Source organism: Macaca nemestrina, chromosome 20 (assembly GCF_043159975.1).
Source record: "Macaca nemestrina isolate mMacNem1 chromosome 20, mMacNem.hap1, whole genome shotgun sequence".
Lineage (NCBI taxonomy): Eukaryota > Metazoa > Chordata > Mammalia > Primates > Cercopithecidae > Macaca > Macaca nemestrina.
In genome coordinates this window covers 26,804,763-26,948,941 of record NC_092144.1, presented here as the reverse complement: position 1 = coordinate 26,948,941, position 144,179 = coordinate 26,804,763, and positions in this window count along the sequence as shown.

Below are 144,179 nucleotides of genomic sequence, written 5' to 3'. Positions count from 1 at the left end.
AGTTTCTCAGAAAGCTTCTTTCTCTTTGTTATCGCGGGATATTTAATTTGGCCCTATAGTCTTCAAAGGGATCCGAAATATCTCTTCTCAGATTCCACAGAAATAAGGCGAGCAAAGAGATCCACGAAATACAGATGTAACTCTGTGAGATGAATTAACAGAACACACAGCAGTTTCTCAGAAAGCTTCTTTCCAGATTTCATGTGAGGATATTTCCTTTTCCACCATAGCCCTCTAGGGGTTCCAAATATCACTTTGCCAATTCCACAAGAACTGTCTTAGCGAAAGGCTTCTTGAGTGTAAAGCTGTAACTCTGTGAGATGATTTCACTGAACACAAAGAAGTTTCTCAGAAAGCTTCTTTCTCTTTGTTATCGGAGGATATTTCCTTTGCCCCTATAATCTTCATAGGAATCTGAAATATCTGTTCTCAGATTCCAAAGAAATAAGGCTAGCAAAGAGATCCACGAAATACAGATGTAACTCTGTGAGATGAATTAACAGAACACTCAGCAGTTTCTCAGAAAGTTTCTTTCCAGATCATCTGAGGATATTTCCTTTTTCACCATAGCCCTCTAAGGGCTTCCAAATATCACTTTGCCAATTCCACAAGAACTGTCTTAGCGAAAGGCTTCTTGAGGGGAAAGCTGTAACTCTGTGAGATGATTTCACAGAACACAAAGAAGTTTCTCAGAAAGCTTCTTTCTCTTTGTTATCGGAGGATATTTCCTTTGGTCCTATAGTCTTCAAAGGGATCGGAAATATCTGTTCTCAGATTCCACAGAAATAAGGCTAGCAAAGAGATCCTCGAAATACAGATGTAACTCTGTGAGATGAATTAACAGAACACTAAGCAGTTTCTCAGAAAGCTTCTTTCCAGATTTCATCTGAGGATATTTCCTTTTTCACCATAGCCCTCTAAGGGCTTCCAAATATCACTTTGCCAATTCCACGAGAACTGTCTTAGCGAAAGGCTTCTTGAGGGGAAAGCTGTAACTCTGTGAGATGATTTCACAGAACACAAAGAAGTTTCTCAGAAAGCTTCTTTCTCTTTGTTATGAGAGGTTATTTCCTTTGGCCCTATAGTCTTCAATGGGATCCGAAATATCTGTTCTCAGATTCCACAGAAATAAGTCTAGCAAAGAGATCCACGAAATACGGATGTAACTCTGTGAGATGAATTAACAGAACACTAAGCAGTTTCTCAGAAAGCTTCTTTCCAGATTTCATCTGAGGATATTTCCTTTTTCACCATAGCCCTCTAAGGGCTTCCAAATATCACTTTGCCAATTACACAAGAAATGTCTTAGCGAAAGGCTTCTTGAGGGGAAAGCTGTAACTCTGTGAGATGATTTCACAGAACACAAAGAAGTTTCTCAGAAAGCTTCTTTCTCTTTGTTATCGGAGGATATTTCCTTTGGCCCTAGAGTCTTCAAAGGGATCGGAAATATCTGTTCTAAGATTCCACAGAAATAAGGCTAGCAAAGAGATTCTCGAAATACAGATGTAACTCTGTGAGATGAATTAACAGAACGCTAAGCAGTTTCTCAGAAAGTTTCTTTCCAGATTTCATCTGAGGATATTTCCTTTTTCAACATAGCCCTCTATGGGCTTCCAAATATCACTTTGCCAATTCCACAAGAACTGTCTTAGCGAAAGGCTTCTTGCGGGGAAAGCTGTAACTCTGTGAGATGATTTCACAGAACACAAAGAAGTTTCTCAGAAAGCTTCTTTCTCTTTGTTATCGGAGATTATTTCCTTTGGCCCTATAGTCTTCAATGGGATCCGAAATATCTGTTCTCAGATTCCACAGAAATAAGGCTAGCAAAGAGATCCACGAAATACAGATGTAACTCCGTGAGATGAATTAACAGAACACTAAGCAGTTTCACAGAAAGCTTCTTTCCAGATTTCATCTGAGGATATTTCCTTTTTCACCATAGCCCTCTATGGGCATCCAAATATCACTTTGCCAATTCCACAAGAACTGTCTTAGCGAAAGGCTTCTTGAGGGGAAAGCTGTAACTCTGTGAGATGATTTCACAGAATACAAAGAAGTTTCTCAGAAAGCTTCTTTCTCTTTGTTATCGGAGGATATTTTCTTTGGCATTATAGTCTTCAAAGGGATCCGAAATATCTGTTCTCAGATTCCACAGAAATAAGGCTAGCAAAGAGATCCACGAAATACAGATGTAACTCTGTGAGATGAATTAACAGAACACTAAGCAGTTTCTCAGAAAGCTTCTTTCCAGATTTCATCTGAGGATATTTCCTTTTTCACCATAGCCCTCTAGGGGCTTCCAAATATCACTTTGCCAATTCCACAAGAACTGTCTTAGCGAAAGGCTTCTTGAGGGGAAAGCTGTAACTCTGTGAGATGATTTCACAGAACACAAAGAAGTTTCTCAGAAAGCTTCTTTCTCTTTGTTATCGGAGGATATTTCCTTTGGCCCTATAGACTTCAATGGGATCCGAAATATCTGTTCTCAGATTCCACAGAAATAAAGCTAGCAAAGAGATCCACGAAATACAGATGTAACTCTGTGAGATGAATTAACAGAACACTCAGCAGGTTCTCAGAAAGCTTCCTTCCAGATTTCATCTGAGGATATTTCCTTTTTCACCCTAGCCCTCTATGGGCTTCCAAATATCACTTTGCCAATTCCACAAGAACTGTCTTAGCGAAAGGATTCTTGAGGGGAAAGCTGTAACTCTGTGAGATGATTTCACAGAACACAAAGAAGTTTCTCAGAAAGCTTCTTTCTCTTTGTTATCGGAGATTATTTCCTTTGGCCCTATAGTCTTCAATGGGATCCGAAATATCTGTTCTCAGATTCCACAGAAATAAGGCTAGCAAAGAGATCCACGAAATACAGATGTAACTCCGTTAGATGAATTAACAGAACACTAAGCAGTTTCACAGAAAGCTTCTTTCCAGATTTCATCTGAGGATATTTCCTTTTTCACCATAGCCCTCTATGGGCTTCCAAATATCACTTTGCCTATTCCACAAGAACTGTCTTAGCGAAAGGCTTCTTGAGGGGAAAGCTGTAACTCTGTGAGATGATTTCACAGAATACAAAGAAGTTTCTCAGAAAGCTTCTTTCTCTTAGTTATAGGAGGATATTTTCTTTGGCCCTATAGTCTTCAAAGGGATCCGAAATATCTGTTCTCAGATTCCACAGAAATAAGGCTAGCAAAGAGATCCACGAAATACAGATGTAACTCTTTGAGATGAATTAACAGAACACTAAGCAGTTTCTCAGAAAGCTTCTTTCCAGATTTCATCTGAGGATATTTCCTTTTTCACCATAGCCCTCTAGGGGCTTCCAAATATCACTTTGACAATTCCACAAGAACTGTCTTAGCGAAAGGCTTCTTGAGGGGAAAGCTGTAACTCTGTGAGATGATTTCACAGAACACAAAGAAGTTTCTCAGAAAGCTTCTTTCTCTTTGTTATCGGAGGATATTTCCTTTGGCCCTATAGTCTTCAAAGGGATTGGAATTATCTGTTCTCAGATTCCACAGAAATAAGGCTAGCAAAGAGATCCACGAAATACAGATGTAACTCTGTGAGATGAATTAACAGAACACTAAGCAGTTTCTCAGAAACCTTCGTTCCAGATTTCATCTGAGGATATTTCCTTTTTCACCATAGCCCTCTATGGGCTTCCAAATATCACTTTGCCAATTCCACAAGAACTGTCGTAGCGAAAGGCTTCTTGAGGGTAAAGCTGTAACTCTGTGAGATGATTTCACAGAACACAAAGAAGTTTCTCAGAAACCTTCTTTCTCTTTGTTATCGGAGGATATTTCCTTTGGCCCTATAGTCTTCAAAGGGATCCGAAATATCTGTTCTCAGATTCCACAGAAATAAGGCTAGCAAAGAGATCCACGAAATACAGATGTAACTCTGTGAGATGAATTAACAGAACACTAAGCAGTTTCTCAGAAAGCTTCTTTCCAGATTTCATCTGAGGATATTTCCTTTTTCACCATAGCCCTCTAGGGGCTTCCAAATATCACTTTGACAATTCCACAAGAACTGTCTTAGCGAAAGGCTTCTTGAGGGGAAAGCTGTAACTCTGTGAGATGATTTCACAGAACACAAAGAAGTTTCTCAGAAAGCTTCTTTCTCTTTGTTATCGGAGGATATTTCCTTTGGCCCTATAGACTTCAATGGGATCAGAAATATCTGTTCTCAGATTCCACAGAAATAAAGCTAGCAAAGAGATCCACGAAATACAGATGTAACTCTGTGAGATGAATTAACAGAACACTCAGCAGTTTCTCAGAAAGCTTCCTTCCAGATTTCATCTGAGGATATTTCCTTTTTCACCCTAGCCCTCTATGGGCTTCCAAATATCACTTTGCCAATTCCACAAGAACTGTCTTAGCGAAAGGCTTCTTGAGGGGAAAGCTGTAACTCTGTGAGATGATTTCACAGAACACAAAGAAGCTTCTCAGAAAGCTTCTTTCTCTTTGTTATCGGAGGATATTTCCTTTGGCCCTATAGTCTTCAATGGGATCCGAAATATCTGTTCTCAGATTCCACAGAAATAAGGCTAGCAAAGAGATCCACGAAATACAGATGTAACTCTGTGAGATGAATTAACAGAACACTCAGCAGTTTCTCAGAAAGCTTCCTTCCAGATTTCATCTGAGGATATTTCCTTTTTCACCCTAGCCCTCTATGGGCTTCCAAATATCACTTTACCAATTCCACAAGAACTGTCTTAGCGAAAGGTTTCTTGAGGGGAAAGCTGTAACTCTGTGAGATGATTTCACAGAACACAAAGAAGCTTCTCAGAAAGCTTCTTTCTCTTTGTTATCGGAGGATATTTCCTTTGGCCCTATAGTCTTCAATGGGATCCGAAATATCTGTTCTCAGATTCCACAGAAATAAGGCTAGCAAAGAGATCCACGAAATACAGATGTTACTCCGTGAGATGAATTAACAGAACACTAAGCAGTTTCACAGAAAGCTTCTTTCCAGATTTCATCTGAGGATATTTCCTTTTTCACCATAGCCCTGTATGGGCTTCCAAATATCACTTTGCCAATTCCACAAGAACTGTCTTAGCGAAAGGCTTCTTGAGGGGAAAGCTGTAACTCTGTGAGATGATTTCACAGAACACAAAGAAGTTTCTCAGAAAGCTTCTTTCTCTTTGTTATCGGAGGATATTTCCTTTGGTCCTATAGTCTTCAAATGGATCGGAAATATCTGTTCTCAGATTCCACAGAAATAAGGCTAGCAAAGAGATCCTGGAAATACAGATGTAACTCTTTGAGATGAATTAACAGAACACTAAGCAGTTTCTCAGAAAGCTTCTTTCCAGATTTCATCTGAGGATACTTCCTTTTTCACCATAGCCCTCTAAGGGCTTCCAAATATCACTTTGCCAATTCCACGAGAACTGTCTTAGCGAAAGGCTTCTTGAGGGGAAAGCTGTAACTCTGTGAGATGATTTCACAGAACACAAAGAAGTTTCCCAGAAAGCTTCTTTCTCTTTGTTATCGGAGGTTATTTTCTTTGGCCCTATAGTCTTCAAAGGGATCCGAAATATCTGTTCTCAGATTCCACAGAAATAAGGCTAGCAAAGAGATCCACGAAATACAGATGTAACTCTGTGGGATGAATTAACAGAACACTAAGCAGTTTCTCAGAAAGCTTCTTTCCAGATTTCATCTGAGGATATTTCCTTTTTCACCATAGCCCTCTATGGGCTTCCAAATATCACTTTGACAATTCCACAAGAAATGTCTTAGCGAAAGGCTTCTTGAGGGGAAAGCTGTAACTCTGTGAGATGATTTCACAGAACACAAAGAAGTTTCTCAGAAAGCTTCTTTCTCTTTGTTATCGGAGGATATTTCCTTTGGTCCTATAGTCTTCAAAGGGATCCGAAATATCTGTTCTCAGATTCCACAGAAATAAGGCTAGCAAAGAGATCCTGGAAATACAGATGTAACTCTGTGAGATGAATTAACAGAACACTAAGCAGTTTCTCAGAAAGCTTCTTTCCAGATTTCATCTGAGGATACTTCCTTTTTCACCATAGCCCTCTAAGGGCTTCCAAATATCACTTTGCCAATTCCACAAGAACTGTCTTAGCGAAAGGCTTCTTGAGGGGAAAGCTGTAACTCTGTGAGATGATTTCACAGAACACAAAGAAGTTTCTCAGAAAGCTTCTTTCTCTTTGTTATCGGAGGATATTTCCTTTGGCCCTATAGTCTTCAATGGGATCCGAAATATCTGTTCTCAGATTCCACAGAAATAAGTCTAGGAAAGAGATCCACGAAATACGGATGTAACTCTGTGAGATGAATTAACAGAACACTAAGCAGTTTCTCAGAAAGCTTCTTTCCAGATTTCATCTGAGGATATTTCTTTTTTCACCATAGCACTCTAAAGGCTTCCAAATATCACTTTGCCAATTCCACAAGAACTGTCTTAGCGAAAGGCTTCTTGAGGGGAAAGCTGTAACTCTGTGAGATGATTTCACAGAACACAAAGAAGTTTCTCAGAAAGCTTCTTTCTCTTTGTTATCGGAGGATATTTCCTTTGGCCCTACAGTCTTCAATGGGATCCGAAATATCTGTTCTCAGATTCCACAGAAATAAGGCTAGCAAAGAGATCCACGAAATACAGATGTAACTGTGTGAGGTGAATTAACAGAACACTCAGCAGTTTCTCAGAAAGCTTCTTTACAGATTTCATCTGAGGATATTTCCTATTTTCACCATAGCCCTGTATGGGCTTCCAAATATCACTTTGCCAATTCCACAAGAACTGTCTTAGCGAAAGGTTTCTTGAGGGGAAAGCTGTAACTCTGTGAGATGATTTCACAGAACACAAAGAAGTTTCTCAGAAAGCTTCTTTCTCTTTGTTATCGGAGATTATTTCCTTTGGCCCTATAGTCTTCAATGGGATCCGAAATATCTGTTCTCAGATTCCACAGAAATAAAGCTAGCAAAGAGATCCACGAAATACAGATGTAACTCCGTGAGATGAATTAACAGAACACTAAGCAGTTTCACAGAAAGCTTCTTTCCAGATTTCATCTGAGGATATTTCCTTTTTCACCATAGCCCTCTATGGGCTTCCAAATATCACTTTGCCAATTCCACAAGAACTGTCTTAGCGAAAGGCTTCTTGAGGGGAAAGCTGTAACTCTGTGAGATGATTTCGCAGAATACAAAGAAGTTTCTCAGAAAGCTTCTTTCTCTTTGTTATCGGAGGATATTTTCTTTGGCCCTATAGTCTTCAAAGGGATCCGAAATATCTGTTCTCAGATTCCACAGAAATAAGGCTAGCAAAGAGATCCACGAAATACAGATGTAACTCTGTGAGATGAATTAACAGAACACTAAGCAGTTTCTCAGAAAGCTTCTTTCCAGATTTCATCTGAGGATATTTCCTTTTTCACCATAGCCCTCTAAGGGCTTCCAAATATCACTTTGCCAATTCCACAAGAACTGTCTTAGCGAAAGGCTTCTTGACGGGAAAGCTGTAACTCTGTGAGATGATTTCACAGAACACAAAGAAGTTTCTCAGAAAGCTTCTTTCTCTTTGTTATCGGAGGATATTTCCTTTGGCCCTATAGACTTCAATGGGATCCGAAATATCTGTTCTCAGATTCCACAGAAATAAAGCTAGCAAAGAGATCCACGAAATACAGATGTAACTCTGTGAGATGAATTAACAGAACACTCAGCAGTTTCTCAGAAAGCTTCCTTCCAGATTTCATCTGAGGATATTTCCTTTTTCACCCTAGCCCTCTATGGGCTTTCAAATATCACTTTACCAATTCCACAAGAACTGTCTTAGCGAAAGGTTTCTTGAGGGGAAAGCTGTAACTCTGTGAGATGATTTCACAGAACACAAAGAAGCTTCTCAGAAAGCTTCTTTCTATTTGTTATCGGAGGATATTTCCTTTGGCCCTATAGTCTTCAATGGGATCCGAAATATCTGTTCTCAGATTCCACAGAAATAAGGCTAGCAAAGAGATCCACGAAATACAGATGTTACTCCGTGAGATGAATTAACAGAACACTAAGCAGTTTCACAGAAAGCTTCTTTCCAGATTTCATCTGAGGATATTTCCTTTTTCACCATAGCCCTCTAAGGGCTTCCAAATATCACTTTGCCAATTCCACAAGAACTGTCTTAGCGAAAGGCTTCTTGAGGGGAAAGCTGTAACTCTGTGAGATGATTTCACAGAATACAAAGAAGTTTCTCAGAAAGCTTCTTTCTCTTTGTTATCGGAGGATATTTTCTTTGGCCCTATAGTCTTCAAAGGGATCCGAAATATCTGTTCTCAGATTCCACAGAAATAAGGCTAGCAAAGAGATCCACGAAATACAGATGTAACTCTGTGAGATGAATTAACAGAACACTAAGCAGTTTCTCAGAAAGCTTCTTTCCAGATTTCATCTGAGGATATTTCCTTTTTCACCATAGCCCTCTAGGGGCTTCCAAATATCACTTTGACAATTCCACAAGAACTGTCTTAGCGAAAGGCTTCTTGAGGGGAAAGCTGTAACTCTGTGAGATGATTTCACAGAACACAAAGAAGTTTCTCAGAAAGCTTCTTTCTCTTTGTTATCGGAGGATATTTCCTTTGGCCCTATAGACTTCAATGGGATCCGAAATATCTGTTCTCAGATTCCACAGAAATAAAGCTAGCAAAGAGATCCACGAAATACAGATGTAACTCTGTGAGATGAATTAACAGAACACTCAGCAGTTTCTCAGAAAGCTTCCTTCCAGATTTCATCTGAGGATATTTCCTTTTTCACCCTAGCCCTCTATGGGCTTCCAAATATCACTTTACCAATTCCACAAGAACTGTCTTAGAGAAAGGTTTCTTGAGTGGAAAGCTGTAACTCTGTGAGATGATTTCACAGAACACAAAGAAGCTTCTCAGAAAGCTTCTTTCTCTTTGTTATCGGAGGATATTTCCTTTGGCCCTATAGTCTTCAATGGGATCCGAAATATCTGTTTTCAGATTCCACAGAAATAAGGCTAGCAAAGAGATCCACGAAATACAGATGTTACTCCGTGAGATGAATTAACAGAACACTCAGCAGTTTCTCAGAAAGCTTCTTTCCAGATTTCATCTGAGGATATTCCCTTTTTTCACCATAGCCCTCTATGGGCTTCCAAATATCACTTTGCCAATTCCACAAGAACTGTCTTAGCGAAAGGTTTCTTGAGGGGAAAGCTGTAACTCTGTGAGATGATTTCAAAGAACACAAAGAAGTTTCTCAGAAAGCTTCTTTCTCTTTGTTATCGGAGATTATATCCTTTGGCCCTATAGTCTTCAATGGGATCCGAAATATCTGTTCTCAGATTCCACAGAAATAAGGCTAGCAAAGAGATCCACGAAATACAGATGTAACTCCGTGAGATGAATTAACAGAACACTAAGCAGTTTCACAGAAAGCTTCTTTCCAGATTTCATCTGAGGATATTTCCTTTTTCACCATAGCCCTCTATGGGCTTCCAAATATCACTTTGCCAATTCCACAAGAACTGTCTTAGCGAAAGGCTTCTTGAGGGGAAAGCTGTAACTCTGTGAGATGATTTCACAGAATACAAAGAAGTTTCTCAGAAAGCTTCTTTCTCTTTGTTATCGGAGGATATTTTCTTTGGCCCTATAGTCTTCAAAGGGATCCGAAATATTTGTTCTCAGATTCCACAGAAATAAGGCTAGCAAAGAGATCCACGAAATACAGATGTAACTCTGTGAGATGAATTAACAGAACACTAAGCAGTTTCTCAGAAAGCTTCTTTCCAGATTTCATCTGAGGATATTTCCTTTTTCACCATAGCCCTCTATGGGCTTCAAAGTATCACTTTGACAATTCCACAAGAACTGTCTTAGCGAAAGGCTTCTTGAGGGGAAATCTGTAACTCTGTGAGATGATTTCACAGAACACAAAGAAGTTTCTCAGAAAGCTTCTTTCTCTTTGTTATCGGAGGATATTTCCTTTGGCCCTATAGACTTCAATGGGATCCGAAATATCTGTTCTCAGATTCCACAGAAATAAAGCTAGCAAAGAGATCGACGAAATACAGATGTAACTCTGTGAGATGAATTAACAGAACACTCAGCAGTTTCTCAGAAAGCTTCTTTACAGATTTCATCTGAGGAGATTTCCTTTTTCACCATAGCCCTCTATGGGCTTCCAAATATCACTTTGCCAATTCCACAAGAACTGTCTTAGCGAAAGCCTTCTTGAAGGGAAAGCTGTAACTCTGTGAGATGATTTCACAGAACACAAAGAAGCTTCTCAGAAAGCTTCTTTCTCTTTGTTATCGGAGGATATTTCCTTTGGCCCTATAGTCTTCAATGGGATCCGAAATATCTGTTCTCAGATTCCACAGAAATAAAGCTAGCAAAGAGATCCACGAAATACACATGTAACTCTGTGAGATGAATTAACAGAACACTAAACAGTTTCTCAGAAAGCTTCTTTCCAGATTTCATCTGAGGAAATTTCCTTTTTCACCATAGCCCTCTAAGGGCTTCCAAATATCACTTTGCCAATTCCACAAGAAATGTCTTAGCGAAAGGCTTCTTGAGGGGAAAGCTGTAACTCTGTGAGATGATTTCACAGAACACAAAGAAGTTTCTCAGAAACCTTCTTTCTCTTTGTTATCGGAGGATATTTCCTTTGGCCCTATAGTCTTCAAAGGGATTGGAATTATCTGTTCTCAGATTCCACAGAAATAAGGCTAGCAAAGAGATCCACGAAATACAGATGTAACTCTGTGAGATGAATTAACAGAACACTAAGCAGTTTCTCAGAAAGCTTCTTTCCAGATTTCATCTGAGGATATTTCATTTTTCACCATAGCCCTCTAGGGGCTTCCAAATATCACTTTGACAATTCCACAAGAACTGTCTTAGCGAAAGGCTTCTTGAGGGGAAAGCTGTAACTCTGTGAGATGATTTCACAAAACACAAAGAAGTTTCTCAGAAAGCTTCTTTCTCTTTGTTATCGGAGGATATTTCCTTTGGCCCTATAGACTTCAATGGGATCAGAAATATCTGTTCTCAGATTCCACAGAAATAAAGCTAGCAAAGAGATCCACGAAATACAGATGTAACTCTGTGAGATGAATTAACAGAACACTCAGCAGTTTCTCAGAAAGCTTCCTTCCAGATTTCATCTGAGGATATTTCCTTTTTCACCCTAGCCCTCTATGGGCTTCCAAATATCACTTTGCCAATTCCACAAGAACTGTCTTAGCGAAAGGCTTCTTGAGGGGAAAGCTGTAACTCTGTGAGATGATTTCACAGAACACAAAGAAGCTTCTCAGAAAGCTTCTTTCTCTTCGTTATCGGAGGATATTTCCTTTGGCCCTATAGTCTTCAATGGGATCCGAAATATCTGTTCTCAGATTCCACAGAAATAAGGCTAGCAAAGAGATCCACGAAATACAGATGTAACTCCGTGAGATGAATTAACAGAACACTAAGCTGTTTCACAGAAAGCTTCTTTCCAGATTTCATCTGAGGATATTTCCTTTTTCACCATAGCCCTCTATGGGCTTCCAAATATCACTTTGCCAATTCCACAAGAACTGTCTTAGCGAAAGGCTTCTTGAGGGGAAAGCTGTAACTCTGTGAGATGATTTCACAGAATACAAAGAAGTTTCTCAGAAAGCTTCTTTCTCTTTGTTATCGGAGGATATTTTCTTTGGCCCTATAGTCTTCAAAGGGATCCGAAATATCTGTTCTCAGATTCCACAGAAATAAGGCTAGCAAAGAGATCCACGAAATACAGATGTAACTCTGTGAGATGAATTAACAGAACACTAAGCAGTTTCTCAGAAAGCTTCTTTCCAGATTTCATCTGAGGATATTTCCTTTTTCACCATAGCCCTCTAAGGGCTTCCAAATATCACTTTGCCAATTCCACAAGAACTGTCTTAGCGAAAGGCTTCTTGACGGGAAAGCTGTAACTCTGTGAGATGATTTCACAGAACACAAAGAAGTTTCTCAGAAAGCTTCTTTCTCTTTGTTATTGGAGGATATTTCCTTTGGCCCTATAGACTTCAATGGGATCCGAAATATCTGTTCTCAGATTCCACAGAAATAAAGCTAGCAAAGAGATCCACGAAATACAGATGTAACTCTGTGAGATGAATTAACAGAACACTCAGCAGTTTCTCAGAAAGCTTCCTTCCAGATTTCATCTGAGGATATTTCGTTTTTCACCCTAGCCCTCTATGGGCTTCCAAATATCACTTTACCAATTCCACAAGAACTGTCTTAGCGAAAGGTTTCTTGAGGGGAAAGCTGTAACTCTGTGAGATGATTTCACAGAACACAAAGAAGCTTCTCAGAAAGCTTCTTTCTCTTTGTTATCGGAGGATATTTCCTTTGGCCCTATAGTCTTCAATGGGATCCGAAATATCTGTTCTCAGATTCCACAGAAATAAGGCTAGCAAAGAGATCCACGAAATACAGATGTTACTCCGTGAGATGAATTAACAGAACACTAAGCAGTTTCACAGAAAGCTTCTTTCCAGATTTCATCTGAGGATATTTCCTTTTTCACCATAGCCCTCTAAGGGCTTCCAAATATCACTTTGCCAATTCCACAAGAACTGTCTTAGCGAAAGGCTTCTTGAGGGGAAAGCTGTAACTCTGTGAGATGATTTCACAGAATACAGAGAAGTTTCTCAGAAAGCTTCTTTCTCTTTGTTATCGGAGGATATTTTCTTTGGCCCTATAGTCTTCAAAGGGATCCGAAATATCTGTTCTCAGATTCCACAGAAATAAGGCTAGCAAAGAGATCCACGAAATACAGATGTAACTCTGTGAGATGAATTAACAGAACACTAAGCAGTTTCTCAGAAAGCTTCTTTGCAGATTTCATCTGAGGATATTTCCTTTTTCACCATAGCCCTCTATGGGCTTCCAAATATCACTTTGACAATTCCACAAGAACTGTCTTAGCGAAAGGCTTCTTGAGGGGAAAGCTGTAACTCTGTGAGATGATTTCACAGAACACAAAGAAGTTTCTCAGAAAGCTTCTTTCTCTTTGTTATCGGAGGATATTTCCTTTGGTCCTATAGACTTCAATGGGATCCGAAATATCTGTTCTCAGATTCCACAGAAATAAAGCTAGCAAAGAGATCCACGAAATACAGATGTAACTCTGTGAGATGAATTAACAGAACACTCAGCAGTTTCTCAGAAAGCTTCCTTCCAGATTTCATCTGAGGATATTTCCTTTTTCACCCTAGCCCTCTATGGGCTTCCAAATATCACTTTACCAATTCCACAAGAACTGTCTTAGAGAAAGGTTTCTTGAGGGGAAAGCTGTAACTCTGTGAGATGATTTCACAGAACACAAAGAAGCTTCTCAGAAAGCTTCTTTCTCTTTGTTATCGGAGGATATTTCCTTTGGCCCTATAGTCTTCAATGGGATCCGAAATATCTGTTCTCAGATTCCACAGAAATAAGGCTAGCAAAGAGATCCACGAAATACAGATGTTACTCCGTGAGATGAATTAAAAGAACACTCAGCAGTTTCTCAGAAAGTTTCTATCCAGATTTCATCTGAGGATATTCCCTTTTTTCACCATAGCCCTCTATGGGCTTCCAAATATCACTTTGCCAATTCCACAAGAACTGTCTTAGCGGAAGGTTTCTTGAGGGGAAAGCTGTAACTCTGTGAGATGATTTCACAGAACACAAAGAAGTTTCTCAGAAAGCTTCTTTCTCTTTGTTATCGGAGATTATATCCTTTGGCCCTATAGTCTTCAATGGGATCCGAAATATCTGTTCTCAGATTCCACAGAAATAAGGCTAGCAAAGAGATCCACGAAATACAGATGTAACTCCGTGAGATGAATTAACAGAACACTAAGCAGTTTCACAGAAAGCTTCTTTCCAGATTTCATCTGAGGATATTTCCTTTTTCACCATAGCCCTCTATGGGCTTCCAAATATCACTTTGCCAATTCCACAAGAACTGTCTTAGCGAAAGGCTTCTTGAGGGGAAAGCTGTAACTCTGTGAGATGATTTCACAGAATACAAAGAAGTTTCTCAGAAAGCTTCTTTCTCTTTGTTATCGGAGGATATTTTCTTTGGCCCTATAGTCATCAAAGGGATCCGAAATATTTGTTCTCAGATTCCACAGAAATAAGGCTAGCAAAGAGATCCACGAAATACAGATGTAACTCTGTGAGATGAATTAACAGAACACTAAGCAGTTTCTCAGAAAGCTTCTTTCCAGATTTCATCTGAGGATATTTCCTTTTTCACCATAGCCCTCTATGGGCTTCCAAATATCACTTTGACAATTCCACAAGAACTGTCTTAGCGAAAGGCTTCTGGAGGGGAAATCTGTAACTCTGTGAGATGATTTCACAGAACACAAAGAAGTTTCTCAGAAAGCTTCTTTCTCTTTGTTATCGGAGGATATTTCCTTTGGCCCTATAGACTTCAATGGGATCCGAAATATCTGTTCTCAGATTCCACAGAAATAAAGCTAGCAAAGAGATCCACGAAATACAGATGTAACTCTGTGAGATGAATTAACAGAACACTCAGCAGTTTCTCAGAAAGCTTCCTTCCAGATTTCATCTGAGGATATTTCCTTTTTCACCCTAGCCCTCTATGGGCTTCCAAATATCACTTTGCCAATTCCACAAGAACTGTCTTAGCGAAAGGCTTCTTGAGGGGAAAGCTGTAACTCTGTGAGATGATTTCACAGAACACAAAGAAGCTTCTCAGAAAGCTTCTTTCTCTTCGTTATCGGAGGATATTTCCTTTGGCCCTATAGTCTTCAATGGGATCCGAAATATCTGTTCTCAGATTCCACAGAAATAAGGCTAGCAAAGAGATCCACGAAATACAGATGTAACTCCGTGAGATGAATTAACAGAACACTAAGCTGTTTCACAGAAAGCTTCTTTCCAGATTTCATCTGAGGATATTTCCTTTTTCACCATAGCCCTCTATGGGCTTCCAAATATCACTTTGCCAATTCCACAAGAACTGTCTTAGCGAAAGGCTTCTTGAGGGGAAAGCTGTAACTCTGTGAGATGATTTCACAGAATACAAAGAAGTTTCTCAGAAAGCTTCTTTCTCTTTGTTATCGGAGGATATTTTCTTTGGCCCTATAGTCTTCAAAGGGATCCGAAATATCTGTTCTCAGATTCCACAGAAATAAGGCTAGCAAAGAGATCCACGAAATACAGATGTAACTCTGTGAGATGAATTAACAGAACACTAAGCAGTTTCTCAGAAAGCTTCTTTCCAGATTTCATCTGAGGATATTTCCTTTTTCACCATAGCCCTCTAAGGGCTTCCAAATATCACTTTGCCAATTCCACAAGAACTGTCTTAGCGAAAGGCTTCTTGACGGGAAAGCTGTAACTCTGTGAGATGATTTCACAGAACACAAAGAAGTTTCTCAGAAAGCTTCTTTCTCTTTGTTATTGGAGGATATTTCCTTTGGCCCTATAGACTTCAATGGGATCCGAAATATCTGTTCTCAGATTCCACAGAAATAAAGCTAGCAAAGAGATCCACGAAATACAGATGTAACTCTGTGAGATGAATTAACAGAACACTCAGCAGTTTCTCAGAAAGCTTCCTTCCAGATTTCATCTGAGGATATTTCCTTTTTCACCCTAGCCCTCTATGGGCTTCCAAATATCACTTTACCAATTCCACAAGAACTGTCTTAGCGAAAGGTTTCTTGAGGGGAAAGCTGTAACTCTGTGAGATGATTTCACAGAACACAAAGAAGCTTCTCAGAAAGCTTCTTTCTCTTTGTTATCGGAGGATATTTCCTTTGGCCCTATAGTCTTCAATGGGATCCGAAATATCTGTTCTCAGATTCCACAGAAATAAGGCTAGCAAAGAGATCCACGAAATACAGATGTTACTCCGTGAGATGAATTAACAGAACACTAAGCAGTTTCACAGAAAGCTTCTTTCCAGATTTCATCTGAGGATATTTCCTTTTTCACCATAGCCCTCTAAGGGCTTCCAAATATCACTTTGCCAATTCCACAAGAACTGTCTTAGCGAAAGGCTTCTTGAGGGGAAAGCTGTAACTCTGTGAGATGATTTCACAGAATACAGAGAAGTTTCTCAGAAAGCTTCTTTCTCTTTGTTATCGGAGGATATTTTCTTTGGCCCTATAGTCTTCAAAGGGATCCGAAATATCTGTTCTCAGATTCCACAGAAATAAGGCTAGCAAAGAGATCCACGAAATACAGATGTAACTCTGTGAGATGAATTAACAGAACACTAAGCAGTTTCTCAGAAAGCTTCTTTCCAGATTTCATCTGAGGATATTTCCTTTTTCACCATAGCCCTCTATGGGCTTCCAAATATCACTTTGACAATTCCACAAGAACTGTCTTAGCGAAAGGCTTCTTGAGGGGAAAGCTGTAACTCTGTGAGATGATTTCACAGAACACAAAGAAGTTTCTCAGAAAGCTTCTTTCTCTTTGTTATCGGAGGATATTTCCTTTGGTCCTATAGACTTCAATGGGATCCGAAATATCTGTTCTCAGATTCCACAGAAATAAAGCTAGCAAAGAGATCCACGAAATACAGATGTAACTCTGTGAGATGAATTAACAGAACACTCAGCAGTTTCTCAGAAAGCTTCCTTCCAGATTTCATCTGAGGATATTTCCTTTTTCACCCTAGCCCTCTATGGGCTTCCAAATATCACTTTACCAATTCCACAAGAACTGTCTTAGAGAAAGGTTTCTTGAGGGGAAAGCTGTAACTCTGTGAGATGATTTCACAGAACACAAAGAAGCTTCTCAGAAAGCTTCTTTCTCTTTGTTATCGGAGGATATTTCCTTTGGCCCTATAGTCTTCAATGGGATCCGAAATATCTGTTCTCAGATTCCACAGAAATAAGGCTAGCAAAGAGATCCACGAAATACAGATGTTACTCCGTGAGATGAATTAAAAGAACACTCAGCAGTTTCTCAGAAAGTTTCTATCCAGATTTCATCTGAGGATATTCCCTTTTTTCACCATAGCCCTCTATGGGCTTCCAAATATCACTTTGCCAATTCCACAAGAACTGTCTTAGCGGAAGGTTTCTTGAGGGGAAAGCTGTAACTCTGTGAGATGATTTCACAGAACACAAAGAAGTTTCTCAGAAAGCTTCTTTCTCTTTGTTATCGGAGATTATATCCTTTGGCCCTATAGTCTTCAATGGGATCCGAAATATCTGTTCTCAGATTCCACAGAAATAAGGCTAGCAAAGAGATCCACGAAATACAGATGTAACTCCGTGAGATGAATTAACAGAACACTAAGCAGTTTCACAGAAAGCTTCTTTCCAGATTTCATCTGAGGATATTTCCTTTTTCACCATAGCCCTCTATGGGCTTCCAAATATCACTTTGCCAATTCCACAAGAACTGTCTTAGCGAAAGGCTTCTTGAGGGGAAAGCTGTAACTCTGTGAGATGATTTCACAGAATACAAAGAAGTTTCTCAGAAAGCTTCTTTCTCTTTGTTATCGGAGGATATTTTCTTTGGCCCTATAGTCATCAAAGGGATCCGAAATATTTGTTCTCAGATTCCACAGAAATAAGGCTAGCAAAGAGATCCACGAAATACAGATGTAACTCTGTGAGATGAATTAACAGAACACTAAGCAGTTTCTCAGAAAGCTTCTTTCCAGATTTCATCTGAGGATATTTCCTTTTTCACCATAGCCCTCTATGGGCTTCCAAATATCACTTTGACAATTCCACAAGAACTGTCTTAGCGAAAGGCTTCTGGAGGGGAAATCTGTAACTCTGTGAGATGATTTCACAGAACACAAAGAAGTTTCTCAGAAAGCTTCTTTCTCTTTGTTATCGGAGGATATTTCCTTTGGCCCTATAGACTTCAATGGGATCCGAAATATCTGTTCTCAGATTCCACAGAAATAAAGCTAGCAAAGAGATCGACGAAATACAGATGTAACTCTGTGAGATGAATTAACAGAACACTCAGCAGTTTCTCAGAAAGCTTCTTTCCAGATTTCATCTGAGGATATTTCCTTTTTCACCATAGCCCTCTATGCTCTTCCAAATATCACTTTGCCAATTCCACAAGAACTGTCTTAGCGAAAGGCTTCTTGAGGGGAAAGCTGTAACTCAGTGAGATGATTTCACAGAACACAAAGAAGCTTCTAAGAAAGCTTCTTTCTCTTTGTTATCGGAGGATATTTCCTTTGGCCCTATAGTCTTCAATGGGATCCGAAATATCTGTTCTCAGATTCCACAGAAATAAAGCTAGCAAAAAGATCCACGAAATACAGATGTAACTCTGTGAGATGAATTAACAGAACACTAAACAGTTTCTCAGAAAGCTTCTTTCCAGATTTCATCTGAGGATATTTCCTTTTTCACCATAGCCCTCTAAGGGCTTCCAAATATCACTTTGCCAATTCCACAAGAAATGTCTTAGCGAAAGGCTTCTTGAGGGGAAAGCTGTAACTCTGTGAGATGATTTCACAGAACACAAAGAAGTTTCTCAGAAAGCTTCTTTCTCTTTGTTATCGGAGGATATTTCCTTTGGCCCTATAGTCTTCAAAGGGATTGGAATTATCTGTTCTCAGATTCCAGAGAAATAAGGCTTGCAAAGAGATCCACGAAATACAGATGTAACTCTGTGAGATGAATTAACAGAACACTAAGCAGTTTCTCAGAAAGCTTCTTTCCAGATTTCATCTGAGGATATTTCCTTTTTCACCGTAGCCCTCTATGGGCTTCCAAATATCACTTTGCCAATTCCACAAGAACTGTCGTAGCGAAAGGCTTCTTGAGGGTAAAGCTGTAACTCTGTGAGATGATTTCACAGAACACAAAGAAGTTTCTCAGAAACCTTCTTTCTCTTTGTTATCGGAGGATATTTCCTTTGGCCCTATAGTCTTCAAAGGGATCCGAAATATCTGTTCTCAGATTCCACAGAAATAAGTCTAGCAAGGAGATCCACGAAATGCAGACGTAACTCTGTGAGATGAATTAACAGAACACTAAGCAGGTTCTCAGAAAGCTTCTTTCCAGATTTCATCTGAGGATATTTCCTTTTTCACCATAGCCCTCTATGGGCTTCCAAATATTACTTTGCCAATTCCACAAGAACTGTCTTAGCGAAAGGCTTCTTGAGGGGAAAGCTGTAACTCTGTGAGATGATTTCACAGAACACAAAGAAGTTTCTCAGAAACCTTCTTTCTCTTTGTTATCGGAGGATATTTCCTTTGGCCCTATAGTCTTCAAAGGGATCCGAAATATCTGTTCTCAGATTCCACAGAAATAAGTCTAGCAAGGAGATCCACGAAATGCAGACGTAACTCTGTGAGATGAATTAACAGAACACTAAGCAGGTTCTCAGAAAGCTTCTTTCCAGATTTCATCTGAGGATATTTCCTTTTTCACCATAGCCCTCTATGGGCTTCCAAATATTACTTTGCCAATTCCACAAGAACTGTCTTAGCGAAAGGCTTCTTGAGGGGAAAGCTGTAACTCTGTGAGATGATTTCACAGAACACAAAGAAGTTTCTCAGAAAGCTTCTTTCTCTTTGTTTTCGGAGGATATTTTCTTTGGCCCTATAGTCTTCAATGGGATCCGAAATATCTGTTCTCAGATTCCAAAGAAATAAGGCTAGCAAAGAGATCCACGAAATACAGATGTAACTCTGTGAGATGAATTCACAGAACACTAAGCAGTTTCTCAGAAAGTTTCCTTCCAGATTTCATCTGAGGATATTTCCTTTTTCACCATAGCCCTCTAAGGGCTTCCAAATATCGCTTTGCCAATTCCACAAGAACTGTCTTAGCGAAAGGCTTCTTGAGGGGAAAGCTGTAACTCTGTGAGATGATTTCACAGAACACAAAGAAGTTTCTCAGAAAGCTTCTTTCTCTTTGTTATCGGAGGATATTTCCTTTGGCCCTATAGTCTTCAATGGGATCCGAAATATCTGTTCTCAGATTCCACAGAAATAAGGCTAGCAAAGAGATCCACGAAATACAGATGTAACTCTGTGAGATGAATTAACAGAACACTCAGCAGTTTCTCAGAAAGCTTCTTTCCAGATTTCATCTGAGGATATTTCCTTTTTCACCATAGCCCTCTATGGGCTTCCAAATATCACTTTGTCAATTCCACAAGAACTGTCTTAGCGATAGGCTTCTTGAGGGGAAAGCTGTAACTCTGTGAGATGATTTCACAGAACACAAATAAGTTTCTCAGAAAGATTCTTTCTCTTTGTTATCGGAGGATATTTCCTTTGGCCCCATAGTCTTCAATGGGATCCGAAATATCTGTTCTCAGATTCCACAGAAATAAGGCTAGCAAAGAGATCCACGAAATACAGATGTAACTCTGTGAGAAGAATTAACAGAACACTAAGCAGTTTCTCAGAAAGCTTCTTTCCAGATTTCATCTGAGGATATTTCCCTTTTCACCATAGACCTCTAAGGGCTTCCAAATATCTCTTTGCCAATTCCACAAGAACTGTCTTAGCGAAAGGCTTCTTGAGGGGAAAGCTGTAACTCTGTGAGATGATTACACAGAACACAAAGAAGTTACTCAGAAAGCTTCTTTCTGTTTGTTATCGGAGATTATTTCCTTTGGCCCTATAGTCTTCAAAGGGATCCGAAATATCTGTTCTCAGATTCCAGAGAAATAAGTCTAGCAAAGAGATCCACGAAATACAGATGTAACTCTGTGAGAAGAATTAACAGAACACTAAGCAGTTTCTCAGAAAGCTTCTTTTCAGATTTCATCGGAGGATATTTCCCTTTTCACCATAGCCCTCTATGGGCTTCCAAATATCGCTTTGCCATTTCCACAAGAACTGTCTTAGCGAAAGGCTTCTTGAGGAGAAAGCTGTAACTCTGTGAGATGATTTCACAGAACACAAAGAAGTTTCTCAGAAAGCTTCTTTCTCTTTGTTATCGGAGGATATTTCCTTTGGCCCTATAGTCTTCAATGGGATCCGAAATATCTGTTCTCAGATTCCTCAGAAATAAGGCTAGCAAAGAGATCCACGAAATACAGATGTAACTCTGTGAGATGAATTAACAGAACACTAAGCAGTTTCTCAGAAAGCTTCTTTCCAGATTTCATCTGAGTATATTTCCTTTTTTACCATAGCCCTCTACGGGCTTCCAAATATCACTTTGCCAATTCCACAAGAACTGTCTTTGCCAAAGGCTTCTTGAGGGGAAAGCTGTAACTCTGTGAGATGATTTCACAGAACACAAAGAAGTTTCTCAGAAAGCTTCTTTCTCTTTGTTATCGGAGGATATTTCCTTTGGCCCTATAGTCTTCAATGGGATCCGAAATATCTGTTCTCAGATTCCACAGAAATAAGGCTAGCAAAGAGATCCACGAAATACAGATGTAACTCTGTGAGATGAATTAACAGAACACTCAGCAGTTTCTCAGAACGCTTCTTTCCAGATTTCATCTGAGGATATTTCCTTTTTCACCATTGCCCTCTATGGGCTTCCAAATATCACTTTGCCAATTCCACAAGAACTGTCTTAGCGAAAGGCTTCTTGAGGGGAAAGCTGTAACTCTGTGAGATGATTTCACAGAACACAAAGAAGTTTCTCAGTAAGCTTCTTTCTCTTTCTTATCGGAGGATATTTCCTTTGGCCCTATAGTCTTCAAAGGGATGCAAAATATCTGTTCTCAGATTCCACAGAAATAAGTCCAGCAAAAAGATCCACGAAATACAGATGTACCTCTGTGAGCTGAATTAACAGAACACTAAGCAGTTTCACAGAAAGCTTCTTTCCAGATTTCATCTGAGGATATTTCCTTTTTCACCATAACCCTCTATGGGCTTCCAAATATCACTTTGCCAATTCCACAAGAACAGTCTTAGCCAAAGGCTTCTTGAGGGGAAAGCTGTAACTCTGTGAGATGATTTCACAGAACACAAAGAAGTTTCTCAGAAAGCTTCTTTCTCTTTGTTATCGGAGGATATTTCCTTTGGCCCTATAGTCTTCAATGGGATCCGAAATATCTGTTCTCAGATTCCACAGAAATAAGGCTAGCAAAGAGATCCACGAAATACAGATGTAACTCTGTGAGATGAATTAACAGAACACTAAGCAGTTTCTCAGAAAGCTTCTTTCCAGATTTCATCTGAGGATATTTCCTTTTTCACCATAGCCCTCTATGGGCTTCCAAATATCACTTTGCCAATTCCATGAGAACTGTCTTAGCGAAAGGCTTCTTGAGGGGAAAGCTGTAACTCTGTGAGATGATTTCACAGAACACAAAGAAGTTTCTCAGAAAGCTTCTTTCTCTTTGTTATCGGAGGATATTTCCTTTGGCCCTGTAGTCTTCAATGGGATCCGAATTATCTGTTCTCAGATTCCACAGAAATAAGGCTAGCAAAGAGATCCACGAAATACAGATGTAACTCTGTGAGATGAATTAACAGAACACTAAGCAGTTTCACAGAAAGCTTCTTTCCAGATTTCATCTGAGGATATTTCCTTTTTCACCATATCCCTCTATGGGCTTCCAAATATCACTTTGCCAATTCCACAAGAACTGTCTTAGCGAAAGGCTTCTTGAGGGGAAAGCTGTAAATCTGTGAGATGATTTCACAGAACACAAAGAAGTTTCTCAGAAAGCTTCTTTCTCTTTGTTATCGGAGGATATTTCCTTTGGCCCTATAGTCTTCAATGGGATCCGAAATATCTGTTCTCAGATTCCACAGAAATAAGGCTAGCAAAGAGATCCACGAAATACAGATGTAACTCTGTGAGATGAATTAACAGAACACTCAGCAGTTTCTCAGAAAGCTTCCTTCCAGATTTCATCTGAGGATATTTCCTTTTTCACCATAGCCCTCTATGGGCTTCCAAATATCACTTTGCCAATTCCACAAGAACTGTCTTAGCGAAAGGCTTCTTGAGGGGAAAGCTGTAACTCTGTGAGATGATTTCACAGAACACAAAGAAGTTTCTCAGAAAGCTTCTTTCTCTTTGTTATCTGAGGATATTTCCTTTGGCCCCATAGTCTTCAAAGGGATTGGAAATATCTGTTCTCAGATTCCACAGAAATAAGGCAAGCAAAGAGATCCACGAAATACAGATGTAACTCTGTGAGATCAATTAACAGACCACTAAGCAGTTTCTCAGAAAGCTTCTTTCCAGATTTCATCTGAGGATATTTCCTTTTTCACCATAGCCCTGTATGGGCTTCCAAATATCACTTTGCCAATTCCACAATAACTGTCTTAACGAAAGGCTTCTTGAGGGGAAAGCTGTAACTCTGTGAGATGATTTCACAGAACACAAAGAAGTTTCTCAGAAAGCTTCTTTCTCTTTGTTATCGGAGGATATTTCCTTTGGCACTATAGTCTTCAATTGGATCCGAAATATCTGTTCTCATTCCACAGAAATAAGGCTAGCAAAGAGATCCACGAAATACAGATGTAACTCTGTGAGATGAATTAACAGAACACTCAGCATTTTCTCAGAAAGCTTCTTTCCAGATTTCATCTGAGGATATTTCCTTTTTCACCATAGCCCTGTATGGGCTTCCAAATATCACTTTGCCAATTCCACAATAACTGTCTTAACGAAAGGCTTCTTGAGGGGAAAGCTGTAACTCTGTGAGATGATTTCACAGAACACAAAGAAGTTTCTCAGAAAGCTTCTTTCTCTTTGTTATCGGAGGATATTTCCTTTGGCCCTATAGTCTTCAATGGGATCCGAAATATCTGTTCTCAGATTCCTCAGAAATAAGGCTAGCAAAAATATCCACGAAATACAGATGTAACTCTGTGAGCTGAATTAACAGAACACTAAGCAGTTTCACAGAAAGCTTCTTTCCAGATTTCATCTGAGGATATTTCCTTTTTCACCATTGCCCTCTATGGGCTTCCAAATATCACTTTGCCAATTCCACAAGAACAGTCTTAGCGAAAGGCTTCTTGAGGGGAAAGCTGTAACTCTGTGAGATGATTTCACAGAACACAAAGGAGTTTCTCAGAAAGCTTCTTTCTCTTTGTTATCGGAGGATATTTCCTTTGGCCCTATAGTCTTCAATGGGATCCGAAATATCTGTTCTCAGATTCCACAGAAATAAGGCTAGCAAAGAGATCCACGAAATAAAGATGTAACTCTGTGAGATGAATTAACAGAACACTAAGCAGTTTCTCAGAAAGCTTCTTTCCAGATTTCATCTGAGGATATTTCCTTTTTCACCATAGCCCTCTAGGGGCTTCCAAATATCACTTTGCCAATTCCATGAGAACTGTCTTAGCGAAAGGCTTCTTGAGGGGAAAGCTGTAACTCTGTGAGATGATTTCACAGAACACAAAGAAGTTTCTCAGAAAGCTTCTTTCTCTTTGTTATCGGAGGATATTTCCTTTGGCCCTGTAGTCTTCAATGGGATCCGAAATATCTGTTCTCAGATTCCACAGAAATAAGGCTAGCAAAGAGATCCACGAAATACAGATGTAACTCTGTGAGATGAATTAACAGAACACTAAGCAGTTTCAGAGAAAGCTTCTTTCCAGATTTCATCTGAGTATATTTCCTTTTTCACCATATCCCTCTATGGGCTTCCAAATATCACTTTGCCAATTCCACAAGAACTGTCTTAGCGAAAGGCTTCTTGAGGGGAAAGCTGTAAATCTGTGAGATGATTTCACAGAACACAAAGAAGTTTCTCAGAAAGCTTCTTTCTCTTTGTTATCGGAGGATATTTCCTTTGGCCCTATAGTCTTCAATGGGATCCGAAATATCTGTTCTCAGATTCCACAGAAATAAGGCTAGCAAAGAGATCCACGAAATACAGATGTAACTCTGTGAGATGAATTAACAGAACACTCAGCAGTTTCTCAGAACGCTTCTTTCCAGATTTCATCTGAGGATATTTCCTTTTTCACCATAGCCCTCTATGGGCTTCCAAATATCACTTTGCCAATTCCACAAGAACTGTCTTAGCGAAAGGCTTCTTGAGGGGAAAGCTGTAACTCTGTGAGATGATTTCACAGAACACAAAGAAGTTTCTCAGAAAGCTTCTTTCTCTTTGTTATCGGAGGATATTTCCTTTGGCCCCATAGTCTTCAAAGGGATTGGAAATATCTGTTCTCAGATTCCACAGAAATAAGGCAAGCAAAGAGATCCACGAAATACAGATGTAACTCTGTGAGATCAATTAACAGACCACTAAGCAGTTTCTCAGAAAGCTTCTTTCCAGATTTCATCTGAGGATATTTCCTTTTTCACCAGAGCCCTGTATGGGCTTCCAAATATCACTTTGCCAATTCCACATTAACTGTCTTAACGAAAGGCTTCTTGAGGGGAAAGCTGTAACTCTGTGAGATGATTTCACAGAACACAAAGAAGTTTCTCAGAAAGCTTCTTTCTCTTTGTTATCGGAGGATATTTCCTTTGGCCCTATAGTCTTCAATGGGATCCGAAATATCTGTTCTCATTCCACAGAAATAAGGCAAGCAAAGAGATCCACGAAATACAGATGTAACTCTGTGAGATGAATTAACAGAACACTCAGCATTTTCTCTGAAAGCTTCTTTCCAGATTTCATCTGAGGATATTTCCTTTTTCACCATAGCCCTCTATGGGCTTCCAAATATCACTTTGCCAATTCCACAATAACTGTCTTAACGAAAGGCTTCTTGAGGGGAAAGCTGTAACTCTGTGAGATGATTTCACAGAACACAAAGAAGTTTCTCAGAAAGCTTCTTTCTCTTTGTTATCGGAGGATATTTCCTTTGGCCCTATCGTCTTCAAAGGGATTGGAAATATCTGTTCTCAGATTCCACAGAAATAAGTCTAGCAAAGAGATCCACGAAATACAGATGTAACTCTGTGAGATGAATTAACAGAACACTAAGCAGTTTCTCAGAAAACTTCTTCCAGATTTCATGTGAGGATATTTCCTTTTTCACCATAGCCATCTATGGGCTACCAAATATCACTTTGCCAATTCCACAAGAACTGTCTTAGCGAAAGGCTTCTTGAGGGGAAAGTGGTAACTCTGTGAGATGATTTCACAGAACACAAAGAAGCTTCTCAGAAAGCTTCTTTCTCTTTGTTATCGGAGATTATTTCCTTTGGCCCTATTGGCTTCAATGGGATCCGAAATATCTGTTCTCAGATTCCGCAGAAATAAGGCTAGCAAAGAGATCCACGAAATACAGATGTAACTCAGTGAGATGAATTAACAGAACACTAAGCAGTTTCTCAGAAAGCTTCTTTCCAGATTTCATCTGAGGATATTTCCTTTTTCACCATAGCACTCTATGGGCTTCCAAATATCACTTTGCCAATTCCACAAGAACTGTCTTAGCGAAAGGCTTCTTGAGGGGAAAGCTGTAACTCTGTGAGATGATTTCACAGAACACAAAGAAGTTTCTCAGAAAGCTTCTTTCTCTTTGTTATCGGAGGATATTTCCTTTGGCCCTATAGTCTTCAAAGGGATCCAAAATATCTGTTCTCAGATTCCACAGAAATAAGGCTAGCAAAGAGATCCACGAAATACAGATGTAACTCTGTGAGATGAATTAACAGAACACTAAGCAGTTTCTCAGAAAGCTTCTTTCCAGATTTCATCTGAGGATATTTCCTTTTTCACCATAGCCCTCTATGGGCTTCCAAATATCACTTTGCCAATTCCACAAGAACTGTCTTAGCGAAAGGCTTCTTGAGGGGAAAGCTGTAGCTCTGTGAGATGATTTCACAGAACACAAAGAAGTTTCTCAGAAAGTTTCTTTCTCTTTGTTATCTGAGGATATTTCCTTTGGCCCTATAGTCTTCAAAGGGATCCGAAATATCTGTTCTCAGATTCCAAAGAAATAAGGCTAGCAAAGAGATCCACGAAATACAGATGTAACTCTGTGAGATGAATTAACAGAACACTAAGCAGTTTCTCAGAAAGCTTCTTTCCAGATTTCATCTGAGGATATTTCCTTTATCAACCATAGCCCTCTAAGGGCTTCCAAATATCACTTTGCCAATTCCACAAGAACTGTCTTAGCGAAAGGCTTCTTGAGGGGAAAGCTGTAACTCTGTGAGATGATTTCACAGAACACAAAGAAGTTTCTCAGTAAGCTTCTTTCTCTTTGTTATCGGAGGATATTTCTTTTGGCCCTATAGTCTTCAAAGGGATCCGAAATATCTGTTCTCATTCCACAGAAATAAGGCAAGCAAAGAGATCCACGAAATACAGATGTAACTCTGTGAGATGAATTAACAGAACACTCAGCATTTTCTCTGAAAGCATCTTTCCAGATTTCATCTGAGGATATTTCCTTTTTCACCATAGCCCTGTATGGGCTTCCAAATATCACTTTGCCAATTCCACAATAACTGTCTTAACGAAAGGCTTCTTGAGGGGAAAGCTGTAACTCTGTGAGATGATTTCACAGAACACAAAGAAGTTTCTCAGAAAGCTTCTTTCTCTTTGTTATCGGAGGATATTTCCTTTGGCCCTATCGTCTTCAAAGGGATTGGAAATATCTGTTCTCAGATTCCACAGAAATAAGTCTAGCAAAGAGATCCACGAAATACAGATGTAACTCTGTGAGATGAATTAACAGAACACTAAGCAGTTTCTCAGAAAACTTCTTCCAGATTTCATGTGAGGATATTTCCTTTTTCACCATAGCCATCTATGGGCTACCAAATATCACTTTGCCAATTCCACAAGAACTGTCTTAGCGAAAGGCTTCTTGAGGGGAAAGTGGTAACTCTGTGAGATGATTTCACAGAACACAAAGAAGCTTCTCAGAAAGCTTCTTTCTCTTTGTTATCGGAGATTATTTCCTTTGGCCCTATTGGCTTCAATGGGATCCGAAATATCTGTTCTCAGATTCCACAGAAATAAGGCTAGCAAAGAGATCCACGAAATACAGATGTAACTCTGTGAGATGAATTAACAGAACACTAAGCAGTTTCTCAGAAAGCTTCTTTCCAGATTTCATCTGAGGATATTTCCTTTTTCACCATAGCCCTCTATGGGCTTCCAAATATCACTTTGCCAATTCCACAAGAACTGTCTTAGCGAAAGGCTTCTTGAGGGGAAAGCTGTAACTCTGTGAGATGATTTCACAGAACACAAAGAAGTTTCTCAGAAAGCTTCTTTCTCTTTGTTATCGGAGGATATTTCCTTTGGCCCTATAGTCTTCAAAGGGATCCAAAATATCTGTTCTCAGATTCCACAGAAATAAGGCTAGCAAAGAGATCCACGAAATACAGATGTAACTCTGTGAGATGAATTAACAGAACAGTAAGCAGTTTCTCAGAAAGCTTCTTTCCAGATTTCATCTGAGGATATTTCCTTTTTCACCATAGCCCTCTATGGGCTTCCAAATATCACTTTGCCAATTCCACAAGAACTGTCTTAGCGAAAGGCTTCTTGAGGGGAAAGCTGTAGCTCTGTGAGATGATTTCACAGAACACAAAGAAGTTTCTCAGAAAGTTTATTTCTCTTTGTTATCTGAGGATATTTCCTTTGGCCCTATAGTCTTCAAAGGGATCCGAAATATCTGTTCTCAGATTCCAAAGAAATAAGGCTAGCAAAGAGATCCACGAAATACAGATGTAACTCTGTGAGATGAATTAACAGAACACTAAGCAGTTTCTCAGAAAGCTTCTTTCCAGATTTCATCTGAGGATATTTCCTTTATCAACCATAGCCCTCTAAGGGCTTCCAAATATCACTTTGCCAATTCCACAAGAACTGTCTTAGCGAAAGGCTTCTTGAGGGGAAAGCTGTAACTCTGTGAGATGATTTCACAGAACACAAAGAAGTTTCTCAGTAAGCTTTTTTCTCTTTGTTATCGGAGGATATTTCTTTTGGCCCTATAGTCTTCAAAGGGATCCGAAATATCTGTTCTCAGATTCCACAGAAATAAGTGCAGCAAAAAGATCCACGAAATACAGATGTAACTCTGTGAGCTGAATTAACAGAACACTAAGCAGTTTCACAGAAAGCTTCTTTCCAGATTTCATCTGAGGATATTTCCTTTTTCACCATAGCCCTCTATGGGCTTCCAAATATCACTTTGCCAATTCCACAAGATGTGTCTTAGCGAATGTCTTCTTGAGAGGAAAGCTGTAACTCTGTGAGATGATTTCACAGAACACAAAGAAGTTTCTCAGTAAGCTTCTTTCTCTTTGTTATCGGAGGATATTTCCTTTGGCCCTATAGTCTTCAATGGGATCCGAAATATCTGTTCTCAGATTCCACAGAAATAAGGCTAGCAAAGAGATCCACGAAATACAGATGTAACTCTGTGAGATGAATTAACAGAACACTAAGCAGTTTCTCAGAAAGCTTCTTTGCAGATTTCATCTGAGGATATTTCCTTTTTCACCATAGCCCTTTATGGGCTTCCAAATATCACTTTGCCAATTCCATGAGAACTGTCTTAGCGAAAGGCTTCTTGAGGGGAAAGCTGTAACTGTGTGAGATGATTTCACAGAACACAAAGAAGTTTCTCAGAAAGATTCTTTCTCTTTGTTATCGGAGGATATTTCCTTTGTCCCTATAGTCTTCAATGAGATCCGAAATATCTGTTCTCAGATTCCACAGAAATAAGGCTAGCAAAGAGATCCACGAAATACAGATGTAACTCTGTGAGATGAATTAACAGAACACTAAGCAGTTTCACAGAAAGCTTCTTTCCAGATTTCATCTGAGGATATTTCCTTTTTCACCATAGTCCTCTATGGGCTTCCAAATATCACTTTGCCAATTCCACAAGAACTGTCTTAGCGAAAGGCTTCTTGAGGGGAAAGCTGTAACTCTGTGAGAGGATTTCACAGAACACAAAGAAGTTTCTCAGAAAGCTTCTTTCTGTTTGTTATCGGAGATTATTTCCTTTGGCCCTGTAGTCTTCAAAGGGATCCGAAATATCTGTTCTCAGATTCCACAGAAATAAGTCTAGCAAAGAGATCCACGAAATACAGATGTAACTCTGTGAGATGAATTAACACAACACTAAGCAGTTTCTCAGAGCTTCTTTCCAGATTTCATCTGAGGATATTTCCTTTTTCACCATAGCCCTCTATGGGCTTCCAAATATCACTTTGCCAATTCCACAAGAACTGTCTTAGCGAAAGGCTTCTTGAGGGGAAAGCTGTAACTCTGTGAGATGATTTCACAGAACACAAAGAAGTTTCTCAGGAAGCTTCTTTCTCTTTCTTATCGGAGGATATTTCCTTTGGCCCTATAGTCTTCAATGGGATCTGAAATATCTGTTCTCAGATTCCACAGAAATAAGGCTAGCAAAGAGATCCACGAAATACAGATGTAACTCTGCGAGAGGAATTAACAGAACACTAAGCAGTTTCTCAGAAAGCTTCTTTCCAGATTTCATCTGAGGATATTTCCTTTTTCACCATAGCCCTCTAAGGGCTTCCAAATATCACTTTGCCAATTCCACAAGAACTGTCTTTGCGAAAGGCTTCTTGAGGGGAAAGCTGTAACTCTGTGAGATGATTTCACAGAACACAAAGAAGTTTCTCAGAAAGCTTCTTTCTCTTTGTTATCGGAGGATATTTCCTTTGGCCCTAGAGTCATCAATGGGATCCGAAATATCTGTTCTCATTCCAAAGAAATAAGGCTAGCAAAGAGATCCACGAAATACAGATGTAACTCTGTGAGATGAATTAACAGAACACTCAGCAGTTTCTCAGAAAGCTTCTTTCCAGATTTCATCTGAGGATATTTCCTTTTTCACCATAGCCCTGTATGGGCTTCCAAATATCACTTTGCCAATTCCACAAGAACTGTCTTAGCGAAAGGCTTCTTGAGGGGAAAGCTGTAACTCTGTGAGATGATTTCACAGAACACAAAGAAGTTTCTCAGAAAGCTTCTTTCTCTTTGTTATCGGAGGATATTTCCTTTGGCACTATAGTCTTCAATAGGATCCGAAATATCTGTTCTCAGATTCCACAGAAATAAGTCTAGCAAAGAGATCCACGAAATACAGATGTAACTCTGTGAGATGAATTAACAGAACACTAAGCAGTTTCTCAGAAAACTTCTTCCAGATTTCATCTGAGGATATTTCCTTTTTCACCATAGCCATCTATGGGCTACCAAATATCACTTTGCCAATTCCACAAGAACTGTCTTAGCGAAAGGCTTCTTGAGGGGAAAGTGGTAACTCTGTGAGATGATTTCACAGAACACAAAGAAGTTTCTCAGAAAGCTTCTTTCTCTTTGTTATCGGAGATTATTTCCTTTGGCCCTTTTGGCTTCAATGGGATCCGAAATATCTGTTCTCAGATTCCGCAGAAATAAGGCTAGCAAAGAGATCCACGAAATACAGATGTAACTCTGTGAGATGAATTAACACAACACTAAGCAGTTTCTCAGAAAGCTTCTTTCCAGATTTCATCTGAGGATATTTCCTTTTTCACCATAGCCCTCTATGGGCTTCCAAATATCACTTTGCCAATTCCACAAGAACTGTCTTAGCGAAAGGCTTCTTGAGGGGAAAGCTGTAACTCTGTGAGATGATTTCACAGAACACAAAGAAGTTTCTCAGAAAGCTTCTTTCTCTTTGTTATCTGAGGATATTTCCTTTGGCCCTATAGTCTTCAATGGGATCCGAAATATCTGTTCTCAGGTTCCAAAGAAATAAGGCTAGCAAAGAGATCCACGAAATACAGATGTAACTCTGTGAGATGAATTAAAAGAACACTAAGCAGTTTCTCAGAAAGCTTCTTTCCAGATTTCATCTGAGGATATTTCCTTTATCAACCATAGCCCTCTAAGGGCTTCCAAATATCACTTTGCCAATTCCACAAGAACTGTCTTAGCGAAAGTCTTCTTGAGGGTAAAGCTGTAACTCTGTGAGATGATTTCACAGAACACAAAGAAGTTTCTCAGTAAGCTTCTTTCTCTTTGTTATCGGAGGATATTTCATTTGGCCCTATAGTCTTCAATGGGATCCGAAATATCTGTTCTCAGATTCCACAGAAATAAGGCTAGCAAAGAGATCCACGAAATACAGATGTAACTCTGTGAGATGAATTAACAGACCACTAAGCAGTTTCTCAGAAAGCTTCTTTCCAAATTTCATCTGAGGATATTTCCCTTTTCACCATAGCCCTCTAAGGGCTTCCAAATATCTCTTTGCCAATTCCACAAGAACTGTCTTAGCGAAAGGCTTCTTGAGGGGAAAGCTGTAACTCTGTGAGATGATTTCACAGAACACAAAGAAGTTTCTCAGAAAGCTTCTTTCTGTTTGTTATCGGAGATTATTTCCTTTGGCCCTATAGTCTTCAAAGGGATCCGAAATATCTGTTCTCAGATTCCACAGAAATAAGTCTAGCAAAGAGATCCACGAAATACAGATGTAACTCTGTGAGATGAATTAACAGAACACTCAGCAGTTTCACAGAAAACTTCTTTCCAGATTTCATCTGAGGATATTTCCTTTTTCACCATAGCCCTGTATGGGCTTCCAAATATCACTTTGCCAATTCCACAAGAACTGTCTTAGCGAAAGGCTTCTTGAGGGGAAAGCTGTAACTCTGTGAGATGATTTCACAGAACACAAAGAAGTTTCTCAGAAAGCTTCTTTCTCTTTGTTATCGGAGGATATTTCCTTTGCCCCTGTAGTCTTCAATAGGATCCGAAATATCTGTTCTCAGATTCCACAGAAATAAGTCTAGCAAAGAGATCCACGAAATACAGATGTAACTCTGTGAGATGACTTAACAGAACACTAAGCAGTTTCTCAGAAAACTTCTTCCTGATTTCATCTGAGGATATTTCCTTTTTCACCATAGCCATCTATGGGCTACCAAATATCACTTTGCCAATTCCACAAGAACTGTCTTAGCTAAAGGGTTCTTTAGGGGAAAGCGGTAACTCTGTGAGATGATTTCACAGAACACAAAGAAGTTTCTCAGAAAGCTTCTTTCTCTTTTATATCGGAGGTTATTTACTTTGGCCCTATAGTCTTCAATGGGATCCGAAATATCTGTTCTCAGATTCCACAGAAATAAGGCTAGCAAAGAGATCTACGAAATACAGATGTAACTCTGTGAGATGAATTAACAGAACACTCAGCAGTTTCTCAGAACGCTTCTTTCCAGGTTTCATCTGAGGATATTTCCTTTTTCACCATTGCCCTCTATGGGCTTCCAAATATCACTTTGCCAATTCCACAAGAACTGTCTTTGCGAAAGGCTTCTTGAGGGGAAAGCTGTAACTCTGTGAGATGATTTCACAGAACACAAAGAAGTTTCTCAGTAAGCTTCTTTCTCTTTGTTATCGGAGGATATTTCCTTTGGCCCTATAGTCTTCAAAGGGATCCAAAATATCTGTTCTCAGATTCCACAGAAATAAGTCCAGCAAAAAGATCCACGAAATACAGATGTAAGTCTGTGAGCTGAATTAACAGAACCCTAAGCAGTTTCACAGAAAGCTTCTTTCCAGATTTCATCTGAGGATATTTCCTTTTTCACCATAGCCCTCTATGGGCTTACAAATATCACTTTGCCAATTCCACAAGAACTGTCTTAGCGAAAGGCTTCTTGAGGGGAAAGCTGTAACTCTGTGAGATGATTTCACAGAACACAAAGAAGTTTCTCAGAAAGCTTCTTTCTCTTTGTTATCGGAGGACATTTCCTTTGGTCCTATAGTCTTCAAAGGGATCCGAAATATCTGTTCTCAGATTCCACAGAACTAAGGCTAGCAAAGAGATCCACGAAATACAGATGTAACTCTGTGAGATGAATTAACAGAACACTAAGCAGTTCTCAGAAAGCTTCTTTCCAGATTTCATCTGAGGATATTTCCTTTTTTACCATAGCCCTCTATGGGCTTCCAAATATCACTTTGCCAATTCCATGAGAACTGTCTTAGCGAAAGGCTTCTTGAGGGGAAAGCTGTAACTCTGTGAGATGATTTCACAGAACACAAAGAAGTTTCTCAGAAAGATTCTTTCTCTTTGTTATCGGAGGATATTTCCTTTGGCCCTATAGTCTTCAATGGGATCCGAAATATCTGTTCTCAGATTCCACAGAAATAAGGCTAGCAAAGAGATCCACTAAATACAGATGTAACTCTGTGAGGTGAATTAACAGAACACTAAGCAGTTTCACAGAAAGCTTCTTTCCAGATTTCATCTGAGGATATTTCCTTTTTCACCATATCCCTCTATGGGCTTCCAAATATCACTTTGCCAATTCCACAAGAACTGTCTTAGCGAAAGGCTTCTTGAGGGGAAAGCTGTAACTCTGTGAGATGATTTCACAGAACACAAAGAAGTTTCTCAGAAAGCTTCTTTTTCTTTGTTATCGGAGGATATTTCCTTTGGCCCTATAGTCTTCAATGGGATCCGAAATATCTGTTCTCAGATTCCACAGAAATAAGGCTAGCAAAGAGATCCACGAAATACAGATGTAACTCTGTGAGATGAATTAACAGAACACTCAGAAGTTTCTCAGAAAGCTTCTTTCCAGATTTCATCTGAGGATATTTCCTTTTTCACCATAGCCCTCTATGGGCTTCCAAATATCACTTTGCCAATTCCACAAGAACTGTCTTAGCGAAAGGCTTCTTGAGGGGAAAGCTGTAACTCTGTGAGATGATTTCACAGAACACAAAGAAGTTTCTCAGAAAGCTTCTTTCTCTTTGTTATCGAAGGATTTTTCCTTTGGCCCCATAGTCTTCAAAGGGATTGGAAATATCTGTTCTCAGATTCCACAGAAATAAGGCAAGCAAAGAGATCCACGAAATACAGATGTAACTCTGTGAGATCAATTAACAGACCACTAAGCAGTTTCTCAGAAAGCTTCTTTCCAGATTTCATCTGAGGATATTTCCCTTTTCACCATAGACCTCTAAGGGCTGCCAAATATCTCTTTGCCAATTCCACAAGAACTGTCTTAGCGAAAGTCTTCTTGAGGGGAAAGCTGTAACTCTGTGAGATGATTTCACAGAACACAAAGAAGTTTCTCAGAAAGCTTCTTTCTGTTTGTTATCGCGGATTATTTCCTTTGGCCCTATAGTCTTCAAAGGGATCCGAAATATCTGTTCTCAGATTCCACAGAAATAAGTCTAGCAAAGAGATCCACGAAATACAGATGTAACTCTGTGAGATGAATTAAGAGAACACTAAGCAGTTTCTCAGAAAGCTTCTTTCCAGATTTCATCTGAGGATATTTCCTTTTTCACCATAGCCCTCTATGGGCTTCCAAATATCACTTTGCCATTTCCACAAGAACTGTCTTAGCGAAAGGCTTCTTGAGGGGAAAGCGGTAACTCTGTGAGATGATTTCACAGAACACAAAGAAGTTTCTCAGAAAGCTTCTTTCTCTTTTATATCGGAGGTTATTTCCTTTGGCCCTATAGTCTTCAATGGGATCCGAAATATCTGTTCTCAGATTCCACAGAAATAAGGCTAGCAAAGAGATCCACGAAATACAGATGTAACTCTGTGAGATGAATTAACAGAACACTCAGCAGTTTCTCAGAAAGCTTCTTTCCAGATTTCATCTGAGGATATTTCCTTTTTCACCATAGCCCTGTATGGGCTTCCAAATATCACTTTGCCAATTCCACAATAACTGTCTTAACGAAAGGCTTCTTGAGGGGAAAGCTGTAACTCTGTGAGATGATTTCACAGAACACAAAGAAGTTTCTCAGAAAGCTTCTTTCTCTTTTTTATCGGAGGATATTTCCTTTGGCCCTATAGTCTTCAGTGGGATCCGAAATATCTGTTCTCATTCCACAGAAATAAGGCTAGAAAAGAGATCCACGAAATACAGATGTAACTCTGTGAGATGAATTAACAGAACACTCAGCATTTTCTCAGAAAACTTCTTTCCAGATTTCATCTGAGGATATTTCCTTTTTCACCATAGCCCTGTATGGGCTTCCAAATATCACTTTGCCAATTCCACAATAACTGTCTTAACGAAAGGCTTCTTGAGGGGAAAGCTGTAACTCTGTGAGATGATTTCACAGAACACAAAGAAGTTTCTCAGAAAGCTTCTTTCTCTTTGTTATCGGAGGATATTTCCTTTGGCCCTATCGTCTTCAAAGGGATTGGAAATATCTGTTCTCAGATTCCACAGAAATAAGTCTAGCAAAGAGATCCACGAAATACAGATGTAACTCTGTGAGATGAATTAACAGAACACTAAGCAGTTTCTCAGAAAACTTCTTCCAGATTTCATGTGAGGATATTTCCTTTTTCACCATAGCCATCTATGGGCTACCAAATATCACTTTGCCAATTCCACAAGAACTGTCTTAGTGAAAGGCTTCTTGAGGGGAAAGCGGTAACTCTGTGAGATGATTTCACAGAACACAAAGAAGCTTCTCAGAAAGCTTCTTTCTCTTTGTTATCGGAGATTATTTCCTTTGGCCCTATTGGCTTCAATGGGATCCGAAATATCTGTTCTCAGATTCCGCAGAAATAAGGCAAGCAAAGAGATCCACGAAATACAGATGTAACTCTGTGAGATGAATTAACAGAACACTAAGCAGTTTCTCAGAAAGCTTCTTTCCAGATTTCATCTGAGGATATTTCCTTTTTCACCATAGCCCTCTATGGGCTTCCAAATATCACTTTGCCAATTCCACAAGAACTGTCTTAGCGAAAGGCTTCTTGAGGGGAAAGCTGTAACTCTGTGAGATGATTTCACAGAACACAAAGAAGTTTCTCAGAAAGCTTCTTTCTCTTTGTTATCGGAGGATATTTCCTTTGGCCCTATAGTCTTCAAAGGGATCCGAAATATCTGTTCTCAGATTCCACAGAAATAAGGCTAGCAAAGAGATCCACGAAATACAGATGTAACTCTGTGAGATGAATTAACAGAACACTCAGCAGTTTCTCAGAAAGCTTCTTTACAGATTTCATCTGAGGATATTTCCTTTTTCACCATAGCCCTCTATGGGCTTCCAAATATCACTTTGCCAATTCCACAAGAACTGTCTTAGCGAAAGGCTTCTTGAGGGGAAAGCTGTAACTCTGTGAGATGATTTCACAGAACACAAAGAAGTTTCTCAGAAAGTTTCTTTCTCTTTGTTATCTGAGGATATTTCCTTTGGCCCTATAGTCTTCAAAGGGATCCGAAATATCTGTTCTCAGATTCCAAAGAAATAAGGCTAGCAAAGAGATCCACGAAATACAGATGTAACTCTGTGAGATGAATTAACAGAACACTAAGCAGTTTCTCAGAAAGCTTCTTTCCAGATTTCATCTGAGGATATTTCCTTTATCAACCATAGCCCTCTAAGGGCTTCCAAATATCACTTTGCCAATTCCACAAGAACTGTCTTAGCGAAAGGCTTCTTGAGGGGAAAGCTGTAACTCTGTGAGATGATTTCACAGAACACAAAGAAGTTTCTCAGTAAGCTTCTTTCTCTTTGTTATCGGAGGATATTTCCTTTGGCCCTATAGTCTTCAAAGGGATCCGAAATATCTGTTCTCAGATTCCACAGATATAAGTCCAGCAAAAAGATCCACGAAATACAGATGTAACTCTGTGAGCTGAATTAACAGAACACTAAGCAGTTTCACAGAAAGCTTCTTTCCAGATTTCATCTGAGGATATTTCCTTTTTCACCATAGCCCTCTATGGGCTTCCAAATATCACTTTTCCAATTCCACAAGTACTGTCTTAGCGAAAGTCTTCTTGAGAGGAAAGCTGTAACTCTGTGAGATGATTTCACAGAACACAAAGAAGTTTCTCAGTAAGCTTCTTTCTCTTTGTTATCGGAGGATATTTCCTTTGGCCCTATAGTCTTCAATGGGATCCGAAATATCTGTTCTCAGATTCCACAGAAATAAGGCTAGCAAAGAGATCCACGAAATACAGATGTAACTCTGTGAGATGAATTAACAGAACACTAAGCAGTTTCTCAGAAAGCTTCTTTGCAGATTTCATCTGAGGATATTTCCTTTTTCACCATAGCCCTCTATGGGCTTCCAAATATCACTTTGCCAATTCCATGAGAACTGTCTTAGCGAAAGGCTTCTTGAGGGGAAAGCTGTAACTGTGTGAGATGATTTCACAGAACACAAAGAAGTTTCTCAGAAAGCTTCTTTCTCTTTGTTATCGGAGGATATTTCCTTTGTCCCTATAGTCTTCAATGAGATCCGAAATATCTGATCTCAGATTCCACAGAAATAAGGCTAGCAAAGAGATCCACGAAATACAGATGTAACTCTGTGAGATAAATTAACAGAACACTAAGCAGTTTCACAGAAAGCTTCTTTCCAGATTTCATCTGAGGATATTTCCTTTTTCACCATAGTCCTCTATGGGCTTCCAAATATCACTTTGCCAATTCCACAAGAACTGTCTTAGCGAAAGGCTTCTTGAGGGGAAAGCTGTAACTCTGTGAGAGGATTTCACAGAACACAAAGAAGTTTCTCAGAAAGCTTCTTTCTGTTTGTTATCGGAGATTATTTCCTTTGGCCCTATAGTCTTCAAAGGGATCCGAAATATCTGTTCTCAGATTCCACAGAAATAAGTCTAGCAAAGAGATCCACGAAATACAGATGTAACTCTGTGAGATGAATTAACAGAACACTAAGCAGTTTCTCAGAAAGTTTCTTTCCAGATTTCATCTGAGGATATTTCCTTTTTCACCATAGCCCTCTATGGGCTTCCAAATATCACTTTGCCATTTCCACAAGAACTGTCTTAGCGAAAGGCTTCTTGAGGGGAAAGCTGTAACTCTGTGAGATGATTTCACAGAACACAAAGAAGTTTCTCAGAAAGCTTCTTTCTCTTTCTTATCGGAGGATATTTCCTTTGGCCCTATAGTCTTCAATGGGATCCGAAATATCTGTTCTCAGATTCCACAGAAATAAGGCTAGCAAAGAGATCCACGAAATACAGATGTAACTCTGTGAGAGGAATTAACAGAACACTAAGCAGTTTCTCAGAAAGCTTCTTTCCAGATTTCATCTGAGGATATTTCCTTTTTCACCAGAGCCCTGTATGGGCTTCCAAATATCACTTTGCCAATTCCACAAGAACTGTCTTTGCGAAAGGCTTCTTGAGGGGAAAGCTGTAACTCTGTGAGATGATTTCACAGAACACAAAGAAGTTTCTCAGAAAGCTTCTTTCTCTTTTTTATCGGAGGATATTTCCTTTGTCCCTATAGTCTTCAATGAGATCCGAAATATCTGATCTCAGATTCCACAGAAATAAGGCTAGCAAAGAGATCCACGAAATACAGATGTAACTCTGTGAGATGAATTAACAGAACACTAAGCAGTTTCTCAGAAAGCTTCTTTGCAGATTTCATCTGAGGATATTTCCTTTTTCACCATAGCCCTCTATGGGCTTCCAAATATCACTTTGCCAATTCCATGAGAACTGTCTTAGCGAAAGGCTTCTTGAGGGGAAAGCTGTAACTGTGTGAGATGATTTCACAGAACACAAAGAAGTTTCTCAGAAAGATTCTTTCTCTTTGTTATCGGAGGATATTTCCTCTGTCCCTATAGTCTTCAATGAGATCCGAAATATCTGATCTCAGATTCCACAGAAATAAGGCTAGCAAAGAGATCCACGAAATACAGATGTAACTCTGTGAGATGAATTAACAGAACACTAAGCAGTTTCACAGAAAGCTTCTTTCCAGATTTCATCTGAGGATATTTCCTTTTTCACCATAGCCCTCTATGGGCTTCCAAATATCACTTTGCCAATTCCACAAGAACTGTCTTAGCGAAAGGCTTCTTGAGGGGAAAGCTGTAACTCTGTGAGAGGATTTCACAGAACACAAAGAAGTTTCTCAGAAAGCTTCTTTCTCTTTGTTATCTGAGGATATTTCCTTTGGCCCTATAGTCTTCAATGGGATCCGAAATATCTGTTCTCAGGTTCCAAAGAAATAAGGCTAGCAAAGAGATCCACGAAATACAGATGTAACTCTGTGAGATGAATTAAAAGAACACTAAGCAGTTTCTCAGAAAGCTTCTTTCCAGATTTCATCTGAGGATATTTCCTTTATCAACCATTGCCCTCTAAGGGCTTCCAAATATCACTTTGCCAATTCCACAAGAACTGTCTTAGCGAAAGTCTTCTTGAGGGTAAAGCTGTAACTCTGTGAGTGATATCACAGAACACAAAGAAGTTTCTCAGTAAGCTTCTTTCTCTTTGTTATCGGAGGATATTTCCTTTGGCCCTATAGTCTTCAATGGGATCCGAAATATCTGTTCTCAGATTCCACAGAAATAAGGCTAGCAAAGAGATCCACGAAATACAGATGTAACTCTGTGAGATGAATTAACAGAACACTAAGCAGTTTCTCAGAAATCTTCTTTGCAGATTTCATCTGAGGATATTTCCTTTTTCACCATAGCCCTCTATGGGCTTCCAAATATCACTTTTCCAATTCCACAAGAACTGTCTTAGCGAAAGGCTTCTTGAGGGGAAAGCTGTAACTCTGTGAGATGATTTCACAGAACACAAAGAAGTTTCTCAGTAAGCTTCTTTCTCTTTGTTATCGGAGGATATTTCCTTTGGCCCTATAGTCTTCAATGGGATCCGAAATATCTGTTCTCAGATTCCACAGAAATAAGGCTAGCAAAGAGATCCACGAAATACAGATGTAACTCTGTGAGATGAATTAACAGAACACTAAGCAGTTTCTCAGAAAGCTTCTTTGCAGATTTCATCTGAGGATATTTCCTTTTTCACCATAGCCCTCTATGGGCTTCCAAATATCACTTTGCCAATTCCATGAGAACTGTCTTAGCGAAAGGCTTCTTGAGGGGAAAGCTGTAACTGTGTGAGATGATTTCACAGAACACAAAGAAGTTTCTCAGAAAGCTTCTTTCTCTTTGTTATCGGAGGATATTTCCTTTGTCCCTATAGTCTTCAATGAGATCCGAAATATCTGATCTCAGATTCCACAGAAATAAGGCTAGCAAAGAGATCCACGAAATACAGATGTAACTCTGTGAGATAAATTAACAGAACACTAAGCAGTTTCACAGAAAGCTTCTTTCCAGATTTCATCTGAGGATATTTCCTTTTTCACCATAGTCCTCTATGGGCTTCCAAATATCACTTTGCCAATTCCACAAGAACTGTCTTAGCGAAAGGCTTCTTGAGGGGAAAGCTGTAACTCTGTGAGAGGATTTCACAGAACACAAAGAAGTTTCTCAGAAAGCTTCTTTCTGTTTGTTATCGGAGATTATTTCCTTTGGCCCTATAGTCTTCAAAGGGATCCGAAATATCTGTTCTCAGATTCCACAGAAATAAGTCTAGCAAAGAGATCCACGAAATACAGATGTAACTCTGTGAGATGAATTAACAGAACACTAAGCAGTTTCTCAGAAAGTTTCTTTCCAGATTTCATCTGAGGATATTTCCTTTTTCACCATAGCCCTCTATGGGCTTCCAAATATCACTTTGCCATTTCCACAAGAACTGTCTTAGCGAAAGGCTTCTTGAGGGGAAAGCTGTAACTCTGTGAGATGATTTCACAGAACACAAAGAAGTTTCTCAGAAAGCTTCTTTCTCTTTCTTATCGGAGGATATTTCCTTTGGCCCTATAGTCTTCAATGGGATCCGAAATATCTGTTCTCAGATTCCACAGAAATAAGGCTAGCAAAGAGATCCACGAAATACAGATGTAACTCTGTGAGAGGAATTAACAGAACACTCAGCAGTTTCTCAGAAAGCTTCTTTCCAGATTTCATCTGAGGATATTTCCTTTTTCACCAGAGCCCTGTATGGGCTTCCAAATATCACTTTGCCAATTCCACAAGAACTGTCTTTGCGAAAGGCTTCTTGAGGGGAAAGCTGTAACTCTGTGAGATGATTTCACAGAACACAAAGAAGTTTCTCAGAAAGCTTCTTTCTCTTTGTTATCGGAGGATATTTCCTTTGTCCCTATAGTCTTCAATGAGATCCGAAATATCTGATCTCAGATTCCACAGAAATAAGGCTAGCAAAGAGATCCACGAAATACAGATGTAACTCTGTGAGATGAATTAACAGAACACTAAGCAGTTTCTCAGAAAGCTTCTTTGCAGATTTCATCTGAGGATATTTCCTTTTTCACCATAGCCCTCTATGGGCTTCCAAATATCACTTTGCCAATTCCATGAGAACTGTCTTAGCGAAAGGCTTCTTGAGGGGAAAGCTGTAACTGTGTGAGATGATTTCACAGAACACAAAGAAGTTTCTCAGAAAGATTCTTTCTCTTTGTTATCGGAGGATATTTCCTTTGTCCCTATAGTCTTCAATGAGATCCGAAATATCTGATCTCAGATTCCACAGAAATAAGGCTAGCAAAGAGATCCACGAAATACAGATGTAACTCTGTGAGATGAATTAACAGAACACTAAGCAGTTTCACAGAAAGCTTCTTTCCAGATTTCATCTGAGGATATTTCCTTTTTCACCATAGCCCTCTATGGGCTTCCAAATATCACTTTGCCAATTCCACAAGAACTGTCTTAGCGAAAGGCTTCTTGAGGGGAAAGCTGTAACTCTGTGAGAGGACTTCACAGAACACAAAGAAGTTTCTCAGAAAGCTTCTTTCTCTTTGTTATCTGAGGATATTTCCTTTGGCCCTATAGTCTTCAATGGGATCCGAAATATCTGTTCTCAGGTTCCAAAGAAATAAGGCTAGCAAAGAGATCCACGAAATACAGATGTAACTCTGTGAGATGAATTAAAAGAACACTAAGCAGTTTCTCAGAAAGCTTCTTTCCAGATTTCATCTGAGGATATTTCCTTTATCAACCATAGCCCTCTAAGGGCTTCCAAATATCACTTTGCCAATTCCACAAGAACTGTCTTAGCGAAAGTCTTCTTGAGGGTAAAGCTGTAACTCTGTGAGATGATATCACAGAACACAAAGAAGTTTCTCAGTAAGCTTCTTTCTCTTTGTTATCGGAGGATATTTCCTTTGGCCCTATAGTCTTCAATGGGATCCGAAATATCTGTTCTCAGATTCCACAGAAATAAGGCTAGCAAAGAGATCCACGAAATACAGATGTAACTCTGTGAGATGAATTAACAGAACACTAAGCAGTTTCTCAGAAATCTTCTTTGCAGATTTCATCTGAGGATATTTCCTTTTTCACCATAGCCCTCTATGGGCTTCCAAATATCACTTTTCCAATTCCACAAGAACTGTCTTAGCGAAAGGCTTCTTGAGGGGAAAGCTGTAACTCTGTGAGATGATTTCACAGAACACAAAGAAGTTTCTCAGAAAGCTTCTTTTTCTTTGTTATTGGAGGATATTTCCTTTGGCCCTATAGTCTTCAATGGGATCCGAAATATCTGTTCTCAGATTCCACAGAAATAAGGCTAGCAAAGAGATCCACGAAATACAGATGTAACTCTGTGAGATGAATTAACAGAACACTCAGAAGTTTCTCAGAAAGCTTCTTTCCAGATTTCATCTGAGGATATTTCCTTTTTCACCATAGCCCTCTATGGGCTTCCAAATATCACTTTGCCAATTCCACAAGAACTGTCTTAGCGAAAGGCTTCTTGAGGGGAAAGCTGTAACTCTGTGAGATGATTTCACAGAACACAAAGAAGTTTCTCAGAAAGCTTCTTTCTCTTTGTTATCGAAGGATTTTTCCTTTGGCCCCATAGTCTTCAAAGGGATTGGAAATATCTGTTCTCAGATTCCACAGAAATAAGGCAAGCAAAGAGATCCACGAAATACAGATGTAACTCTGTGAGATCAATTAACAGACCACTAAGCAGTTTCTCAGAAAGCTTCTTTCCAGATTTCATCTGAGGATATTTCCCTTTTCACCATAGACCTCTAAGGGCTTCCAAATATCTCTTTGCCAATTCCACAAGAACTGTCTTAGCGAAAGGCTTCTTGAGGGGAAAGCTGTAACTCTGTGAGAGGATTTCACAGAACACAAAGAAGTTTCTCAGAAAGCTTCTTTCTGTTTGTTATCGGAGGATATTTCCTTTGGCCCTATAGTCTTCAAAGGGATCCGAAATATCTGTTCTCAGATTCCACAGAAATAAGGCTAGCAAAGAGATCCACGAAATACAGATGTAACTCTGTGAGATGAATTAACAGAACACTAAGCAGTTTCTCAGAAAGCTTCTTTCCAGATTTCATCTGAGGATATTTCCTTTTTCACCATAGCCCTCTATGGGCTTCCAAATATCACTTTGCCATTTCCACAAGAACTGTCTTAGCGAAAGGCTTCTTGAGGGGAAAGCGGTAACTCTGTGAGATGATTTCACAGAACACAAACAAGTTTCTCAGAAAGCTTCTTTCTCTTTTATATCGGAGGTTATTTCCTTTGGCCCTATAGTCTTCAATGGGATCCGAAATATCTGTTCTCAGATTCCACAGAAATAAGGCTAGCAAAGAGATCCACGAAATACAGATGTAACTCTGTGAGATGAATTAACAGAACACTCAGCAGTTTCTCAGAAAGCTTCTTTCCAGATTTCATCTGAGGATATTTCCTTTTTCACCATAGCCCTGTATGGGCTTCCAAATATCACTTTGCCAATTCCACAATAACTGTCTTAACGAAAGGCTTCTTGAGGGGAAAGCTGTAACTCTGTGAGATGATTTCACAGAACACAAAGAAGTTTCTCAGAAAGCTTCTTTCTCTTTTTTATCGGAGGATATTTCCTTTGGCCCTATAGTCTTCAGTGGGATACGAAATATCTGTTCTCATTCCACAGAAATAAGGCTAGAAAAGAGATCCACGAAATACAGATGTAACTCTGTGAGATGAATTAACAGAACACTCAGCATTTTCTCAGAAAACTTCTTTCCAGATTTCATCTGAGGATATTTCCTTTTTCACCATAGCCCTGTATGGGCTTCCAAATATCACTTTGCCAATTCCACAATAACTGTCTTAACGAAAGGCTTCTTGAGGGGAAAGCTGTAACTCTGTGAGATGATTTCACAGAACACAAAGAAGTTTCTCAGAGCTTCTTTCTCTTTGTTATCGGAGGATATTTCCTTTGGCCCTATCGTCTTCAAAGGGATTGGAAATATCTGTTCTCAGATTCCACAGAAATAAGTCTAGCAAAGAGATCCACGAAATACAGATGTAACTCTGTGAGATGAATTAACACAACACTAAGCAGTTTCTCAGAAAACTTCTTCCAGATTTCATGTGAGGATATTTCCTTTTTCACCATAGCCATCTATGGGCTACCAAATATCACTTTGCCAATTCCACAAGAACTGTCTTAGCGAAAGGCTTCTTGAGGGGAAAGCGGTATCTCTGTGAGATGATTTCACAGAACACAAAGAAGCTTCTCAGAAAGCTTCTTTCTCTTTGTTATCGGAGATTATTTCCTTTGGCCCTATTGGCTTCAATGGGATCCGAAATATCTGTTCTCAGATTCCGCAGAAATAAGGCAAGCAAAGAGATCCACGAAATACAGATGTAACTCTGTGAGATGAATTAACAGAACACTAAGCAGTTTCTCAGAAAGCTTCTTTCCAGATTTCATCTGAGGATATTTCCTTTTTCACCGTAGCCCTCTATGGGCTTCCAAATATCACTTTGCCAATTCCACAAGAACTGTCTTAGCGAAAGTCTTCTTGAGGGTAAAGCTGTAACTCTGTGAGTGATATCACAGAACACAAAGAAGTTTCTCAGTAAGCTTCTTTCTCTTTGTTATCGGAGGATATTTCCTTTGGCCCTATAGTCTTCAATGGGATCCGAAATATCTGTTCTCAGATTCCACAGAAATAAGGCTAGCAAAGAGATCCACGAAATACAGATGTAACTCTGTGAGATGAATTAACAGAACACTAAGCAGTTTCTCAGAAATCTTCTTTGCAGATTTCATCTGAGGATATTTCCTTTTTCACCATAGCCCTCTATGGGCTTCCAAATATCACTTTTCCAATTCCACAAGAACTGTCTTAGCGAAAGGCTTCTTGAGGGGAAAGCTGTAACTCTGTGAGATGATTTCACAGAACACAAAGAAGTTTCTCAGTAAGCTTCTTTCTCTTTGTTATCGGAGGATATTTCCTTTGGCCCTATAGTCTTCAATGGGATCCGAAATATCTGTTCTCAGATTCCACAGAAATAAGGCTAGCAAAGAGATCCACGAAATACAGATGTAACTCTGTGAGATGAATTAACAGAACACTAAGCAGTTTCTCAGAAAGCTTCTTTGCAGATTTCATCTGAGGATATTTCCTTTTTCACCATAGCCCTCTATGGGCTTCCAAATATCACTTTGCCAATTCCATGAGAACTGTCTTAGCGAAAGGCTTCTTGAGGGGAAAGCTGTAACTGTGTGAGATGATTTCACAGAACACAAAGAAGTTTCTCAGAAAGCTTCTTTCTCTTTGTTATCGGAGGATATTTCCTTTGTCCCTATAGTCTTCAATGAGATCCGAAATATCTGATCTCAGATTCCACAGAAATAAGGCTAGCAAAGAGATCCACGAAATACAGATGTAACTCTGTGAGATAAATTAACAGAACACTAAGCAGTTTCACAGAAAGCTTCTTTCCAGATTTCATCTGAGGATATTTCCTTTTTCACCATAGTCCTCTATGGGCTTCCAAATATCACTTTGCCAATTCCACAAGAACTGTCTTAGCGAAAGGCTTCTTGAGGGGAAAGCTGTAACTCTGTGAGAGGATTTCACAGAACACAAAGAAGTTTCTCAGAAAGCTTCTTTCTGTTTGTTATCGGAGATTATTTCCTTTGGCCCTATAGTCTTCAAAGGGATCCGAAATATCTGTTCTCAGATTCCACAGAAATAAGTCTAGCAAAGAGATCCACGAAATACAGATGTAACTCTGTGAGATGAATTAACAGAACACTAAGCAGTTTCTCAGAAAGTTTCTTTCCAGATTTCATCTGAGGATATTTCCTTTTTCACCATAGCCCTCTATGGGCTTCCAAATATCACTTTGCCATTTCCACAAGAACTGTCTTAGCGAAAGGCTTCTTGAGGGGAAAGCTGTAACTCTGTGAGATGATTTCACAGAACACAAAGAAGTTTCTCAGAAAGCTTCTTTCTCTTTCTTATCGGAGGATATTTCCTTTGGCCCTATAGTCTTCAATGGGATCCGAAATATCTGTTCTCAGATTCCACAGAAATAAGGCTAGCAAAGAGATCCACGAAATACAGATGTAACTCTGTGAGAGGAATTAACAGAACACTCAGCAGTTTCTCAGAAAGCTTCTTTCCAGATTTCATCTGAGGATATTTCCTTTTTCACCAGAGCCCTGTATGGGCTTCCAAATATCACTTTGCCAATTCCACAAGAACTGTCTTTGCGAAAGGCTTCTTGAGGGGAAAGCTGTAACTCTGTGAGATGATTTCACAGAACACAAAGAAGTTTCTCAGAAAGCTTCTTTCTCTTTGTTATCGGAGGATATTTCCTTTGTCCCTATAGTCTTCAATGAGATCCGAAATATCTGATCTCAGATTCCACAGAAATAAGGCTAGCAAAGAGATCCACGAAATACAGATGTAACTCTGTGAGATGAATTAACAGAACACTAAGCAGTTTCTCAGAAAGCTTCTTTGCAGATTTCATCTGAGGATATTTCCTTTTTCACCATAGCCCTCTATGGGCTTCCAAATATCACTTTGCCAATTCCATGAGAACTGTCTTAGCGAAAGGCTTCTTGAGGGGAAAGCTGTAACTGTGTGAGATGATTTCACAGAACACAAAGAAGTTTCTCAGAAAGATTCTTTCTCTTTGTTATCGGAGGATATTTCCTTTGTCCCTATAGTCTTCAATGAGATCCGAAATATCTGATCTCAGATTCCACAGAAATAAGGCTAGCAAAGAGATCCACGAAATACAGATGTAACTCTGTGAGATGAATTAACAGAACACTAAGCAGTTTCACAGAAAGCTTCTTTCCAGATTTCATCTGAGGATATTTCCTTTTTCACCATAGCCCTCTATGGGCTTCCAAATATCACTTTGCCAATTCCACAAGAACTGTCTTAGCGAAAGGCTTCTTGAGGGGAAAGCTGTAACTCTGTGAGAGGACTTCACAGAACACAAAGAAGTTTCTCAGAAAGCTTCTTTCTCTTTGTTATCTGAGGATATTTCCTTTGGCCCTATAGTCTTCAATGGGATCCGAAATATCTGTTCTCAGGTTCCAAAGAAATAAGGCTAGCAAAGAGATCCACGAAATACAGATGTAACTCTGTGAGATGAATTAAAAGAACACTAAGCAGTTTCTCAGAAAGCTTCTTTCCAGATTTCATCTGAGGATATTTCCTTTATCAACCATAGCCCTCTAAGGGCTTCCAAATATCACTTTGCCAATTCCACAAGAACTGTCTTAGCGAAAGTCTTCTTGAGGGTAAAGCTGTAACTCTGTGAGATGATATCACAGAACACAAAGAAGTTTCTCAGTAAGCTTCTTTCTCTTTGTTATCGGAGGATATTTCCTTTGGCCCTATAGTCTTCAATGGGATCCGAAATATCTGTTCTCAGATTCCACAGAAATAAGGCTAGCAAAGAGATCCACGAAATACAGATGTAACTCTGTGAGATGAATTAACAGAACACTAAGCAGTTTCTCAGAAATCTTCTTTGCAGATTTCATCTGAGGATATTTCCTTTTTCACCATAGCCCTCTATGGGCTTCCAAATATCACTTTTCCAATTCCACAAGAACTGTCTTAGCGAAAGGCTTCTTGAGGGGAAAGCTGTAACTCTGTGAGATGATTTCACAGAACACAAAGAAGTTTCTCAGAAAGCTTCTTTTTCTTTGTTATTGGAGGATATTTCCTTTGGCCCTATAGTCTTCAATGGGATCCGAAATATCTGTTCTCAGATTCCACAGAAATAAGGCTAGCAAAGAGATCCACGAAATACAGATGTAACTCTGTGAGATGAATTAACAGAACACTCAGAAGTTTCTCAGAAAGCTTCTTTCCAGATTTCATCTGAGGATATTTCCTTTTTCACCATAGCCCTCTATGGGCTTCCAAATATCACTTTGCCAATTCCACAAGAACTGTCTTAGCGAAAGGCTTCTTGAGGGGAAAGCTGTAACTCTGTGAGATGATTTCACAGAACACAAAGAAGTTTCTCAGAAAGCTTCTTTCTCTTTGTTATCGAAGGATTTTTCCTTTGGCCCCATAGTCTTCAAAGGGATTGGAAATATCTGTTCTCAGATTCCACAGAAATAAGGCAAGCAAAGAGATCCACGAAATACAGATGTAACTCTGTGAGATCAATTAACAGACCACTAAGCAGTTTCTCAGAAAGCTTCTTTCCAGATTTCATCTGAGGATATTTCCCTTTTCACCATAGACCTCTAAGGGCTTCCAAATATCTCTTTGCCAATTCCACAAGAACTGTCTTAGCGAAAGGCTTCTTGAGGGGAAAGCTGTAACTCTGTGAGAGGATTTCACAGAACACAAAGAAGTTTCTCAGAAAGCTTCTTTCTGTTTGTTATCGGAGGATATTTCCTTTGGCCCTATAGTCTTCAAAGGGATCCGAAATATCTGTTCTCAGATTCCACAGAAATAAGGCTAGCAAAGAGATCCACGAAATACAGATGTAACTCTGTGAGATGAATTAACAGAACACTAAGCAGTTTCTCAGAAAGCTTCTTTCCAGATTTCATCTGAGGATATTTCCTTTTTCACCATAGCCCTCTATGGGCTTCCAAATATCACTTTGCCATTTCCACAAGAACTGTCTTAGCGAAAGGCTTCTTGAGGGGAAAGCGGTAACTCTGTGAGATGATTTCACAGAACACAAACAAGTTTCTCAGAAAGCTTCTTTCTCTTTTATATCGGAGGTTATTTCCTTTGGCCCTATAGTCTTCAATGGGATCCGAAATATCTGTTCTCAGATTCCACAGAAATAAGGCTAGCAAAGAGATCCACGAAATACAGATGTAACTCTGTGAGATGAATTAACAGAACACTCAGCAGTTTCTCAGAAAGCTTCTTTCCAGATTTCATCTGAGGATATTTCCTTTTTCACCATAGCCCTGTATGGGCTTCCAAATATCACTTTGCCAATTCCACAATAACTGTCTTAACGAAAGGCTTCTTGAGGGGAAAGCTGTAACTCTGTGAGATGATTTCACAGAACACAAAGAAGTTTCTCAGAAAGCTTCTTTCTCTTTTTTATCGGAGGATATTTCCTTTGGCCCTATAGTCTTCAGTGGGATACGAAATATCTGTTCTCATTCCACAGAAATAAGGCTAGAAAAGAGATCCACGAAATACAGATGTAACTCTGTGAGATGAATTAACAGAACACTCAGCATTTTCTCAGAAAACTTCTTTCCAGATTTCATCTGAGGATATTTCCTTTTTCACCATAGCCCTGTATGGGCTTCCAAATATCACTTTGCCAATTCCACAATAACTGTCTTAACGAAAGGCTTCTTGAGGGGAAAGCTGTAACTCTGTGAGATGATTTCACAGAACACAAAGAAGTTTCTCAGAGCTTCTTTCTCTTTGTTATCGGAGGATATTTCCTTTGGCCCTATCGTCTTCAAAGGGATTGGAAATATCTGTTCTCAGATTCCACAGAAATAAGTCTAGCAAAGAGATCCACGAAATACAGATGTAACTCTGTGAGATGAATTAACACAACACTAAGCAGTTTCTCAGAAAACTTCTTCCAGATTTCATGTGAGGATATTTCCTTTTTCACCATAGCCATCTATGGGCTACCAAATATCACTTTGCCAATTCCACAAGAACTGTCTTAGCGAAAGGCTTCTTGAGGGGAAAGCGGTATCTCTGTGAGATGATTTCACAGAACACAAAGAAGCTTCTCAGAAAGCTTCTTTCTCTTTGTTATCGGAGATTATTTCCTTTGGCCCTATTGGCTTCAATGGGATCCGAAATATCTGTTCTCAGATTCCGCAGAAATAAGGCAAGCAAAGAGATCCACGAAATACAGATGTAACTCTGTGAGATGAATTAACAGAACACTAAGCAGTTTCTCAGAAAGCTTCTTTCCAGATTTCATCTGAGGATATTTCCTTTTTCACCGTAGCCCTCTATGGGCTTCCAAATATCACTTTGCCAATTCCACAAGAACTGTCTTAGCGAAAGGCTTCTTGAGGGGAAAGCTGTAACTCTGTGAGAGGATTTCACAGAACACAAAGAAGTTTCTCAGAAAGCTTCTTTCTCTTTGTTATCTGAGGATATTTCCTTTGGCCCTATAGTCTTCAATGGGATCCGAAATATCTGTTCTCAGGTTCCAAAGAAATAAGGCTAGCAAAGAGATCCACGAAATACAGATGTAACTCTGTGAGATGAATTAAAAGAACACTAAGCAGTTTCTCAGAAAGCTTCTTTCCAGATTTCATCTGAGGATATTTCCTTTATCAACCATAGCCCTCTAAGGGCTTCCAAATATCACTTTGCCAATTCCACAAGAACTGTCTTAGCGAAAGTCTTCTTGAGGGTAAAGCTGTAACTCTGTGAGATGATATCACAGAACACAAAGAAGTTTCTCAGTAAGCTTCTTTCTCTTTGTTATCGGAGGATATTTCCTTTGGCCCTATAGTCTTCAATGGGATCCGAAATATCTGTTCTCAGATTCCACAGAAATAAGGCTAGCAAAGAGATCCACGAAATACAGATGTAACTCTGTGAGATGAATTAACAGAACACTAAGCAGTTTCTCAGAAAGCTTCTTTCCAGATTTCATCTGAGGATATTTCCTTTTTCACCATAGCCCTCTATGGGCTTCCAAATATCACTTTGCCAATTCCACAAGAACTGTCTTAGCGAAAGGCTTCTTGAGGGGAAAGCTGTAACTCTGTGAGATGATTTCACAGAACACAAAGAAGTTTCTCAGAAAGCTTCTTTCTCTTTGTTATCGGAGGATATTTCCTTTGGCCCTATAGTCTTCAAAGGGATCCGAAATATCTGTTCTCAGATTCCACAGAAATAAGGCTAGCAAAGAGATCCACGAAATACAGATGTAACTCTGTGAGATGAATTAACAGAACACTCAGCAGTTTCTCAGAAAGCTTCTTTACAGATTTCATCTGAGGATATTTCCTTTTTCACCATAGCCCTCTATGGGCTTCCAAATATCACTTTGCCAATTCCACAAGAACTGTCTTAGCGAAAGGCTTCTTGAGGGGAAAGCTGTAACTCTGTGAGATGATTTCACAGAACACAAAGAAGTTTCTCAGAAAGTTTCTTTCTCTTTGTTATCTGAGGATATTTCCTTTGGCCCTATAGTCTTCAAAGGGATCCGAAATATCTGTTCTCAGATTCCAAAGAAATAAGGCTAGCAAAGAGATCCACGAAATACAGATGTAACTCTGTGAAATGAATTAACAGAACACTAAGCAGTTTCTCAGAAACCTTCTTTCCAGATTTCATCTGAGGATATTTCCTTTTTCACCATAGCCCTGTATGGGCTTCCAAATATCACTTTGCCAATTCCACAAGAACTGTCTTAGCGAAAGGCTTCTTGAGGGGAAAGCTGTAACTCTGTGAGATGATTTCACAGAACACAAAGAAGTTTCTCAGAAAGCTTCTTTCTCTTTGTTATCGGAGGATATTTCCTTTGGCCCTATAGTCTTCAATAGGATCCGAAATATCTGTTCTCAGATTCCACAGAAATAAGTCTAGCAAAGAGATCCACGAAATACAGATGTAACTCTGTGAGATGAATTAACAGAACACTAAGCAGTTTCTCAGAAAACTTCTTCCAGATTTCATCTGAGGATATTTCCTTTTTCACCATAGCCATCTATGGGCTACCAAATATCACTTTGCCAATTCCACAAGAACTGTCTTAGCGAAAGGCTTCTGGAGGGGAAAGTGGTAACTCTGTGAGATGATTTCACAGAACACAAAGAAGTTTCTCAGAAAGCTTCTTTCTCTTTGTTATCGGAGATTATTTCCTTTGGCCCTTTTGGCTTCAATGGGATCCGAAATATCTGTTCTCAGATTCCGCAGAAATAAGGCTAGCAAAGAGATCCACGAAATACAGATGTAACTCTGTGAGATGAATTAACACAACACTAAGCAGTTTCTCAGAAAGCTTCTTTCCAGATTTCATCTGAGGATATTTCCTTTTTCACCATAGCCCTCTATGGGCTTCCAAATATCACTTTGCCAATTCCACAAGAACTGTCTTAGCGAAAGGCTTCTTGAGGGGAAAGCTGTAACTCTGTGAGATGATTTCACAGAACACAAAGAAGTTTCTCAGAAAGCTTCTTTCTCTTTGTTATCTGAGGATATTTCCTTTGGCCCTATAGTCTTCAATGGGATCCGAAATATCTGTTCTCAGGTTCCAAAGAAATAAGGCTAGCAAAGAGATCCACGAAATACAGATGTAACTCTGTGAGATGAATACAAAGAACACTAAGCAGTTTCTCAGAAAGCTTCTTTCCAGATTTCATCTGAGGATATTTCCTTTATCAACCATAGCCCTCTAAGGGCTTCCAAATATCACTTTGCCAATTCCACAAGAACTGTCTTAGCGAAAGTCTTCTTGAGGGTAAAGCTGTAACTCTGTGAGATGATTTCACAGAACACAAAGAAGTTTCTCAGTAAGCTTCTTTCTCTTTGTTATCGGAGGATATTTCCTTTGGCCCTATAGTCTTCAATGGGATCCGAAATATCTGTTCTCAGATTCCACAGAAATAAGGCTAGCAAAGAGATCCACGAAATACAGATGTAACTCTGTGAGATGAATTAACAGAACACTAAGCAGTTTCTCAGAAAGCTTCTTTCCAGATTTCATCTGAGGATATTTCCTTTTTCACCATAGCCCACTATGGGCTTCCAAATATCACTTTGCCATTTCCACAAGAAGTGTCTTAGCGAAAGGCTTCTTGAGGGGAAAGCGGTAACTCTGTGAGATGATTTCACAGAACACAAAGAAGTTTCTCATAAAGCTTCTTTCTCTTTTATATCGGAGGTTATTTACTTTGGCCCTATAGTCTTCAATGGGATCCGAAATATCTGTTCTCAGATTCCACAGAAATAAGGCTAGCAAAGAGATCCAGGAAATACAGATGTAACTCTGTGAGATGAATTAACAGAACACTCAGCAGTTTCTCAGAATGCTTCTTTCCAGGTTTCATCTGAGGATATTTCCTTTTTCACCTTTGCCCTCTATGGGCTTCCAAATATCACTTTGCCAATTCCACAAGAACTGTCTTAGCGAAAGGCTTCTTGAGGGGAAAGCTGTAACTCTGTGAGATGATTTCACAGAACACAAAGAAGTTTCTCAGTAAGCTTCTTTCTCTTTGTTATCGGAGGATATTTCCTTTGGCCCTATAGTCTTCAAAGGGATCCAAAATATCTGTTCTCAGATTCCACAGAAATAAGTCCAGCAAAAAGATCCACGAAATACAGATGTAAGTCTGTGAGCTGAATTAACAGAACACTAAGCAGTTTCACAGAAAGCTTCTTTCCAGATTTCATCTGAGGATATTTCCTTTTTCACCATAGCCCTCTATGGGCTTACAAATATCACTTTGCCAATTCCACAAGAACTGTCTTAGCGAAAGGCTTCTTGAGGGGAAAGCTGTAACTCTGTGAGATGATTTCACAGAACACAAAGAAGTTTCTCAGAAAGCTTCTTTCTCTTTGTTATCGGAGGATATTTCCTTTGGTCCTATAGTCTTCAAAGGGATCCGAAATATCTGTTCTCAGATTCCACAGAACTAAGGCTAGCAAAGAGATCCACGAAATACAGATGTATCTCTGTGAGATGAATTAACAGAACACTAAGCAGTTCTCAGAAAGCTTCTTTCCAGATTTCATCTGAGGATATTTCCTTTTTCACCATAGCCCTCTATGGGCTTCCAAATATCACTTTGCCAATTCCATGAGAACTGTCTTAGCGAAAGGCTTCTTGAGGGGAAAGCTGTAACTCTGTGAGATGATTTCACAGAACACAAAGAAGTTTCTCAGAAAGCTTCTTTCTGCTCTTTATCGGAGATTATTTCCTTTGGCCCTATAGTCTTCAAAGGGATCCGAAATATCTGTTCTCAGATTCCACAGAAATAAGTCTAGCAAAGAGATCCACGAAATACAGATGTAACTCTGTGAGATGAATTAACAGAACACTAAGCAGTTTCTCAGAAAGCTTCTTTCCAGATTTCATCTGAGGATATTTCCTTTTTCACCATAGCCCTCTATGGGCTTCCAAATATCACTTTGCCATTTCCACAAGAACTGTCTTAGCGAAAGGCTTCTTGAGGGGAAAGCTGTAACTCTGTGAGATGATTTCACAGAACACAAAGAAGTTTCTCAGAAAGCTTCTTTCTCTTTGTTATCGGAGGATATTTCCTTTGGCCCTATAGTCTTCAATGGGATCCGAAATATCTGTTCTCAGATTCCACAGAAATAAGGCTAGCAAAGAGATCCACGAAATACAGATGTAACTCTGTGAGATGAATTAACAGAACACTCAGCAGTTTCTCAGAAAGCTTCTTTCCAGATTTCATCTGAGGATATTTCCTTTTTCACCATAGCCCTGTATGGGCTTCCAAATATCACTTTGCCAATTCCACAATAACTGTCTTAACGAAAGGCTTCTTGAGGGGAAAGCTGTAACTCTGTGAGATGATTTCACAGAACACAAAGAAGTTTCTCAGAAAGCTTCTTTCTCTTTGTTATCGGAGGATATTTCCTTTGGCCCTATAGTCTTCAATGGGATCCGAAATATCTGTTCTCATTCCACAGAAATAAGGCTAGAAAAGAGATCCACGAAATACAGATGTAACTCTGTGAGATGAATTAACAGAACACTCAGCATTTTCTCAGAAAGCTTCTTTCCAGATTTCATCTGAGGATATTTCCTTTTTCACCATAGCCTTGTATGGGCTTCCAAATATCACTTTGCCAATTCCACAATAACTGTCTTAACGAAAGGCTTCTTGAGGGGAAAGCTGTAACTCTGTGAGATGATTTCACAGAACACAAAGAAGTTTCTCAGAAAGCTTCTTTCTCTTTGTTATCGGAGGATATTTCCTTTGGCCCTATCGTCTTCAAAGGGATTGGAAATATCTGTTCTCAGATTCCACAGAAATAAGTCTAGCAAAGAGATCCACGAAATACAGATGTAACTCTGTGAGATGAATTAACACAACACTAAGCAGTTTCTCAGAAAACTTCTTCCAGATTTCATGTGAGGATATTTCCTTTTTCACCATAGCCATCTATGGGCTACCAAATATCACTTTGCCAATTCCACAAGAACTGTCTTAGCGAAAGGCTTCTTGAGGGGAAAGCGGTAACTCTGTGAGATGATTTCACAGAACACAAAGAAGCTTCTCAGAAAGCTTCTTTCTCTTTGTTATCGGAGATTATTTCCTTTGGCCCTATTGGCTTCAATGGGATCCGAAATATCTGTTCTCAGATTCCGCAGAAATAAGGCAAGCAAAGAGATCCACGAAATACAGATGTAACTCTGTGAGATGAATTAACAGAACACTAAGCAGTTTCTCAGAAAGCTTCTTTCCAGATTTCATCTGAGGATATTTCCTTTTTCACCATAGCCCTCTATGGGCTTCCAAATATCACTTTGCCAATTCCACAAGAACTGTCTTAGCGAAAGGCTTCTTGAGGGGAAAGCTGTAACTCTGTGAGATGATTTCACAGAACACAAAGAAGTTTCTCAGAAAGCTTCTTTCTCTTTGTTATCGGAGGATATTTCCTTTGGCCCTATAGTCTTCAAAGGGATCCGAAATATCTGTTCTCAGATTCCACAGAAATAAGGCTAGCAAAGAGATCCACGAAATACAGATGTAACTCTGTGAGATGAATTAACAGAACACTCAGCAGTTTCTCAGAAAGCTTCTTTACAGATTTCATCTGAGGATATTTCCTTTTTCACCATAGCCCTCTATGGGCTTCCAAATATCACTTTGCCAATTCCACAAGAACTGTCTTAGCGAAAGGCTTCTTGAGGGGAAAGCTGTAACTCTGTGAGATGATTTCACAGAACACAAAGAAGTTTCTCAGAAAGTTTCTTTCTCTTTGTTATCTGAGGATATTTCCTTTGGCCCTATAGTCTTCAAAGGGATCCGAAATATCTGTTCTCAGATTCCAAAGAAATAAGGCTAGCAAAGAGATCCACGAAATACAGATGTAACTCTGTGAGATGAATTAACAGAACACTCAGCAGTTTCTCAGAAAGCTTCTTTCCAGATTTCATCTGAGGATATTTCCTTTTTCACCATAGCCCTGTATGGGCTTCCAAATATCACTTTGCCAATTCCACAAGAACTGTCTTAGCGAAAGGCTTCTTGAGGGGAAAGCTGTAACTCTGTGAGATGATTTCACAGAACACAAAGAAATTTCTCAGAAAGCTTCTTTCTCTTTGTTATCGGAGGATATTTCCTTTGGCCCTATAGTCTTCAATAGGATCCGAAATATCTGTTCTCAGATTCCACAGAAATAAGTCTAGCAAAGAGATCCACGAAATACAGATGTAACTCTGTGAGATGAATTAACAGAACACTAAGCAGTTTCTCAGAAAACTTCTTCCAGATTTCATCTGAGGATATTTCCTTTTTCACCATAGCCATCTATGGGCTACCAAATATCACTTTGCCAATTCCACAAGAACTGTCTTAGCGAAAGGCTTCTTGAGGGGAAAGTGGTAACTCTGTGAGATGATTTCACAGAACACAAAGAAGTTTCTCAGAAAGCTTCTTTCTCTTTGTTATCGGAGATTATTTCCTTTGGCCCTTTTGGCTTCAATGGGATCCGAAATATCTGTTCTCAGATTCCGCAGAAATAAGGCTAGCAAAGAGATCCACGAAATACAGATGTAACTCTGTGAGATGAATTAACACAACACTAAGCAGTTTCTCAGAAAGCTTCTTTCCAGATTTCATCTGAGGATATTTCCTTTTTCACCATAGCCCTCTATGGGCTTCCAAATATCACTTTGCCAATTCCACAAGAACTGTCTTAGCGAAAGGCTTCTTGAGGGGAAAGCTGTAACTCTGTGAGATGATTTCACAGAACACAAAGAAGTTTCTCAGAAAGCTTCTTTCTCTTTGTTATCTGAGGATATTTCCTTTGGCCCTATAATCTTCAATGGGATCCGAAATATCTGTTCTCAGGTTCCAAAGAAATAAGGCTAGCAAAGAGATCCACGAAATACAGATGTAACTCTGTGAGATGAATACAAAGAACACTAAGCAGTTTCTCAGAAAGCTTCTTTCCAGATTTCATCTGAGGATATTTCCTTTACCAACCATAGCCCTCTAAGGGCTTCCAAATATCACTTTGCCAATTCCACAAGAACTGTCTTAGCGAAAGTCTTCTTGAGGGTAAAGCTGTAACTCTGTGAGATGATTTCACAGAACACAAAGAAGTTTCTCAGAAAGCTTCTTTCTCTTTGTTATCGGAGGATATTTCCTTTGGCCCTATAGTCTTCAATGGGATCCGAAATATCTGTTCTCAGATTCCACAGAAATAAGGCTAGCAAAGAGATCCACGAAATACAGATGTAACTCTGTGAGATGAATTAACAGAACACTAAGCAGTTTCTCAGAAAGCTTCTTTCCAGATTTCATCTGAGGATATTTCCTTTTTCACCATAGCCCTCTATGGGCTTCCAAATATCACTTTGCCAATTCCATGAGAACTGTCTTAGCGAAAGGCTTCTTGACGGGAAAGCTGTAACTGTGTGAGATGATTTCACAGAACACAAAGAAGTTTCTCAGAAAGATTCTTTCTCTTTGTTATCGGAGGATATTTCCTTTGGCCCTATAGTCTTCAATGAGATCCGAAATATCTGTTCTCAGATTCCACAGAAATAAGGCTAGCAAAGAGATCCACGAAATACAGATGTAACTCTGTGAGATGAATTAACAGACCACTAAGCAGTTTCTCAGAAAGCTTCTTTCCAAATTTCATCTGAGGCTTTTTCCCTTTTCACCATAGCCCTCTAAGGGCTTCCAAATATCTCTTTGCCAATTCCACAAGAACTGTCTTAGCGAAAGGCTTCTTGAGGGGAAAGCTGTAACTCTGTGAGATGATTTCACAGAACACAAAGAAGTTTCTCAGAAAGCTTCTTTCTGTTTGTTATCGGAGATTATTACCTTTGGCCCTATAGTCTTCAAAGGGATCCGAAATATCTGTTCTCAGATTCCACAGAAATAAATCTAGCAAAGAGATCCACGAAATACAGATGTAACTCTGTGAGATGAATTAACAGAACACTCAGCAGTTTCTCAGAAAGCTTCTTTCCAGATTTCATCTGAGGATATTTCCTTTTTCACCATAGCCCTGTATGGGTTTCCAAATATCACTTTGCCAATTCCACAAGAACTGTCTTAGCGAAAGGCTTCTTGAGGGGAAAGCTGTAACTCTGTGAGATGATTTCACAGAACACAAAGAAGTTTCTCAGAAAGCTTCTTTCTCTTTGTTATCGGAGGATATTTCCTTTGGCCCTGTAGTCTTCAATAGGATCCGAAATATCTGTTCTCAGATTCCAGAGAAATAAGTCTAGCAAAGAGATCCACGAAATACAGAGGTAACTCTGTGAGATGACTTAACAGAACACTAAGCAGTTTCTCAGAAAACTTCTTCCTGATTTCATCTGAGGATATTTCCTTTTTCACCATAGCCATCTATGGGCTACCAAATATCACTTTGCCAATTCCACAAGAACTGTCTTAGCTAAAGGGTTCTTTAGGGGAAAGCGGTAACTCTGTGAGATGATTTCACAGAACACAAAGAAGTTTCTCAGAAAGCTTCTTTCTCTTTTATATCGGAGGTTATTTACTTTGGCCCTATAGTCTTCAATGAGATCCGAAATATCTGTTCTCAGATTCCACAGAAATAAGGCTAGCAAAGAGATCTACGAAATACAGATGTAACTCTGTGAGATGAATTAACAGAACACTCAGCAGTTTCTCAGAACGCTTCTTTCCAGGTTTCATCTGAGGATATTTCCTTTTTCACCATTGCCCTCTATGGGCTTCCAAATATCACTTTGCCAATTCCACAAGAACTGTCTTAGCGAAAGGCTTCTTGAGGGGAAAGCTGTAACTCTGTGAGATGATTTCACAGAACACAAAGAAGTTTCTCAGAAAGCTTCTTTCTCTTTGTTATCGGAGGATATTTCCTTTGGCCCTATAGTCTTCAAAGGGATCCAAAATATCTGTTCTCAGATTCCACAGAAATAAGTCCAGCAAAAAGATCCACGAAATACAGATATAAGTCTGTGAGCTGAATTAACAGAACCCTAAGCAGTTTCACAGAAAGCTTCTTTCCAGATTTCATCTGAGGATATTTCCTTTTTCACCATAGCCCTCTATGGGCTTACAAATATCACTTTGCCAATTCCACAAGAACTGTCTTAGCGAAAGGCTTCTTGAGGGGAAAGCTGTAACTCTGTGAGATGATTTCACAGAACACAAAGAAGTTTCTCAGAAAGCTTCTTTCTCTTTGTTATCGGAGGATATTTCCTTTGGTCCTATAGTCTTCAAAGGGTTCCGAAATATCTGTTCTCAGATACCACAGAACTAAGGCTAGCAAAGAGATCCACGAAATACAGATGTAACTCTGTGAGATGAATTAACAGAACACTAAGCAGTTCTCAGAAAGCTTCTTTCCAGATTTCATCTGAGGATATTTCCTTTTTTACCATAGCCCTCTATGGGCTTCCAAATATCACTTTGCCAATTCCATGAGAACTGTCTTAGCGAAAGGCTTCTTGAGGGGAAAGCTGTAACTCTGTGAGATGATTTCACAGAACACAAAGAAGTTTCTCAGAAAGATTCTTTCTCTTTGTTATCGGAGGATATTTCCTTTGGCCCTATAGTCTTCAATGGGATCCGAAATATCTGTTCTCAGATTCCACAGAAATAAGGCTAGCAAAGAGATCCACGAAATACAGATGTAACTCTGTGATATGAATTAACAGAACACTAAGCAGTTTCACAGAAAGCTTCTTTCCAGATTTCATCTGAGGATATTTCCTTTTTCACCATATCCCTCTATGGGCTTCCAAATATCACTTTGCCAATTCCACAAGAACTGTCTTAGCGAAAGGCTTCTTGAGGGGAAAGCTGTAACTCTGTGAGATGATTTCACAGAACACAAAGAAGTTTCTCAGAAAGCTTCTTTCTCTTTGTTATCGAAGGATTTTTCCTTTGGCCCCATAGTCTTCAAAGGGATTGGAAATATCTGTTCTCAGATTCCACAGAAATAAGGCAAGCAAAGAGATCCACGAAATACAGATGTAACTCTGTGAGATCAATTAACAGACCACTAAGCAGTTTCTCAGAAAGCTTCTTTCCAGATTTCATCTGAGGATATTTCCCTTTTCACCATAGTCCTCTAAGGGCTTCCAAATATCTCTTTGCCAATTCCACAAGAATTGTCTTAGCGAAAGGCTTCTTGAGGGGAAAGCTGTAACTCTGTGAGATGATTTCACAGAACACAAAGAAGTTTCTCAGAAAGCTTCTTTCTGTTTGTTATCGGAGATTATTTCCTTTGGCCCTATAGTCTTCAAAGGGATCCGAAATATCTGTTCTCAGATTCCACAGAAATAAGTCTAGCAAAGAGATCCACGAAATACAGATGTAACTCTGTGAGATGAATTAACAGAACACTAAGCAGTTTCTCAGAAAGCTTCTTTCCAGATTTCATCTGAGGATATTTCCTTTTTCACCATAGCCCTCTATGGGCTTCCAAATATCACTTTGCCATTTCCACAAGAACTGTCTTAGCGAAAGGCTTCTTGAGGGGAAAGCGGTAACTCTGTGAGATGATTTCACAGAACACAAAGAAGTTTCTCAGAAAGCTTCTTTCTCTTTTATATCGGAGGTTATTTACTTTGGCCCCATAGTCTTCAATGGGATCCGAAATATCTGTTCTCAGATTCCACAGAAATAAGGCTAGCAAAGAGATCCACGAAATACAGATGTAACTCTGTGAGATGAATTAACAGAACACTCAGCAGTTTCTCAGAACGCTTCTTTCCAGGTTTCATCTGAGGATATTTCCTTTTTCACCATTGCCCTCTATGGGCTTCCAAATATCACTTTGCCAATTCCACAAGAACTGTCTTAGCGAAAGGCTTCTTGAGGGGAAAGCTGTAACTCTGTGAGATGATTTCACAGAACACAAAGAAGTTTCTCAGTAAGCTTCTTTCTCTTTGTTATCGGAGGATATTTCCTTTGGCCCTATAGTCTTCAAAGGGATCCAAAATATCTGTTCTCAGATTCCACAGAAATAAGTCCAGCAAAAAGATCCACGAAATACAGATGTAAGTCTGTGAGCTGAATTAACAGAACACTAAGCAGTTTCACAGAAAGCTTCTTTCCAGATTTCATCTGAGGATATTTCCTTTTTCACCATAGCCCTCTATGGGCTTACAAATATCACTTTGCCAATTCCACAAGAACTGTCTTAGCGAAAGGCTTCTTGAGGGGAAAGCTGTAACTCTGTGAGATGATTTCACAGAACACAAAGAAGTTTCTCAGAAAGCTTCTTTCTCTTTGTTATCGGAGGATATTTCCTTTGGTCCTATAGTCTTCAAAGGCATCCGAAATATCTGTTCTCAGATTCCACAGAACTAAGGCTAGCAAAGAGATCCACGAAATACAGATGTAACTCTGTGAGATGAATTAACAGAACACTAAGCAGTTCTCAGAAAGCTTCTTTCCAGATTTCATCTGAGGATATTTCCTTTTTCACCATAGCCCTCTATGGGCTTCCAAATATCACTTTGCCAATTCCATGAGAACTGTCTTAGCGAAAGGCTTCTTGAGAGGAAAGCTGTAACTCTGTGAGATGATTTCACAGAACACAAAGAAGTTTCTCAGAAAGCTTCTTTCTGTTTGTTATCGGAGATTATTTCCTTTGGCCCTATAGTCTTCAAAGGGATCCGAAATATCTGTTCTCAGATTCCACAGAAATAAGTCTAGCAAAGAGATGCACGAAACACAGATGTAACTCTGTGAGATGAATTAACAGAACACTAAGCAGTTTCTCACAAAGCTTCTTTCCAGATTTCATCTGAGGATATTTCCTTTTTCACCATAGCCCTCTATGGGCTTCCAAATATCACTTTGCCATTTCCACAAGAACTGTCTTAGCGAAAGGCTTCTTGAGGGGAAAGCTGTAACTCTGTGAGATGATTTCACAGAACACAAAGAAGTTTCTCAGAAAGCTTCTTTCTCTTTGTTATCGGAGGATATTTCCTTTGGCCCTATAGTCTTCAATGGGATCCGAAATATCTGTTCTCAGATTCCACAGAAATAAGGCTAGCAAAGAGATCCACGAAATACAGATGTAACTCTGTGAGATGAATTAACAGAACACTCAGCAGTTTCTCAGAAAGCTTCTTTCCAGATTTCATCTGAGGATATTTCCTTTTTCACCATAGCCCTGTATGGGCTTCCAAATATCACTTTGCCAATTCCACAATAACTGTCTTAACGAAAGGCTTCTTGAGGGGCAAGCTGTAACTCTGTGAGATGATTTCACAGAACACAAAGAAGTTTCTCAGAAAGCTTCTTTCTCTTTGTTATCGGAGGATATTTCCTTTGGCCCTATAGTCTTCAATGGGATCCGAAATATCTGTTCTCATTCCACAGAAATAAGGCTAGAAAAGAGATCCACGAAATACAGATGTAACTCTGTGAGATGAATTAACAGAACACTCAGCATTTTCTCAGAAAGCTTCTTTGCAGATTTCATCTGAGGATATTTCCTTTTTCACCATAGCCCTGTATGGGCTTCCAAATATCACTTTGCCAATTCCACAAGAACTGTCTTAGCGAAAGGCTTCTTGAGGGGAAAGCTGTAACTCTGTGAGATGATTTCACAGAACACAAAGAAGTTTCTCAGAAAGCTTCTTTCTCTTTGTTATCGGAGGATATTTCCTTTGGCCCTATCGTCTTCAAAGGGATTGGAAATATCTGTTTTCAGATTCCACAGAAATAAGTCTAGCAAAGAGATCCACGAAATACAGATGTAACTCTGTGAGATGAATTAACACAACACTAAGCAGTTTCTCAGAAAACTTCTTCCAGATTTCATGTGAGGATATTTCCTTTTTCACCATAGCCATCTATGGGCTACCAAATATCACTTTGCCAATTCCACAAGAACTGTCTTAGCGAAAGGCTTCTTGAGGGGAAAGCGGTAACTCTGTGAGATGATTTCACAGAACACAAAGAAGCTTCTCAGAAAGCTTCTTTCTCTTTGTTATCGGAGATTATTTCCTTTTTCCCTATTGGCTTCAATGGGATCCGAAATATCTGTTCTCAGATTCCGCAGAAATAAGGCAAGCAAAGATCTCCACGAAATACAGATGTAACTCTGTGAGATGAATTAACAGAACACTAAGCAGTTTCTCAGAAAGCTTCTTTACTGATTTCATCTGAGGATATTTCCTTTTTCACCATAGCCCTCTATGGGCTTCCAAATATCACTTTGCCAATTCCACAAGAACTGTCTTAGCGAAAGGCTTCTTGAGGGGAAAGCTGTAACTCTGTGAGATGATTTCACAGAACACAAAGAAGTTTCTCAGAAAGTTTCTTTCTCTTTGTTATCTGAGGATATTTCCTTTGGCCCTATAGTCTTCAAAGGGATCCGAAATATCTGTTCTCAGATTCCAAAGAAATAAGGCTAGCAAAGAGATCCACGAAATACAGATGTAACTCTGTGAGATGAATTAACAGAACACTAAGCAGTTTCTCAGAAAGCTTCTTTCCAGATTTCATCTGAGGATATTTCCTTTATCAACCATAGCCCTCTAAGGGCTTCCAAATATCACTTTGCCAATTCCACAAGAACTGTCTTAGCGAAAGGCTTCTTGAGGGGAAAGCTGTAACTCTGTGAGATGATTTCACAGAACACAAAGAAGTTTCTCAGTAAGCTTCTTTCTCTTTGTTATCGGAGGATATTTCCTTTGGCCCTATAGTCTTCAAAGGGATCCGAAATATCTGTTCTCAGATTCCACAGATATAAGTCCAGCAAAAAGATCCACGAAATACAGATGTAACTCTGTGAGCTGAATTAACAGAACACTAAGCAGTTTCACAGAAAGCTTCTTTCCAGATTTCATCTGAGGATATTTCCTTTTTCACCATAGCCCTCTATGGGCTTCCAAATATCACTTTGCCAATTCCACAAGAACTGTCTTAGCGAAAGGCTTCTTGAGGGGAAAGCTGTAACTCTGTGAGATGATTTCACAGAACACAAAGAAGTTTCTCAGTAAGCTTCTTTCTCTTTGTTATCGGAGGATATTTCCTTTGGCCCTATAGTCTTCAATGGGATCCGAAATATCTGTTCTCAGATTCCACAGAAATAAGGCTAGCAAAGAGATCCACGAAATACAGATGTAACTCTGTGAGATGAATTAACAGAACACTAAGCAGTTTCTCAGAAAGCTTCTTTCCAGATTTCATCTGAGGATATTTCCTTTTTCACCATAGCCCTCTATGGGCTTCCAAATATCACTTTGTCAATTCCATGAGAACTGTCTTAGCGAAAGGCTTCTTGAGGGGAAAGCTGTAACTGTGTGAGATGATTTCACAGAACACAAAGAAGTTTCTCAGAAAGATTCTTTCTCTTTGTTATCGGAGGATATTTCCTTTGTCCCTATAGTCTTCAATGAGATCCGAAATATCTGATCTCAGATTCCACAGAAATAAGGCTAGCAAAGAGATCCACGAAATACAGATGTAACTCTGTGAGATGAATTAACAGAACACTAAGCAGTTTCACAGAAAGCTTCTTTCCAGATTTCATCTGAGGATATTTCCTTTTTCACCATAGCCCTCTATGGGCTTCCAAATATCACTTTGCCAATTCCACAAGAACTGTCTTAGCGAAAGGCTTCTTGAGGGGAAAGCTGTAACTCTGTGAGAGGATTTCACAGAACCCAAAGAAGTTTCTCAGAAAGCTTCTTTCTGTTTGTTATCGGAGATTATTTCCATTGGCCCTATAGTCTTCAAAGGGATCCGAAATATCTGTTCTCAGATTCCACAGAAATAAGTCTAGCAAAGAGATCCACGAAATACAGATGTAACTCTGTGAGATGAATTAACAGAACACTAAGCAGTTTCTCAGAAAGCTTCTTTCCAGATTTCATCTGAGGATATTTCCTTTTTCACCATAGCCCTCTATGGGCTTCCAAATATCACTTTGCCATTTCCACAAGAACTGTCTTAGCGAAAGGCTTCTTGAGGGGAAAGCTGTAACTCTGTGAGATGATTTCACAGAACACAAAGAAGTTTCTCAGAAAGCTTCTTTCTCTTTCTTATCGGAGGATATTTCCTTTGGCCCTATAGTCTTCAAAGGGATCCGAAATATCTGTTCTCAGATTCCACAGAAATAAGGCTAGCAAAGAGATCCACGAAATACAGATGTAACTCTGTGAGAGGAATTAACAGAACACTAAGCAGTTTCTCAGAAAGCTTCTTTCCAGATTTCATCTGAGGATATTTCCTTTTTCACCATAGCCCTCTAAGGGCTTCCAAATATCACTTTGCCAATTCCACAAGAACTGTCTTTGCGAAAGGCTTCTTGAGGGGAAAGCTGTAACTCTGTGAGATGATTTCACAGAACACAAAGAAGTTTCTCAGAAAGCTTCTTTCTCTTTGTTATCGGAGGATATTTCCTTTGGCCCTATAGTCTTCAATGGGATCCGAAATATCTGTTCTCATTCCACAGAAATAAGGCTAGCAAAGAGATCCACGAAATACAGATGTAACTCTGTGAGATGAATTAACAGAACACTCAGCAGTTTCTCAGAAAGCTTCTTTCCAGATTTCATCTGAGGATATTTCCTTTTTCACCATAGCCCTGTATGGGCTTCCAAATATCACTTTGCCAATTCCACAAGAACTGTCTTAGCGAAAGGCTTCTTGAGGGGAAAGCTGTAACTCTGTGAGATGATTTCACAGAACACAAAGAAGTTTCTCAGAAAGCTTCTTTCTCTTTGTTATCGGAGGATATTTCCTTTGGCCCTATAGTCTTCAATAGGATCCGAAATATCTGTTCTCAGATTCCACAGAAATAAGTCTAGCAAAGAGATCCACGAAATACAGATGTAACTCTGTGAGATGAATTAACAGAACACTAAGCAGTTTCTCAGAAAACTTCTTCCAGATTTCATCTGAGGATATTTCCTTTTTCACCATAGCCATCTATGGGCTACCAAATATCACTTTGCCAATTCCACAAGAACTGTCTTAGCGAAAGGCTTCTTGAGGGGAAAGTGGTAACTCTGTGAGATGATTTCACAGAACACAAAGAAGTTTCTCAGAAAGCTTCTTTCTCTTTGTTATCGGAGATTATTTCCTTTGGCCCTATTGGCTCCAATGGGATCCGAAATATCTGTTCTCAGATTCCGCAGAAATAAGGCTAGCAAAGAGATCCACGAAATACAGATGTAACTCTGTGAGATGAATTAACACAACACTAAGCAGTTTCTCAGAAAGCTTCTTTCCAGATTTCATCTGAGGATATTTCCTTTTTCACCATAGCCCTCTATGGGCTTCCAAATATCACTTTGCCAATTCCACAAGAACTGTCTTAGCGAAAGGCTTCTTGAGGGGAAAGCTGTAACTCTGTGAGATGATTTCACAGAACACAAAGAAGTTTCTCAGAAAGCTTCTTTCTCTTTGTTATCTGAGGATATTTCCTTTGGCCCTATAGTCTTCAATGGGATCCGAAATATCTGTTCTCAGGTTCCAAAGAAATAAGGCTAGCAAAGAGATCCACGAAATACAGATGTAACTCTGTGAGATGAATTAACAGAACACTAAGCAGTTTCTCAGAAGGCTTCTTTCCAAATTTCATCTGAGGATATTTCCCTTTTCACCATAGCCCTCTAAGGGCTCCCAAATATCTCTTTGCCAATTCCACAAGAACTGTCTTAGCGAAAGGCTTCTTGAGGGGAAAGCTGTAACTCTGTGAGATGATTTCACAGAACACAAAGAAGTTTCTCAGAAAGCTTCTTTCTGTTTGTTATCGGAGATTATTTCCTTTGGCCCTATAGTCTTCAAAGGGATCCGAAATATCTGTTCTCAGATTCCACAGAAATAAGTCTAGCAAAGAGATCCACGAAATACAGATGTAACTCTGTGAGATGAATTAACAGAACACTCAGCAGTTTCTCAGAAAGCTTCTTTCCAGATTTCATCTGAGGATATTTCCTTTTTCACCATAGCCCTGTATGGGCTTCCAAATATCACTTTGCCAATTCCACAAGAACTGTCTTAGCGAAAGGCTTCATGAGGGGAAAGCTGTAACTCTGTGAGATGATTTCACAGAACACAAAGAAGTTTCTCAGAAAGCTTCTTTCTCTTTGTTATCGGAGGATATTTCCTTTGGCCCTGTAGTCTTCAATAGGATCCGAAATATCTGTTCTCTGATTCCACAGAACTAAGGCTAGCAAAGAGATCCACGAAATACAGATGTAACTCTGTGAGATGAATTAACAGAACACTAAGCAGTTCTCAGAAAGCTTCTTTCCAGATTTCATCTGAGGATATTTCCTTTTTCACCATAGCCCTCTATGGGCTTCCAAATATCACTTTGCCAATTCCATGAGAACTGTCTTAGCGAAAGGCTTCTTGAGGGGAAAGCTGTAACTCTGTGAGATGATTTCACAGAACACAAAGAAGTTTCTCAGAAAGATTCTTTCTCTTTGTTATCGGAGGATATTTCCTTTGGCCCTATAGTCTTCAATGGGATCCGAAATATCTGTTCTCAGATTCCACAGAAATAAGGCTATCAAAGAGATCCACGAAATACAGATGTAACTCTGTGAGATGAATTGACAGAACACTAAGCAGTTTCACAGAAAGCTTCTTTCCAGATTTCATCTGAGGATATTTCCTTTTTCACCATATCCCTCTATGGGCTTCCAAATATCACTTTGCCAATTCCACAAGAACTGTCTTAGCGAAAGGCTTCTTGAGGGGAAAGCTGTAACTCTGTGAGATGATTTCACAGAACACAAAGAAGTTTCTCAGAAAGCTTCTTTCTCTTTGTTATCGGAGGATATTTTCTTTGGCCCTATAGTCTTCAATGGGATCCGAAATATCTGTTCTCAGATTACACAGAAATAAGGCTAGCAAAGAGATCCACGAAATATAGATGTAACTCTGTGAGATGAATTAACAGAACACTCAGAAGTTTCTCAGAAAGCTTCTTTCCAGATTTCATCTGAGGATATTTCCTTTTTCACCATAGCCATCTATGGGCTTCCAAATATCACTTTGCCAATTCCACAAGAACTGTCTTAGCGAAAGGCTTCTTGAGGGGAAAGCTGTAACTCTGTGAGATGATTTCACAGAACACAAAGAAGTTTCTCAGAAAGCTTCTTTCTCTTTGTTATCGAAGGATATTTCCTTTGGCCCCATAGTCTTCAAAGGGATTGGAAATATCTGTTCTCAGATTCCACAGAAATAAGGCAAGCAAAGAGATCCAAGAAATACAGATGTAACTCTGTGAGATCAATTAACAGACCACTAAGCAGTTTCTCAGAAAGCTTCTTTCCAGATTTCATCTGAGGATATTTCCCTTTTCACCATAGACCTCTAAGGGCTTCCAAATATCTCTTTGCCAATTCCACAAGAACTGTCTTAGCGAAAGGCTTCTTGAGGGGAAAGCTGTAACTCTGTGAGATGATTTCACAGAACACAAAGAAGTTTCTCAGAAAGCTTCTTTCTGTTTGTTATCGGAGATTATTTCCTTTGGCCCTATAGTCTTCAAAGGGATCCGAAATATCTGTTCTCAGTTTCCACAGAAATAAGTCTAGCAAAGAGATCCACGAAATACAGATGTAACTCTGTGAGATGAATTAACAGAACACTAAGCAGTTTCTCAGAAAGCTTCTTTCCAGATTTCATCTGAGGATATTTCCTTTTTCACCATAGCCCTCTATGGGCTTCCAAATATCACTTTGCCATTTCCACAAGAACTGTCTTAGCGAAAGGCTTCTTGAGGGGAAAGCTGTAACTCTGTGAGATGATTTCACAGAACACAAAGAAGTTTCTCAGAAAGCTTCTTTCTCTTTGTTATCGGAGGATATTTCCTTTGGCCCTATAGTCTTCAATGGGATCCGAAATATCTGTTCTCAGATTCCACAGAAATAAGGCTAGCAAAGAGATCCACGAAATACAGATGTAACTCTGTGAGATGAATTAACAGAACACTCAGCAGTTTCTCAGAAAGCTTCTTTCCAGATTTCATCTGAGGATATTTCCTTTTTCACCATAGCCCTCTAAGGGCTTCCAAATATCACTTTGCCAATTCCACAAGAACTGTCTTTGCGAAAGGCTTCTTGAGGGGAAAGCTGTAACTCTGTGAGATGATTTCACAGAACACAAAGAAGTTTCTCAGAAAGCTTCTTTCTCTTTGTTATCGGAGGATATTTCCTTTGGCCCTATAGTCTTCAATGGGATCCGAAATATCTGTTCTCATTCCACAGAAATAAGGCTAGCAAAGAGATCCACGAAATACAGATGTAACTCTGTGAGATGAATTAACAGAACACTAAGCAGTTTGTCAGAAAGCTTCTTTCCAGATTTCATCTGAGGATATTTCCTTTTTCACCATAGCCCTCTATGGGCTTCCAAATATCACTTTGCCAATTCCACAATAACTGTCTTAACGAAAGTCTTCTTGAGGGGAAAGCTGTAACTCTGTGAGATGATTTCACAGAACACAAAGAAGTTTCTCAGAAAGCTTCTTTCTCTTTGTTATCGGAGGATATTTCCTTTGGCCCTATAGTCTTCAAAGGGATTGGAAATATCTGTTCTCAGATTCCACAGAAATAAGTCTAGCAAAGAGATCCACGAAATACAGATTTAACTCTGTGAGATGAATTAACAGAACACTAAGCAGTTTCTCAGAAAACTTCTTCCAGATTTCATGTGAGGATATTTCCTTTTTCACCATAGCCATCTATGGGCTACCAAATATCACTTTGCCAATTCCACAAGAACTGTCTTAGCGAAAGGCTTCTTGAGGGGAAAGCGGTAACTCTGTGAGATGATTTCACAGAACACAAAGAAGCTTCTCAGAAAGCTTCTTTCTCTTTGTTATCGGAGATTATTTCCTTTGGCCCTACTGGCTTCAATGGGATCCGAAATATCTGTTCTCAGATTCCGCAGAAATAAGGCTAGCAAAGAGATCCACGAAATACAGATGTAACTCTGTGATATGAATTAAGAGAACACTAAGCAGTTTCTCAGAAAGCTTCTTTCCAGATTTCATCTGAGGATATTTCCTTTTTCACCATAGCCCTCTATGGGCTTCCAAATATCACTTTGCCAATTCCACAAGAACTGTCTTAGCGGAAGGCTTCTTGAGGGGAAAGCTGTAACTCTGTGAGATGATTTCACAGAACACAAAGATGTTTCTCAGAAAGCTTCTTTCTCTTTCTTATGGGAGGATATTTCCTTTGGCCCTATAGTCTTCAAAGGGATCCGAAATATCTGTTCTCAGATTCCACAGAAATAAGGCTAGCAAAGAGATCCACGAAATACAGATGTAACTCTGTGAGATGAATTAACAGAAAACTAAGCAGTTTCTCAGAAAGCTTCTTTCCAGATTTCATCTGAGGATATTTCCTTTTTCACCATAGCCCTCTATGGGCTTCCAAATATCGCTTTGCCAATTCCACAAGAACTGTCTTAGCGAAAGGCTTCTTGAGGGGAAAGCTGTAACTCTGTGAGATGTTTTCACAGAACACAAAGAAGTTTCTCAGAAAGTTTCTTTCTCTTTGTTATCTGAGGATATTTCCTTTGGCCCTATTGGCTTCAATGGGATCCGAAATATCTGTTCTCAGATTCCAAAGAAATAAGGCTAGCAAAGAGATCCACGAAATACAGATGTAACTCTGTGAGATGAATTAACAGAACACTAAGCAGTTTCTCAGAAAGCTTCTTTCCAGATTTCATCTGAGGATATTTCCTTTTTCACCATAGCCCTCTATGGGCTTCCAAATATCACTTTGCCAATTCCACAAGAACTGTCTTAGCGAAAGGCTTCTTGAGGGGAAAGCTGTAACTCTGTGAGATGATTTCACAGAACACAAAGAAGTTTCTCAGTAAGCTTCTTTCTCTTTGTTATCAGAGGATATTTCCTTTGGCCCTATAGTCTTCAATGGGATCCGAAATATCTGTTCTCAGATTCCACAGAAATAAGGCTAGGAAAGAGATCCACGAAATACAGATGTAACTCTGTGAGATGAATTAACAGAACACTAAGCAGTTTCTCAGAAAGCTTCTTTCCAGATTTCATCTGAGGATATTTCGTTTTTCACCATAGCCATCTATGGGCTTCCAAATATCACTTTGCCAATTCCATGAGAACTGTCTTAGCGAAAGGCTTCTTGAGGGGAAAGCTGTAACTGTGTGAGATGATTTCACAGAACACAAAGAAGTTTCTCAGAAAGATTCTTTCTCTTTGTTATCGGAGGATATTTCCTTTGTCCCTATAGTCTTCAATGAGATCCGAAATATCTGTTCTCAGATTCCACAGAAATAAGGCTAGCAAAGAGATACACGAAATACAGATGTAACTCTGTGAGATGAATTAACAGAACACTAAGCAGTTTCACAGAAAGCTTCTTTCCAGATTTCATCTGGGGATATTTCCCTTTTCACCATAGACCTCTAAGGGCTTCCAAATATCTCTTTGCCAATTCCACAAGAACTGTCTTAGCGAAAGGCTTCTTGAGGGGAAAGCTGTAACTCTGTGAGATGATTTCACAGAACACAAAGAAGTTTCTCAGAAAGCTTCTTTCTGTTTGTTATCGGAGATTATTTCCTTTGGCCCTATAGTCTTCAAAGGGATCCGAAATATCTGTTCTCAGATTCCACAGAAATAACTCTAGCAAAGAGATCCACGAAATACAGATGTAACTCTGTGAGATGAATTAACAGAACACTAAGCAGTTTCTCAGAAAGCTTCTTTCCAGATTTCATCTGAGGATATTTCCTTTTTCACCATAGCCCTCTAAGGGCTTCCAAATATCACTTTGCCATTTCCACAAGAACTGTCTTAGCGAAAGGCTTCTTGAGGGGAAAGCTGTAACTCTGTGAGATGATTTCACAGAACACAAAGAAGTTTCTCAGAAAGCTTCTTTCTCTTTCTTATCGGAGGATATTTCCTTTGGCCCTATAGTCTTCAATGGGATCCGAAATATCTGTTCTCAGATTCCACAGAAATAAGGCTAGCAAAGAGATCCACGAAATACAGATGTAACTCTGTGAGATGAATTAACAGAACACTAAGCAGTTTCTCAGAAAGCTTCTTTCCAGATTTCATCTGAGGATATTTCCTTTTTCACCATAGCCCTCTAAGGGCTTCCAAATATCACTTTGCCAATTCCACAAGAACTGTCTTTGCGAAAGGCTTCTTGAAGGGAAAGCTGTAACTCTGTGAGATGATTTCACAGAACACAAAGAAGTTTCTCAGAAAGCTTCTTTCTCTTTGTTATCGGAGGATATTTCCTTTGGCCATATAGTCTTAAATGGGATCCGAAATATCTGTTCTCATTACACAGAAATAAGGCTAGCAAAGAGATCCACGAAATACAGATGTAACTCTGTGAGAGGAATTAACAGAACACTAAGCAGTTTCTCAGAAAGCTTCTTTCCAGATTTCATCTGAGGATATTTCCTTTTTCACCATAGCCCTCTAAGGGCTTCCAAATATCACTTTGCCAATTCCACAAGAACTGTCTTTGCGAAAGGCTTCTTGAGGGGAAAGCTGTAACTCTGTGAGATGATTTCACAGAACACAAAGAAGTTTCTCAGAAAGCTTCTTTCTCTTTGTTATCGGAGGATATTTCCTTTGGCCCTATAGTCTTCAATGGGATCCGAAATATCTGTTCTCAGATTCCACAGAAATAAGGCTAGCAAAGAGATCCACGAAATACAGATGTAACTCTGTGAGAGGAATTAACAGAACACTAAGCAGTTTCTCAGAAAGCTTCTTTCCAGATTTCATCTGAGGATATTTCCTTTTTCACCATAGCCCTCTAAGGGCTTCCAAATATCACTTTGCCAATTCCACAAGAACTGTCTTTGCGAAAGGCTTCTTGAGGGGAAAGCTGTAACTCTGTGAGATGATTTCAGAGAACACAAAGAAGTTTCTCAGAAAGCTTCTTTCTCTTTGTTATCGGAGGATATTTCCTTTGGCCCTATAGTCTTCAATGGGATCCGAAATATCTGTTCTCATTCCACAGAAATAAGGCTAGCAAAGAGATCCACGAAATACAGATGTAACTCTGTGAGATGAATTAACAGAACAGTCAGCAGTTTCTCAGAAAGCTTCTTTCCAGATTTCATCTGAGGATATTTCCTTTTTCACCATAGCCCTGTATGGGCTTCCAAATATCACTTTGCCAATTCCACAAGAACTGTCTTAGCGAAAGGCTTCTTGAGGGGAAAGCTGTAACTCTGTGAGATGATTTCACAGAACACAAAGAAGTTTCTCAGAAAGCTTCTTTCTCTTTGTTATCGGAGGATATTTCCTTTGGCCCTATAGTCTTCAATAGGATCCGAAATATCTGTTCTCAGATTCCACAGAAATAAGTCTAGCAAAGAGATCCACGAAATACAGATGTAACTCTGTGAGATGAATTAACAGAACACTAAGCAGTTTCTCAGAAAACTTCTTCCAGATTTCATCTGAGGATATTTCCTTTTTCACCATAGCCATCTATGGGCTACCAAATATCACTTTGCCAATTCCACAAGAACTGTCTTAGCGAAAGGCTTCTTGAGGGGAAAGTGGTAACTCTGTGAGATGATTTCACAGAACACAAAGAAGTTTCTCAGAAAGCTTCTTTCTCTTTGTTATCGGAGATTATTTCCTTTGGCCCTATTGGCTCCAATGGGATCCGAAATATCTGTTCTCAGATTCCGCAGAAATAAGGCTAGCAAAGAGATTCACGAAATACAGATGTAACTCTGTGAGATGAATTAACACAACACTAAGCAGTTTCTCAGAAAGCTTCTTTCCAGATTTCATCTGAGGATATTACCTTTTTCACCATAGCCCTCTATGGGCTTCCAAATATCACTTTGCCAATTCCACAAGAACTGTCTTAGCGAAAGGCTTCTTGAGGGGAAAGCTGTAACTCTGTGAGATGATTTCACAGAACACAAAGAAGTTTCTCAGAAAGCTTCTTTCTCTTTGTTATCTGAGGATATTTCCTTTGGCCCTATAGTCTTCAATGGGATCCGAAATATCTGTTCTCAGGTTCCAAAGAAATAAGGCTAGCAAAGAGATACACGAAATACAGATGTAACTCTGTGAGATGAATTAAAAGAACACTAAGCAGTTTCTCAGAAAGCTTCTTTCCAGATTTCATCTGAGGATATTTCCTTTATCAACCATAGCCCTCTAAGGGCTTCCAAATATCACTTTGCCAATTCCACAAGAACTGTCTTAGCGAAAGTCTTCTTGAGGGGAAAGCTGTAACTCTGTGAGATGATTTCACAGAACACAAAGAAGTTTCTCAGTAAGCTTCTTTCTCTTTGTTATCGGAGGATATTTCCTTTGGCCCTATAGTCTTCAATGGGATCCGAAATATCTGTTCTCAGATTCCACAGAAATAAGGCTAGCAAAGAGATCCACGAAATACAGATGTAACTCTGTGAGATGAATTAACAGAACACTAAGCAGTTTCTCAGTAATCTTCTTTGCAGATTTCATCTGAGGATATTTCCTTTTTCACCATAGCCCTCTATGGGCTTCCAAATATCACTTTGCCAATTCCATGAGAACTGTCTTAGCGAAAGGCTTCTTGAGGGGAAAGCTGTAACTGTGTGAGATGATTTCACAGAACACAAAGAAGTTTCTCAGAAAGATTCTTTCTCTTTGTTATCGGAGGATATTTCCTTTGGCCCTATAGTCTTCAATGAGATCCGAAATATCTGTTCTCAGATTCCACAGAAATAAGGCTAGCAAAGAGATCCACGAAATACAGATGTAACTCTGTGAGATGAATTAACAGAACACTAAGCAGTTTCACAGAAAGCTTCTTTCCAGATTTCATCTGAGGATATTTCCTTTTTCACCATAGCCCTCTATGGGCTTCCAAATATCACTTTGCCAATTCCACAAGAACTGTCTTAGCGAAAGGCTTCTTGAGGGGAAAGCTGTAACTCTGTGAGATGATTTCACAGAACACAAAGAAGTTTCTCAGAAAGCTTCTTTCTCTTTCTTATCGGAGGATATTTCCTTTGGCCCCATAGTCTTCAAAGGGATTGGAAATATCTGTTCTCAGATTCCACAGAAATAAGGCTAGCAAAGAGATCCACGAAATACAGATGTAACTGTGTGAGATGAATTAACAGAACACTAAGCAGTTTCTCAGAAAGCTTCTTTCCAAATTTCATCTGAGGATATTTCCCTTTTCACCATAGCCCTCTAAGGGCTCCCAAATATCTCTTTGCCAATTCCACAAGAACTGTCTTAGCGAAAGGCTTCTTGAGGGGAAAGCTGTAACTCTGTGAGATGATTTCACAGAACACAAAGAAGTTTCTCAGAAAGCTTCTTTCTGTTTGTTATCGGAGATTATTTCCTTTGGCCCTATAGTCTTCAAAGGGATCCGAAATATCTGTTCTCAGATTCCACAGAAATAAGTCTAGCAAAGAGATCCACGAAATACAGATGTAACTCTGTGAGATGAATTAACAGAACACTCAGCAGTTTCTCAGAAAGCTTCTTTCCAGATTTCATCTGAGGATATTTCCTTTTTCACCATAGCCCTGTATGGGCTTCCAAATATCACTTTGCCAATTCCACAAGAACTGTCTTAGCGAAAGGCTTCATGAGGGGAAAGCTGTAACTCTGTGAGATGATTTCACAGAACACAAAGAAGTTTCTCAGAAAGCTTCTTTCTCTTTGTTATCGGAGGATATTTCCTTTGGCCCTGTAGTCTTCAATAGGATCCGAAATATCTGTTCTCTCATTCCACAGAACTAAGGCTAGCAAAGAGATCCACGAAATACAGATGTAACTCTGTGAGATGAATTAACAGAACACTAAGCAGTTCTCAGAAAGCTTCTTTCCAGATTTCATCTGAGGATATTTCCTTTTTCACCATAGCCCTCTATGGGCTTCCAAATATCACTTTGCCAATTCCATGAGAACTGTCTTAGCGAAAGGCTTCTTGAGGGGAAAGCTGTAACTCTGTGAGATGATTTCACAGAACACAAAGAAGTTTCTCAGAAAGATTCTTTCTCTTTGTTATCGGAGGATATTTCCTTTGGCCCTATAGTCTTCAATGGGATCCGAAATATCTGTTCTCAGATTCCACAGAAATAAGGCTATCAAAGAGATCCACGAAATACAGATGTAACTCTGTGAGATGAATTAACAGAACACTAAGCAGTTTCACAGAAAGCTTCTTTCCAGATTTCATCTGAGGATATTTCCTTTTTCACCATATCCCTCTAAGGGCTTCCAAATATCACTTTGCCAATTCCACAAGAACTGTCTTAGCGAAAGGCTTCTTGAGGGGAAAGCTGTAACTCTGTGAGATGATTTCACAGAACACAAAGAAGTTTCTCAGAAAGCTTCTTTCTCTTTGTTATCGGAGGATATTTCCTTTGGCCCTATAGTCTTCAATGGGATCCGAAATATCTGTTCTCAGATTCCACAGAAATAAGGCTAGCAAAGAGATCCACGAAATATAGATGTAACTCTGTGAGATGAATTAACAGAACACTCAGAAGTTTCTCAGAAAGCTTCTTTCCAGATTTCATCTGAGGATATTTCCTTTTTCACCATAGCCATCTATGGGCTTCCAAATATCACTTTGCCAATTCCACAAGAACTGTCTTAGCGAAAGGCTTCTTGAGGGGAAAGCTGTAACTCTGTGAGATGATTTCACAGAACACAAAGAAGTTTCTCAGAAAGCTTCTTTCTCTTTGTTATCGAAGGATATTTCCTTTGGCCCCATAGTCTTCAAAGGGATTGGAAATATCTGTTCTCAGATTCCACAGAAATAAGGCAAGCAAAGAGATCCAAGAAATACAGATGTAACTCTGTGAGATCAATTAACAGACCACTAAGCAGTTTCTCAGAAAGCTTCTTTCCAGATTTCATCTGAGGATATTTCCCTTTTCACCATAGACCTCTAAGGGCTTCCAAATATCTCTTTGCCAATTCCACAAGAACTGTCTTAGCGAAAGGCTTCTTGAGGGGAAAGCTGTAACTCTGTGAGATGATTTCACAGAACACAAAGAAGTTTCTCAGAAAGCTTCTTTCTGTTTGTTATCGGAGATTATTTCCTTTGGCCCTATAGTCTTCAAAGGGATCCGAAATATCTGTTCTCAGATTCCACAGAAATAAGTCTAGCAAAGAGATCCACGAAATACAGATGTAACTCTGTGAGATGAATTAACAGAACACTAAGCAGTTTCTCAGAAAGCTTCTTTCCAGATTTCATCTGAGGATATTTCCTTTTTCACCATAGCCCTCTATGGGCTTCCAAATATCACTTTGCCATTTCCACAAGAACTGTCTTAGCGAAAGGCTTCTTGAGGGGAAAGCTGTAACTCTGTGAGATGATTTCACAGAACACAAAGAAGTTTCTCAGAAAGCTTCTTTCTCTTTGTTATCGGAGGATATTTCCTTTGGCCCTATAGTCTTCAATGGGATCCGAAATATCTGTTCTCAGATTCCACAGAAATAAGGCTAACAAAGAGATCCACGAAATACAGATGTAACTCTGTGAGATGAATTAACAGAACACTCAGCAGTTTCTCAGAAAGCTTCTTTCCAGATTTCATCTGAGGATATTTCCTTTTTCACCATAGCCCTCTAAGGGCTTCCAAATATCACTTTGCCAATTCCACAAGAACTGTCTTTGCGAAAGGCTTCTTGAGGGGAAAGCTGTAACTCTGTGAGATGATTTCACAGAACACAAAGAAGTTTCTCAGAAAGCTTCTTTCTCTTTGTTATCGGAGGATATTTCCTTTGGCCCTATAGTCTTCAATGGGATCCGAAATATCTGTTCTCATTCCACAGAAATAAGGCTAGCAAAGAGATCCACGAAATACAGATGTAACTCTGTGAGATGAATTAACAGAACACTCAGCAGTTTCTCAGAAAGCTTCTTTCCAGATTTCATCTGAGGATATTTCCTTTTTCACCATAGCCCTCTATGGGCTTCCAAATATCACTTTGCCAATTCCACAATAACTGTCTTAACGAAAGTCTTCTTGAGGGGAAAGCTGTAACTCTGTGAGATGATTTCACAGAACACAAAGAAGTTTCTCAGAAAGCTTCTTTCTCTTTGTTATCGGAGGATATTTCCTTTGGCCCTATAGTCTTCAAAGGGATTGGAAATATCTGTTCTCAGATTCCACAGAAATAAGTCTAGCAAAGAGATCCACGAAATACAGATTTAACTCTGTGAGATGAATTAACAGAACACTAAGCAGTTTCTCAGAAAACTTCTTCCAGATTTCATGTGAGGATATTTCCTTTTTCACCATAGCCATCTATGGGCTACCAAATATCACTTTGCCAATTCCACAAGAACTGTCTTAGCGAAAGGCTTCTTGAGGGGAAAGCGGTAACTCTGTGAGATGATTTCACAGAACACAAAGAAGCTTCTCAGAAAGCTTCTTTCTCTTTGTTATCGGAGATTATTTCCTTTGGCCCTACTGGCTTCAATGGGATCCGAAATATCTGTTCTCAGATTCCGCAGAAATAAGGCTAGCAAAGAGATCCACGAAATACAGATGTAACTCTGTGAGATGAATTAACAGAACACTAAGCAGTTTCTCAGAAAGCTTCTTTCCAGATTTCATCTGAGGATATTTCCTTTTTCACCATAGCCCTCTATGGGCTTCCAAATATCACTTTGCCAATTCCACAAGAACTGTCTTAGCGAAAGGCTTCTTGAGGGGAAAGCTGTAACTCTGTGAGATGATTTCACAGAACACAAAGAAGTTTCTCAGTAAGCTTCTTTCTCTTTGTTATCGGAGGATATTTCCTTTGGCCCTATAGTCTTCAATGGGATCCGAAATATCTGTTCTCAGATTCCACAGAAATAAGGCTAGCAAAGAGATCCACGAAATACAGATGTAACTCTGTGAGATGAATTAACAGAACACTAAGCGGTTTCTCAGAAAGCTTCTTTCCAGATTTCATCTGAGGATATTTCGTTTTTCACCATAGCCATCTATGGGCTTCCAAATATCACTTTGCCAATTCCATGAGAACTGTCTTAGCGAAAGGCTTCTTGAGGGGAAAGCTGTAACTGTGTGAGATGATTTCACAGAACACAAAGAAGTTTCTCAGAAAGATTCTTTCTCTTTGTTATCGGAGGATATTTCCTTTGTCCCTATAGTCTTCAATGAGATCCGAAATATCTGTTCTCAGATTCCACAGAAATAAGGCTAGCAAAGAGATACACGAAATACAGATGTAACTCTGTGAGATGAATTAACAGAACACTAAGCAGTTTCACAGAAAGCTTCTTTCCAGATTTCATCTGGGGATATTTCCCTTTTCACCATAGACCTCTAAGGGCTTCCAAATATCTCTTTGCCAATTCCACAAGAACTGTCTTAGCGAAAGGCTTCTTGAGGGGAAAGCTGTAACTCTGTGAGATGATTTCACAGAACACAAAGAAGTTTCTCAGAAAGCTTCTTTCTGTTTGTTATCGGAGATTATTTCCTTTGGCCCTATAGTCTTCAAAGGGATCCGAAATATCTGTTCTCAGATTCCACAGAAATAACTCTAGCAAAGAGATCCACGAAATACAGATGTAACTCTGTGAGATGAATTAACAGAACACTAAGCAGTTTCTCAGAAAGCTTCTTTCCAGATTTCATCTGAGGATATTTCCTTTTTCACCATAGCCCTTTAAGGGCTTCCAAATATCACTTTGCCATTTCCACAAGAACTGTCTTAGCGAAAGGCTTCTTGAGGGGAAAGCTGTAACTCTGTGAGATGATTTCACAGAACACAAAGAAGTTTCTCAGAAAGCTTCTTTCTCTTTCTTATCGGAGGATATTTCCTTTGGCCCTATAGTCTTCAATGGGATCCGAAATATCTGTTCTCAGATTCCACAGAAATAAGGCTAGCAAAGAGATCCACGAAATACAGATGTAACTCTGTGAGATGAATTAACAGAACACTAAGCAGTTTCTCAGAAAGCTTCTTTCCAGATTTCATCTGAGGATATTTCCTTTTTCACCATAGCCCTCTAAGGGCTTCCAAATATCACTTTGCCAATTCCACAAGAACTGTCTTTGCGAAAGGCTTCTTGAAGGGAAAGCTGTAACTCTGTGAGATGATTTCACAGAACACAAAGAAGTTTCTCAGAAAGCTTCTTTCTCTTTGTTATCGGAGGATATTTCCTTTGGCCATATAGTATTAAATGGGATCCGAAATATCTGTTCTCATTACACAGAAATAAGGCTAGCAAAGAGATCCACGAAATACAGATGTAACTCTGTGAGATGAATTAACAGAACACTCAGCAGTTTCTCAGAAAGCTTCTTTCCAGATTTCATCTGAGGATATTTCCTTTTTCACCATAGCCCTGTATGGGCTTCCAAATATCACTTTGCCAATTCCACAAGAACTGTCTTAGCGAAAGGCTTCTTGAGGGGAAAGCTGTAACTCTGTGAGATGATTTCACAGAACACAAAGAAGTTTCTCAGAAAGCTTCTTTCTCTTTGTTATCGGAGGATATTTCCTTTGGCCCTATAGTCTTCAATAGGATCCGAAATATCTGTTCTCAGATTCCACAGAAATAAGTCTAGCAAAGAGATCCACGAAATACAGATGTAACTCTGTGAGATGAATTAACAGAACACTAAGCAGTTTCTCAGAAAACTTCTTCCAGATTTCATCTGAGGATATTTCCTTTTTCACCATAGCCATCTATGGGCTACCAAATATCACTTTGCCAATTCCACAAGAACTGTCTTAGCTAAAGGCTTCTTGAGGGGAAAGCTGTAACTCTGTGAGATGATTTCACAGAACACAAAGAAGTTTCTCAGAAAGCTTCTTTCTCTTTGTTATCGGAGGATATTTCCTTTGGCCCTACAGCCGTCAATGGGATCCGAAATATCTGTTCTCAGATTCCACAAAAATAAGGCTAGCAAAGAGATCCACGAAACACAGATGTAACTCTGTGAGATGACTTAACAGAACACTAAGCAGTTTCTCAGAAAGCTTCTTTCCAGATTTCATCTGAGGATATTTCCTTTTTTACCATAGCCCTCTAAGGGCTTCCAAATATCACTTTGCCAATTCCACAAGAACTGTTTTTGCGAAAGGCTTCTTGAGGGTAAAGCTGTAACTCTGTGAGATGATTTCACAGAACACAAAGAAGTTTCTCAGAAAGCTTCTTTCTCTTTGTTATCGGAGGATATTTCCTTTGGCCCTATAGTCTTCAAAGGGATCCGAAATATCTGTTCTCATTCCATAGAAATAAGGCTAGCAAAGAGATCCACGAAATACAGATGTAACTCTGTGAGATGAATTAACAGAACCCTCAGCAGTTTCTCAGAAAGCTTCTTTCCAGATTTCATCTGAGGATATTTCCTTTTTCACCATAGCCCTGTATGGGCTTCCAAATATCACTTTGCCAATTCCACAAGAACTGTCTTAGAAAAAAGGCTTCTAGAGGGGAAAGCTGTAACTCTGTGAGATGATTTCACAGAACACAAAGAAGTTTCTCAGAAAGCTTCTTTCTCTTTGTTATCGGAGGATATTTCCTTTGCCCCTATAGTCTTCATAGGAATCCGAAATATCTGTTCTCAGATTCCACAGAAATAAGGCTAGCAAAGAGATCCACGAAATACAGATGTAACTCTGTGAGATGAATTAACAGAACACTCAGCAGTTTCTCAGAAAGCTTCTTTCCAGATTTCATCTGAGGATATTTCCTTTTTCACCATAGCCCTCTAAGGGCTTCCAAATATCACTTTGCCAATTCCACAAGAACTGTCTTAGCGAAAGGCTTCTTGAGGGGAAAGCTGTAACTCTGTGAGATGACTTCACAGAACACAAAGAAGTTTCTCAGAAAGCTTCTTTCTCTTTGTTATCGGAGGATATTTCCTTTGGCCCTATAGTCTTCAAAGGGATCGGAAATATCTGTTCTCCGATTCCACAGAAATAAGGCTAGCAAAGAGATCCACGAAACACAGATGTAACTCTGTGAGATGAATTAACAGAACACTAAGCAGTTTCTCAGAAAGCTTCTTTCCAGATTTCACCTGAGGATATTTCCTTTTTCACCATAGCCCTCTAAGGGCTTCCAAATATCACTTTGCCAATTCCACAAGAACTGTCTTAGCGAAAGGCTTCTTGAGGGGAAAGCTGTAAGTCTGTGAGATGATTTCACAGAACACAAACAAGTTTCTCAGAAAGCTTCTTTCTCTTTGTTATCGGAGGATATTTCCTTTGCCCCTATAGTCTTCAATAGGATCCGAAATATCTGTTCTCAGATTCCACAGAAATAAGTCTAGCAAAGAGATCCACGAAATACAGATATAACTCTGTGAGATGAATTAACAGAACACTAAGCAGTTTCTCAGAAAGCTTCTTCCAGATTTCATCTGAGGATATTTCCTTTTTCACCATATCCCTCTATGGGCTTCCAAATATCACTTTGCCAATTCCACAAGAACTGTCTTAGCGAAAGGCTTCTTGAGGGGAAAGCGGTAACTCTGTGAGATGATTTCACAGAACACAAACAAGTTTCTCAGAAAGCTTCTTCCCTTTGTTATCGGAGATTATTTCCTTTGGCCCTAGTAGCTTCAATGGGATCCGAAATATCTGTTCTCAGATTCCGCAGAAATAAGGCTAGCAAAGAGATCCACGAAATACAGATGTAACTCTGTGAGATGAATTAACAGAACACTAAGCAGTATCTCAGAAAGCTTCTTTCCAGATTTCATCTGAGGATATTTCCTTTTTCACCATAGCCCTATATGGGCTTCCAAATATCACTTTGCCAATTCCACAAGAACTGTCTTAGCGAAAGGCTTCTTGAGGGGAAAGCTGTAACTCTGTGAGATGATTTCACAGAACACAAAGAAGTTTCTCAGAAAGCTTCTTTCTCTTTGTTATCGGAGGATATTTCCTTTTGCCCTATAGTCTTCAAAGGGATCCGAAATATCTGTTCTCAGATTCCACAGAAATAAGGCTAGCAAAGAGATCCACGAAATACAGATGTAACTCTGTGAGATGAATTAACAGAACACTAAGCAGTTTCTCAGAAAGCTTCTTCCAGATTTCATCTGAGGATATTTCCTTTTTCACCATAACCATCTATGGGCTTCCAAATATCACTTTGCCATTTCCACAAGAACTGTCTTAGCGAAAGGCTTCTTGAGGGGAAAGCTGTAACTCTGTGAGATGATTTCACAGAACACAAAGAAGTTTCTCAGAAAGCTTCTTTCTCTTTCTTATCGGAGGATATTTCCTTTGGCCCTATAGTCTTCAATGGGATCCGAAATATCTGTTCTCAGATTCCACAGAAATAAGGCTAGCAAAGAGATCCACGAAATACAGATGTAACTCTGTGAGAGGAATTAACAGAACACTAAGCAGTTTCTCAGAAAGCTTCTTTCCAGATTTCATCTGAGGATATTTCCTTTTTCACCATAGCCCTCTAAGGGCTTCCAAATATCACTTTGCCAATTCCACAAGAACTGTCTTTGCGAAAGGCTTCTTGAGGGGAAAGCTGTAACTCTGTGAGATGATTTCACAGAACACAAAGAAGTTTCTCAGAAAGCTTCTTTCTCTTTGTTATCGGAGGATATTTCCTTTGGCCCTATAGTCTTCAATGGGATCCGAAATATCTGTTCTCATTCCACAGAAATAAGGCTAGCAAAGAGATCCACGAAATACAGATGTAACTCTGTGAGATGAATTAACAGAACACTAAGCAGTTTCTCAGAAAACTTCTTCCAGATTTCATCTGAGGATATTTCCTTTTTCACCATAGCCATCTATGGGCTACCAAATATCACTTTGCCAATTCCACAAGAACTGTCTTAGCGAAAGGCTTCTTGAGGGGAAAGTGGTAACTCTGTGAGATGATTTCACAGAACACAAAGAAGTTTCTCAGAAAGCTTCTTTCTCTTTGTTATCGGAGATTATTTCCTTTGGCCCTATTGGCTTCAATGGGATCCGAAATATCTGTTCTCAGATTCCGCAGAAATAAGGCTAGCAAAGATATCCACGAAATACAGATGTAACTCTGTGAGATGAATTAACACAACACTAAGCAGTTTCTCAGAAAGCTTCTTCCAGATTTCATCTGAGGATATTTCCTTTTTCACCATAGCCCTCTATGGGCTTCCAAATATCACTTTGCCAATTCCACAAGAACTGTCTTAGCGAAAGGCTTCTTGAGGGGAAAGCTGTAACTCTGTGACATGATTTCACAGAACACAAAGAAGTTTCTCAGAAAGCTTCTTTCTCTTTGTTATCTGAGGATATTTCCTTTGGCCCTATAGTCTTCAATGGGATCCGAAATATCTGTTCTCAGGTTCCAAAGAAATAAGGCTAGCAAAGAGATCCACGAAATACAGATGTAACTCTGTGAGATGAATTAAAAGAACACTAAGCAGTTTCTCAGAAAGCTTCTTTCCAGATTTCATCTGAGGATATTTCCTTTTTTACCATAGCCCTCTAAGGGCTTCCAAATATCACTTTGCCAATTCCACAAGAACTGTTTTTGCGAAAGGCTTCTTGAGGGTAAAGCTGTAACTCTGTGAGATGATTTCACAGAACACAAAGAAGTTTCTCAGAAAGCTTCTTTCTCTTTGTTATCGGAGGATATTTCCTTTGGCCCTATAGTCTTCAAAGGGATCCGAAATATCTGTTCTCATTCCATAGAAATAAGGCTAGCAAAGAGATCCACGAAATACAGATGTAACTCTGTGAGATGAATTAACAGAACCCTCAGCAGTTTCTCAGAAAGCTTCTTTCCAGATTTCATCTGAGGATATTTCCTTTTTCACCATAGCCCTGTATGGGCTTCCAAATATCACTTTGCCAATTCCACAAGAACTGTCTTAGAAAAAAGGCTTCTAGAGGGGAAAGCTGTAACTCTGTGAGATGATTTCACAGAACACAAAGAAGTTTCTCAGAAAGCTTCTTTCTCTTTGTTATCGGAGGATATTTCCTTTGCCCCTATAGTCTTCATAGGAATCCGAAATATCTGTTCTCAGATTCCAAAGAAATAAGGCTAGCAAAGAGATCCACGAAATACAGATGTAACTCTGTGAGATGAATTAACAGAACACTCAGCAGTTTCTCAGAAAGCTTCTTTCCAGATTTCATCTGAGGATATTTCCTTTTTCACCATAGCCCTCTAAGGGCTTCCAAATATCACTTTGCCAATTCCACAAGAACTGTCTTAGCGAAAGGCTTCTTGAGGGGAAAGCTGTAACTCTGTGAGATGACTTCACAGAACACAAAGAAGTTTCTCAGAAAGCTTCTTTCTCTTTGTTATCGGAGGATATTTCCTTTGGCCCTATAGTCTTCAAAGGGATCGGAAATATCTGTTCTCCGATTCCACAGAAATAAGGCTAGCAAAGAGATCCACGAAACACAGATGTAACTCTGTGAGATGAATTAACAGAACACTAAGCAGTTTCTCAGAAAGCTTCTTTCCAGATTTCACCTGAGGATATTTCCTTTTTCACCATAGCCCTCTAAGGGCTTCCAAATATCACTTTGCCAATTCCACAAGAACTGTCTTAGCGAAAGGCTTCTTGAGGGGAAAGCTGTAAGTCTGTGAGATGATTTCACAGAACACAAACAAGTTTCTCAGAAAGCTTCTTTCTCTTTGTTATCGGAGGATATTTCCTTTGGCCCTATAGTCTTCAATAGGATCCGAAATATCTGTTCTCAGATTCCACAGAAATAAGTCTAGCAAAGAGATCCACGAAATACAGATATAACTCTGTGAGATGAATTAACAGAACACTAAGCAGTTTCTCAGAAAGCTTCTTCCAGATTTCATCTGAGGATATTTCCTTTTTCACCATATCCCTCTATGGGCTTCCAAATATCACTTTGCCAATTCCACAAGAACTGTCTTAGCGAAAGGCTTCTTGAGGGGAAAGCGGTAACTCTGTGAGATGATTTCACAGAACACAAACAAGTTTCTCAGAAAGCTTCTTCCCTTTGTTATCGGAGATTATTTCCTTTGGCCCTAGTAGCTTCAATGGGATCCGAAATATCTGTTCTCAGATTCCGCAGAAATAAGGCTAGCAAAGAGATCCACGAAATACAGATGTAACTCTGTGAGATGAATTAACAGAACACTAAGCAGTATCTCAGAAAGCTTCTTTCCAGATTGCATCTGAGGATATTTCCTTTTTCACCATAGCCCTATATGGGCTTCCAAATATCACTTTGCCAATTCCACAAGAACTGTCTTAGCGAAAGGCTTCTTGAGGGGAAAGCTGTAACTCTGTGAGATGATTTCACAGAACACAAAGAAGTTTCTCAGAAAGCTTCTTTCTCTTTGTTATCGGAGGATATTTCCTTTTGCCCTATAGTCTTCAAAGGGATCCGAAATATCTGTTCTCAGATTCCACAGAAATAAGGCTAGCAAAGAGATCCACGAAATACAGATGTAACTCTGTGAGATGAATTAACAGAACACTAAGCAGTTTCTCAGAAAGCTTCTTCCAGATTTCATCTGAGGATATTTCCTTTTTCAACATAACCATCTATGGGCTTCCAAATATCACTTTGCCATTTCCACAAGAACTGTCTTAGCGAAAGGCTTCTTGAGGGGAAAGCTGTAACTCTGTGAGATGATTTCACAGAACACAAAGAAGTTTCTCAGAAAGCTTCTTTCTCTTTCTTATCGGAGGATATTTCCTTTGGCCCTATAGTCTTCAATGGGATCCGAAATATCTGTTCTCAGATTCCACAGAAATAAGGCTAGCAAAGAGATCCACGAAATACAGATGTAACTCTGTGAGAGGAATTAACAGAACACTAAGCAGTTTCTCAGAAAGCTTCTTTCCAGATTTCATCTGAGGATATTTCCTTTTTCACCATAGCCCTCTAAGGGCTTCCAAATATCACTTTGCCAATTCCACAAGAACTGTCTTTGCGAAAGGCTTCTTGAGGGGAAAGCTGTAACTCTGTGAGATGATTTCACAGAACACAAAGAAGTTTCTCAGAAAGCTTCTTTCTCTTTGTTATCGGAGGATATTTCCTTTGGCCCTATAGACTTCAATGGGATCCGAAATATCTGTTCTCATTCCACAGAAATAAGGCTAGCAAAGAGATCCACGAAATACAGATGTAACTCTGTGAGATGAATTAACAGAACACTAAGCAGTTTCTCAGAAAACTTCTTCCAGATTTCATCTGAGGATATTTCCTTTTTCACCATAGCCATCTATGGGCTACCAAATATCACTTTGCCAATTCCACAAGAACTGTCTTAGCGAAAGGCTTCCTGAGGGGAAAGTGGTAACTCTGTGAGATGATTTCACAGAACACAAAGAAGTTTCTCAGAAAGCTTCTTTCTCTTTGTTATCGGAGATTATTTCCTTTGGCCCTATTGGCTTCAATGGGATCCGAAATATCTGTTCTCAGATTCCGCAGAAATAAGGCTAGCAAAGATATCCACGAAATACAGATGTAACTCTGTGAGATGAATTAACACAACACTAAGCAGTTTCTCAGAAAGCTTCTTCCAGATTTCATCTGAGGATATTTCCTTTTTCACCATAGCCCTCTATGGGCTTCCAAATATCACTTTGCCAATTCCACAAGAACTGTCTTAGCGAAAGGCTTCTTGAGGGGAAAGCTGTAACTCTGTGACATGATTTCACAGAACACAAAGAAGTTTCTCAGAAAGCTTCTTTCTCTTTGTTATCTGAGGATATTTCCTTTGGCCCTATAGTCTTCAATGGGATCCGAAATATCTGTTCTCAGGTTCCAAAGAAATAAGGCTAGCAAAGAGATCCACGAAATACAGATGTAACTCTGTGAGATGAATTAAAAGAACACTAAGCAGTTTCTCAGAAAGCTTCTTTCCAGATTTCATCTGAGGATATTTCCTTTTTCACCATAGCCCTCTATGGGCTTCCAAATATCACTTTGCCAATTCCACAAGAACTGTCTTAGCGAAAGGCTTCTTGAGGGGAAAGCTGTAACTCTGTGAGATGATTTCACAGAACACAAAGAAGTTTCTCAGAAAGCTTCTTTCTCTTTGTTATCGGAGGATATTTCCTTTGGCCCCATAGTCTTCAAAGGGATTGGAAATATCTGTTCTCAGATTCCACAGAAATAAGTCTAGCAAAGAGATCCACGAAATACAGATGTAACTCTGTGAGATGAATTAACAGACCACTAAGCAGTTTCTCAGAAAGCTTCTTTCCAAATTTCATGTGAGGATATTTCCCTTTTCACCATAGCCCTCTAAGGGCTTCCAAATATCTCTTTGCCAATTCCACAAGAACTGTCTTAGCGAAAGGCTTCTTGAGGGGAAAGCTGTAACTCTGTGAGATGATTTCACAGAACACAAAGAAGTTTCTCAGAAAGCTTCTTTCTCTTTGTTATCGGAGATTATTTCCTTTGGCCCTATAGTCTTCAAAGGGATCCGAAATATCTGTTCTCAGATTCCACAGAAATAAGTCTAGCAAAGAGATCCACGAAATACAGATGTAACTCTGTGAGATGAATTAACAGAACACTCAGCAGTTTCTCAGAAAGCTTCTTTCCAGATTTCATCTGAGGATATTTCCTTTTTCACCATAGCCCTGTATGGGCTTCCAAATATCACTTTGCCAATTCCACAAGAACTGTCTTAGCGAAAGGCTTCTTGAGGGGAAAGCTGTAACTCTGTGAGATGATTTCACAGAACACAAAGAAGTTTCTCAGAAAGCTTCTTTCTCTTTGTTATCGGAGGATATTTCCTTTGGCCCTGTAGTCTTCAATAGGATCCGAAATATCTGTTCTCAGATTCCACAGAAATAAGTCTAGCAAGGAGATCCACGAAATACAGATGTAACTCTGTGAGATGAATTAACAGAACACTAAGCAGTTTCTCAGAAAACTTCTTCCTGATTTCATCTGAGGATATTTCCTTTTTCACCATAGCCATCTATGGGCTACCAAATATCACTTTGCCAATTCCACAAGAACTGTCTTAGCGAAAGGGTTCTTTAGGGGAAAGCGGTAACTCTGTGAGATGATTTCACAGAACACAAAGAAGTTTCTCAGAAAGCTTCTTTTTCTTTGATATCGGAGGTTATTTCCTTTGGCCCTATAGTCTTCAATGGGATCCGAAATATCTGTTCTCAGATTCCACAGAAATAAGGGTAGCAAAGAGATCCACGAAATACAGATGTAATTCTGTGAGATGAATTAACAGAACACTCAGCAGTTTCTCAGAACGCTTCTTTCCAGGTTTCATCTGAGGATATTTCCTTTTTCACCATTGCCCTCTATGGGCTTCCAAATATCACTTTGCCAATTCCACAAGAACTGTCTTAGCGAAAGGCTTCTTGAGGGGAAAGCTGTAACTCTGTGAGATGATTTCACAGAACAGAAAGAAGTTTCTCAGTAAGCTTCTTTCTCTTTGTTATCGGAGGATATTTCCTTTGGCCCTATAGTCTTCAAAGGGATCCAAAATATCTGTTCTCAGATTCCACAGAAATAAGTCCAGCAAAAAGATCCACGAAATACAGATGTAACTCTGTGAGCTGAATTAACAGAACACTAAGCAGTTTCACAGAAAGCTTCTTTCCAGATTTCATCTGAGGATATTTCCTTTTTCACCATAGCCCTCTATGGGCTTCCAAATATCACTTTGCCAATTCCACAAGAACTGTCTTAGCGAAAGGCTTCTTGAGGGGAAAGCTGTAACTCTGTGAGATGATTTCACAGAACACAAAGAAGTTTCTCAGAAAGCTTATTTCTCTTTGTTATCGGAGGATATTTCCTTTGGCCCTATAGTCTTCAATGGGATCCGAAATATCTGTTCTCAGATTCCACAGAACTAAGGCTAGCAAAGAGATCCCCGAAATACAGATGTAACTCTGTGAGATGAATTAACAGAACACTAAGCAGTTCTCAGAAAGCTTCTTTCCAGATTTCATCTGAGGATATTTCCTTTTTCACCATTGCCCTCTATGGGCTTCCAAATATCACTTTGCCAATTCCATGAGAACTGTCTTAGCGAAAGGCTTCTTGAGGGGAAAGCTGTAACTCTGTGAGATGATTTCACAGAACACAAAGAAGTTTCTCAGAAAGATTCTTTCTCTTTGTTATCGGAGGATATTTCCTTTGGCCCTATAGTCTTCAATGGGATCCGAAATATCTGTTCTCAGATTCCACAGAAATAAGGCTAGCAAAGAGATCCACGAAATACAGATGTAACACTGTGAGATGAATTAACAGAACACTAAGCAGTTTCTCAGAAAGCTTCTTTCCAGATTTCATCTGAGGATATTTCCTTTTTCACCATAGCCCTCTATGGGATTCCAAATATCACTTTGCCAATTCCACAAGAACTGTCTTAGCGAAAGGCTTCTTGAGGGGAAAGCTGTAACTCTGTGAGATGATTTCACAGAACACAAAGAAGTTTCTCAGAAAGCTTCTTTCTCTTTGTTATCGAAGGATATTTCCTTTGGCCCCATAGTCTTCAAAGGGATCGGAAATATCTGTTCTCAGATTCCACAGAAATAAGGCAAGCAAAGAGATCCACGAAATACAGATGTAACTCTGTGAGATCAATTAACAGACCACTAAGCAGTTTCTCAGAAAGCTTCTTTCCAGATTTCATCTGAGGATATTTCCCTTTTCACCATAGACCTCTAAGGGCTTCCAAATATCTCTTTGCCAATTCCACAAGAACTGTCTTAGCGAAAGGCTTCTTGAGGGGAAAGCTGTAACTCTGTGACATGATTTCACAGAACACAAAGAAGTTTCTCAGAAAGCTTCTTTCTGTTTGTTATCGGAGATTATTTCCTTTGGCCCTATAGTCTTCAAAGGGATCCGAAATATCTGTTCTCAGATTCCACAGAAATAAGTCTAGCAAAGAGATCCACGAAATACAGATGTAACTCTGTGAGATGAATTAACAGAACACTAAGCATTTTCTCAGAAAGCTTCTTTCCAGATTTCATCTGAGGATATTTCCTTTTTCACCATAGCCCTCTATGGGCTTCCAAATATCACTTTGCCATTTCCACAAGAACTGTCTTAGCGAAAGGCTTCTTGAGGGGAAAGCTGTAACTCTGTGAGATGATTTCACAGAACACAAAGAAGTTTCTCAGAAAGCTTCTTTCTCTTTGTTATCGGAGGATATTTTCTTTGGCCCTATAGTCTTCAATGGGATCCGAAATATCTGTTCTCAGATTCCACAGAAATAAGGTTAGGAAAGAGATCCACGAAATACAGATGTAACTCTGTGAGATGAATTAACAGAACACTCAGCAGTTTCTCAGAAAGCTTCTTTCCAGATTTCATCTGAGGATATTTCCTTTTTCACCATAGCCCTCTAAGGGCTTCCAAATATCACTTTGCCAATTCCACAAGAACTGTCTTTGCAAAAGGCTTCTTGCGGGGAAAGCTGTAACTCTGTGAGATGATTTCACAGAACACAAAGAAGTTTCTCAGAAAGCTTCTTTCTCTTTGTTATCGGAGGATATTTCCTTTGGCCCTATAGTCTTCAATGGGATCCGAAATATCTGTTCTCAGATTCCACAGAAATAAGGTTAGCAAAGAGATCCACGAAATACAGATGTAACTCTGTGAGATGAATTAACAGAACACTCAGCAGTTTCTCAGAAAGCTTCTTTCCAGATTTCATCTGAGGATATTTCCTTTTTCACCATAGCCCTGTATGGGCTTCAAAATATCACTTTGCCAATTCCACAATAACTGTCTTAACGAAAGTCTTCTTGAGGGGAAAGCTGTAACTCTGTGAGATGATTTCACAGAACACAAAGAAGTTTCTCAGAAAGCTTCTTTCTCTTTGTTATCGGAGGATATTTCCTTTGGCCCTATAGTCTTCAAAGGGATTGGAAATATCTTTTCTCAGATTCCACAGAAATAAGTCTAGCAAAGAGATCCACGAAATACAGATTTAACTCTGTGAGATGAATTAACAGAACACTCAGCAGTTTCTCAGAAAACTTCTTCCAGATTTCATGTGAGGATATTTCCTTTTTCACCATAGCCATCTATGGGCTACCAAATATCACTTTGCCAATTCCACAAGAACTGTCTTAGCGAAAGGCTTCTTGAGGGGAAAGCGGTAACTCTGTGAGATGATTTCACAGAACACAAAGAAGTTTCTCAGAAAGCTTCTTTCTCTTTGTTATCGGAGGATATTTCCTTTGCCCCTATAGTCTTCATAGGAATCCGAAATATCTGTTCTCAGATTCCAAAGAAATAAGGCTAGCAAAGAGATCCACGAAATACAGATGTAACTCTGTGAGATGAATTAACAGAACACTCAGCAGTTTCTCAGAAAGCTTCTTTCCAGATTTCATCTGAGGATATTTCCTTTTTCACCATAGCCCTCTAAGGGCTTCCAAATATCACTTTGCCAATTCCACAAGAACTGTCTTAGCGAAAGGCTTCTTGAGGGGAAAGCTGTAACTCTGTGAGATGACTTCACAGAACACAAAGAAGTTTCTCAGAAAGCTTCTTTCTCTTTGTTATCGGAGGATATTTCCTTTGGCCCTATAGTCTTCAAAGGGATCGGAAATATCTGTTCTCCGATTCCACAGAAATAAGGCTAGCAAAGAGATCCACGAAACACAGATGTAACTCTGTGAGATGAATTAACAGAACACTAAGCAGTTTCTCAGAAAGCTTCTTTCCAGATTTCACCTGAGGATATTTCCTTTTTCACCATAGCCCTCTAAGGGCTTCCAAATATCACTTTGCCAATTCCACAAGAACTGTCTTAGCGAAAGGCTTCTTGAGGGGAATGCTGTAAGTCTGTGAGATGATTTCACAGAACACAAACAAGTTTCTCAGAAAGCTTCTTTCTCTTTGTTATCGGAGGATATTTCCTTTGGCCCTATAGTCTTCAATAGGATCCGAAATATCTGTTCTCAGATTCCACAGAAATAAGTCTAGCAAAGAGATCCACGAAATACAGATATAACTCTGTGAGATGAATTAACAGAACACTAAGCAGTTTCTCAGAAAGCTTCTTCCAGATTTCATCTGAGGATATTTCCTTTTTCACCATAGCCCTCTAAGGGCTTCCAAATATCACTATGCCAATTCCACAAGAACTGTCTTAGCGAAAGGCTTCTTGAGGGGAAAGCTGTAACTCTGTGAGATGACTTCACAGAACACAAAGAAGTTTCTCAGAAAGCTTCTTTCTCTTTGTTATCGGAGGATATTTCCTTTGGCCCTATAGTCTTCAAAGGGATCGGAAATATCTGTTCTCCGATTCCACAGAAATAAGGCTAGCAAAGAGATCCACGAAACACAGATGTAACTCTGTGAGATGAATTAACAGAACACTAAGCAGTTTCTCAGAAAGCTTCTTTCCAGATTTCACCTGAGGATATTTCCTTTTTCACCATAGCCCTCTAAGGGCTTCCAAATATCACTTTGCCAATTCCACAAGAACTGTCTTAGCGAAAGGCTTCTTGAGGGGAAAGCTGTAAGTCTGTGAGATGATTTCACAGAACACAAACAAGTTTCTCAGAAAGCTTCTTTCTCTTTGTTATCGGAGGATATTTCCTTTGGCCCTATAGTCTTCAATAGGATCCGAAATATCTGTTCTCAGATTCCACAGAAATAAGGCTAGCAAAGAGATCCACGAAATACAGATATAACTCTGTGAGATGAATTAACAGAACACTAAGCAGTTTCTCAGAAAGCTTCTTCCAGATTTCATCTGAGGATATTTCCTTTTTCACCATATCCCTCTATGGGCTTCCAAATATCACTTTGCCCATTCCACAAGAACTGTCTTAGCGAAAGGCTTCTTGAGGGGAAAGCGGTAACTCTGTGAGATGATTTCACAGAACACAAACAAGTTTCTCAGAAAGCTTCTTCCCTTTGTTATCGGAGATTATTTCCTTTGGCCCTAGTGGCTTCAATGGGATCCGAAATATCTGTTCTCAGATTCCACAGAAATAAGGCTAGCAAAGAGATCCACGAAATACAGATGTAACTCTGTGAGATGAATTAACAGAACACTAAGCAGTTTCTCAGAAAGCTTCTTTCCAGATTGCATCTGAGGATATTTCCTTTTTCACCATAGCCCTCTATGGGCTTCCAAATATCACTTTGCCAATTCCACAAGAACTGTCTTAGCGAAAGGCTTCTTGAGGGGAAAGCTGTAACTCGGTGAGATGATTTCACAGAACACAAAGAAGTTTCTCAGAAAGCTTCTTTCTCTTTGTTATCGGAGGATATTTCCTTTTGCCCTATAGTCTTCAAAGGGATCCGAAATATCTGTTCTCAGATTCCACAGAAATAAGGCTAGCAAAGAGATCCACGAAATACAGATGTAACTCTGTGAGATGAATTAACAGAACACTAAGCAGTTTCTCAGAAAGCTTCTTCCAGATTTCATCTGGGGATATTTCCTTTTTCACCATAGCCATCTATGGGCTTCCAAATATCACTTTGCCATTTCCACAAGAACTGTCTTAGCGAAAGGCTTCTTGAGGGGAAAGCTGTAACTCTGTGAGATGATTTCACAGAACACAAAGAAGTTTCTCAGAAAGCTTCTTTCTCTTTCTTATCGGAGGATATTTCCTTTGGCCCTATAGTCTTCAATGGGATCCGAAATATCTGTTCTCAGATTCCACAGAAATAAGGCTAGCAAAGAGATCCACGAAATACAGATGTAACTCTGTGAGAGGAATTAACAGAACACTAAGCAGTTTCTCAGAAAGCTTCTTTCCAGATTTCATCTGAGGATATTTCCTTTTTCACCATAGCCCTCTAAGGGCTTCCAAATATCACTTTGCCAATTCCACAAGAACTGTCTTTGCGAAAGGCTTCTTGAGGGGAAAGCTGTAACTCTGTGAGATGATTTCACAGAACACAAAGAAGTTTCTCAGAAAGCTTCTTTCTCTTTGTTATCGGAGGATATTTCCTTTGGCCCTATAGTCTTCAATGGGATCCGAAATATCTGTTCTCATTCCACAGAAATAAGGCTAGCAAAGAGATCCACGAAATACAGATGTAACTCTGTGAGATGAATTAACAGAACACTAAGCAGTTTCTCAGAAAACTTCTTCCAGATTTCATCTGAGGATATTTCCTTTTTCACCATAGCCATCTATGGGCTACCAAATATCACTTTGCCAATTCCACAAGAACTGTCTTAGCGAAAGGCTTCTTGAGGGGAAAGTGGTAACTCTGTGAGATGATTTCACAGAACACAAAGAAGTTTCTCAGAAAGCTTCTTTCTCTTTGTTATCGGAGATTATTTCCTTTGGCCCTATTGGCTTCAATGGGATCCGAAATATCTGTTCTCAGATTCCGCAGAAATAAGGCTAGCAAAGATATCCACGAAATACAGATGTAACTCTGTGAGATGAATTAACACAACACTAAGCAGTTTCTCAGAAAGCTTCTTTCCAGATTTCATCTGAGGATATTTCCTTTTTCACCATAGCCCTCTATGGGCTTCCAAATATCACTTTGCCAATTCCACAAGAACTGTCTTAGCGAAAGGCTTCTTGAGGGGAAAGCTGTAACTCTGTGAGATGATTTCACAGAACACAAAGAAGTTTCTCAGAAAGCTTCTTTCTCTTTGTTATCGGAGGATATTTCCTTTGGCCCCATAGTCTTCAAAGGGATTGGAAATATCTGTTCTCAGATTCCACAGAAATAAGGCTAGCAAAGAGATCCACGAAATACAGATGTAACTCTGTGAGATGAATTAACAGACCACTAAGCAGTTTCTCAGAAAGCTTCTTTCCAAATTTCATCTGAGGATATTTCCCTTTTCACCATAGCCCTCTAAGGGCTTCCAAATATCTCTTTGCCAATTCCACAAGAACTGTCTTAGCGAAAGGCTTCTTGAGGGGAAAGCTGTAACTCTGTGAGATGATTTCACAGAACACAAAGAAGTTTCTCAGAAAGCTTCTTTCTCTTTGTTATCGGAGGATATTTCCTTTGGCCCTATAGTCTTCAATGGGATCCTAAATATCTGTTCTCAGGTTCCAAAGAAATAAGGCTAGCAAAGAGATCCACGAAATACAGATGTAACTCTGTGAGATGAATTAAAAGAACACTAAGCAGTTTCTCAGAAAGCTTCTTTCCAGATTTCATCTGAGGATATTTCCTTTTTCACCATAGCCCTCTATAGGCTTCCAAATATCACTTTGCCAATTCCACAAGAACTGTCTTAGCGAAAGGCTTCTTGAGGGGAAAGCTGTAACTCTGTGAGATGATTTCACAGAACACAAAGAAGTTTCTCAGAAAGCTTCTTTCTCTTTGTTATCGGAGGATATTTCCTTTGGCCCCATAGTCTTCAAAGGGATTGGAAATATCTGTTCTCAGATTCCACAGAAATAGGGCTAGCAAAGAGATCCACGAAATACAGATGTAACTCTGTGAGATGAATTAACAGACCACTAAGCAGTTTCTCAGAAAGCTTCTTTCCAAATTTCATCTGAGGATATTTCCCTTTTCACCATAGCCCTCTAAGGGCTTCCAAATATCTCTTTGCCAATTCCACAAGAACTGTCTTTGCGAAAGGCTTCTTGCGGGGAAAGCTGTAACTCTGTGAGATGATTTCACAGAACACAAAGAAGTTTCTCAGAAAGCTTCTTTCTCTTTGTTATCGGAGATTATTTCCTTTGGCCCTATAGTCTTCAAAGGGATCCGAAATATCTGTTCTCAGATTCCACAGAAATAAGTCTAGCAAAGAGATCCACGAAATACAGATGTAACTCTGTGAGATGAATTAACAGAACACTCAGCAGTTTCTCAGAAAGCTTCTTTCCAGATTTCATCTGAGGATATTTCCTTTTTCACCATAGCCCTGTATGGGCTTCCAAATATCACTTTGCCAATTCCACAAGAACTGTCTTAGCGAAAGGCTTCTTGAGGGGAAAGCTGTAACTCTGTGAGATGATTTCACAGAACACAAAGAAGTTTCTCAGAAAGCTTCTTTCTCTTTGTTATCGGAGTTTATTTCCTTTGGCCCTGTAGTCTTCAATAGGATCCGAAATATCTGTTCTCAGATTCCACAGAAATAAGTCTAGCAAGGAGATCCACGAAATACAGATGTAACTCTGTGAGATGAATTAACAGAACACTAAGCAGTTTCTCAGAAAACTTCTCCCTGATTTCATCTGAGGATATTTCCTTTTTCACCATAGCCATCTATGGGCTACCAAATATCACTTTGCCAATTCCACAAGAACTGTCTTAGCGAAAGGGTTCTTTAGGGGAAAGCGGTAACTCTGTGAGATGATTTCACAGAACACAAAGAAGTTTCTCAGAAAGCTTCTTTTTCTTTGATATCGGAGGTTATTTCCTTTGGCCCTATAGTCTTCAATGGGATCCGAAATATCTGTTCTCAGATTCCACAGAAATAAGGGTAGCAAAGAGATCCACGAAATACAGATGTAATTCTGTGAGATGAATTAACAGAACACTCAGCAGTTTCTCAGAACGCTTCTTTCCAGGTTTCATCTGAGGATATTTCCTTTTTCACCATTGCCCTCTATGGGCTTCCAAATATCACTTTGCCAATTCCACAAGAACTGTCTTAGCGAAAGGCTTCTTGAGGGGAAAGCTGTAACTCTGTGAGATGATTTCACAGAACAGAAAGAAGTTTCTCAGTAAGCTTCTTTCTCTTTGTTATCGGAGGATATTTCCTTTGGCCCTATAGTCTTCAAAGGGATCCAAAATATCTGTTCTCAGATTCCACAGAAATAAGTCCAGCAAAAAGATCCACGAAATACAGATGTAACTCTGTGAGCTGAATTAACAGAACACTAAGCAGTTTCACAGAAAGCTTCTTTCCAGATTTCATCTGAGGATATTTCCTTTTTCACCATAGCCCTCTATGGGCTTCCAAATATCACTTTGCCAATTCCACAAGAACTGTCTTAGCGAAAGGCTTCTTGAGGGGAAAGCTGTAACTCTGTGAGATGATTTCACAGAACACAAAGAAGTTTCTCAGAAAGCTTATTTCTCTTTGTTATCGGAGGATATTTCCTTTGGCCCTATAGTCTTCAATGGGATCCGAAATATCTGTTCTCAGATTCCACAGAACTAAGGCTAGCAAAGAGATCCCCGAAATACAGATGTAACTCTGTGAGATGAATTAACAGAACACTAAGCAGTTCTCAGAAAGCTTCTTTCCAGATTTCATCTGAGGATATTTCCTTTTTCACCATTGCCCTCTATGGGCTTCCAAATATCACTTTGCCAATTCCATGAGAACTGTCTTAGCGAAAGGCTTCTTGAGGGGAAAGCTGTAACTCTGTGAGATGATTTCACAGAACACAAAGAAGTTTCTCAGAAAGCTTCTTTCTCTTTGTTATCGGAGGATATTTCCTTTGGCCCTATAGTCTTCAATGGGATCCGAAATATCTGTTCTCAGATTCCACAGAAATAAGGCTAGCAAAGAGATCCACGAAATACAGATGTAACACTGTGAGATGAATTAACAGAACACTAAGCAGTTTCTCAGAAAGCTTCTTTCCAGATTTCATCTGAGGATATTTCCTTTTTCACCATAGCCCTCTATGGGATTCCAAATATCACTTTGCCAATTCCACAAGAACTGTCTTAGCGAAAGGCTTCTTGAGGGGAAAGCTGTAACTCTGTGAGATGATTTCACAGAACACAAAGAAGTTTCTCAGAAAGCTTCTTTCTCTTTGTTATCGAAGGATATTTCCTTTGGCCCCATAGTCTTCAAAGGGATTGGAAATATCTGTTCTCAGATTCCACAGAAATAAGGCAAGCAAAGAGATCCACGAAATACAGATGTAACTCTGTGAGATCAATTAACAGACCACTAAGCAGTTTCTCAGAAAGCTTCTTTCCAGATTTCATCTGAGGATATTTCCCTTTTCACCATAGACCTCTAAGGGCTTCCAAATATCTCTTTGCCAATTCCACAAGAACTGTCTTAGCGAAAGGCTTCTTGAGGGGAAAGCTGTAACTCTGTGACATGATTTCACAGAACACAAAGAAGTTTCTCAGAAAGCTTCTTTCTCTTTGTTATCGGAGATTATTTCCTTTGGCCCTATAGTCTTCAAAGGGATCCGAAATATCTGTTCTCAGATTCCACAGAAATAAGTCTAGCAAAGAGATCCACGAAATACAGATGTAACTCTGTGAGATGAATTAACAGAACACTAAGCATTTTCTCAGAAAGCTTCTTTCCAGATTTCATCTGAGGATATTTCCTTTTTCACCATAGCCCTCTATGGGCTTCCAAATATCACTTTGCCATTTCCACAAGAACTGTCTTAGCGAAAGGCTTCTTGAGGGGAAAGCTGTAACTCTGTGAGATGATTTCACAGAACACAAAGAAGTTTCTCAGAAAGCTTCTTTCTCTTTGTTATCGGAGGATATTTCCTTTGGCCCTATAGTCTTCAATGGGATCCGAAATATCTGTTCTCAGATTCCACAGAAATAAGGTTAGCAAAGAGATCCACGAAATACAGATGTAACTCTGTGAGATGAATTAACAGAACACTAAGCAGTTTCTCAGAAAGCTTCTTTCCAGATTTCATCTGAGGATATTTCCTTTTTCACCATAGCCCTCTAAGGGCTTCCAAATATCACTTTGCCAATTCCACAAGAACTGTCTTTGCGAAAGGCTTCTTGCGGGGAAAGCTGTAACTCTGTGAGATGATTTCACAGAACACAAAGAAGTTTCTCAGAAAGCTTCTTTCTCTTTGTTATCTGAGGATATTTCCTTTGGCCCTATAGTCTTCAATGGGATCCGAAATATCTGTTCTCAGATTCCACAGAAATAAGGTTAGCAAAGAGATCCACGAAATACAGATGTAACTCTGTGAGATGAATTAACAGAACACTCAGCAGTTTCTCAGAAAGCTTCTTTCCAGATTTCATCTGAGGATATTTCCTTTTTCACCATAGCCCTGTATGGGCTTCAAAATATCACTTTGCCAATTCCACAATAACTGTCTTAACGAAAGTCTTCTTGAGGGGAAAGCTGTAACTCTGTGAGATGATTTCACAGAACACAAAGAAGTTTCTCAGAAAGCTTCTTTCTCTTTGTTATCGGAGGATATTTCCTTTGGCCCTATAGTCTTCAAAGGGATTGGAAATATCTTTTCTCAGATTCCACAGAAATAAGTCTAGCAAAGAGATCCACGAAATACAGATTTAACTCTGTGAGATGAATTAACAGAACACTAAGCAGTTTCTCAGAAAACTTCTTCCAGATTTCATGTGAGGATATTTCCTTTTTCACCATAGCCATCTATGGGCTACCAAATATCACTTTGCCAATTCCACAAGAACTGTCTTAGCGAAAGGCTTCTTGAGGGGAAAGCGGTAACTCTGTGAGATGATTTCACAGAACACAAAGAAGCTTCTCAGAAAGCTTCTTTCTCTTTGCTATCGGAGATTATTTCCTTTGGCCCTATTGGCTTCAATGGGATCCGAAATATCTGTTCTCAGATTCCAAAGAAATAAGGCTAGCAAAGAGATCCACGAAATACAGATGTAACTCTGTGAGATGAATTAACAGAACACTAAGCAGTCTCTCAGAAAGCTTCTTTCCAGATTTCATCTGAGGATATTTCCTTTTTCACCATAGCCCTCTATGGGCTTCCAAATATCACTTTGCCAATTCCACAAGAACTGTCTTAGCGAAAGGCTTCTTGAGGGGAAAGCTGTAACTCTGTGAGATGATTTCACAGAACACAAAGAAGTTTCTCAGTAAGCTTCTTTCTCTTTGTTATCAGAGGATATTTCCTTTGGCCCCATAGTCTTCAAAGGGATTGGAAATATCTGTTCTCAGATTCCACAGAAATAAGGCTAGCAAAGAGATCCACGAAATACAGATGTAACTCTGTGAGATGAATTAACAGACCACTAAGCAGTTTCTCAGAAAGCTTCTTTCCAGATTTCATCTGAGGATATTTCCCTTTTCACCATAGACCTCTAAGGGCTTCCAAATATCTCTTTGCCAATTCCACAAGAACTGTCTTAGCGAAAGGCTTCTTAAGGGGAAAGCTGTAACTCTGTGAGAGGATTTCACAGAACACAAAGAAGTTTCTCAGAAAGCTTCTTTCTGTTTGTTATCGGAGATTATTTCCTTTGGCCCTATAGTCTTCAAAGGGATCCGAAATATCTGTTCTCAGATTCCACAGAAATAAGTGTAGCAAAGAGATCCACGAAATACAGATGTAACTCTGTGAGATGAATTAACAGAACACTAAGCAGTTTCTCAGAAAGCTTCTTTCCAGATTTCATCTGAGGATATTTCCTTTTTCACCATAGCCCTCTATGGGCTTCCAAATATCACTTTGCCATTTCCACAAGAACTGTCTTAGCGAAAGGCTTCTTGAGGGGAAAGCTGAAACTCTGTGGGATGATTTCACAGAACACAAAGAAGTTTCTCAGAAAGCTTCTTTCTCTTTCTTATTGGAGGATATTTCCTTTGGCCCTATAGTCTTAAATGGGATGCGAAATATCTGTTCTCAGATTCCACAGAAATAAGGCTAGCAAAGAGATCCACGAAATACAGATGTAACTCTGTGAGATGAATTAACAGAACACTAAGCAGTTTCTCAGAAAGCTTCTTTCCAGATTTCATCTGAGGATATTTTCTTTTTCACCATAGCCCTCTAAGGGCTTCCAAATATCACTTTGCCAATTCCACAAGAACTGTCTTTGCGAAAGGCTTCTTGAAGGGAAAGCTGTAACTCTGTGAGATGATTTCACAGAACACAAAGAAGTTTCTCAGAAAGCTTCTTTCTCTTTGTTATCGGAGGATATTTCCTTTGGCCCTATAGTCTTCAATGGGATCCGAAATATCTGTTCTCATTCCACAGAAATAAGGCTAGGAAAGAGATCCACGAAATACAGATGTAACTCTGTGAGATGAATTAACAGAACACTCAGCAGTTTCTCAGAAAGCTTCTTTCCAGATTTCATCTGAGGATATTTCCTTTTTCACCATAGCCCTGTATGGGCTTCCAAATATCACTTTGCCAATTCCACAAGAACTGTCTTAGCGAAAGGCTTCTTGAGGGGAAAGCTGTAACTCTGTGAGATGATTTCACAGAACACAAAGAAGTTTCTCAGAAAGCTTCTTTCTCTTTGTTATCGGAGGATATTTCCTTTGGCCCTATAGTCTTCAATAGGATCCGAAATATCTGTTCTCAGATTCCACAGAAATAAGTCTAGCAAAGAGATCCACGAAATACAGATGTAACTCTGTGAGATGAATTAACAGACCACTAAGCAGTTTCTCAGAAAGCTTCTTCCAGATTTCATCTGAGGATATTTCCTTTTTCACCATAGCCCTCTATGGGCTTCCAAATATCACTTTGCCAATTCCACAAGAACTGTCTTAGCGAAAGGCTTCTTGAGGGGAAAGCGGTAACTCTGTGAGATGATTTCACAGAACAAAAACAAGTTTCTCAGAAAGCTTCTTCCCTTTGTTATCGGAGATTATTTCCTTTGGCCCTAGTGGCTTCAATGGGATCCGAAATATCTGTTCTCAGATTCCGCAGAAATAAGGCTAGCAAAGAGATCCACGAAATACAGATGTAACTCTGTGAGATGAATTAACAGAACACTAAGCAGTTTCTCAGAAAGCTTCTTTCCAGATTTCATCTGAGGATATTTCCTTTTTCACCATAGCCCTCTATGGGCTTCCAAATATCACTTTGCCAATTCCACAAGAACTGTCTTAGCGAAAGGCTTCTTGAGGGGAAAGCTGTAACTCTGTGAGATGATTTCACAGAACACAAAGAAGTTTCTCAGAAAGCTTCTTTCTCTTTGTTATCGGAGGATATTTCCTTTGGCCCTATAGTCTTCAAAGGGATCCGAAATATCTGTTCTCAGATTCCACAGAAATAAGGCTAGCAAAGAGATCCACGAAATACAGATGTAACTCTGTGAGATGAATTAACAGAACACTAAGCAGTTTCTCAGAAAGCTTCTTCCAGATTTCATCTGAGGATATTTCCTTTTTCACCATAGCCATCTATGGGCTTCCAAATATCACTTTGCCAATTCCACAAGAACTGTCTTAGCGAAAGGCTTCTTGAGGGGAAAGCGGTAACTCTGTGAGATGATTTCACAGAACACAAACAAGTTTCTCAGAAAGCTTCTTCCCTTTGTTATCGGAGATTATTTCCTTTGGCCCTATTGGCTTCAATGGGATCCGAAATATCTGTTCTCAGATTCCGCAGAAATAAAGCTAGCAAAGAGATCCACGAAATACAGATGTAACTCTGTGAGATGAATTAACAGAACACTCAGCAGTTTCTCAGAAAGCTTCTTTCCAGATTTCATCTGAGGATATTTCCTTCTTCACCATAGCCCTCTATGGGCTTCCAAATATCACTTTGCCAATTCCACAAGAACTGTCTTAGCGAAAGGCTTCTTGAGGGGAAAGCTGTAACTCTGTGAGATGATTTCACAGAACACAAAGAAGTTTCTCAGAAAGCTTCTTTCTCTTTGTTATCGGAGGATATTTCCTTTGGCCCTATAGTCTTCAAAGGGATCCGAAATATCTGTTCTCAGATTCCACAGAAATAAGGCTAGCAAAGAGATCCACGAAATACAGATGTAACTCTGTGAGATGAATTAACAGAACACTCAGAAGTTTCTCAGAAAGCTTCTTTCCAGATTTCATCTGAGGATATTTCCTTTTTCACCATAGCCCTCTATGGGCTTCCAAATATCACTTTGCCAATTCCACAAGAACTGTCTTAGCGAAAGGCTTCTTGAGGGGAAAGCTGTAACTCTGTGAGATGATTTCACAGAACACAAAGAAGTTTCTCAGAAAGCTTCTTTCTCTTTGTTATCGGAGGATATTTCCTTTGCCCCTATAGTCTTCATAGGAATCCGAAATATCTGTTCTCAGATTCCAAAGAAATAAGGCTAGCAAAGAGATCCACGAAATACAGATGTAACTCTGTGAGATGAATTAACAGAACACTCAGCAGTTTCTCAGAAAGCTTCTTTACAGATTTCATCTGAGGATATTTCCTTTTTCACCATAGCCCTCTAAGGGCTTCCAAATATCACTTTGCCAATTCCACAAGAACTGTCTTAGCGAAAGGCTTCTTGAGGGGAAAGCTGTAACTCTGTGAGATGACTTCACAGAACACAAAGAAGTTTCTCAGAAACCTTCTTTCTCTTTGTTATCGGAGGATATTTCCCTTGGCCCTATAGTCTTCAAAGGGATCGGAAATATCTGTTCTACGATTCCACAGAAATAAGGATAGCAAAGAGATCCACGAAACACAGATGTAACTCTGTGAGATGAATTAACAGAACACTAAGCAGTTTCTCAGAAAGCTTCTTTCCAGATTTCATCTGAGGATATTTCCTTTTTCACCATAGCCCTCTAAGGGCTTCCAAATATCACTTTGCCAATTCCACAAGAACTGTCTTAGCGAAAGGCTTCTTGAGGGGAAAGCTGTAACTCTGTGAGATGATTTCACAGAACACAAAGAAGTTTCTCAGAAAGCTTCTTTCTCTTTGTTATCGGAGGATATTTCCTTTGGCCCTATAGTCTTCAATAGGATCCGAAATATCTGTTCTCAGATTCCACAGAAATAAGGCTAGCAAAGAGATCCACGAAATACAGATGTAACTCTGTGAGATGAATTAACAGAACACTAAGCAGTTTCTCAGAAAGCTTCTTCCAGATTTCATCTGAGGATATTTCCTTTTTCACCATAGCCATCTATGGGCTTCCAAATATCACTTTGCCAATTCCACAAGAACTGTCTTAGCGAAAGGCTTCTTGAGGGGAAAGCGGTAACTCTGTGAGATGATTTCTCAGAACACAAACAAGTTTCTCAGAAAGCTTCTTCCCTTTGTTATCGGAGATTATTTCCTTTGGCCCTATTGGCTTCAAAGGGATCCGAAATATCTGTTCTCAGATTCCACAGAAATAAGGCTAGCAAAGAGATCCACGAAATACAGATGTAACTCTGTGAGATGAATTAACAGAACACTAAGCAGTTTCTCAGAAAGCTTCTTTCCAGATTTCATCTGAGGATATTTCCTTTTTCACCATAGCCCTCTATGGGCTTCCAAATATCACTTTGCCAATTCCACAAGAACTGTCTTAGCGAAAGGCTTCTTGAGGGGAAAGCTGTAACTCTGTGAGATGATTTCACAGAACACAAAGAAGTTTCTCAGAAAGCTTCTTTCTCTTTGTTATCGGAGGATATTTCCTTTGGCCCTATAGTCTTCAAAGGGATCCGAAATATCTGTTCTCAGATTCCACAGAAATAAGGCTAGCAAAGAGATCCACGAAATACAGATGTAACTCTGTGAGCTGAATTAACAGAACACTAAGCAGTTTCTCAGAAAGCTTCTTTCCAGATTTCATCTGAGGATATTTCCTTTTTCACCATAGCCCTCTATGGGCTTCCAAATATCACTTTGCCAATTCCACAAGAACTGTCTTAGCGAAAGGCTTCTTGAGGGGAAAGCTGTAACTCTATGAGATGATTTCACAGAACACAAAGAAGTTTCTCAGAAAGCTTCTTTCTCTTTGTTATCGGAGGATATTTCCTTTGGCCCTATAGTCTTCAATGGGATCCGAAATATCTGTTCTCAGATTCCACAGAACTAAGGCTAGCAAAGAGATTCACGAAATACAGATGTAACTCTGTGAGATGAATTAACAGAACACTAAGCAGTTCTCAGAAAGCTTCTTTCCAGATTTCATCTGAGGATATTTCCTTTTTCACCATAGCCCTCTATGGTCTTCCAAATATCACTTTGCCAATTCCATGAGAACTGTCTTAGCGAAAGGCTTCTTGAGGGGAAAGCTGTAACTCTGTGAGATGATTTCACAGAACACAAAGAAGTTTCTCAGAAAGCTTCTTTCTCTTTGTTATCGGAGGATATTTCCTTTGGCCCTATAGTCTTCAATGGGATCCGAAATATCTGTTCTCAGATTCCACAGAAATAAGGCTAGCAAAGAGATCCACGAAATACAGATGTAACTCTGTGAGATGAATTAACAGAACACTCAGCAGTTTCTCAGAAAGCTTCTTTCCAGATTTCATCTGAGGATATTTCCTTTTTCACCATAGCCCTGTATGGGCTTCAAAATATCACTTTGCCAATTCCGCAATAACTGTCTTAACGAAAGTCTTCTTGAGGGGAAAGCTGTAACTCTGTGAGATGATTTCACAGAACACAAAGAAGTTTCTCAGAAAGCTTCTTTCTCTTTGTTATCGGAGGATATTTCCTTTGGCCCTATAGTCTTCAAAGGGATTGGAAATATCTTTTCTCAGATTCCACAGAAATAAGTCTAGCAAAGAGATCCACGAAATACAGATTTAACTCTGTGAGATGAATTAACAGAACACTAAGCAGTTTCTCAGAAAACTTCTTCCAGATTTCATGTGAGGATATTTCCTTTTTCACCATAGCCATCTATGGGCTACCAAATATCACTTTGCCAATTCCACAAGAACTGTCTTAGCGAAAGTCTTCTTGAGGGGAAAGCGGTAACTCTGTGAGATGATTTCACAGAACACAAAGAAGCTTCTCAGAAAGCTTCTTTCTCTTTGCTATCGGAGATTATTTCCTTTGGCCCTATTGGCTTCAATGGGATCCGAAATATCTGTTCTCAGATTCCAAAGAAATAAGGCTAGCAAAGAGATCCATGAAATACAGATGTAACTCTGTGAGATGAATTAACAGAACACTAAGCAGTCTCTCAGAAAGCTTCTTTCCAGATTTCATCTGAGGATATTTCCTTTTTCACCATAGCCCTCTATGGGCTTCCAAATATCACTTTGCCAATTCCACAAGAACTGTCTTAGCGAAAGGCTTCTTGAGGGGAAGGCTGTAACTCTGTGAGATGATTTCACAGAACACAAAGAAGTTTCTCAGTAAGCTTCTTTCTCTTTGTTATCAGAGGATATTTCCTTTGGCCCCATAGTCTTCAAAGGGATTGGAAATATCTGTTCTCAGATTCCACAGAAATAAGGCTAGCAAAGAGATCCACGAAATACAGATGTAACTCTGTGAGATGAATTAACAGACCACTAAGCAGTTTCTCAGAAAGCTTCTTTCCAGATTTCATCTGAGGATATTTCCCTTTTCACCATAGACCTCTAAGGGCTTCCAAATATCTCTTTGCCAATTCCACAAGAACTGTCTTAGCGAAAGGCTTCTTAAGGGGAAAGCTGTAACTCTGTGAGAGGATTTCACAGAACACAAAGAAGTTTCTCAGAAAGCTTCTTTCTGTTTGTTATGGGAGATTATTTCCTTTGGCCCTATAGTCTTCAAAGGTATCCGAAATATCTGTTCTCAGATTCCACAGAAATAAGGCTAGCAAAGAGATCCACGAAATACAGATGTAACTCTGTGAGATGAATTAACAGAACACTAAGCAGTTTCTCAGAAAGCTTCTTTCCAGATTTCATCTGAGGATATTTCCTTTTTCACCATAGCCCTCTATGGGCTTCCAAATATCACTTTGCCATTTCCACAAGAACTGTCTTAGCGAAAGGCTTCTTGAGGGGAAAGCTGTAACTCTGTGGGATGATTTCACAGAACACAAAGAAGTTTCTCAGAAAGCTTCTTTCTCTTTCTTATTGGAGGATATTTCCTTTGGCCCTATAGTCTTAAATGGGATCCGAAATATCTGTTCTCAGATTCCACAGAAATAAGGCTAGCAAAGAGATCCACGAAATACAGATGTAACTCTGTGAGATGAATTAACAGAACACTAAGCAGTTTCTCAGAAAGCTTCTTTCCAGATTTCATCTGAGGATATTTTCTTTTTCACCATAGCCCTCTAAGGGCTTCCAAATATCACTTTGCCAATTCCACAAGAACTGTCTTTGCGAAAGGCTTCTTGAAGGGAAAGCTGTAACTCTGTGAGATGATTTCACAGAACACAAAGAAGTTTCTCAGAAAGCTTCTTTCTCTTTGTTATCGGAGGATATTTCCTTTGGCCCTATAGTCTTCAATGGGATCCGAAATATCTGTTCTCATTCCACAGAAATAAGGCTAGGAAAGAGATCCACGAAATACAGATGTAACTCTGTGAGATGAATTAACAGAACACTCAGCAGTTTCTCAGAAAGCTTCTTTCCAGATTTCATCTGAGGATATTTCCTTTTTCACCATAGCCCTGTATGGGCTTCCAAATATCACTTTGCCAATTCCACAAGAACTGTCTTAGCGAAAGGCTTCTTGAGGGGAAAGCTGTAACTCTGTGAGATGATTTCACAGAACACAAAGAAGTTTCTCAGAAAGCTTCTTTCTCTTTGTTATCGGAGGATATTTTCTTTGGCCCTATAGTCTTCAAAGGGATCGGAAATATCTGTTCTCCGATTCCACAGAAATAAGGCTAGCAAAGAGATCCACGAAACACAGATGTAACTCTGTGAGATGAATTAACAGAACACTAAGCAGTTTCTCAGAAAGCTTCTTTCCAGATTTCATCTGAGGATATTTCCTTTTTCACCCTAGCCCTCTAAGGGCTTCCAAATATCACTTTGCCAATTCCACAAGAACTGTCTTAGCGAAAGGCTTCTTGAGGGGAAAGTTGTAACTCTGTGAGATGATTTCACAGAACACAAAGAAGTTTCTCAGAAAGCTTCTTTCTCTTTGTTATCGGAGGATATTTCCTTTGGCCCTATAGTCTTCAATAGGATCCGAAATATCTGTTCTCAGATTCCACAGAAATAAGTCTAGCAAAGAGATCCACGAAATACAGATGTAACTCTGTGAGATGAATTAACAGAACACTAAGCAGTTTCTCAGAAAGCTTCTTCCAGATTTCATCTGAGGATATTTCCTTTTTCACCATAGCCCTCTATGGGCTTCCAAATATCACTTTGCCAATTCCACAAGAACTGTCTTAGCGAAAGGCTTCTTGAGGGGAAAGCGGTAACTCTGTGAGATGATTTCACAGAACAAAAACAAGTTTCTCAGAAAGCTTCTTCCCTTTGTTATCGGAGATTATTTCCTTTTGCCCTAGTGGCTTCAATGGGATCCGAAATATCTGTTCTCAGATTCCGCAGAAATAAGGCTAGCAAAGAGATCCACGAAATACAGATGTAACTCTGTGAGATGAATTAACAGAACACTAAGCAGTTTCTCAGAAAGCTTCTTTCCAGATTTCATCTGAGGATATTTTCTTTTTCACCATAGCCCTCTAAGGGCTTCCAAATATCACTTTGCCAATTCCACAAGAACTGTCTTTGCGAAAGGCTTCTTGAAGGGAAAGCTGTAACTCTGTGAGATGATTTCACAGAACACAAAGAAGTTTCTCAGAAAGCTTCTTTCTCTTTGTTATCGGAGGATATTTCCTTTGGCCCTATAGTCTTCAATGGGATCCGAAATATCTGTTCTCATTCCACAGAAATAAGGCTAGGAAAGAGATCCACGAAATACAGATGTAACTCTGTGAGATGAATTAACAGAACACTCAGCAGTTTCTCAGAAAGCTTCTTTCCAGATTTCATCTGAGGATATTTCCTTTTTCACCATAGCCCTGTATGGGCTTCCAAATATCACTTTGCCAATTCCACAAGAACTGTCTTAGCGAAAGGCTTCTTGAGGGGAAAGCTGTAACTCTGTGAGATGATTTCACAGAACACAAAGAAGTTTCTCAGAAAGCTTCTTTCTCTTTGTTATCGGAGGATATTTTCTTTGGCCCTATAGTCTTCAAAGGGATCGGAAATATCTGTTCTCCGATTCCACAGAAATAAGGCTAGCAAAGAGATCCACGAAACACAGATGTAACTCTGTGAGATGAATTAACAGAACACTAAGCAGTTTCTCAGAAAGCTTCTTTCCAGATTTCATCTGAGGATATTTCCTTTTTCACCCTAGCCCTCTAAGGGCTTCCAAATATCACTTTGCCAATTCCACAAGAACTGTCTTAGCGAAAGGCTTCTTGAGGGGAAAGTTGTAACTCTGTGAGATGATTTCACAGAACACAAAGAAGTTTCTCAGAAAGCTTCTTTCTCTTTGTTATCGGAGGATATTTCCTTTGGCCCTATAGTCTTCAATAGGATCCGAAATATCTGTTCTCAGATTCCACAGAAATAAGTCTAGCAAAGAGATCCACGAAATACAGATGTAACTCTGTGAGATGAATTAACAGAACACTAAGCAGTTTCTCAGAAAGCTTCTTCCAGATTTCATCTGAGGATATTTCCTTTTTCACCATAGCCCTCTATGGGCTTCCAAATATCACTTTGCCAATTCCACAAGAACTGTCTTAGCGAAAGGCTTCTTGAGGGGAAAGCGGTAACTCTGTGAGATGATTTCACAGAACAAAAACAAGTTTCTCAGAAAGCTTCTTCCCTTTGTTATCGGAGATTATTTCCTTTTGCCCTAGTGGCTTCAATGGGATCCGAAATATCTGTTCTCAGATTCCGCAGAAATAAGGCTAGCAAAGAGATCCACGAAATACAGATGTAACTCTGTGAGATGAATTAACAGAACACTAAGCAGTTTCTCAGAAAGCTTCTTTCCAGATTTCATCTGAGGATATTTTCTTTTTCACCATAGCCCTCTAAGGGCTTCCAAATATCACTTTGCCAATTCCACAAGAACTGTCTTTGCGAAAGGCTTCTTGAAGGGAAAGCTGTAACTCTGTGAGATGATTTCACAGAACACAAAGAAGTTTCTCAGAAAGCTTCTTTCTCTTTGTTATCGGAGGATATTTCCTTTGGCCCTATAGTCTTCAATGGGATCCGAAATATCTGTTCTCATTCCACAGAAATAAGGCTAGGAAAGAGATCCACGAAATACAGATGTAACTCTGTGAGATGAATTAACAGAACACTCAGCAGTTTCTCAGAAAGCTTCTTTCCAGATTTCATCTGAGGATATTTCCTTTTTCACCATAGCCCTGTATGGGCTTCCAAATATCACTTTGCCAATTCCACAAGAACTGTCTTAGCGAAAGGCTTCTTGAGGGGAAAGCTGTAACTCTGTGAGATGATTTCACAGAACACAAAGAAGTTTCTCAGAAAGCTTCTTTCTCTTTGTTATCGGAGGATATTTCCTTTGGCCCTATAGTCTTCAAAGGGATCCGAAATATCTGTTCTCAGATTCCACAGAAATAAGGCTAGCAAAGAGATCCACGAAATACAGATGTAACTCTGTGAGATGAATTAACAGAACACTCAGAAGTTTCTCAGAAAGCTTCTTTCCAGATTTCATCTGAGGATATTTCCTTTTTCACCATAGCCCTCTATGGGCTTCCAAATATCACTTTGCCAATTCCACAAGAACTGTCTTAGCGAAAGGCTTCTTGAGGGGAAAGCTGTAACTCTGTGAGATGATTTCACAGAACACAAAGAAGTTTCTCAGAAAGCTTCTTTCTCTTTGTTATCGGAGGATATTTCCTTTGCCCCTATAGTCTTCATAGGAATCCGAAATATCTGTTCTCAGATTCCAAAGAAATAAGGGTAGCAAAGAGATCCACGAAATACAGATGTAACTCTGTGAGATGAATTAACAGAACACTCAGCAGTTTCTCAGAAAGCTTCTTTACAGATTTCATCTGAGGATATTTCCTTTTTCACCATAGCCCTCTAAGGGCTTCCAAATATCACTTTGCCAATTCCACAAGAACTGTCTTAGCGAAAGGCTTCTTGAGGGGAAAGCTGTAACTCTGTGAGATGACTTCACAGAACACAAAGAAGTTTCTCAGAAAGCTTCTTTCTCTTTGTTATCGGAGGATATTTTCTTTGGCCCTATAGTCTTCAAAGGGATCGGAAATATCTGTTCTCCGATTCCACAGAAATAAGGCTAGCAAAGAGATCCACGAAACACAGATGTAACTCTGTGAGATGAATTAACAGAACACTAAGCAGTTTCTCAGAAAGCTTCTTTCCAGATTTCATCTGAGGATATTTCCTTTTTCACCCTAGCCCTCTAAGGGCTTCCAAATATCACTTTGCCAATTCCACAAGAACTGTCTTAGCGAAAGGCTTCTTGAGGGGAAAGTTGTAACTCTGTGAGATGATTTCACAGAACACAAAGAAGTTTCTCAGAAAGCTTCTTTCTCTTTGTTATCGGAGGATATTTCCTTTGGCCCTATAGTCTTCAATAGGATCCGAAATATCTGTTCTCAGATTCCACAGAAATAAGTCTAGCAAAGAGATCCACGAAATACAGATGTAACTCTGTGAGATGAATTAACAGAACACTAAGCAGTTTCTCAGAAAGCTTCTTCCAGATTTCATCTGAGGATATTTCCTTTTTCACCATAGCCCTCTATGGGCTTCCAAATATCACTTTGCCAATTCCACAAGAACTGTCTTAGCGAAAGGCTTCTTGAGGGGAAAGCGGTAACTCTGTGAGATGATTTCACAGAACAAAAACAAGTTTCTCAGAAAGCTTCTTCCCTTTGTTATCGGAGATTATTTCCTTTTGCCCTAGTGGCTTCAATGGGATCCGAAATATCTGTTCTCAGATTCCGCAGAAATAAGGCTAGCAAAGAGATCCACGAAATACAGATGTAACTCTGTGAGATGAATTAACAGAACACTAAGCAGTTTCTCAGAAAGCTTCTTTCCAGATTTCATCTGAGGATATTTTCTTTTTCACCATAGCCCTCTAAGGGCTTCCAAATATCACTTTGCCAATTCCACAAGAACTGTCTTTGCGAAAGGCTTCTTGAAGGGAAAGCTGTAACTCTGTGAGATGATTTCACAGAACACAAAGAAGTTTCTCAGAAAGCTTCTTTCTCTTTGTTATCGGAGGATATTTCCTTTGGCCCTATAGTCTTCAATGGGATCCGAAATATCTGTTCTCATTCCACAGAAATAAGGCTAGGAAAGAGATCCACGAAATACAGATGTAACTCTGTGAGATGAATTAACAGAACACTCAGCAGTTTCTCAGAAAGCTTCTTTCCAGATTTCATCTGAGGATATTTCCTTTTTCACCATAGCCCTGTATGGGCTTCCAAATATCACTTTGCCAATTCCACAAGAACTGTCTTAGCGAAAGGCTTCTTGAGGGGAAAGCTGTAACTCTGTGAGATGATTTCACAGAACACAAAGAAGTTTCTCAGAAAGCTTCTTTCTCTTTGTTATCGGAGGATATTTCCTTTGGCCCTATAGTCTTCAAAGGGATCCGAAATATCTGTTCTCAGATTCCACAGAAATAAGGCTAGCAAAGAGATCCACGAAATACAGATGTAACTCTGTGAGATGAATTAACAGAACACTCAGAAGTTTCTCAGAAAGCTTCTTTCCAGATTTCATCTGAGGATATTTCCTTTTTCACCATAGCCCTCTATGGGCTTCCAAATATCACTTTGCCAATTCCACAAGAACTGTCTTAGCGAAAGGCTTCTTGAGGGGAAAGCTGTAACTCTGTGAGATGATTTCACAGAACACAAAGAAGTTTCTCAGAAAGCTTCTTTCTCTTTGTTATCGGAGGATATTTCCTTTGCCCCTATAGTCTTCATAGGAATCCGAAATATCTGTTCTCAGATTCCAAAGAAATAAGGGTAGCAAAGAGATCCACGAAATACAGATGTAACTCTGTGAGATGAATTAACAGAACACTCAGCAGTTTCTCAGAAAGCTTCTTTACAGATTTCATCTGAGGATATTTCCTTTTTCACCATAGCCCTCTAAGGGCTTCCAAATATCACTTTGCCAATTCCACAAGAACTGTCTTAGCGAAAGGCTTCTTGAGGGGAAAGCTGTAACTCTGTGAGATGACTTCACAGAACACAAAGAAGTTTCTCAGAAAGCTTCTTTCTCTTTGTTATCGGAGGATATTTCCTTTGGCCCTATAGTCTTCAAAGGGATCCGAAATATCTGTTCTACGATTCCACAGAAATAAGGATAGCAAAGAGATCCACGAAACACATATGTAACTCTGTGAGATGAATTAACAGAACACTAAGCAGTTTCTCAGAAAGCTTCTTTCCAGATTTCATCTGAGGATATTTCCTTTTTCACCATAGCCCTCTATGGGCTTCCAAATATCACTTTGCCAATTCCACAAGAACTGTCTTAGCGAAAGGCTTCTTGAGGGGAAAGCTGTAACTCTGTGAGATGATTTCACAGAACACAAAGAAGTTTCTCAGAAAGCTTCTTTCTCTTTGTTATCGGAGGATATTTCCTTTGGCCCTATAGTCTTCAAAGGGATCCGAAATATCTGTTCTCAGATTCCACAGAAATAAGGCTAGCAAAGAGATCCACGAAATACAGATGTAACTCTGTGAGATGAATTAACAGAACACTAAGCAGTTTCTCAGAAAGCTTCTTCCAGATTTCATCTGAGGATATTTCCTTTTTCACCATAGCCATCTATGGGCTTCCAAATATCACTTTGCCAATTCCACAAGAACTGTCTTAGCGAAAGGCTTCTTGAGGGGAAAGCGGTAACTCTGTGAGATGATTTCACAGAACACAAACAAGTTTCTCAGAAAGCTTCTTCCCTTTGTTATCGGAGATTATTTCCTTTGGCCCTATTGGCTTCAATGGGATCCGAAATATCTGTTCTCAGATTCCGCAGAAATAAGGCTAGCAAAGAGATCCACGAAATACAGATATAACTCTGTGAGATGAATTAACAGAACACTCAGCAGTTTCTCAGAAAGTTTCTTTCCAGATTTCATCTGAGGATATTTCCTTCTTCACCATAGCCCTCTATGGGCTTCCAAATATCACTTTGCCAATTCCACAAGAACTGTCTTAGCGAAAGGCTTCTTGAGGGGAAAGCTGTAACTCTGTGAGATGATTTCACAGAACACAAAGAAGTTTCTCAGAAAGCTTCTTTCTCTTTGTTATCGGAGGATATTTCCTTTGGCCCTATAGTCTTCAAAGGGATCCGAAATATCTGTTCTCAGATTCCACAGAAATAAGGCTAGCAAAGAGATCCACGAAATACAGATGTAACTCTGTGAGATGAATTAACAGAACACTCAGAAGTTTCTCAGAAAGCTTCTTTCCAGATTTCATCTGAGGATATTTCCTTTTTCACCATAGCCCTCTATGGGCTTCCAAATATCACTTTGCCAATTCCACAAGAACTGTCTTAGCGAAAGGCTTCTTGAGGGGAAAGCTGTAACTCTGTGAGATGATTTCACAGAACACAAAGAAGTTTCTCAGAAAGCTTCTTTCTCTTTGTTATCGGAGGATATTTCCTTTGCCCCTATAGTCTTCATAGGAATCCGAAATATCTGTTCTCAGATTCCAAAGAAATAAGGCTAGCAAAGAGATCCACGAAATACAGATGTAACTCTGTGAGATGAATTAACAGAACACTCAGCAGTTTCTCAGAAAGCTTCTTTACAGATTTCATCTGAGGATATTTCCTTTTTCACCATAGCCCTCTAAGGGCTTCCAAATATCACTTTGCCAATTCCACAAGAACTGTCTTAGCGAAAGGCTTCTTGAGGGGAAAGCTGTAACTCTGTGAGATGACTTCACAGAACACAAAGAAGTTTCTCAGAAAGCTTCTTTCTCTTTGTTATCGGAGGATATTTCCTTTGGCCCTATAGTCTTCAAAGGCATCGGAAATATCTGTTCTACGATTCCACAGAAATAAGGATAGCAAAGAGATCCACGAAACACAGATGTAACTCTGTGAGATGAATTAACAGAATACTAAGCAGTTTCTCAGAAAGCTTCTTTCCAGATTTCATCTGAGGATATTTCCTTCTTCACCATAGCCCTCTAAGGGCTTCCAAATATCACTTTGCCAATTCCACAAGAACTGTCTTAGCGAAAGGCTTCTTGAAGGGAAAGCTGTAACTCTGTGAGATGATTTCACAGAACACAAAGAAGTTTCTCAGAAAGCTTCTTTCTCTTTGTTATCGGAGGATATTTCCTTTGGCCCTATAGTCTTCAATGGGATCCGAAATATCTGTTCTCAGATTCCACAGAAATAAGGCTAGCAAAGAGATCCACGAAATACAGATGTAACTCCGTGAGATGAATTAACAGAACACTAAGCAGTTTCTCAGAAAGCTTCTTCCAGATTTCATCTGAGGATATTTCCTTTTTCACCATAGCCATCTATGGGCTTCCAAATATCACTTTGCCAATTCCACAAGAACTGTCTTAGCGAAAGGCTTCTTGAGGGGAAAGCGGTAACTCTGTGAGATGATTTCACAGAACACAAACAAGTTTCTCAGAAAGCTTCTTCCCTTTGTTATCGGAGATTATTTCCTTTGGCCCTATTGGCTTCAAAGGGATCCGAAATATCTGTTCTCAGATTCCACAGAAATAAGGCTAGCAAAGAGATCCACGAAATACAGATGTAACTCTGTGAGATGAATTAACAGAACACTAAGCAGTTTCTCAGAAAGCTTCTTTCCAGATTTCATCTGAGGATATTTCCTTTTTCACCATAGCCCTCTATGGGCTTCCAAATATCACTTTGCCAATTCCACAAGAACTGTCTTAGCGAAAGGCTTCTTGAGGGGAAAGCTGTAACTCTGTGAGATGATTTCACAGAACACAAAGAAGTTTCTCAGAAAGCTTCTTTCTCTTTGTTATCGGAGGATATTTCCTTTGGCCCTATAGTCTTCAAAGGGATCCGAAATATCTGTTCTCAGATTCCACAGAAATAAGGCTAGCAAAGAGATCCACGAAATACAGATGTAACTCTGTGAGATGAATTAACAGAACACTAAGCAGTTTCTCAGAAAGCTTCTTTCCAGATTTCATCTGAGGATATTTCCTTTTTCACCATAGCCCTCTATGGGCTTCCAAATATCACTTTGCCAATTCCACAAGAACTGTCTTAGCGAAAGGCTTCTTGAGGGGAAAGCTGTAACTCTATGAGATGATTTCACAGAACACAAAGAAGTTTCTCAGAAAGCTTCTTTCTCTTTGTTATCGGAGGATATTTCCTTTGCCCCTATAGTCTTCATAGGAATCCGAAATATCTGTTCTCAGATTCCACAGAAATAAGGCTAGCAAAGAGATCCACGAAATACAGATGTAACTCTGTGAGATGAATTAACAGAACACTCAGCAGTTTCTCAGAAAGCTTCTTTCCAGATTTCATCTGAGGATATTTCCTTTTTCACCATAGCCCTCTAAGGGCTTCCAAATATCACTTTGCCAATTCCACAAGAACTGTCTTAGCGAAAGGCTTCTTGAGGGGAAAGCTGTAACTCTGTGAGATGACTTCACAGAACACAAAGAAGTTTCTCAGAAAGCTTCTTTCTCTTTGTTATCGGAGGATATTTCCTTTGGCCCTATAGTCTTCAAAGGGATCGGAAATATCTGTTCTCCGATTCCACAGAAATAAGGCTAGCAAAGAGATCCACGAAACACAGATGTAACTCTGTGAGATGAATTAACAGAACACTAAGCATTTTCTCAGAAAGCTTCTTTCCAGATTTCATCTGAGGATATTTCCTTTTTCACCATAACCCTCTAAGGGCTTCCAAATATCACTTTGCCAATTCCACAAGAACTGTCTTAGCGAAAGGCTTCTTGAAGTGAAAGCTGTAACTCTGCGAGATGATTTCACAGAACACAAAGAAGTTTCTCAGAAAGCTTCTTTCTCTTTGTTATCGGAGGATATTTCCTTTGGCCCTATAGTCTTCAAAGGGATCCGAAATATCTGTTCTCAGATTCCACAGAAATAAGTCTAGCAAAGAGATCCACGAAATACAGAGGTAACTCTGTGAGATGAATTAACAGAACACTAAGCAGTTTCTCAGAAAGCTTCCTTCCAGATTTCATGTGAGGATATTTCCTTTTTCACCATAGCCCTCTATGGGCTTCCAAATATCACTTTGCCAATTCCACAAGAACTGTCTTAGCGAAAGGCTTCTTGAGGGGAAAGCTGTAACTCTGTGAGATGATTTCACAGAACACAAAGAAGTTTCTCAGAAAGTTTCTTTCTCTTTGTTATCTGAGGATATTTCCTTTGGCCCTATCGTCTTCAAAGGGATCCGAAATATCTGTTCTCAGATTCCAAAGAAATAAGGCTAGCAAAGAGATCCACGAAATACAGATATAACTCTGTGAGATGAATGAACAGAACACTAAGCAGTTTCTCAGAAAGCTTCTTTCCAGATTTCATCTGAGGATATTTCCTTTATCAACCATAGCCCTCTAAGGGCTTCCAAATATCACTTTGCCAATTCCACAAGAACTGTCTTAGCGAAAGGCTTCTTCAGGGTAAAGCTGTAACTCTGTGAGATGATTTCACAGAACACAAAGAAGTTTCTCAGAAAGCTTCTTTCTCTTTGTTATCGGAGGATATTTCCTTTGGCCCTATAGTCTTAAAAGGGATCGGAAATATCTGTTCTCCGATTCCACAGAAATAAGGCTAGCAAAGAGATCCACGAAACACAGATGTAACTCTGTGAGATGAATTAACAGAACACTCAGCAGTTTCTCAGAAAGCTTCTTTCCAGATTTCATGTGAGGATATTTCCTTTTTCACCATAGCCCTCTATGGGCTTCCAAATATCACTTTGCCAATTCCACAAGAACTGTCTTAGCGAAAGGCTTCTTGAGGGGAAAGCTGTAACTCTGTGAGATGATATCACAGAACACAAAGAAGTTTCTCAGAAAGCTTCTTTCTCTTTGTTATCGGAGGATATTTCCTTTGGCCCCATAGTCTTCAAAGGGATCCGAAATATCTGTTCTCAGATTCCAAAGAAATAAGGCTAGCAAAGAGATCCACGAAATACAGATGTAACTCTGTGAGATGAATGAACAGACCACTAAGCAGTTTCTCAGAAAGCTTCTTTCCAAATTTCATCTGAGGATATTTCCCTTTTCACCATAGCCCTCTAAGGGCTTCCAAATATCTCTTTGCCAATTCCACAAGAAATGTCTTAGCGAAAGGCTTCTTGAGGGGAAAGCTGTAACTCTGTGAGATGATTTCACAGAACACAAACAAGTTTCTCAGAAAGCTTCTTTCTGTTTGTTATCGGAGATTATTTCCTTTGGCCCTATAGTCTTCAAAGGGATCCGAAATATCTGTTCTCAGATTCCACAGAAATAAGTCTAGCAAAGAGATCCACGAAATACAGATGTAACTCTGTGAGATGAATTAACAGAACACTAAGCAGTTTCTCAGAAAGCTTCTTTCCAGATTTCATCTGAGGATATTTCCTTTTTCACCATAGTCCTGTATGGGCTTCCAAATATCACTTTGCCAATTCCACAAGAACTGTCTTAGCGAAAGGCTTCTTGAGGGGAAAGCTGTAACTCTGTGAGATGATTTCACAGAACACAAAGAAGTTTCTCAGAAAGCTTCTTTCTCTTTGTTATCGGAGGATATTTCCTTTGGCCCTGTAGTCTTCAATAGGATCCGAAATATCTGTTCTCAGATTCCACAGAAATAAGTCTAGCAAAGAGATCCACGAAATACAGATGTAACTCTGTGAGATGAATTAACAGAACACTAAGCAGTTTCTCAGAAAACTTCTTCCAGATTTCATCTGAGGATATTTCCTTTTTCACCATAGCCATCTATGGGCTACCAAATATCACTTTGCCAATTCCACAAGAACTGTCTTAGCGAAAGGCTTCTTTAGGGGAAAGCGGTAACTCTGTGAGATGATTTCACAGAACACAAAGAAGTTTCTCAGAAAGCTTCTTTCTCTTTGATATTGCAGATTATTTCCTTTGGCCCTATAGTCTTCAATGGGATCCGAAATATCTGTTCTCAGATTCCACAGAAATAAGGCTAGCAAAGAGATCCACGAAATACAGATGTAACTCTGTGAGATGAATTAACAGAACACTCAGCAGTTTCTCAGAACGCTTCTTTCCAGGTTTCATCTGAGGATATTTCCTTTTTCACCATTGCCCTCTATGGGCTTCCAAATATCACTTTGCCAATTCCACAAGAACTGTCTTAGCGAAAGGCTTCTTGAGGGGAAAGCTGTAGCTCTGTGAGATGATTTCACAGAACACAAAGAAGTTTCTCAGTAAGCTTCTTTCTCTTTGTTATCGGAGGATATTTCCTTTGGCCCTATAGTCTTCAAAGGGATCCAAAATATCTGTTCTCAGATTCCACAGAAATAAGTCCAGCAAAAAGATCCACGAAATACAGATGTAACTCTGTGAGCTGAATTAACAGAACACTAAGCAGTTTCACAGAAAGCTTCTTTCCAGATTTCATCTGAGGATATTTCCTTTTTCACCATAGCCCTCTATGGGCTTCCAAATATCACTTTGCCAATTCCACAAGAACTGTCTTAGCGAAAGGCTTCTTGAGGGGAAAGCTGTAACTCTGTGAGATGATTTCACAGAACACAAAGAAGTTTCTCAGAAAGCTTCTTTCTCTTTGTTATCGGAGGATATTTCCTTTGGCCCTATAGTCTTCAAAGGGATCCGAAATATCTGTTCTCAGATTCCACAGAAATAAGTCTAGCAAAGAGATCCACGAAATACAGAGGTAACTCTGTGAGATGAATTAACAGAACACTAAGCAGTTTCTCAGAAAGCTTCCTTCCAGATTTCATGTGAGGATATTTCCTTTTTCACCATAGCCCTCTATGGGCTTCCAAATATCACTTTGCCAATTCCACAAGAACTGTCTTAGCGAAAGGCTTCTTGAGGGGAAAGCTGTAACTCTGTGAGATGATTTCACAGAACACAAAGAAGTTTCTCAGAAAGTTTCTTTCTCTTTGTTATCTGAGGATATTTCCTTTGGCCCTATCGTCTTCAAAGGGATCCGAAATATCTGTTCTCAGATTCCAAAGAAATAAGGCTAGCAAAGAGATCCACGAAATACAGATATAACTCTGTGAGATGAATGAACAGAACACTAAGCAGTTTCTCAGAAAGCTTCTTTCCAGATTTCATCTGAGGATATTTCCTTTATCAACCATAGCCCTCTAAGGGCTTCCAAATATCACTTTGCCAATTCCACAAGAACTGTCTTAGCGAAAGGCTTCTTCAGGGTAAAGCTGTAACTCTGTGAGATGATTTCACAGAACACAAAGAAGTTTCTCAGAAAGCTTCTTTCTCTTTGTTATCGGAGGATATTTCCTTTGGCCCTATAGTCTTAAAAGGGATCGGAAATATCTGTTCTCCGATTCCACAGAAATAAGGCTAGCAAAGAGATCCACGAAACACAGATGTAACTCTGTGAGATGAATTAACAGAACACTCAGCAGTTTCTCAGAAAGCTTCTTTCCAGATTTCATGTGAGGATATTTCCTTTTTCACCATAGCCCTCTATGGGCTTCCAAATATCACTTTGCCAATTCCACAAGAACTGTCTTAGCGAAAGGCTTCTTGAGGGGAAAGCTGTAACTCTGTGAGATGATATCACAGAACACAAAGAAGTTTCTCAGAAAGCTTCTTTCTCTTTGTTATCGGAGGATATTTCCTTTGGCCCCATAGTCTTCAAAGGGATCCGAAATATCTGTTCTCAGATTCCAAAGAAATAAGGCTAGCAAAGAGATCCACGAAATACAGATGTAACTCTGTGAGATGAATGAACAGACCACTAAGCAGTTTCTCAGAAAGCTTCTTTCCAAATTTCATCTGAGGATATTTCCCTTTTCACCATAGCCCTCTAAGGGCTTCCAAATATCTCTTTGCCAATTCCACAAGAAATGTCTTAGCGAAAGGCTTCTTGAGGGGAAAGCTGTAACTCTGTGAGATGATTTCACAGAACACAAACAAGTTTCTCAGAAAGCTTCTTTCTGTTTGTTATCGGAGATTATTTCCTTTGGCCCTATAGTCTTCAAAGGGATCCGAAATATCTGTTCTCAGATTCCACAGAAATAAGTCTAGCAAAGAGATCCACGAAATACAGATGTAACTCTGTGAGATGAATTAACAGAACACTAAGCAGTTTCTCAGAAAGCTTCTTTCCAGATTTCATCTGAGGATATTTCCTTTTTCACCATAGTCCTGTATGGGCTTCCAAATATCACTTTGCCAATTCCACAAGAACTGTCTTAGCGAAAGGCTTCTTGAGGGGAAAGCTGTAACTCTGTGAGATGATTTCACAGAACACAAAGAAGTTTCTCAGAAAGCTTCTTTCTCTTTGTTATCGGAGGATATTTCCTTTGGCCCTGTAGTCTTCAATAGGATCCGAAATATCTGTTCTCAGATTCCACAGAAATAAGTCTAGCAAAGAGATCCACGAAATACAGATGTAACTCTGTGAGATGAATTAACAGAACACTAAGCAGTTTCTCAGAAAACTTCTTCCAGATTTCATCTGAGGATATTTCCTTTTTCACCATAGCCATCTATGGGCTACCAAATATCACTTTGCCAATTCCACAAGAACTGTCTTAGCGAAAGGCTTCTTTAGGGGAAAGCGGTAACTCTGTGAGATGATTTCACAGAACACAAAGAAGTTTCTCAGAAAGCTTCTTTCTCTTTGATATTGCAGATTATTTCCTTTGGCCCTATAGTCTTCAATGGGATCCGAAATATCTGTTCTCAGATTCCACAGAAATAAGGCTAGCAAAGAGATCCACGAAATACAGATGTAACTCTGTGAGATGAATTAACAGAACACTCAGCAGTTTCTCAGAACGCTTCTTTCCAGGTTTCATCTGAGGATATTTCCTTTTTCACCATTGCCCTCTATGGGCTTCCAAATATCACTTTGCCAATTCCACAAGAACTGTCTTAGCGAAAGGCTTCTTGAGGGGAAAGCTGTAGCTCTGTGAGATGATTTCACAGAACACAAAGAAGTTTCTCAGTAAGCTTCTTTCTCTTTGTTATCGGAGGATATTTCCTTTGGCCCTATAGTCTTCAAAGGGATCCAAAATATCTGTTCTCAGATTCCACAGAAATAAGTCCAGCAAAAAGATCCACGAAATACAGATGTAACTCTGTGAGCTGAATTAACAGAACACTAAGCAGTTTCACAGAAAGCTTCTTTCCAGATTTCATCTGAGGATATTTCCTTTTTCACCATAGCCCTCTATGGGCTTCCAAATATCACTTTGCCAATTCCACAAGAACTGTCTTAGCGAAAGGCTTCTTGAGGGGAAAGCTGTAACTCTGTGAGATGATTTCACAGAACACAAAGAAGTTTCTCAGAAAGCTTCTTTCTCTTTGTTATCGGAGGATATTTCCTTTGGCCCTATAGTCTTCAATGGGATCCGAAATATCTGTTCTCAGATTCCACAGAACTAAGGCTAGCAAAGAGATTCACGAAATACAGATGTAACTCTGTGAGATGAATTAACAGAACACTAAGCAGTTCTCAGAAAGCTTCTTTACAGATTTCATCTGAGGATATTTCCTTTTTCACCATAGCCCTCTATGGGCTTCCAAATATCACTTTGCCAATTCCATGAGAACTGTCTTAGCGAAAGGCTTCTTGAGGGGAAAGCTGTAACTCTGTGAGATGATTTCACAGAACACAAAGAAGTTTCTCAGAAAGCTTCTTTCTCTTTGTTATCGGAGGATATTTCCTTTGGCCCTATAGTCTTCAATGGGATCCGAAATATCTGTTCTCAGATTCCACAGAAATAAGGCTAGCAAAGAGATGCACGAAATACAGATGTAACTCTGTGAGATGAATTAACAGAACACTCAGAAGTTTCTCAGAAAGCTTCTTTCCAGATTTCATCTGAGGATATTTCCTTTTTCACTATAGCCCTGTATGGGCTTCCAAATATCACTTTGCCAATTCCACAAGAACTGTCTTAGCGAAAGGCTTCTTGAGGGGAAAGCTGTAACTCTGTGAGATGATTTCACAGAACACAAAGAAGTTTCTCAGTAAGCTTCTTTCTCTTTGTTATCGGAGGATATTTCCTTTGGCCCTATAGTCTTCAATGGGATCCGAAATATCTGTTCTCAGATTCCACAGAAATAAGGCTAGCAAAGAGATCCACGAAATACAGATGTAACTCTGTGAGATGAATTAACAGAACACTAAGCAGTTTCTCAGAAAGCTTCTTTGCAGATTTCATCTGAGGATATTTCCTTTTTCACCATAGCCCTCTATGGGCTTCCAAATATCACTTTGCCAATTCCATGAGAACTGTCTTAGCGAAAGGCTTCTTGAGGGGAAAGCTGTAACTGTGTGAGATGATTTCACAGAACACAAAGAAGTTTCTCAGAAAGATTCTTTCTCTTTGATATTGCAGATTATTTCCTTTGGCCCTATAGTCTTCAATGGGATCCGAAATATCTGTTCTCAGATTCCACAGAAATAAGGCTAGCAAAGAGATCCACGAAATACAGATGTAACTCTGTGAGATGAATTAACAGAACACTCAGCAGTTTCTCAGAACGCTTCTTTCCAGGTTTCATCTGAGGATATTTCCTTTTTCACCATTGCCCTCTATGGGCTTCCAAATATCACTTTGCCAATTCCACAAGAACTGTCTTAGCGAAAGGCTTCTTGAGGGGAAAGCTGTAACTCTGTGAGATGATTTCACAGAACACAAAGAAGTTTCTCAGTAAGCTTCTTTCTCTTTGTTATCGGAGGATATTTCCTTTGGCCCTATAGTCTTCAAAGGGATCCAAAATATCTGTTCTCAGATTCCACAGAAATAAGTCCAGCAAAAAGATCCACGAAATACAGATGTAACTCTGTTAGCTGAATTAACAGAACACTAAGCAGTTTCACAGAAAGCTTCTTTCCAGATTTCATCTGAGGATATTTCCTTTTTCACCATAGCCCTCTATGGGCTTCCAAATATCACTTTGCCAATTCCACAAGAACTGTCTTAGCGAAAGGCTTCTTGAGGGGAAAGCTGTAACTCTGTGAGATGATTTCACAGAACACAAAGAAGTTTCTCAGAAAGCTTCTTTCTCTTTGTTATCGGAGGATATTTCCTTTGGCCCTATAGTCTTCAATGGGATCCGAAATATCTGTTCTCAGATTCCACAGAACTAAGGCTAGCAAAGAGATTCACGAAATACAGATGTAACTCTGTGAGATGAATTAACAGAACACTAAGCAGTTCTCAGAAAGCTTCTTTCCAGATTTCATCTGAGGATATTTCCTTTTTCACCATAGCCCTCTATGGGCTTCCAAATATCACTTTGCCAATTCCATGAGAACTGTCTTAGCGAAAGGCTTCTTGAGGGGAAAGCTGTAACTCTGTGAGATGATTTCACAGAACACAAAGAAGTTTCTCAGAAAGCTTCTTTCTCTTTGTTATCGGAGGATATTTCCTTTGGCCCTATAGTCTTCAATGGGATCCGAAATATCTGTTCTCAGATTCCACAGAAATAAGGCAAGCAAAGAGATCCACGAAATACAGATGTAACTCTGTGAGATGAATTAACAGAACACTAAGCAGTTTCACAGAAAGCTTCTTTCCAGATTTCATCTGAGGATATTTCCTTTTTCCCCATAACCCTCTATGGGCTTCCAAATATCACTTTGCCAATTCCACAAGAACTGTCTTAGCGAAAGGCTTCTTGAGGGGAAAGCTGTAACTCTGTGAGATGATTTCACAGAACACAAAGAAGTTTCTCAGAAAGCTTCTTTCTCTTTGTTATCGGAGGATATTTCCTTTGGCCCTATAGTCTTCAATGGGATCCGAAATATCTGTTCTCAGATTCCACAGAAATAAGGCTAGCAAAGAGATCCACGAAATACAGATGTAACTCTGTGAGATGAATTAACAGAACACTCAGAAGTTTCTCAGAAAGCTTCTTTCCAGATTTCATCTGAGGATATTTCCTTTTTCACCATAGCCCTGTATGGGCTTCCAAATATCACTTTGCCAATTCCACAAGAACGGTCTTAGCGAAAGGCTTCTTGAGGGGAAAGCTGTAACTCTGTGAGATGATTTCACAGAACACAAAGAAGTTTCTCAGTAAGCTTCTTTCTCTTTGTTATCGGAGGATATTTCCTTTGGCCCTATAGTCTTCAATGGGATCCGAAATATCTGTTCTCAGATTCCACAGAAATAAGGCTAGCAAAGAGATCCACGAAATACAGATGTAACTCTGTGAGATGAATTAACAGAACACTAAGCAGTTTCTCAGAAAGCTTCTTTGCAGATTTCATCTGAGGATATTTCCTTTTTCACCATAGCCCTCTATGGGCTTCCAAATATCACTTTGCCAATTCCATGAGAACTGTCTTAGCGAAAGGCTTCTTGAGGGGAAAGCTGTAAATGTGTGAGATGATTTCACAGAACACAAAGAAGTTTCTCAGAAAGATTCTTTCTCTTTGTTATCGGAGGATATTTCCTTTGTCCCTATAGTCTTCAATGAGATCCGAAATATCTGTCCTCAGATTCCACAGAAATAAGGCTAGCAAAGAGATCCACGAAATACAGATGTAACTCTGTGAGATGAATTAACAGAACACTAAGCAGTTTCACAGAAAGCTTCTTTCCAGATTTCATCTGAGGATATTTCCTTTTTCACCATAGCCCTCTATGGGCTTCCAAATATCACTTTGCCAATTCCACAAGAACTGTCTTAGCGAAAGGCTTCTTGAGGGGAAAGCTGTAACTCTGTGAGATGATTTCACAGAACACAAAGAAGTTTCTCAGAAAGCTTCTTTCTCTTTGTTATCGGAGGATATTTCCTTTGGCCCTATAGTCTTCAATGGGATCCGAATTATCTGTTCTCAGATTCCACAGAAATAAGGCTAGCAAAGAGATCCACGAAATACAGATGTAACTCTGTGAGGTGAATTAACAGAACACTCAGCAGTTTCTCAGAAAGCTTCTTTCCAGATTTCATCTGAGGATATTTCCTTTTTCACCATAGCCCTCTATGGGCTTCCAAATATCACTTTGCCAATTCCACAAGAACTGTCTTAGCGAAAGGCTTCTTGAGGGGAAAGCTGTAACTCTGTGAGATGATTTCACAGAACACAAAGAAGTTTCTCAGTAAGCTTCTTTCCCTTTGTTATCGGAGGATATTTCCTTTGGCCCTATAGTCTTCAATGGGATCCGCAATATCTGTTCTCAGATTCCACAGAAATAAGGCTAGCAAAGAGATCCACGAAATACAGATGTAACTCTGTGAGACGAATTAACAGAACACTAAGCAGTTTCTCAGAAAGCTTCTTTGCAGATTTCATCTGAGGATATTTCCTTTTTCACCATAGCCCTCTATGGGCTTCCAAATATCACTTTGCCAATTCCATGAGAACTGTCTTAGCGAAAGGCTTCTTGAGGGGAAAGCTGTAACTCTGTGAGATGATTTCACAGAACACAAAGAAGTTTCTCAGAAAGATTCTTTCTCTTTGTTATCGGAGGATATTTCCTTTGTCCCTATAGTCTTCAATGAGATCCGAAATATCTGTTCTCAGATTCCACAGAAATAAGGCTAGCAAAGAGATCCACGAAATACAGATGTAACTCTGTGAGATGAATTAACAGAACACTAAGCAGTTTCACAGAAAGCTTCTTTCCAGATTTCATCTGAGGATATTTCCTTTTTCACCATAGCCCTCTATGGGCTTCCAAATATCACTTTGCCAATTCCACAAGAACTGTCTTAGCGAAAGGCTTCTTGAGGGGAAAGCTGTAACTCTGTGAGATGATTTCACAGAACACAAAGAAGTTTCTCAGAAAGCTTCTTTCTCTTTGTTATCAGAGGATATTTCCTTTGGACCCATAGTCTTCAAAGGGATTGGAAATATCTGCTCTCAGATTCCACAGAAATAAGGCTAGCAAAGAGACCCACGAAATACAGATGTAACTCTGTGAGATGAATTAACAGACCACTAAGCAGTTTCTCAGAAAGCTTCTTTCCAGATTTCATCTGAGGATATTTCCCTTTTCACCATAGACCTCTAAGGGCTTCCAAATATCTCTTTGCCAATTCCACAAGAACTGTCTTAGCGAAAGGCTTCTTGATGGGAAAGCTGTAACTCTGTGAGAGGATTTCACAGAACACAAAGAAGTTTCTCAGAAAGCTTCTTTCTGTTTGTTATCGGAGATTATTTCCTTTGGCCCTATAGTCTTCCAAGGGATCGGAAATATCTGTTCTCAGATTCCACAGAAATAAGTCTAGCAAAGAGATACACGAAATACAGATGTAACTCTGTGAGATGAATTAACAGAACACTAAGCAGTTTCTCAGAAAGCTTCTTTCCAGATTTCATCTGAGGATATTTCCTTTTTCACCATAGCCCTCTATGGGCTTCCAAATATCACTTTGCCATTTCCACAAGAACTGTGTTAGCGAAAGGCTTCTTGAGGGGAAAGCTGTAACTCTGTGAGATGATTTCACAGAACACAAAGAAGTTTCTCAGAAAGCTTCTTTCTCTTTCTTATCGGAGGATATTTCCTTTGGCCCTATAGTCTTCAATGGGATCCGAAATATCTGTTCTCAGATTCCACAGAAATAAGGCTACCAAAGAGATCCACGAAATACAGATGTAACTCTGTGAGATGAATTAACAGAACACTAAGCAGTTTCTCAGAAAGCTTCTTTCCAGATTTCATCTGAGGATATTTCCTTTTTCACCATAGCCCTCTAAGGGCTTCCAAATATCACTTTGCCAATTCCACAAGAACTGTCTTTGCGAAAGGCTTCTTGAAGGGAAAGCTGTAACTCTGTGAGATGATTTCACAGAACACAAAGAAGTTTCTCAGAAAGCTTCTTTCTCTTTGTTATCGGAGGATATTTCCTTTGGCCCTATAGTCTTCAATGGGATCCGAAATATCTGTTCTCATTCCACAGAAATAAGGCTAGCAAAGAGATCCACGAAATACAGATGTAACTCTGTGAGATGAATTAACAGAACACTCAGCAGTTTCTCAGAAAGCTTCTTTCCAGATTTCATCTGAGGATATTTCCTTTTTCACCATAGCCCTGTAAGGGCTTCCAAATATCACTTTGCCAATTCCACAAGAACTGTCTTAGCGAAAGGCTTCTTGAGGGGAAAGCTGTAACTCTGTGAGATGATTTCACAGAACACAAAGAAGTTTCTCAGAAAGCTTCTTTCTCTTTGTTATCGGAGGATATTTCCTTTGGCCCTATAGTCTTCAATAGGATCCGAAATATCTGTTCTCAGATTCCACAGAAATAAGGCTAGCAAAGAGATCCACGAAATACAGATGTAACTCTGTGAGATGAATTAACAGAACACTAAGCAGTTTCTCAGAAAACTTCTTCCAGATTTCATCTGAGGATATTTCCTTTTTCACCATAGCCATCTATGGGCTACCAAATATCACTTTGCCAATTCCACAAGAACTGTCTTAGCGAAAGGCTTCTTGAGGGGAAAGCTGTAACTCTGTGAGATGATTTCACAGAACACAAAGAAGTTTCTCAGAAAGCTTCTTTCTCTTTGTTATCGGAGGATATTTCCTTTGGCCCTATAGTCTTCATGGGATCCGAAATATCTGTTCTCAGATTCCACAGAAATAAGGCTAGCAAAGAGATCCACGAAATACAGATGTAACTCTGTGAGATGAATTAACAGAACACTCAGCAGTTTCTCAGAAATCTTCTTTCCAGATTTCATCTGAGGATATTTCCTTTTTCACCATAGCCCTCTATGGGCTTCCAAATATCACTTTGCCAATTCCACAAGAACTGTCTTAGCGAAAGGCTTCTTGAGGGGAAAGCTGTAACTCTGTGAGATGATTTCACAGAACACAAAGAAGTTTCTCAGAAAGCTTCTTTCTCTTTGTTATCGGAGGATATTTCCTTTGGCCCCATAGTCTTCAATGGGATCGAAGTATCTGTTCTCAGATTCCACAGAAATAAGGCTAGCATAGAGATCCACGAAATACAGATGTAACTCTGTGAGATGAATTAACAGAACACTAAGCAGTTTCTCAGAAAGCTTCTTTCCAGATTTCATCTGAGGATATTTCCCTTTTCACCATAGACCTCTAAGGGCTTCCAAATATCTCTTTGCCAATTCCACAAGAACTGTCTTAGCGAAAGGCTTTTTGAGGGGAAAGCTGTAACTCTGTGAGATGATTTCACAGAACACAAAGAAGTTTCTCAGAAAGCTTCTTTCTGTTTGTTATCGGAGATTATTTACTTTGGCCCTATAGTCTTCAAAGGGATCCGAAATATCTGTTCTCAGATTCCACAGAAATAAGTCTAGCAAAAAGTCTAGCAAAGAGATCCACGAAATACAGATGTAACTCTGTGAGATGAATTAACAGAACACTAAGCAGTTTCTCAGAAAGCTTCTTTCCAGATTTCATCTGAAGATATTTCCTTTATCAACCATAGCCCTCTAAGGGCTTCCAAATATCACTTTGCCAATTCCACAAGAACTGTCTTAGCGAAAGGCTTCTTCAGGGTAAAGCTGTAACTCTGTGAGATGATTTCACAGAACACAAAGAAGTTTCTCAGAAAGCTTCTTTCTCTTTGTTATCGGAGGATATTTCCTTTGGCCCTATAGTCTTCAAAGGGATCGGAAATATCTGTTCTCCGATTCCACAGAAATAAGGCTAGCAAAGAGATCCACGAAATACAGAGGTAACTCTGTGAGATGAATTAACAGAACACTAAGCAGTTTCTCAGAAAGCTTCTTTCCAGATTTCATGTGAGGATATTTCCTTTTTCACCATAGCCCTCTATGGGCTTCCAAATATCACTTTGCCAATTCCACAAGAACTGTCTTAGCGAAAGGCTTCTTGAGGGGAAAGCTGTAACTCTGTGAGATGATTTCACAGAACACAAAGAAGTTTCTCAGAAAGTTTCTTTCTCTTTGTTATCTGAGGATATTTCCTTTGGCCCTATAGTCTTCAATGGGATCCGAAATATCTGTTCTCAGATTCCAAAGAAAAAAGGCTAGCAAAGAGATCCACGAAATACAGATGTAATTCTGTGAGATGAATTAACAGAACACTAAGCAGTTTCACAGAAAACTTCTTTACAGATTTCATCTGAGGATATTTCCTTTTTCACCATAGCCCTCTATGGGCTTCCAAATATCACTTTGCCAATTCCACAGGAACTGTTTTAGCGAAAGGCTTCTTGATGGGAAAGCTGTAACTCTGTGAGATGATTTCACGGAACACAAAGAAGTTTCTCAGAAAGCTTCTTTCTCTTTGTTATCGGAGGATATTTCCTTTGGCCCTATAGACTTCAATGGGATCCGAAATATCTGTTCTCAGATTCCACAGAAATAAGGCTAGCAAAGAGATCCACGAAATACAGATGTAACTCTGTGAGATGAATTAACAGAACACTAAGCAGTTTCTCAGAAAGCTTCTTTCCAGATTTCATGTGAGGATATTTCCTTTTTCACCAGAGCCCTCTATGGCTTCCAAATATCACTTTGCCAATTCCACGAGAACTGTCTTAGCGAAAGGCTTCTTGAGGGGATAGCTGTAATTCTGTGAGATGATTTCACAGAACACAAAGAAGTTTCTCAGAAAGCTTCTTTCTCTTTGTTATCGGAGGATATTTCCTTTGGCCCTATAGTCTTCAATAGGATCCGAAATATCTGTTCTCAGATTCCACAGAAATAAGGCTAGCAAAGAGGTCCACGACATACAGATGTAACTCTGTGAGATGAATTAACAGAACACTCAGCAGTTTCTCAGAAAGCTTCCTTCCAGATTTCATCTGAGGATATTTCCTTTTTCACCACAGCCCTCTATGGGCTTCCAAATATCACTTTGCCAATTGCACAAGAACTGTCTTAGCGAAAGGCTTCTTGAGGGGAAAGCTGTAACTCTGTGTGATGATTTCACAGAACACAAAGAAGTTTCTCAGGAAGCTTCTTTCTCTTTGTTATCGGAGGATATTTCCTTTGGCCCTATAGTCTTCAAAGGGATCGGAAATATCTGTTCTCAGATTCCACAGAAATAAGGCTAGCAAAGAGATCCACGAAATACAGATGTAACTCTGTGAGATGAATTAACAGAACACTCAGCAGTTTCTCAGAAAGCTTCTTTCCAGATTTCATCTGAGGATATTTCCTTTTTCACCATAGCCCTCTATGGGCTTCCAAATATCACTTTGCCAATTCCACAAGAACTGTCTTAGCGAAAGGCTTCTTGAGGGGAAAGCTGTAACTCTGTGAGATGATTTCACAGAATACAAAGAAGTTTCTCAGAAAGCTTCTTTCTCTTTGTTATGGAGGATATTTCCTTTGCCCCTATAGTCTTCATAGGAATCCGAAATATCTGTTCTCAGATTCCACAGAAATAAGGCTAGGAAAGAGATCCACGAAATACAGATGAAACTCTGTGAGATGAATTAACAGAACACTCAGCAGTTTCTCAGAAAGCTTCTTTCCAGATTTCATCTGAGGATATTTCCTTTTTCACCATAGCCCTCTAAGGGCTTCCTAATATCACTTTGCCAATTCCACAAGAACTGTCTTAGCGAAAGGCTTCTTGAAGTGAAAGCTGTAACTCTGCGAGATGATTTCACAGAACACAAAGAAGTTTCTCAGAAAGCTTCTTTCTCTTTGTTATCAGAGGATATTTCCTTTGGCCCTATAGTCTTCAAAGAGATCCGAATTATCTGTTCTCAGATTCCACAGAAATAAGTCTAGCAAAGTGATCCACGAAATACAGAGGTAACTCTGTGAGATGAATTAACAGAACACTAAGCAGTTTCTCAGAAAGCTTCTTTCCAGATTTCATGTGAGGATATTTCCTTTTTCACCATAGCCCTCTATGGGCTTCCAAATATCACTTTGCCAATTCCACAAGAACTGTCTTAGCGAAAGGCTTCTTGAGGGGAAAGCTGTAACTCTGTGAGATGATTTCACAGAACACAAAGAAGTTTCTCAGAAAGCTTCTTTCTCTTTGTTATCTGAGGATATTTCCTTTGGCCCTATCGTCTTCAAAGGGATCCGAAATATCTGTTCTCAGATTCCAAAGAAATAAGGCTAGCAAAGAGATCCACGAAATACAGATATAACTCTGTGAGATGAATTAACAGAACACTAAGCAGTTTCTCAGAAAGCTTCTTTCCAGATTTCATCTGAGGATATTTCCTTTATCAATCATAGCCCTCTAAGGGCTTCCAAATATCACTTTGCCAATTCCACAAGAACTGTCTTAGCGAAAGGCTTCTTGAGGGGAAAGCTGTAACTCTGTGAGATGATTTCACAGAACACAAAGAAGTTTCTCAGAAAGCTTCTTTCTCTTTGTTATCGGAGGATATTTCCTTTGGCCCTATAGTCTTCAAAGGGATCGGAAATATCTGTTCTCCGATTCCACAGAAATAAGGCTAGCAAAGAGATCCACGAAACACAGATGTAACTCTGTGAGATGAATTAACAGAACACTAAGCAGTTTCTCAGAAAGCTTCTTTCCAGATTTCATCTGAGGATATTTCCTTTTTCACCATAGCCCTCTATGGGCTTCCAAATATCACTTTGCCAATTCCACAAGAACTGTCGTAACGAAAGGCTTCTTGAGGGGAAAGCTGTAACTCTGTGAGATGATTTCACAGAACACAAAGAAGTTTCTCAGAAAGCTTCTTTCCCTTTGTTATCGGAGGATATTTCCTTTGGCCCTATAGTGTTCAAAGGGATCCGAAATATCTGTTCTCAGATTCCACAGAAATAAGTCTAGCAAAGAGATCCATGAAATACAGAGGTAACTCTGTGAGATGAATTAACAGAACACTAAGCAGTTTCTCAGAAAGCTTCTTTCCAGATTTCATGTGAGGATATTTCCTTTTTCACCATAGCCATCTATGGGCTTCCAAATATCACTTTGACAATTCCACAAGAACTGTCTTAGCGAAAGGCTTCTTGAAGGGAAAGCGGTAACTCTGTGAGATGATTTCACAGAACACAAAGAAGTTTCGCAGAAAGCTTCTTTCTCTTTGTTATCGGAGATTATTTCCTTTGGCCCTATTGGCTCAATGGGATCCGAAATATCTGTTCTCAGATTCCGCAGAAATAAGGCTAGCAAAGAGATCCACGAAATACAGATGTAACTCTGTGAGATGAATTAACAGAACACTAAGCAGTTTCTCAGAAAGCTTCTTTCCAGATTTCATCTGAGGATATTTCCTTTTTCACCATAGCCCTCTAAGGGCTTCCAAATATCACTTTGCCTATTCCACAAGAACTGTCTTAGCGAAAGGCTTCTTGAGGGGAAAGCTGTAACTCTGTGAGATGATTTCACAGAACACAAAGAAGTTTCTCAGAAAGCTTCTTTCTCTTTGTTATCGGAGGATATTTCCTTTGGCCCTATAGTCTTCAATGGGATCCGAATTATCTGTTCTCAGATTCCACAGAAATAAGGCTAGCAAAGAGATCCACGAAATACAGATGTAACTCTGTGAGATGAATTAACAGAACACTAAGCAGTTTCTCAGAAAGCTTCTTTCCAGATTTCATCTGAGGATATTTCCTTTTTCACCATAGCCCTCTATGGGCTTCCAAATATCACTTTGCCAATTCCACAAGAACTGTCTTAGCGAAAGGCTTCTTGAGGGGAAAGCTGTAACTCTGTGAGATGATTTCACAGAACACAAAGAAGTTTCTCAGAAAGCTTCTTTATCTTTGTTATCGGAGGATATTTCCTTTGACCCTATAGTCTTCATTGGAATCCGAAATATGTGTTCTCAGATTACAAAGAAATAAGGCTATCAAAGAGATCCACGAAATACAGATGTAACTCTGTGAGATGAATTAACAGAACACTAAGCAGTTTCTCAGAAAGCTTCTTTCCAGATTTCATCTGAGGATATTTCCTTTTTCACCATAGCCCTCTAAGGGCTTCCAAATATCACTTTGCCAATTCCACAAGAACTGTCTTAGCGAAAGGCTTCTTGCGGGGAAAGCTGTAACTCTGTGAGATGATTTCACAGAACACAAAGAAGTTTCTCAGAAAGCTTCTTTCTCTTTGTTATCGGAGGATATTTCCTTTGGCCCTAAAGTCTTCAAAGGGATCCGAAATATCTGTTCTCAGATTCCACAGAAATAAGGCTAGCAAAGAGATCCACGAAATACAGATGTAACTCTGTGAGATGAATTAACAGAACACTAAGCAGTTTCTCAGAAAGCTTCTTTCCAGATTTCATCTGAGTTTATTTCCTTTTCACCGTAGCCCTCTATGGGCTTCCAAATATCACTTTGCCAATTCCACAAGAACTGTCTTAGCGAAAGGCTTCTTGAGGGGAAAGCAGTAACTCTGTGAGATGATTTCACAGAACACAAAGAAGTTTCTCAGAAAGCTTCTTTCTCTTTGTTATCGGAGGATATTTCCTTTGTCCCTATAGTCTTCATAGGAATCCGAAATATCTGTTCTCAGATTCCAAAGAAATAAGGCTAGCAAAGAGATCCACGAAATACAGATGTAACTCTGTGAGATGAATTAACAGAACACTCAGCAGTTTCTCAGAAAGCTTCTTTCCAGATTTCATGTGAGGATATTTCCTTTTTCACCATAGCCCTCTAAGGGCTTCCAAATATCACTTTGCCAATTCCACAAGAACTGTCTTAGCGAAAGGCTTCTTGAGGGAAAAGCTGTAACTCTGTGAGATGACTTCACAGAACACAAAGAAGTTTCTCAGAAAGCTTCTTTCTCTTTGTTATCAGAGGATATTTCCTTTGGCCCTATAGTCTTCAAAGGGATCGGAAATATCTGTTCTCCGATTCCACAGAAATAAGGCTAGCAAAGAGATCCACGAAACACAGATGTAACTCTTTGAGATGAATTAACAGAACACTAAGCAGTTTCTCAGAAAGCTTCTTTCCAGATTTCATCTGAGGATATTTCCTTTTTCACCATAGCCCTCTATGGGCTTCCAAATATCACTTTGCCAATTCCACAAGAACTGTCTTAGCGAAAGGCTTCTTGAGGGGAAAGCTGTAACTCTGTGAGATGATTTCACAGAACACAAAGAAGTTTCTCAGAAAGCTTCTTTCTCTTTGTTATCGGAGGATATTTCCTTTGGCCCTATAGTCTTCAATAGGATCCGAAATATCTGTTCTCAGATTCCACAGAAATAAGTCTAGCAAAGAGATCCACGAAATACAGATGTAACTCTGTGAGATGAATTAACAGAACACTAAGCAGTTTCTCAGAAAGCTTCTTCCAGATTTCATCTGAGGATATTTCCTTTTTCACCATAGCCATCTATGGGCTTCCAAATATCACTTTGCCAATTCCACAAGAACTGTCTTAGCGAAAGGCTTCTTGAGGGGAAAGCGGTAACTCTGTGAGATGATTTCACAGAACACAAACAATTTTCTCAGAAAGCTTCTTCCCTTTGTTATCGGAGATTATTTCCTTTGGCCCTATTGGCTTCAATGGGATCCGAAATATCTGTTCTCAGTTTCCGCAGAAATAAGGCTAGCAAAGAGATCCACGAAATACAGATGTAACTCTGTGAGATGAATTAACAGAACACTAAGCAGTTTCTCAGAAAGCTTCTTTCCAGATTGCATCTGAGGATATTTCCTTTTTCACCATAGCCCTCTATGGGCTTCCAAATATCACTTTGCCAATTCCACAAGAACTGTCTTAGCGAAAGGCTTCTTGAGGGGAAAGCTGTAACTCTGTGAGATGATTTCACAGAACACAAAGAAGTTTCTCAGAAAGCTTCTTTCTCTTTGTTATCGGAGGATATTTCCTTTTGCCCTATAGTCTTCAAAGGGATCCGAAATATCTGTTCTCAGATTCCACAGAAATAAGGCTAGCAAAGAGATCCACGAAATACAGATGTAACTCTGTGAGATGAATTAACAGAACACTAAGCAGTTTCTCAGAAAGCTTCTTCCAGATTTCATCTGAGGATATTTCCTTTTTCACCATAGCCATCTATGGGCTTCCAAATATCACTTTGCCAATTCCACAAGAACTGTCTTAGCGAAAGGCTTCTTGAGGGGAAAGCGGTAACTCTGTGAGATGATTTCACATTACACAAACAAGTTTCTCAGAAAGCTTCTTCCCTTTGTTATCGGAGATTATTTCCTTTGGCCCTATTGGCTTCAATGGGATCCGAAATATCTGTTCTCAGATTCCGCAGAAATAAGGCTAGCAAAGAGATCCACGAAATACAGATGTAACTCTGAGGGACGAATTAACAGAACACTAAGCAGTTTCTCAGAAAGCTTCTTTCCAGATTTCGTCTGAGGATATTTCCTTTTTCACCATAGCCCTCTACGGGCTTCCAAATATCACTTTGCCAATTCCACAAGAACTGTCTTAGCGAAAGGCTTCTTGCGGGGAAAGCTGTAACTCTGTGAGATGATTTCACAGAACACAAAGAAGTTTCTCAGAAAGCTTCTTTCTCTTTGTTTTCGGAGGATATTTCCTTTGGCCCTATAGTCTTCAAAGGGATCCGATATATCTGTTCTCAGATTCCACAGAAATAAGGCTAGCAAAGAGATCCACGAAATACAGATGTAACTCTGTGAGATGAATTAACAGAACACTAAGCAGTTTCTCAGAAAGCTTATTTCCAGATTTCATCTGAAGATATTTCCTTTTTCACCATAGCCCTCTATGGGCTTCCAAATATCACTTTGCCAATTCCACAAGAACTGTCTTAGCGAAAGGCTTCTTGAGGGGAAAGCTGTAAGTCTGTGAGATGATTTCACAGAACACAAAGAAGTTTCTCAGAAAGCTTCTTTCTCTTTGTTATCGGAGGATATTTCCTTTGCCCCTATAGTCTTCATAGGAATCCGAAATATCTGTTCTCAGATTCCAAAGAAATAAGGCTAGCAAAGAGATCCACGAAATACAGATGTAACTCTGTGAGATGAATTAACAGAACACTCAGCAGTTTCTCAGTAAGCTTCTTTCCAGATTTCATCTGAGGATATTTCCTTTTTCACCATAGACCTCTAAGGGCTTCCAAATATCACTTTGCCAATTCCACAAGAACTGTCTTAGCGAAAGGCTTCTTGAGGGGAAAGCTCTAACTCTGTGAGATGACTTCACAGAACACAAAGAAGTTTCTCAGAAAGCTTCTTTCTCTTTGTTATCGGAGGATATTTCCTATGGCCCTATAGTCTTCAAAGGGATCGGAAATATGTGTTGTCCGAATCCACAGAAATAAGGCTAGCAAAGAGATCCACGAAACACAGATGTAACTCTGTGAGATGAATTAACAGAACACTAAGCAGTTTCTCAGAAAGCTTCTTTCCAGATTTCATCTGAGGATATTTCCTTTTTCACCATAGCCCTCTAAGGGCTTCCAAATATCACTTTGCCAATTCCACAAGAACTGTCTTAGCGAAAGGCTTCTTGAGGGGAAAGCTGTAACTCTGTGAGATGATTTCACAGAACACAAAGAAGTTTCTCAGAAAGCTTCTTTCTCTTTGTTATCGGAGGATATTTCCTTTTGCCCTATAGTCTTCAATAGGATCCGAAATATCTGTTCTCAGATTCCACAGAAATAAGTCTAGCAAAGAGATCCACGAAACACAGATGTAACTCTGTGAGATGAATTAACAGAATACTAAGCAGTTTCTCAGAAAGCTTCTTCCAGATTTCATCTGAGGATATTTCCTTTTTCACCATAGCCATCTATGGGCTTCCAAATATCACTTTGCCAATTCCACAAGAACTGTCTTAGCGAAAGGCTTCTTGAGGGGAAAGCGGTAACTCTGTGAGATGATTTCACAGAACACAAACAAGTTTCTCAGAAAGCTTCTTCCCTTTGTTATCGGAGATTATTTCCTTTGGCCCTATTGGCTTCAATGGGATCCGAAATATCTGTTCTCAGATTCCGCAGAAATAAGGCTAGCAAAGAGATCCACGAAATACAGATGTAACTCTGTGAGATGAATTAACAGAACACTAAGCAGTTTCTCAGAAAGCTTCTTTCCAGATTTCATCTGAGGATATTTCCTTTTTCACCATAGCCCTCTATGGGCTTCCAAATATCACTTTGCCAATTCCACAAGAACTGTCTTAGCGAAAGGCTTCTTGAGGGGAAAGCTGTAACTCTGTGAGATGATTTCACAGAACACAAAGAAGTTTCTCAGAAAGCTTCTTTCTCTTTGTTATCGGAGGATATTTCCTTTGGCCCTATAGTCTTCAAAGGGATCCGAAATATCTGTTCTCAGATTCCACAGAAATAAGTCTAGCAAAGAGATCCACGAAATACAGATGTAACTCTGTGAGATGAATTAACAGAACACTAAGCAGTTTCTCAGAAAGCTTCTTCCAGATTTCATCTGAGGATATTTCCTTTTTCACCATAGCCATCTATGGGCTTCCAAATATCACTTTGCCAATTCCACAAGAACTGTCTTAGCGAAAGGCTTCTTGAGGGGAAAGCGGTAACTCTGTGAGATGATTTCACAGAACACAAACAAGTTTCTCAGAAAGCTTCTTCCCTTTGTTATCAGAGATTATTTCCTTTGGCCCTATTGGCTTCAATGGGATCCGAAATATCTGTTCTCAGATTCCGCAGAAATAAGGCTAGCAAAGAGATCCACGAAATACAGATGTAACTCTGTGAGATGAATTAACAGAACACTAAGCAGTTTCTCAGAAAGCTTCTTTCCAGATTTCATCTGAGGATATTTCCTTTTTCACCATAGCCCTCTATGGGCTTCCAAATATCACTTTGCCAATTCCACAAGAACTGTCTTAGCGAAAGGCTTCTTGAGGGGAAAGCTGTAACTCTGTGAGATGATTTCACAGAACACAAAGAAGTTTCTCAGAAAGCTTCTTTCTCTTTGTTATCGGAGGATATTTCCTTTGGCCCTATAGTCTTCAAAGGGATCCGAAATATCTGTTCTCAGATTCCACAGAAGTAAGGCTAGCAAAGAGATCCACGAAATACAGATGTAACTCTGTGAGATGAATTAACAGAACACTAAGCAGTTTCTCAGAAAGCTTCTTTCCAGATTTCATCTGAGGATATTTCCTTTTTCACCATAGCCCTCTATGGGCTTCCAAATATCACTTTGCCAATTCCACAAGAACTGTCTTAGCGAAAGGCTTCTTGAGGGGAAAGCTGTAACTCTGTGAGATGATTTCACAGAACACAAAGAAGTTTCTCAGAAAGCTTCTTTCTCTTTGTTATCGGAGGATATTTCCTTTGCCCCTATAGTCTTCATAGGAATCCGAAATATCTGTTCTCAGATTACAAAGAAATAAGGCTAGCAAAGAGATCCACGAAATACAGATGTAACTCTGTGAGATGAATTAACAGAACACTCAGCAGTTTCTCAGAAAGCTTCTTTCCAGATTTCATCTGAGGATATTTCCTTTTTCACCATAGTCCTCTAAGGGCTTCCAAATATCACTTTGCCAATTCCACAAGAACTGTCTTAGCGAAAGGCTTCTTGAGGGGAAAGCTGTAACTCTGTGAGATGACTTCACAGAACACAAAGAAGTTTCTCAGAAAGCTTCTTTCTCTTTGTTATCGGAGGATATTTCCTTTGGCCCTAGAGTCTTCAAAGGGATCGGAAATATCTGTTCTCCGATTCCACAGAAATAAGGCTAGCAAAGAGATCCACGAAACACAGATGTAACTCTGTGAGATGAATTAACAGAACACTAAGCAGTTTCTCAGAAAGCTTCTTTCCAGATTTCATCTGAGGATATTTCCTTTATCAACCATAGCCCTCTAAGGGCTTCCAAATATCACTTTGCCAATTCCACAAGAACTGTCTTAGCGAAAGGCTTCTTGAGGGGAAAGCTGTAACTCTGTGAGATGATTTCACAGAACACAAAGAAGTTTCACAGAAAGCTTCTTTCTCTTTGTTATCGGAGGATATTTCCTTTGGCCCTATAGTCTTCAATGGGATCCGAAATATCTGTTCTCAGATTCCACAGAAATAAGGCTAGCAAAGAGATCCACGAAATACAGATGTAACTCTGTGAGATGAATTAACAGAACACTAAGCAGTTTCTCAGAAAGCTTCTTTCCAGATTTCATGTGAGGATATTTCCTTTTTCACCATAGCTCTCTAAGGGCTTCCAAATATCACTTTGCCAATTCCACAAGAACTGTCTTAGCGAAAGGCTTCTTCAGGGGAAAGCTGTAACTCTGTGAGATGACTTCACAGAACACAAAGAAGTTTCTCAGAAAGCTTCTTTCTCTTTGTTATCGGAGGATATTTCCTTTGGCCCTATAGTCTTCAAAGGGATCGGAAATATCTGTTCTCCGATTCCACAGAAATAAGGCTAGCAAAGAGATCCACGAAACACAGATGTAACTCTGTGAGATGAATTAACAGAACACTAAGCAGTTTCTCAGAAAGCTTCTTTCCAGATTTCATCTGAGGATGTTTCCTTTTTCACCATAGCCCTCTATGGGCTTCCAAATATCACTTTGCCAATTCCACAAGAACTGTCGTAGCGAAAGGCTTCTTGAGGGGAAAGCTGTAAATCTGTGAGATGATTTCACAGAACACAAAGAAGTTTCTCAGAAAGCTTCTTTCTCTTTGTTATCGGAGGATATTTCCTTTGGCCCTATAGTCTTCAAAGGGATCCGAAATATCTGTTCTCAGATTCCACAGAAATAAGTCTAGCAAAGAGATCCACGAAATACAGAGGTAACTCTGTGAGATGAATTAACAGAACACTAAGCAGTTTCTCAGAAAGCTTCTTTCCAGATTTCATGTGAGGATATTTCCTTTTTCACCATAGCCCTCTATGGGCTTCCAAATATCACTTTGCCAATTCCACAAGAACTGTCTTAGCGAAAGGCTTCTTGAGGGGAAAGCTGTAACTCAGTGAGATGATTTCACAGAACACAAAGAAGTTTCTCAGAAAGTTTCTTTCTCTTTGTTATCTGAGGATATTTCCTTTGGCCCTGTAGTCTTCAATGGGATCCGAAATATCTGTTCTCAGATTCCAAAGAAATAAGGCTAGCAAAGAGATCCACGAAATACAGATGTAACTCTGTGAGATGAATTAACAGAACACTAAGCAGTTTCACAGAAAGCTTCTTTACAGATTTCATCTGAGGATATTTCCTTTTTCACCATAGCCCTCTATGGGCTTCCAAATATCACTTTGCCAATTCCACAGGAACTGTCTTAGCGAAAGGCTTCTTGAGGGGAAAGCTGTAACTCTGTGAGATGATTTCACGGAACACAAAGAAGTTTCTCAGAAAGCTTCTTTCTCTTTGTTATCGGAGGATATTTCCTTTGGCCCTATAGTCTTCAATGGGATCCGAAATATCTGTTCTCAGATTCCACAGAAATAAGGCTAGCAAAGAGATCCACGAAATACAGATGTAACTCTGTGAGATGAATTAACAGAACACTAAGCAGTTTCTCAGAAAGCTTCTTTCCAGATTTCATCTGAGGATATTTCCTTTTTCACCATAGCCCTCTATGGCTTCCAAATATCACTTTGCCAATTCCACGAGAACTGTCTTAGCGAAAGGCTTCTTGAGGGGAAAGCTGTAATTCTGTGAGATGATTTCACAGAACACAAAGAAGTTTCTCAGAAAGCTTCTTTCTCTTTGTTATGGGAGGTTATTTCCTTTGGCCCTATAGTCTTCAATAGGATCCGAAATATCTGTTCTCAGATTCCACAGAAATAAGGCTAGCAAAGAGGTCCACGACATACAGATGTAACTCTGTGAGATGAATTAACAGAACAGTCAGCAGTTTCTCAGAAAGCTTCCTTCCAGATTTCATCTGAGGATATTTCCTTTTTCACCACAGCCCTCTATGGGCTTCCAAATATCACTTTGCCAATTGCACAAGAACTGCCTTAGCGAAAGGCTTCTTGAGGGGAAAGCTGTAACTCTGTGAGATGATTTCACAGAACACAAAGAAGTTTCTCAGAAAGCTTCTTTCTCTTTGTTATCGGAGGATATTTCCTTTGGCCCTATAGTCTTCAAAGGGATCGGAAATATCTGTTCTCAGATTCCACAGAAATAAGGCTAGCAAAGAGATCCACGAAATACAGAGGTAACTCTGTGAGATGAATTAACAGAACACTCAGCAGTTTCTCAGAAAGCTTCTTTCCAGATTTCATCTGAGGATATTTCCTTTTTCACCATAGCCCTTTATGGGCTTCAAATATCACTTTGCCAATTGCACAAGAACTGTCTTAGCGAAAGGCTTCTTGAGGGGAAAGCTGTAACTCTGTGAGATGATTTCACAGAACACAAAGAAGTTTCTCAGAAAGCTTCTTTCTCTTTGTTATCGGAGGATATTTCCTTTGGCCCTATATTCTTCAAAGGGATCCGAAATATCTGTTCTCAGATTCCACAGAAATAAGTCTAGCAAAGAGATCCACGAAATACAGATGTAACACTGTGAGATGAATTAACAGAACACTAAGCAGTTTCTCAGAAAGCTTCTTCCAGATTTCATCTGAGGATATTTCCTTTTTCACCATAGC